The sequence below is a fragment of the Salvia splendens genome, chromosome 13 (genome assembly GCF_004379255.2).
Source record: "Salvia splendens isolate huo1 chromosome 13, SspV2, whole genome shotgun sequence".
NCBI classification, from domain to species: domain Eukaryota; kingdom Viridiplantae; phylum Streptophyta; class Magnoliopsida; order Lamiales; family Lamiaceae; genus Salvia; species Salvia splendens.
In genome coordinates this window covers 24,426,401-24,532,174 of record NC_056044.1, presented here as the reverse complement: position 1 = coordinate 24,532,174, position 105,774 = coordinate 24,426,401, and the positions used below count along the sequence as shown (strand labels likewise).

General features: G+C 39.9%; 7 protein-coding genes and 2 pseudogenes across 11 annotated transcripts; 6 read left to right on the top strand and 3 right to left on the bottom strand.

Annotated features, from left to right (window-relative positions):
- Positions 1-15,202: 15,202 nt before the first annotated feature.
- Positions 15,203-20,259, top strand: LOC121759930 (importin subunit alpha-9). Of its 2 annotated transcripts, XM_042155508.1 has the most exons (12): positions 15,203-15,355; positions 15,430-15,529; positions 15,863-16,085; positions 16,397-16,550; positions 16,629-16,731; positions 17,796-17,980; positions 18,227-18,303; positions 18,865-19,015; positions 19,108-19,189; positions 19,268-19,326; positions 19,439-19,741; positions 19,866-20,259. In XM_042155508.1, exons 2-12 carry the CDS (start codon positions 15,478-15,480, stop codon positions 20,028-20,030), a joined length of 1,554 nt encoding a protein of 517 aa, XP_042011442.1. In that variant the 5' UTR covers positions 15,203-15,355; positions 15,430-15,477; the 3' UTR covers positions 20,031-20,259. The 2 variants fall into 2 exon arrangements, with proteins under 2 accessions (XP_042011442.1, XP_042011441.1); XM_042155507.1 differs by having other exon boundaries at positions 15,216-15,529.
- An 8,448-nt stretch (positions 20,260-28,707) lies between these two features.
- LOC121760759 (transcriptional regulator ATRX homolog) lies at positions 28,708-31,398 on the top strand. The gene is made up of 3 exons (XM_042156384.1): positions 28,708-29,417; positions 29,634-30,027; positions 30,958-31,398. Exons 1-3 carry the CDS (start codon positions 28,708-28,710, stop codon positions 31,396-31,398), a joined length of 1,545 nt encoding a protein of 514 aa, XP_042012318.1.
- Positions 31,399-35,217: 3,819 nt separating this feature from the next.
- On the top strand, positions 35,218-36,517 carry LOC121761680 (annotated as a pseudogene).
- A 15,284-nt stretch (positions 36,518-51,801) lies between these two features.
- On the bottom strand, positions 51,802-57,616 carry LOC121760758 (annotated as a pseudogene).
- Positions 57,617-61,794: 4,178 nt separating this feature from the next.
- LOC121761214 (interactor of constitutive active ROPs 2, chloroplastic-like) lies at positions 61,795-67,072 on the top strand. Of its 3 annotated transcripts, XM_042156830.1 has the most exons (5): positions 64,044-64,080; positions 64,185-64,246; positions 64,333-64,419; positions 64,664-64,835; positions 65,134-67,072. In XM_042156830.1, exons 3-5 carry the CDS (start codon positions 64,400-64,402, stop codon positions 66,754-66,756), a joined length of 1,815 nt encoding a protein of 604 aa, XP_042012764.1. In that variant the 5' UTR covers positions 64,044-64,080; positions 64,185-64,246; positions 64,333-64,399; the 3' UTR covers positions 66,757-67,072. The 3 variants fall into 3 exon arrangements, with proteins under 3 accessions (XP_042012765.1, XP_042012763.1, XP_042012764.1); XM_042156831.1 differs by lacking the exons at positions 64,044-64,080; positions 64,185-64,246 and adding an exon at positions 61,795-62,012 and having other exon boundaries at positions 64,340-64,419; XM_042156829.1 differs by lacking the exons at positions 64,044-64,080; positions 64,185-64,246 and adding an exon at positions 61,795-62,012.
- Positions 67,073-67,726: 654 nt separating this feature from the next.
- On the top strand, positions 67,727-69,356 carry LOC121760023 (40S ribosomal protein S23). The gene is made up of 4 exons (XM_042155621.1): positions 67,727-67,864; positions 68,589-68,744; positions 68,844-68,970; positions 69,069-69,356. The coding sequence occupies exons 1-4, from the start codon at positions 67,860-67,862 to the stop codon at positions 69,207-69,209; spliced, it is 429 nt and encodes a 142-aa protein (XP_042011555.1). The 5' UTR covers positions 67,727-67,859; the 3' UTR covers positions 69,210-69,356.
- A 685-nt stretch (positions 69,357-70,041) lies between these two features.
- Positions 70,042-74,950, bottom strand: LOC121760757 (nuclear pore complex protein DDB_G0274915-like). Its single transcript, XM_042156382.1, has 8 exons — positions 74,800-74,950; positions 74,179-74,340; positions 73,824-74,093; positions 73,344-73,378; positions 73,130-73,255; positions 72,343-72,622; positions 71,588-72,264; positions 70,042-71,431 (listed from the first exon to the last, which is right to left on the bottom strand). Exons 1-8 carry the CDS (start codon positions 74,873-74,875, stop codon positions 70,520-70,522), a joined length of 2,538 nt encoding a protein of 845 aa, XP_042012316.1. The 5' UTR covers positions 74,876-74,950; the 3' UTR covers positions 70,042-70,519.
- A 312-nt stretch (positions 74,951-75,262) lies between these two features.
- Positions 75,263-78,503, bottom strand: LOC121762896 (serine/threonine-protein kinase ATM-like). 2 transcript variants are annotated; one of them, XR_006042302.1, is made up of 3 exons: positions 78,338-78,503; positions 75,826-78,147; positions 75,263-75,729 (listed from the first exon to the last, which is right to left on the bottom strand). XR_006042302.1 is itself a non-coding variant. In XM_042158910.1 (2 exons), exon 2 carries the CDS (start codon positions 78,057-78,059, stop codon positions 76,074-76,076), a length of 1,986 nt encoding a protein of 661 aa, XP_042014844.1. In that variant the 5' UTR covers positions 78,060-78,147; positions 78,338-78,503; the 3' UTR covers positions 75,263-76,073. The 2 variants fall into 2 exon arrangements, 1 of the variants encoding a protein (XP_042014844.1); XM_042158910.1 differs by having other exon boundaries at positions 75,263-78,147.
- Positions 78,504-86,031: 7,528 nt separating this feature from the next.
- Positions 86,032-92,717, top strand: LOC121760756. The gene is made up of 3 exons (XM_042156381.1): positions 86,032-86,758; positions 90,097-90,112; positions 91,088-92,717. The coding sequence occupies exons 1-3, from the start codon at positions 86,032-86,034 to the stop codon at positions 92,715-92,717; spliced, it is 2,373 nt and encodes a 790-aa protein (XP_042012315.1).
- Positions 92,718-105,774: the final 13,057 nt, after the last annotated feature.

Sequence of the window (105,774 nt, the reverse complement as noted above, 5' to 3'; positions counted from 1 at the left end):
CGTCTCCAAACCGACCAAGCGCTCCCTCCCGCCGTGACGCCGCAGCGGCCGATCCCGAACCCGCCGCGACCGTTTCCGCTCCAGCCAAAAAGAAGCGGAACCGGCAACGGGCGCAGAAGTTGCCGCCTCCCGGAAATTGCGATGAGTACGCCCCCGGCCGTACGAACTACACCGACGACGAAACCCTCATTTTGGCCCGGTGTTGGGTAGATATATCGGAAGACCCGATTTTCGAGAACAACCAGAGGCAGGTCGCGTACTGGGAGCGCATCGCCGGCCTCTACAATGAGGCCAAGCCGCCGACCGCGTACAAGCGCAAACGTGAGCAACTCCGCAAGCACTGGGATCAAGTGAAAAAGCAAGTGAACTTGTACGCGGCGGAGTTCGAGAAGTTCACGCGGGCACAGGGGAGCGGCGAGAGCTTGAGCGACGTGCAGCGCTGTTGTCGTACTGGTCGATGTACGACGACTTCAAGCACGAGGTCATCTGAGCGCTCTTGAGGGACAAGCAGAAGTTCCAAGGTGGAATTCTGCACACTGGTGCGCCGAAGAGGACGAAGACCACCGAAGCTGGTGATTACACGAGCAGCGGTAGCAGGAATCACCCGGTTGACCTCAACCGGACGTACGTGGATGAAAGGAGTTCCGGCACACCGGTGTCGTCCCGGCATCCTCCCGGCGTCAAGGCTGCGAAGGCCAAGGAGAAGGCGGCCGCGACCTCATCCTCGACCACTGCAAACCCATCTCTGTTCCCGAAAATGCTCCCGACCCAGACGGCCACCGCGTTTGAGTCGTTGGCAACAGCGTCGATGGCGAGGACGTTATTGCAGATGCGCCCTCAAGAAGTGTACCGACCCCGACGAAGCCGAATATCTCCGGGCGTTAATCGATGAGTTGCGTTGGAAGTTGGGAATTGCAACGACTTAGTTGTTTTTTTTTTGTAAGTTGAATGGTGTAACTTTTTTTATTAATGCGTCGCCATTTGTTATTTAGACATTTTTTATTTACTCGTTACTTGTTATTTGAAAACATTTAAATTAATTAAACAAAACAATAAAATGATTATGTGGCGCGCCATAGGGCGCGCCCCACTGCAGGTGGGGGGAAGGAGGATAAAACTGATGACGTGGCACGCCTTAGGGCGCCCCACTGCTGATGCCCTTATGAGTTGAGTTTATCAATTGAAAAAAAGGTAAGTGGAGACTGAGTAGTGTAGACGAATGATGAGAGGTTGATTTGTAGGTGCGGAGGGAGAAATTCATAGGAATAAGAGCACCAGCAACGCGTCGCTCGGGTGTTTCGTATCTTGTCCCTTCGAGACGAGACGACAGCGAGACGCGTTGCAGCGTCCCGTCTCGTTTCGGTCTCGCCGAGACGCCTGTCCCACTGAGACGGCTGGCGCGCGCTGGTGCTAGGCGTGACGCCCACTTGCCAGCCCGCGAGTGGGCTTCTTCACGCTGACTCAATAAATCATTTTTTTTTAAATTCAAATTTAATAAAAAAAATTAAAAATTCAAACGGTAATGTTACCATTTTCGACCGTTTTTTATTTTATTTTATTTATTTTTTTCTTTTTGTACTCTATAAATACTCCTATTTCATCCACATTATACACACAAACACATATCTATTCTTCCCAAATCATCTCCATTTCCTCTCCAATTTTCATCTAACCTCTCCAATTTTCATCACAAAATGTCCGGCGACGGAAACTCTAGCGGCTCCGGTGGGTTTGACATCAACGCGTTTGGCGACTGAGGGGCATGTACAATGTCTTGGGTGGTTCCGGTTCCAGTTCGTCGACGTCGGGCACTCAAGGCTCGTCGATGCCGGCGGGGTACCAACCACTCCATTTTGATGTGGATGCATACGCTCGTCCCTCTGTCCCGAGGTATTCGCAGGGATTATCCCAAATTAGGGAGGATTATCCGGATGAACCCAATCCGGAAGGAGGACGAGGTGGTGGAAGCTCCAGGGCAATCGACGCCGTGGAAGAAGAGGAGGAGGCGGCCGAGGAGGAGGAGGATGTAGGCCGTCATCCGTACAGCCGCAAGGACACGATAGCTGTGTACAACGCCTAGATCAGCGTCTCTTACGATCCCATCGTCGGGAATCAACAATCCCGGAAGTGCTTTTGGGAAAAGGTCACTGAGGCCTACAACGAGATTAAGCCGAAGGGGTCCCGCCGCCGCACATTGAAGATGCCCCGAAGTCATTTTGACAGAGTCGACCGAGAGGTCAAAAAATTCTACGGCATCTACGAGAATGAAGCAGATCATTACTAAAGCGGAGCCACTGTAGTCGACATTCTGAGATCGGCTTTGCGAGTCTATTTCGACGACAACAACAAAGAATTCAAACATGTCGATGTTTGGGAGGTCGTCAAAGACGTCGAAAGGTGGGTCGGCGGTGTCCAGTCCAGCACAGGCTCGACCTCGAAACGCACGAAGCACACGACGGGTGGCCAATACTCGTCTAGTGGGGGCAGTTCAGGCAGCGCCGCACAAGAGGTCGAGACGAATCAAGCCAGGCGGGTTCCCAAGGGCCGCCCTACTCCCTAATGTCCATGTACTTCACCGCCACGATGGCGGACACTTTCCGGATGACGCCCGCCCAATATCAAGCCCATCATGCCGGCATTGTGTATCTGGCGGGACAACTTGGTATTCCGCCTCCATTCGGTGCACCGCCACCGCCTTCGGGGGATGATTCGCCAGCGGAGTAGTTTTTATAATTTCTATAAATTTGTATTTTAAATTATGTCTTTTTTTATTTATTTTGCCACGAATTTAATTATGTATTTTTTTTGGATTTTAAGTTGTAATTTTATTTTATTTAATGAAGTGTGTTTTTATTAATTGAATTTGTTGGAAATAAAATAAAAAATGAAATTAATGAATAGTTAAGGGATGAGATGGTTAAGAGACGGATAAGAGATAGAGGGTTGCAGGTGTTGTCCCTTAGTTAAGAGTAGGGCTGGCAAATCGTGCGGATTGGGTCGTTATCGGGTCAACCTGATAATGGCCCAACCCAATAAGGCCTAACATGAACCCGACCTGTTAAGGAAACTGTAAATCCGAACACGAACCCGACCTGCTACCTTCAAATCCGAACACGACCCGCACCCGACACGAACCCGTTATCGACACGATATAATATGGGTTGACACGACACGATAACAACCCGAACCTGATATTACACGATTAAAACCTAATATTACACGATTAAACCTTAATTTTTAACCTAATTTACACAATTAAAATTCGTTTTATACTATTTAAACCTAATTTATAAGAAATTAAAAAATTAAAGTAATATATATTTTTTTAAATAATAATAAAAATAATAATATTATTTTTAATGGGTTACCCGTATCCGACCCGCATCCGACCCGAACCCAACCCGAAATTATCGGGTTCTTAATGGGTCAACCCGATAAGGACACGGATCCAATAAGACTTGACCCCAACCCAATAATTTCGTGCGAATTCGTGTCGGATTATCGTGTCGTGTCGAAAATTGACAGCCCTAGTTAAGAGATAGAGTGAAAAGTACAGTAGAGCCCATGAATAGTTAAGAAATTGGACGATTAAAAGACGGATAAGAGACAGCGTTACGGATGACCTAAGGATGTTCATATAGCGAAACAGTCACGTCACATCTAAACAAAAACTTCTCCGCTTAGTTAACAACAATATTATATTTAATTCGATTTTATTATTAATCCCTTTCCTGTCGTTTCCTTTCCTTTCTCAGTTTCCTGTGCATATTATACTCCTACAATGTACTCTTAACATATTTTTTAAGCCTTTTTCTACTGCTTAATACTATTGACTTTTGAATTTCCTCCACCATATTTACTTTCTTATATAGATACTAGTTTAGCAAATCTTATTATAATTAGTTGTAACTAATTGAGATTAATTGCTAAGTATTATTTATATTTTCTTTTTTTTTATGTAATCAAATCTTGTAATATAGTGATGGAACGAGCATATTTCATGGAAACGCGTTTAATGACTATTATCAAGATGGAGACCAAAATTAGAATGTAGGAGTACTATATTTTTTATAAAAAAAATCTGACACCTCACGTGCCTTCAATTGTTTTTTATTTAGCCATTCATTTAAGTGTTCCCTCCGTTATTAAAAATTTATCACCTATTTTTATTTTTGTCCGTTTTTAAAGATTTATCAACTTTCAATTTTATCATTTTAGAGAATGAACATCGCATTTCACAAATTCATTCTCACTCATATTTTATTATTATAAAAAATAGTACTCCCGCCGTATTAAAAAAATAGAAATATTTGAAACGGTACGGGTTTTAATGCACAATTGGTAAAGTTAGTGTGAAAAATTGATAAAGTAAGAGAGATGAAGATAAAAAATAGTGAAAGTAGAGTTAATGGATTGTGAGGTTCATGTCCTAAAATATAAAGTTTTTATTTTTAAGAAACGACCCAAAATGGAAATAGTTGTTATTTTAAAAAACGGAGGGAGTATAAAAGTAGGACTCACATGTTACTAACTTTTTTATACACTTTCTATTACATTTCTTAAAATTCATGTGCGGTCAAATGGTGACAAATTATTAGGGACGAAGAGAGTATTGTATTATTGTAGTATAATTTTAAATATGATGTCGACTATTAATTGGGTATAATTATTTTTGAACTTTGATATTTTAATTTATTTTCTGTTTATAAAATTAAATTTGTGGAATTAAGTTATAAGTTGGCAGTGACAACTGAGGCCATTAGTAATGGGGCGCCCTAAGGCGCGCCACATCATCAGTTTTATCCTCCTACCCCCCACCTACAATGTGGCGCCCTATGGCGCGCCCTATATGTTTACTATTGTTTTGTTAATTAATTTAAATGTTTTCAAATATGTAATGCAAACTAATTAAAAAACACAACGAGTAACTAAAAATCGGCGAAGATTGCATTGATTAAAAAAAATACATTTATAAAAATTAATACATTTATAAAAATTAATACATTTATAAAAAACCTTCATTTCAATCACACAACATAATCATCTTAATAACTCGAAGAAGCAAATTCTCGTTTCACCGAATTCTACTTTGTAATCATAAATTATCATTTTTATCACGTTATCATCTTAATAAATGTATAAAACAATTTAGTTTTCAAGATATCCCACTATTATTTGTAGTCCAACGGTTTGGATTATTGCCTTCCAAGCAATAGACCCGGGTTCGATCCCCGGCAAACGCATTTTTTTAAGTAAAATGCGTGCCATCTATAGCTCAGCCATAGCCTAGCCACAAACTCCACCTCCACATCATCAGCACTAAAAACTCCTCATGACACATCATCTGGACAAGCAATAGGCCAGCCATAGCCTAGCCACAATAAACAAAATTATAAAAAACAAATAATTAACAATCACATAAAATACGGAATTAAATTTACGACACAGATACGGAAAAATTCAATAATAATATTAAAATTTAAAAAAAACTCCTCCTCCATACACAAGCCCCCGCCCCACTCCCCACCGTCGTCGCCGTCGCCGCTATCCGGGACCCCCAAATCTGCGGCATCTGAGCCCACGTCTGAGCCCCCCAACTGTGCCACGGCGGCAATGACGACTGGACCTCCTGGGACCCCTGGCGAGCCCGTTGAGCCCGCCTTTGACCAACCGGGCGAGTGCGGCGAGTAAACGCGGGAGGGGACATGAACTCCTGAACATCCTCGGGGAGGTCGTGGGAACCTCCGCTGCTGCCGCCGCTGTAATCACCGGTATAGTTCAGTCGATGCTTCTTCGGTCAGCCAGCATCGACACCGGCCCGAAACTTCTCGGAATCCATTAGCACCTTATAGCAGTTCCAGTAGGTGAACTCCTTATAAAGCCCGGGCACGGGGAAGGCTTTCTCTGCTATCCTCTTGCAATCATCGTCAATTTGGCCAGCATGCGGAGGGCGTTGGTGTACAAGCCCGAAAATCAGGAGACCACAACCCTGATTCGGTCCCACCCCTTTCGGCACTCCTCCCAGCTGCGTGGCCTCCCCTCCGGGCAAAATGCCTTGTAGGCTGCTGCTATTTTAGCCCACAAGTTGACGATCCTCTGATTGTTCGAGGCGAGGGGATCATCGCAAACACACACCCACGCCTTGGACAGTGCGACGGTCTCCGCATCCGTCCACTTCCTCCGTGTCGGGCTCTCGTCATCAGCCGGCTGCGACGACTCGCCGACCACCCTCTTGCCCTTGCCCTTCTTCTTCTTTGGCGCGCCGCGACCCCGCCTTACTCCCCCCGTTTGAACGGGAGTGTCCGCATCCCCGGGATCACACCCAGTGAACTGCGTCTCCGATGGGGTCGATGTGTGCGAAGAAGCAGTCAAAAAATCAAAACTGGGGCGATAGACGTTGTCCCCCCCCCCCCCCCGTGTCCCCTGCATCCCCGGCTGCCACCCCGGCATCATCTGCATCCCCGGGTGCCCACCGCGGCATCATCTGCATCCCGGGTACCCCCTGCCCGCCTGGCATCGCCGGTCCGCCTTGCATCCCTTGCCATCCCGGCATACTACCCCCAGATGCCATCTCGGGCATCATCTGCTGCCAAGGGTACATGTTGTAGTACCCGGCCATTGGACCCCATCCACTTCCCACGGGTACCGTGGGAGTTTGAGACCCGCTCGTCACTGGAGTAGACTCGTTGTTGTGCTCCATTTCGCGTTATTGCTCTTGTAAAGAAATTAAGATAGAGAGAAAACTCGTTAAAACAAGTGGTGCGAATGAAAATGACGTGCAAATCGCGTATATATAGTGTTTCGAAAATTAAATAAAAATAAAAATAAAAAATCGGTTGGCCGATCGGGAGCCTGCAATGGCGGCCAGCCGATCGGCGAGCCCATTGGCCAGCGCCCGGGAATCGGCGTGCGCTCGCCGTTTTTCTCGCCGATTTGGCGCTCGCCTATTGCAATGTTTCGGCGAGCGGACCGGCCAGCGCCGGGAATCAGCTAGCCGGTCCGCTCGCCGCCATTGTAGATACTCTTAGCCACAACATTTTTTCTCACATGGATCCTCCCGGCGCTGGCCGATCCGCTCGCTGCCATTGTGGATACTCTTAGCCACAACATTTTTTCTCACTTGGATCCTCTCCCGAGAAGAGGCGCTCCTTTTGTAGTTCATATTTTGTCCCTTCATATCTAATCTCTCTATATATATCTATATCTTATATTTATAGTAAAAGAATCCTTTCCGCCAATGATTGCTTAGTTTCCTAGCGGTTAAGGGCGATGGATACCGTGTCCATCCTGGAACTCACGAGTTCGACTCCTGGGAGGCTCATCTTGGGGATTAATTTCCCCTGGGGGGTTCTTGAGTCACTGGCCTGGGCCTAGGAGCTGGGGGAGGTAGCATGTTCATGGCGTAGCCTGGACCCGTGCTTGGGGGAGGTAGGTAGACTCGTTCCTACCCAACCCGACAACGAAGCGCGTCTCGGTGGTAAGACGCTTCACCACCGGGTCCGAGTCATTTCGGGGGTAGATGGGGAACCATCGTTGATCCTCCTTAAAAAAAGAAAAAAAAGATTTTATAAGATCGTTAATTTATGTCACAGATATCGATTATTAATTGTAGAGCTAATCATTATTCGTATTTAATGAAAACCAATAAGGAATTGATATAGCATATAAATTAGCGCTAATTAAGTTCAATATTATTAAGAATTATTGCCGGTATTTGGTATCAATTTTACACTATATATAACCTCTCTTAAGAAATGAGTAACCATAACATAATGGTGCTCCCCTCTGTGCACCCAACCCTCCGAGTGATCATTCCACTCGTGAAGTGCCCAAAATTGATGTGAGTTCGTCATTTCATTCCGCTCCCAATGGATCCGATCGTATCCATAATGGTGTTCCCCCCGGTGCATCCAACCCTCCGAGTGATCATTCCACTCACGAAGTGCCCAAAATTGATGTAAGTTCGTCGTTTCATTCTGCACCCAATGGATCCGATCCTATCCATAATGGTGCTCCCCCCGGTGCATCCAACCCTCCGAGTGATCCCAGTGCACCTAAACCTCTCCCTTGAGGCCTTGATGACACATTATTGAGTAGACTAGAGTACAAATAAAGACCAATTGCTATGTATCAGATGATTAATACTTTATATATGAAGGTCTATGTACGCTAGATCTGAAATAAACATAATTATTGAATAAATATTGTGGCAATTTTTTGTAATTCATTTATAATTATCGTACAACATTATAATCTAGCTTTAATTGTTACTTCTACTTAACTGAGAGTCGAATAGTATACAATTTAAATTACAAACTACGCAAATAAAACGTGATCAATTCTCATTCACTTAGTTTTTATGAGTAATTGTTTAAAACAAATCACCATTTCAACTTAATGCTTATTATTATTATTATTATTATTATTATTATTATTATTATTATTATTATTATTATTATTATTATTATTATTATTATCATATTATGTATTTTAAATTTATTTAGGAAGCTGCAGAAAATTTCCCATTTATTTATATTGTTTAATTCATTAATAAAAAAATGAACAATCAAATACCAGAGGGGTTTGGTGAGCATCAAATTGTTCGCTACACTCTCAGTTATTGGTAAATTTAATTAGCGAGCACATTTCGCAAATACACCCCAGCCTTTTTTAACATAGAAAAGCTCGGCCCGGATGAGGAAAAGGGCAAATGCGTCTTTCCGAATAATGTTTAGCCAATATGAACGTGAATCATGTTTTATCTGTGGATTAAGAAATATTTCTTTCCCATTTATTAAATACATCAAATTAATTAAATATGAAATCGAATTGTGACAGTTAAAACAGAATTTTGTAATAATTGAGGGATAAATCCAGGCATATCCAATGGGCCTACAGTTGGGTTACCCGTGGATTAAAAGTCCTTGGACCCATAATTTATGGCCTCCCTCATTTGATTTTTGTTGTATGCTCATTGTCACTGTGTGGCTATTTATACTCCAGTAAAGTAGTAATTAGCATGTTGTACTAATTAGGGTCAATGATAATATAATGTATTTTGTTGGAGTTAATTTAAAAAATAGTTACCAAATCAGGTGTTTGTATCAGAATACTTACTACTGAAATTTGTTTTGTTTCAAAATGAATACTCCATTTTATATTATTATTATTAGTGATTAATTTGTCAAATTATTTTATTACATATACATTGATGTTAATTGATGATAAAAAATGCTTATATAGTTCGGCCCACCGTAATCATCATATACTTAGTTCCAACGTTTCCGAACAGACTAGACTAATAATAACATGGCTTTTCAAAAGCAACAACTGTAAGTTGCTCGTATTGGATATTAAAAGGTACATACATACTACTACATGCTCTTTCGTTTTCGGATATCTAATTTTTGTTTTATATTGTTTTTGGTACTTCGCAACAAAAATAATCTTGGGTACTAAACATGTCATAAAGTTTATATTTAGAAATTTCAGTTAAATAGTAAGAGTACCAAAAATGTGATTTTTTCCCCAATCTTCTTTCCTTTTTCTTCTTAGTTTCTATTTCCTCTTTTTTCTTCCTTTCTTTTTATAGTATTTTATACACACACCTAATTGAAATTCATAATATAAATTAAGGATAAAATAATTAATTAAATTATTTATTTAAACTAATTAAATCAATTGAATATTACTCTCTCCGTCCCTAATAATTTGTCACCATTTGACCGGGAACGGGTTTTAAGAAATGTAATAGAAAGTGAATTGAAAAAGTTGGTGTAATGCGGGTCCTACTTTTATATATTAGTTTATAATAAAATGGGACTGTAAATGAGTTAGTGGAATGTAAGGTCCACGACAAAAAATGGTAAAAGTGAGATGTGACAAATTTTCAGGGACGGACGGAAATAGAAATAGGTGACAAATTTTCAGGGACACAGAGAGTATTAATTTAATTGTTTTATATCAATTTAGGACTAAACACCTAATTAAAAATATTTAATCATTTTATATTGTTATAAATGTAATTCATAATTTTAAATTTTATTAAGATTATATTGATTAGTTATTAATAAGATAAAATAATAATTTTTATTATTGTTTTATCTTATTAATAACTAATTATAATTTAATATAGATGATTCATATTTTAAATATGTATATTATAATTATTTATTAATTACTAATAATTAAATGGAGTATAATTGAAACTATAACTATAATTAAGTACGAGTCATAATTTGAATTACATTAAAAGATAAATTAAATATTAATTTATAGCATCATAATAATAATAATATTCATAATAATTAATAATAATAGCATAGAAGAAAAAGATCGAGAAGATAGTATATACTACTATCATTTTAGGTCCTCTTTTAGTGTATGTCCAAAAATGCCCTCCATGGTTAAAATGTGAAAATCTAACTTATAGGGTGTATTTTGGGGTGAAAATAGACATCGAATACTAAAAATGTGATTTTCAAGTAAAAAAATAATACTCCATCCGTCTCCAAAGAGTATGAACTTTGGGTTCGACATGAGTTTTAATGCATTATTGGTAAAGTAAGAGGGAGGGAGATAGATAAAGTTTTTTAAGTATTGTTAGTGGAGGATGGGTCCCACCTCATTAGAGAGAAGAGAGATTCTAAAATTGGAATGTTTATATTCTTTGGGAACAGACTAAAAATGAAATAGTGCATATTCTTCAGAGACGGAAGTAGTATCAATTTTTATGCGAAAGTGAAAAATCAAGTATATATAAATCACTCAAAACAATAAAACCAAACTTATGAGTAGCATCTCTTTCCAAACTTAAAAAGGTTGCTCTTTTTTCAAAAAACAAACCCCATTTTAATATATTAATATTATATTTAATTATAAAAAAATAATTTTATTTTTCTATTGATCTGTTTATTAGAATTAGTTTTAATTTATTTATGATAGTTTTTTTTTCAATAATTTTTAGTAGTATTTCTTTTATTTAAATAATTTTATCTTAAAATTCATATCGTCCATTGCTAAAATTATTTTTAATGGATGATGTAAACATGCCCACGGTTCACGAACCGGCGGTTCCGGTTCGGTCGATGGCGGAACCGGAACCGAACCGTGAGGCTATTTCACGGTTCCGGTTCCGGTTCGAAAACCGGCGGTTCCGGTTCCGGTTCGGAACCGCCGGTTTTCCGGCGGTTTTGGCGGTTCCGGTTTTCGAACCGGCGGTTTCGCCGGTTCAATTATTTTATTATTATTTTTTTTAAAATTTGAAATTTGGCTTTATACAATAAATCGGAACAAGACAATGCATAATTCAAGCACAAATAAGACGAATAAGGAGAAAATGAAATAAATTTTATTGATTTTGAGTTGTAACGGACAACGATACATTACAATTTACAATATATAAGTATACAATACAACAACATACAACAATATAATATAATTTACAAGTGTCGTCGCCTCGTGGGACTCGGAAGGTAAATAAAAAAAACATGAAATGGGGGGGAAAAAGGAAAAATTGAAAAGGGCTTGGGATCAACTTAAACTTTCAAAGTTAAACTTTTCAAATTTAAGTTGAGTTGCCTACGTATCCACAATTTTATTGAGGAATCAAAGCCCACGTAGTTCTCTTACCTTAGGATCAACCATTTTTTCTTGCAAAATGTTGCCCATTTTCTAAGCAAACACATATCAGCACGCCATATACACATTGCTGCATTTCTAATAGGGGCAATTTGATCTTCCAAAGCAATCAATGCATCTCGAACACACATAGTCAGAATATTATTCAAGCATGGAAAAAATTAGCACTAATAGATAGTTTGTTCTGATTTTTTCCATGATAGATGCTTGAATAATGTTCTGACTATGTGTGTTCGAGATGCATTGATTGCTTTGAAAGATCAAATTGCCCCTATTAGAAATGCAGCAATGTGTATATGGCGTGCTGATATGTGTTTGCTTAGAAAATGGGCAACATTTTGCATGAAAAAATGGTTGATTCCGAGAAGAATTGTACTTGAAGATCATTAAAATATATTCTCCATTTGATAAATATCTTATTGGTAAAAAAGTGGGTATCTTTGAGGTAGATGGTACTGGAACACAAATTTATATATGGAATCTGGATGATACTTCAAGATCATATATAAATTTGTGTTCCAGTACCATTTGCCCCAAAGATATCCACTTTTTCACCAATAAGATACTAATCAAATGGGGAATATATTTTAATGATATTCAAGTACAACTTAGCCGCAACAACGATACATTACAATTACAAATAAAAAAACATGAAATGGGGGGAAAAAAATAATTGAAAAGGGCTTGAGCTCAACTTAAACTTTCGAAGTTAAACTTTTCAAATTTAAGTTGAGGTGCCTACGTATCCACAATTTTATTGAGGAATCAAAGCCCACGTAGTTCTCTTACCTTGCTTACCTTTTTGGTCGGCTGTGCTCGCCGTTCACCGCCCCCCGTCGACTCATTGCTAATGTTGAGTGCCCTCGCTTCTGACCTCGTCATCGCCATCGGAAGAAAATTCTTCACCATCACTCTCTACACGGAAGTCGAAATCCGGCTCTTGTGCTCTCATGTCCGCCTTTGCCCAATCGTCAAGTAACATAGTGGCTTCCATGTTCTTGGCGGAGAGATTGCTCCTTTTGTCGTCTAGGACACAACCGCCGACACTAAAAGCTTGTTCAACGGCGACGGTGGAAGCGGGAACGGCGAATATCTCCTTAGCCATGATGGAGAGTATCGGAAACTCTTTGTCATGTGTTCCCCACCAATTTAGGACGTCAATTTGTTGAGTAGGAGGACCTGCATCTTGAAAAATAGAGCGCGATTCCAAATATATATCTAATTCACTAGTCGCTCTAGTCCTATTGGTTGTAGTACCGTATAGATCTTGCAATTGTGATACTACGTCGGGATCAATCATGATATTGGTAAAATCCCCTCCACCAAAATCAAATGTAGACGGACTAGGAGGAGCACGTACCTGGTGAGCGGTGTTATACCGCATTTCATATTCCGCGTAGAGAGAACGAAGTGCACTATCTAACCTTAGTTTGATTTCATCAACATCCGGAATACTTAGTTCGAAGCATTCTCCTCTTGTCAAGCCCATTTCGCGGAGTTGAGAAAAATCCAAAGCGTGCAAACAACCATAGTACATGTCTAAAATTTTATAAACACCATGCAACTTCCACTTTGGATCCAAGCATTTTGCAATCAAAAACACATTTGGAATACGTGAAAAATATTTTAACCATTTTTCAACCATGTAAAACAAAATAGCCTTCAACTCAATGAATTGAGTATTTTTCACACAAGTTTTAAAACCAATTGCCACATACATGCAATGCTCCAAAACGCGCACAGAAGTAGGATAATAAACACCGGATAACTCAACAGTGGCATTTTTGAAAGCGCGGAATAATCGAAATAAATCCATGCTGTGGTCCCAACAAGCGGGTATCAAAATCAAATCAGAAGGAACATGAGGACAACTTCTAAAAAAATCACATAAATACTCAATGTGGTTCAAAGTCGACTCCAACATATCATATGTCGAGTTCCAACGAGTTGAAACATCCAAACGAAAGTTGGTGTACCTACATTGCTTACCATGACAATATCTCTTCCAAGCTCTACCAATAGGAGCTTTGTTATGAATCAACTTCACAGCAGTTCTAATAGGATCAACATACTTTTGCCACAAATCGATCGCATCTTGAACACACAAATTCAAAATATGGGCAATACATCGCACATGAAAATATTTACCATCAATAACAGGAGAACATGCACTGATTAGTTCATCTATGCTAGCAGTGTTAGCGCTAGCATTGTCAAAACCAATTGAAAAAATTTTATTGATCAATTGAAATTCATTCAAAACTTGAATGATCAATTGAGCAATTGCTTGTGCAGTGTGTGGTGCGGGAAATTCCCGAAATGCAATTAAACGTTTGTTTAAAGTCCAACTGTGATCAACGAAATGCACAGTGATGCCCATATACGAATTTTTACAAAAACAATCAGTCCACACATCAGAACAAATAGAAACTTTATGCCCTAAGTTAATAATAAACGTACCTAATTGCGCCTTCTTTTCCATGCATTGTCGAACAACGGCCCGAGTCATTGAAGTTCGACTCAATTTTCTTGCAGCGGCATTATAAACTTGCCGCATACTCGACTCAAAAGCATCGTTATCAAAAGCATTGAATGGAAAATGTTTCATAACGGCAAATCTAGACATCACATTAAGAGCATTTTTGTGATCATATTTCAAAAGAGTATTGCTACACATACCTAATGTTTGGGATGAACCCATCCCACTCCCGGTCCCGACTCCAGGTTGAAAGTTGAGTTGAGTTTGGGTTGGAGCGATACCAAACTCGACCGGATGCGCTTTCTCCATGTGACGGGTAAATGTACTGTATCCTCCACCCCTTCGGAATGTGTATACGTTTTCGCAATAGTTGAGGTTAAAGACCTTTCAGCTGGTCTAGGAGGTTGAGGAGGTTGTCCACGACCACGCCGACTCCGCCGGTCTGCCCCATCACATGCCTTGAAAAACGCGCCTGAACCGGCGGTTCAGCCGGTTAACCGCCGGTTCCGAACCGTCCGGAACCGCCGGTTCGGTGACGGTTCCGGTTCGAAATATCTTGAACCGGAACCGGACCGCGACCCGAATTCCGACGATTCCGGTTCGGGAAAAAGGCCACGGTTCCGGTTCGGAACCGGAACCGTCGGTTCCGGTTCGGCGGTTAACCGCCGGAACCGGAACCGGTTGGCATGTCTAGGATGATGACGGTTATAAATGAGAATATAATATTTTTTAATTTCACTTTTCAACTGGTTTTCGTACTTGATCATGTATCTAGCTAAACGACATTGTCGATTAATATGGAAAACTTATTTATACTCCTATTTGATTTTGTATCTAGCTAAACGACATTGTCGATTAATATGGAAAACTTATTTATACTCCTATTTGATTTTGTATCTAGCTAAAAACGACATTGTCGATTGATATAAAAAAACTTATTCATATTTGATTTTAATTAACTCTGCACATTTATAACTTTGAAACACGATTTTGTAATTTAGATTTAATTACAAAATCAATTGAACTATACATTCGACGTGAAACTTTTTCTTTGATAAACAAAGATAAGGTTTTTGTACATTAGAATTTGGTTAAACGAATAAAAATGTAAGTAAACCCTAGAGTGGATTAACCCTCAAAACAATCATAAGAGAATCCAAACACTTTCCCTAAATTCAAGAAACCCCCAAAAATTTGTACATCCAGTTCAACAAGTCGCGAATTTCAATATATAATGTTCGATTCCCTCTTCTTCTTCAAACTGCTTGATTTGATTTTCGCAACCCCGCCTTATTTGCTTCGCTCTGCAGCTTAATCATTCGACATGTTCCTGTAAACGAGCTGGAATTTGTGGGGAAATGGCGGATGAGAACTCTACACCGCATAAAAGAGGACCTTTAAAATCATCAGGCAAAGCCACTCTCTAACTCTATCTGTTTGTATATATGTAATATGCAACCCCCGCCATTACTGTGCGTTTTTATTATATCAAAAGTCCGAACATTTGACCGAAAGGGAAGTGTGTGTGTGTGTGAGTGACATTGGATGCTTCTGTTTCTCTTGGTGGGTTTTTTTACTGTTATTCAATTAATGGTGTTTGCAAGGGACGGCATTGCTTAATAAGACTCTGAAGCTGATTTCAGTGGGTCGAATTGTGAACTTTGTACTCAAATTTTTACCCCTCTCTTTGCTGGCTGTCATTATGGTTTGATGAATTGAGCTTGTTTTGGGTGTGTATTTCAGTTGGAAGTGCTGTGGTGCAGAGGAGACGAGATCATGCAGTCACGGTGCGGAAGGAGAGAAGAGAAGCCCTAATGCGGACCAAGCGTTTATGCAGAGTGGGAGTTAGCAGCGATGATGCTGATGTTACTATTGATGCCGACATGGCAACGGATGAAGAACAATCAGTGTTGGAGGACCAGACTCTGAAATCCATTGAAGAACTAAACCTTGCCATTGCCTATCAGTATGCCATATCACTCTTGTTTCATTTTTCATTGGATTGAAGTTCTGTTGCCTTAATATGTCTGCTGTCAAATGTCAATTATTGATATTAGGTGATTACTTCATCAAATAATACAATTTGGCGGCTGATGGAAAGTTAGACATTCAGAATTGAATTGATATCAGTTTTATTAGCCTCGGTTAAGTCTGCTGTATCGTATGTATATATCTTTCATGTGAAAAGGTGTTTGTTTTGGCTTCAACATTCTTATGCAAGGCCGAAATTAAAGTGTGTCAGTCAAAGTGAAACTGACATTATCCTTCGTGCTCCAGGGGAAAAGGAGCAATGCAAAAGAGGGTTAACGCTCTTCGTGAGCTACGAAGGCTATTGTCAAAATCAGAATATCCTCCAGTTGAAGCTGCCCTCAAGGCTGGAGCTATGCCAACTCTGGTTCACTGCCTTTCATTTGGTTCGCCTGATGAACAGGTTTGAAGACTCTGCAAATTTAAGTTAAAGAGGTTTCTGCAATTCTGCATGTTTTCTAATGGGGTTTCACTATTTTAGTTGCTTGAGACAGCTTGGTGCCTAACAAATATAGCAGCTGGAAAACCAGAAGAAACGAAAGCCTTGTTGCCTGCATTACCTTTACTTATTGCTCATATGGGAGGTTGTTTTCTATGTTTTTGTCATTTTAGTTCATTTTTGTGTTCTTTTCATTCCTCATTTTATTAGGTATTTGTGCTCTGACTTAACTGATACTGTTGAGGAACACACAGTTATATTTTTCAATATTCTCTGGGAACTATTGTATGTTCTCAAGTTTCGTAGATCGCTACTAGGACACCTTTATTATGGTCATGGTAGGAAAAAAAAGTAGAATGTGATACTATTGATGGTGAATGCTTTTCTTTTGTCACCACAAATGGTTTCCATGTGTTTCCTTTTCTCGCATCTCTCCTCTTTTATTGTGTGTACTGTACATGAGCATTGGAGCACGGGCATTATTAGGCAGGAGAAAGGGTTAATCTGTGGGTGGCTACATTTTTTCTCTACCTCCTTCACCACATGTTTTGTTTGATCTTGACCTCACCTCTGAATCATTATAGCTTTTCTGATTTGTTACTTGAGTATAATGTTTCAGTGTTCTCTTAACAGTACTCTTTTGTCTGTGATTTGATAATCATATTTACTGATTAACGTTATTTGCTGCTTCTTACCTTTTCATATGTCTGCCTTCTTAGTTTTATGAACAACTCTTTTTTAGGAGTACTTTTTACTGTGGCATGTTAAGGTTACACTCATGTTGTTTGTATAGGTTTTGTGTAACTGCGTGAACTATTTCCTAGAAGTCCACAGCTATTCACCATTTTGCTTTTGGAGTTTATTGTCAAGTCTAGTTCAGTACCACATTTGGATGATTAATGGTGAATGCTGACACTATTTTTCAAGTAAAGGAGAATTGTTAACCAGGGTTAAAGGTCTGCATCATATCTGCTTGTAACTCACTCCATGCCACATGCATGTGGTTTGTATTCTTGCATTTAATGAAAAGAAGTTGGCTTCATCAGCCTAATATCTTCTGCACATTTTAGGCTTAATCATAATTTTGTGTACCAGAACTGTTCCTTAATCAATGCTTTTAAGTTTACTCACACATGTAGCTTCTTTCAGTACACTTTACTTCAATCAGAATCTTCAACAACTAATTGAGTATTCTTTGTGCTTTTGCAGAAAAGAGCTCACTGCCTGTTGCAGAGCAATGTGCCTGGGCATTGGGAAATGTTGCTGGTGAAGGAGAGGAACTGAGAGATGTTCTCCTATCTCAAGGAGCTTTACAGCCTCTTGCAAGGATGATGCTACCAGACAAGGGATCAACTGTGAGAACAGCTGCTTGGGCATTATCAAACTTAATTAAGGTGCTGAAGCATGTGTTAATCTGCATGTTCCTTCTTTAAAAGTTCAAACTAGGTTGATTGGTTAATTGATTTATCTGTGAGGGGGGTAGGTAGGGAAATGTCATTTTGTTTGTATTTTCAAGGCTTGTAACAATTTTGTCTCATCATCATGTCTTGGACTTTTTCTAGAGGGCGCATGAAGAGTACTTAGCCACAAAACTTTTCTGGGTTCCATATTCTTTGGTAATATATTAATTTTTGATGCAGGGACATGCAAAAGCTGCTACAGAATTAATCAGACTTGATGGAGTTCTTGATGCAATTCTTCGACACCTAAAAAGAGGGTAAGTAGTTAATGTTTTATCCACTAACCTATTTCTTAGTCTGATTGCTGAACTACACGATAACATTGAAAATAGTTGTATAATGAACACTACTCCTGAGTTTCAACTTTCAAGGGAAAATATTAAATAATTAGCGATGGATACATTTGTCTGCTTGGTTTGTATATGTACATTTTATGGTATCATACTAATGTCGCTACGTGCATTTTCGAGAAATGCAGTGCAATGTTAGGCTTGGTTCGCTAATTATTGATCCAGAAGCATGGGTCTGAGATCAGTCCATACCCACTTCTACTCTACCTGAATGGCCAATTTTGCTTTTGTTATCAATTGAAGGAAGCATGAATAGAAGATACATCGATAGGTTGGAGTAAATATATAAACATATATGCATGCATGCACACACACGTGTATGCCCTGAATGAGATTTTCTTAATGCATCATCAGATTATGAAGTAAATATGAATAAAGAGGCTTGGTACATTACCATTACTGATGTGTTTATTTTGTTTTTCTCACTTGTTTTATTGCCTACTTTAATTTTTATACTGATTTTATCAGAGATGAAGAACTGGCAACTGAAGTGGCATGGGTGGTTGTGTACCTCACTGCCCTTTCAAATGTTGCTACCAGTATGCTAGCAAAAAGTGATCTGCTACAAATACTCGTAGATAGACTGGCATCATCAAATAGCTTGGAACTGCTTATCCCGGTAATCGGCATTACAAGTAGATTATATGCATTACAAATTAGGTGCTTTGTATTACAATTATTCCATGGTTTTAATGTGGTTCATGTATATAGGTGCTAAGGAGTCTGGGTAATCTTGTAGCTGGCGATTCTTATGTCACCGACAATGTCCTTGTCGCTGGCAATGAAATCACAGGTTAGTTCCTGTTCTTTTAGAGCTGATGTACTGCATGACTTTATCCTGCAGAAACATTTAACATTGTGTGTTCACCAGTGCGTGTAATTCAAGTGATGATCAAATGTTTGAGCAGTGAACACCGTGTCTTGAAAAAGGTGTGGTAATTTCCATTGTGGTGGTATACTATCCTAGTTTCATTCTTATTATACCTAAATATGATTATAACCTTTGGGTTGGGATCACTATTTTATATGCATGTTGTTTTAGGAATCTGCTTGGGCTCTATCCAACGTGGCTGCTGGTTCTGTCGAGCATAAAAAACTAATACATTCAAGTGGGGCTGTTTCCATACTCATACGCCTTCTCTCAACTTCTCCATTTGACATAAGGAAAGAAGTTGCATATGTCCTTGGTAACTTATCTGTTGCCCCCTCTGAATCTGGACGGCCTGTATTAATTGTTGATCACTTGGTTTCTCTTGTTGGTGGAGGATGCCTAAGTGGTTTCACAGACTTGGTGAGGTCTGCAGATATCGAGGCCGCCAGGCTTGGCCTGCAATTCTTGGAACTGGTTAGCAAACATTTCCTGTTAGGCTGTTACTGTTAATAGCAACAAACGTTCATTCAACTGATTTTCTTGATGTATTCGACCTACAAATTATGTGATTGCAATAAATAGAGTGCCTGCTGTACAGGTTCTGAGGGGAATGCCAAATGGCGAGGGCCCAAAGCTTGTGGAGGCAGAGGATGGAATTGAAGCCATGGAAAGGTTCCAGTTTCATGAAAATGAAGAGCTAAGGAGCATGGCAAATCAGCTAGTGGACAAGTACTTTGGCGAGGAGTATGGGCTTGATGCTTAGAGTGATGCAAGGGACATGTTCTCGTATTAGTGTTGCATCGGAAGTGTTTGTGAAGCTGAATGCATTGTAGAGCACTGATCGTTCATATGTATATCAACCTGTCTTTAGTTTGGATGTAGATGATGGTTTGGATTCGTAACTTATTGTTGTGTTGTGTTGTGTTGTGTGTTTAAATTTTCTAAAAGTTCAAAAAAATGAATGGAATCTGTGAGGTGTTCTATTTCCCGCACTTCCCAAAACCGTCTTTTTGTTGCTGCTTTTCTATTTTATTTGTTGTATTAATCCTATATTTTCTAACACGAAATTTCGGAAGAAGAAAGATATATTTAGACTGATAAGTCGTATTCTAGGCCTTGGTTACTGGTCAGTATGTTGTGCAAAATTGATTATATCTGCAAAACAGTTGCTCAAAGTGTGCAGGTTAAGCGTTCTAGCCAGTAGGGAAGTTTCGGAATGTTCAGGTGAAAAAGGGCGTCAGCATGATCTCATACTGATCAGTATTCGTGCTGAAACGGCTTGAGATGGAGAAGACGGATAGCTGGGACGGATTACCCATAATTGAGGGCAAAGAAGTCATCTCACCGCAAGGTTTTACCCTAAAATCAAGGGTAAGCCTCCCTATAAAAGGAAGCCACTTGGAGAGAGAAAAGGGAGACACATTCACTCATTCACCACCATCTTTAGGTAGAGAGTTCTCTCGGTAATGCTAGTCTTTCAGCCGTGTCCCACTTCTTGCCTCGCCGCAGCCATGATCACTTGACGTCCAGATGTTCCCAGATGTTCCCGGAGTACCAGTCATCCTTGTTCCAGCCAGCAAGATCATAGTTTAGAGATTCCATCGCCCGGAGTGGCAAAACACTTTTATCTCGCTTTCGTAGTTTAATTTACTTGCATTTTCCTTACGTTGGATCTTTGTTGCTTTTGGGATATTTTCTGCTTTTGAAGTGTTGATGAAGATCCGAACGTGTTTATGCTATGAAGTTGATTTCTGTTTCGTTTATGGTGTTGTTTTCTTTTTCTTCCTTGTCTAGTTAGCTTAGAACTAAAGTTTCTTGGTGTTTTAAGTGCTGAATCTATAATTTCTGTTTTACGTAGCAAGTTTCTCTAGGATAGTATAATCTGGCACTGTTTGATTGTGAAGTAAATCGTTGCATACAAAGCTTAGTTTTAATTTCCGAATCGTTTGTCCATGTTGCCCAGTATGCAGAAGTCCAGCTCCAGTGTTTGATTTCAGATTTGATTTCGTAGTTTTAGATTTGTGTTCGCGAGTTGATAATCTGTGTTTTCCGTGTTGAATCTGGATTTGTTTTCTGATTTTAGTTTGTGGTTGTTGAAGAAGATGATGTCCATATCCAAGTTTGGGACCACTTTTGCTTTTTAGAAGCTTTTTGCTTTTGTCCTTCATCTTTAGTACACCCTGCAGATCTGTCAGCCTAGTCACCACAACTACCACTTATTCTCTGCTTTTCTGTTTAGCCTTTTATAGTAACCTAGTACTTTCCGCATGTTTTCTGTTACACCGCATCCACCATAATTCCACGTACACTTCTACATGTCGACCACCATTCACCCTTCCTAGTCAGTAGGATACCATCTTAATTTCCAGTCTAGGTAGAGACTCAACCCAAGCGTGGTAGCTAACCAAACCTTCCAAATATCACCGCGGTAGTTTAAACGCACCATCTCTGTGGGATTCGACCCTTATCACCACTATACTGATCAGTAGGAGTGGGTTGAGGAATCTTTGAAACCAGGGTCTAGGCTTAGTTAGGATCTCTATCCTGACCATTAGGATATATCCTTGCTTGAACGACACCTACGCACCCCTGTTGTCCTTTCAAATGGCGCCGTTACCGGGGATGGATGGCGTTTTTGAGTTGCTATTGTGTGTGATACTTTGGTGTATATATTGTGTATAATTTCCCTTTTTCTTTTCATTTCAGTTTATGAGCAGTAGCTCGCCTCCTGATCAGTGGAGGCCGAAAATACTCAAGCGAGGAACTATACTCGTAACCACTCGTTCTGGCCTGTCGACCACCTTGTCTGATCTAGGCACGAGTAGTGACGAAGAGAAGGGCACCATAGAGGGACCAATACCAGAAGAGAAACCATTGTTGGAAGGCAACCCAAGGGAAATGGCCAACCAGGGAGATGAAGACCCGGAGATCGGGACGCTGAACGCACATACTGAAGGAGAGCCCCCGCAAGCCATAGTCGTTACTCCAGGGCAAACCGCCTGCGATGTGAAGCCTCATGTGATCGCAATCCTACCTACATACTGTGGGAAGAGCTATGAAGGGCCGTATGAGTTTCTTCATGAGTTTTGTAAAATTTGTAGGGCGCAGAGGAGACCAGCAGGAGCGACTGAGGATGATTATAGGCTGAAGGCTTTGCCATTTGTGCTCAAGGGAGAAGCTAACACCTGGTTCATGCGCCTGCCCCCCAACTCTATTGAGACTTGGGCCGATTTCAAGTCAGCATTCCTGGGCCAGTTTTTTCCATCATCCAAGACAAGCGCGCTGAAGAGGGAAATAACTAATGTGAAACAAGGGTATGATGAACCCTTGAGTGATTATTGGGCAAGATACATGAGTCTTTTGGAATCATGTCCCAACCATCGCATGGCGGACATTGAAGTACATCATACTTTCTACGAAGGTATGAACGCGGTAACCAATGACCTGGCAAATTCATCGTCAGGAGGAAGCTTCACGCAGCTACGGGTCAGCGAAGCGAAGAGAGTCCTAAGGAAGCTACTGAATGCAAAGAAAGAGTATGACCATTCAAGGGAATGATACAACCGAGAGCGGACTGCTTTTGCCTCGTCTACTGATCAGGAAAATAAGCTGGAGCAGAAAATGGATTTGAAAATGGAGGAGCTGAAGAAGTCACTTCTGAGTGCGATCGAGAAGAGCACTCCATCACCTCCCCCAGCTGGGAGTTACAAGGGTGCAGAGCAGGGAAATCAAGGACCGAACTACGATCAGCCTAATGACTTCGGGAATATGGAGCAAGTTAATGCTGCGGGGTACTTTAATTCTAGTGGGCATTGGATTCAAGGTAGACAACGGGATGCACCATGGAGGGATCATCCAAACTTCCGATGGGGTGACGGAAGCCAAATTCAGAACCAAGGTCAGAACCAGTACAACCCCCATCCGAACCAAAACCCTAACCGTGGAACAGCAAACCCAGACTACCAGCCCAACTGGTCAGGAAGAAACCAACAATCCCAAAACCAAAACCAGAACCCGAACCCTGTCTATGTGCCGCCCCACCAGAGAAACTTCCAAAATTTCCAAAATCAGCCGAACCCAGGACCCCAACACCATCAGAACCAAAATCAATTCCAAGGCCAGCACCAGAATCAATATCCTCAAGATCAGTACACCCCTCCTGCCCAGTATAACCAATACCCGCCTAATCAAGGCCAGCAAAACTCCCAGAACTATCAACACCAAGGGCCGAGTCATTTCCAAAATTCGAACAGGCCAAGGAGATCCGTTGAGGACATGATGGGTGAAATGCTAGCGTCACAACAGAGTATCAAAGGAGAATTGCAATCCCATAATGAGGTCGTGCAGGGGATGCAAAATGCCCAGAAGGAACATAAGGCGAACATGGATATGATGAATAGGCAGTTAGCTCAACTGGCCAGTTCGGTGGGTGATTTGAAGGGAAATGCGGGGAAACTCCCATCTACAGTCCAAGTGCCCGAAAAGGCAAATGTGAGTAAGGTTACGTTGAGGTCGGGAACTACTTATGACACGCCTCAACCGAAACGACCTAGTGGAGGATCCAATGGAACGAAGATAGGAGGCGATACCATTTCAGCGGAAGAATTAGGGAGTCCTATGCCTCGGATGCAGGATCCATTCTTCTTGGATGATACACCAAGTGTAAGAGGTGAACCCGACACCCTACTGACCAGGAAAGAACCTCCTCAAGATGAAGAGCCCAGAATGGAGGCCCAGACCCAGGAACTACCCAAGAAAGACTCCAAGAAGGTTGCTGAGGGACCAGGAGAGGAGAAAAAGGGGGAGAAACCATTCCCATTCCGATTTGTTACAAAGAGGAAGGAAGAGAACCCGGTTGACTACTTGTCGATTTTTGGGAAGTTGGATGTCACCATACCATTCCTCCAAGCCGTGAAGCTACCCCCTCTAGGGAAATTCATAAAGGACTTCATAGCCGAGAGAGCCCAGAAGGATGGCAAGATTATGGTGGAAGGGATAGCGTCAGCAATAGTGCAAGAGAAGTTACCACCCAAGAGAGCCGACCCAGGTATGTTCACCCTACCCATAACTGTAGGAGATGTGAAGGTCGAACATGCAATGTGTGATTTGGGGACATCTATAAATGTCATGCCATTGTCTATCTATAACCGGTTGAAAGGAGTGAGGCTGTCAAATACTAGGGTATTGATCCAACTAGCTGATAGGTCATGCATAAGTCCTGAGGGAGTTTTAGAAAATGTGTTAGTAAGAGTGCACGATTTTACATACCTTGCTGATTTTTATGTGATCAAAATGAGTGAGCATGAAGCGAGGGAGTCTAGTGGAGTCTTGTTAGGAAGACCTTTTCTGAAAACGACCAAGACAATAGTGGATATGGCTGAGGGGACTATTTGCATTGATTTTCATGGGGAGAAGTTTACCTTCGATATAAATGATGCCATGAAGAAACCCATCGATTCTGAAAATCTATGCTATGTTGATGTGATTGACCCCCTAGTCTAAGATTTTCTTGAGACCGAACTGTTGCAGGAGAAACTCCAGGCTTTAGATGTTTATGAACAGGCTGACATAGAAGCTGCTGCATGGTGTGATCTGATCAGTAGCCAAGGGTTGACTGATGAAGAAATAGAAGTAGCGATCAAGGAATTCTGTCAGAAATCGGAGTTCATTGGGGCCGCAGGGGCTCAGCTACCAGTCAGTATAGAAGAACCATCAGAGGGAGATTTAGAAAAAGAAGGAGAGACTGAGAAAAACCCTCTACTCGAAGACACACTTCCACCCCAAGTTGAGCTGAAGAAGTTGCCACCGAATTTGAAGTATGCCTTCCTTGGAGAGGAGAACTCATATCCAGTGATCATCAGTAGCAGCCTTACGAAGGAACAAGAGGCTAGGCTACTGACCGTGCTGAGCAAGAACAAGAAGGCGATTGGATGGAGTCTTACAGATTTAGTTGGAATTAGCCCCGACGTCTGCATGCACCACATTAGGTTGGAGGAAGGAGCGAAGGCACATCGAGATGCTCAAAGGAAGGTAAACCCTAGCATGCGAGAAGAGATATTGAAGGAAATCTTGAAGCTGTTGTCGCTAGGGATTATCTATTCAGTACCGGATAGTGAGTGGGTCAGCCTGATCCACATGGTCCCAAAGAAGTCGGGCATCCAAGTAGTTCAGAATGAGAGGAATGAGCTGATCCCAACGAGGCTAGTCACGGGCTGGCGAATGTGCATCGATTACCGTAAGCTGAACAATGCGACCAGAAAGGACCATTTTCCCCTGCCTTTCATCGACCAAATGTTGGAAAGATTAGCTGGGAGGAAGTTTTTCTGCTTTCTAGATGGGTACAACGGGTATTTCCAAATTTACGTAGATCCTGAGGACCAGGACAAGACCACTTTCACTTGCCCGTTTGGAACCTATGCATACCGTCGCATGCCTTTCGGCCTATGCAACGCTCCAGGGACGTTTCAACGATGTATGATGAGCATATTTTCCGATTTGATTGAGGATTGCATAGAGATATTCATGGATGACTTCACAGTTTACGGAGACTCGTTCGACTCTTGCCTTCGCCATTTGGATATAGTTTTGGAAAGGTGTCAAGAAAAGAGTTTGGTTTTGAACTTTGAGAAATGCCATTTTATGGTCACCGAAGGGATAGTTCTAGGACACGTGGTCTCAGAAAGAGGTATCCAAGTGGATCGAGCCAAGGTGGATGTTATATCAAAATTGCCATTCCCTACTGATCAGAAGGGAATAAGGGGTTTTCTGGGGCACGCCGGATTTTATCGAAGATTTATCAAGGATTTCTCCAAGATCGCCCAGCCCCTTACCAGATTACTTCAGAATGACGTGGAGTTCGTTTTTGATGAGCAATGCAAGGCTGCTTTCAATCTTCTCAAGGAAAAGCTGATATCCGCACCTATCATAAGGGCTCCTGACTGGAACCATCCTTTCGAAGTAATGTGCGATGCCAGCGATTTTGCGGTAGGAGCAGTGCTGGGTCAGAAGATCGATGGGAAGAGGTACGTAATTTTTTATGCGTCCAAGACTCTAAATCAAGCCCAGCGGAATTACGATACCACTGAAAAAGAGATGTTGGCAGTAGTGTATTCTTTCGAGAAGTTCCGACAATATTTGCTGGGATCCAAAGTCATAGTGTATACTGACCATGCAGCGATTAAGTATCTATTGCCAAGAAGGAATCCAAACCACGCTTGATCTGGTGGGTACTCTTGTTACAAGAATTTGATTGGGAGGTGGAAGATAAGAGAGGAGTCGAGAACAAGGTGGCAGACCATTTGAGCAGAATAATGCAAGATGGAAACGGTGAGGAAGTGCATGACAAGTTTCCGGAAGAACATTTGTGTGAGGTGATTTTTGCGCCCAGAAAAATTGATTGGGAAGAAGTTTTCAACCTTACTGGTCAGAATGATACAGCAAAAGGAAAAGAAAAAGTAGGGCAAGAGCCATGGTATGCGGACCTGGCCAACTTCCTAGTAACTGGAGAGCTTCCAGAAGTACCTAGTGTTACCAAAGCCCAAAGAATGAAGATCAAGAGTGAAGCAAAATACTACTTTTGGGACGACCCCTATCTGTGGAGAGTGGGGTCCGATCAAGTGATAAGGAGGTGCATTCCTGACAGGGAGCAGCGGGATGTTTTAACACACTGCCATTCGTTAGCATGTGGAGGGCACTTCGGGTCAAAGAAGACGGCCAGGAAGATTCTGGATAGCGGTTTTTACTGGCCAACTCTCAACAAGGATGCGTACGAGTTCTGCAGGAGCTGTGAGCGTTGCCAACTGACCGGTGGAATATCTGCCCGGGATGAAATGCCGCAGGTACCTATAATAGTTTGCGAGCTATTCGACATATGGGGAATGGACTTCATGGGTCCGTTTCCTTTATCCTATGGGAATCTGTATATCCTAGTTGCCGTAGACTACGTCTCCAAATGGGTAGAAGCCAAGGCCACAAGCACGTGTGAAGCCAAGGAGGTGGCCAAGTTCTTAAAGAGTCATATCTTCAGCCGATTCGGTGTGCCCAGGGCGATCATATCCGATCAAGGTACACACTTCTGTAATCGCACAATTGAAGCCTTAATGAAGAAGTACGGCGTGCACCATAGACTATCCAGCCCTTACCATCCGCAAGCAAATGGTCAAGCGGAGATTTCTAACCGCGAGATAAAGAAAATTCTGGAGAAGACTTTGAACACTTCTAGGAAGGATTGGAGTGTAAGGTTAGAGGATGCTCTCTGGGCATATCGAACAGCCTACAAAACCCCCATAGGCATGTCCCCTTACCGGATTGTTTTTGGGAAGATGTGCCACTTACCGGTTGGGATCGAGCATCGAGCATACTGGGCAGTACAGAAAGTGAATATGGATGCTACAGCCTGTGAAGAGGAAAGGAAGCTGCAACTGTAGGAGCTTGAGGAACTTAGATTGGAGTCATTCGACTCAGCCATGTGGTACAAAGAGCGAACTAAATTGTGGCATGATCGAAATCTGAGAACTAAGGAGCTCCATGTTGGCCAGAAAGACTACTCTTCCAGTCAAGATTGAAGCTTATGCCAGGGAAACTCAAGTCCAAATGGACAGGACCTTACATCATAACTGCACTCCGATCTAATGGGGCAGTGGAAATTTCAGGGAGTTTTCCTAACTCTGAACCTTTCATAGTAAACGGACATAGGCTAAAAATTTTTAGGAAGAATAGTGAGGTGGGTGTAGTGGATGAAATTCCACTGCAACCACTCACTACAGTTGTCTACTGATCAGTAAGATAGGAATTTGGAGTTCCACGTGGCTAGTTTCTTTTTGAAAATAGTTTCCATATACTGGCCAAGTAGAATTCCAAATTGCCTAAGGAAGATGTAAATATTGTAAATACGTAGTTAATCTTTGCATGCAAGATAATTTCTAAAAATCCAAAAATATTTTTCGGGCCTTAATTTTAATTTGGAGTACACGTTGACCAAGGGATTACTTATCTGGTGCTATTTCAAATTTTATTTAGGTGCCCGTTTGATTTAGTTTTTTTTAGGTAAGTATGGGGGAACTTATGGAGAGGACGATATTTTGAATTAAGGCTTGTACAGCTTTTGCAGGGTGACAGCTGCTAGAGTGGCGCGTGAGCAGAAAGAAAGGACACGCTGACCAATCAGAGGCCAGCATTCTCAACCGCCTCCCTTCTGAAGCGTCGCGACCGGCAACCCCTGATAGCCGGTTACAACCACCTGCAACTGCTCTCTCTCACCCAAATTAAACTCACCGTCCCAACACTTTTCCCTCACAAACCCTCATTTTCAAATTCGCTCTCAAGAAATTCTTAACCCTTCTCATTCACAAACCCTCATTTTCAATTTCCCTTTCAAGAAATTCTCAAACCCAACTCTCTCCCAGAAATCAAAACCCAAGACCCAAATCACCACTGAAACCATGGAAAAAAAGGCATTCGCCAGTGAAATTCCACCTGCACCGGTCAGTCACGCAGAGGAACAATCAGAGGAGGAATCTTCATCGGCGACCGCGCCGTCGGAGACCTCGGTGCCAGATTCGGCGGAGCTCGACGCTGTCGCCGCCTATTACGACTCCGACCCTGAGGAGCGTAAGAAAAGGATCAGCCATGAAGAGACAACCCATGAAAGGAGTGGCGAAATGGAGAGAACACCTACTGTGGGGACCGTTCGTCAAGAAAGGGTTAGGGAAGAAATAGATCTGAACGAATCGGCACAGAAGCGCAGCCTTATGACCGATACGGAGTTTGAGTCAATCGTGGAAGAGGTAAACCGCAGAGAAGATACTGCTTTGATGGCTGAGGGTCTAGACCTCGCATCAAGGTCAGTAGGAGGGGTTGAGAAAGCCGTTACAGGAACCACACAGGAAGGTCATACTTCCCAGTCAGTAGAAGGGAATGAGGAAGTACAAGAAGAAGAGAAAGAGCCAGAACCAGTAGATCCCCGAGTGGAAGTAGGGGGTGGTAGAATGCAGGTAGGAGAGGAGGAACCAGCTGCAGAAATCCCAGAGCCAGAACCAGAGGCGCCTCCAGTAGTGAAGCCCAAGCCCATAAAGCGGAGCTTAATATTGAAGGCTGATCCTAAGGCAGACCGGCCTAAACCGCAGAGGGTTTCGCAGAGATGCTTGGAAAAGTGGGCAGCTAGTAGGGCGAAGCCGAACACAGAGGCAGATCCCGTGGAAAGCTTGAGCGAAGAGGAGAGGACCACTCCCACAAAACCTGGGGAGGAGTCTTTACCTGTCACGGACCTAGATGATACTGCAATGGAAACCAAAGCGGCCTCTCCAACACTGAGTGGCCAAGGTGAAGAGGCTGACGGGATGGCTGAGGGTCTAGACCTCGCATCCAGGTCAATAGGCCACAGGGAGACCGGTCCTACTACCCAGGATCCATTTTTATCACAAGCTGAGAAAGAACCCGAAGAAGAAAAAGACGAAGTTGACAGAGAGGAAGTGAGATACAGTGAAGAGAGAAAACGAAAGGGGAAGGCCCCTATGAAGAAGAAGCCTAGCACCAAGAAACCGCGTCTCGGGAACACTGGCATAGTGATCACTGAGGCTGCTCAGAGGACCCCATCCAGCCGACGAGAGCAGAGTGATAGTGAGTATGAGATCAGTGAGGAATCTGAATCGACCAGTGATACGTCCATGGAGGATGAGGAGTACAAGGAACAGAAACTTCCGAACGATCATCAGGAGTTATTACATCCGCCCGCAGAGAGACTCCGATATAAGCACTGGACAGTGGACCTTACTGATGAACTGGTGGAGGAGGTGAAGCTTTTCGACTCGAAGGAGCTACAGAAAGCTTTCGATAGTAAGGATGAAGGGAGTAAGCAGGTGAAGAGCGGAAAGGTACTTCACATTTCTTCTTTGGATGAGTTAGGTGTCCGCGAGCAGTTTCTATCTTATTTGCACGCGTTAGGATTCGAATGGTTGTTGGAGAATGGGGATCCTAGTGTCCCAGTCAGATTGGCAAATGAGTTTTTCACTACCTTTAGATTTAAGGTCACCACTGATCTAGATGAGGAGTGTATCAGTTTTAGGCTGTTTGGAGGAGAGATACGGATGAGTTTGATTGAGTGGATCGTGCGTCTGGGAATGTGCAGTCTAGAGGAGGCCATAGGGCCTGAGTGGAGAAATAGGGAGCGGGGAATTCCCCGCAGACATGTGGAATTTGAGCCCCAGGATGCCTGGGAGGAACTTACTCACCCTGATGCAGGGCAATTCCAGTCCACTATTTCTCGCTCCGTTCATTTCAACAACCCAATTCTGCATCTTGTACAGCTTTACCTGGATTTCAATTTATTGGGGCAGTCGAACTCCGCTGTTAGGACATCGATGACGGAGTTATATCTTCTCTGGTGCACCAAGCAGGGGAGGAAGTTGCATCTGGGTTTTTGGACCGCCTACCAATGCCATCTAATTGCCACCCACCCAGCGAGGAACCTCACTCTCTGCCATATCTTGGGAGTGTTCGTCAGAAACAACATCATCATCACGGAGGCCGAAGATTTATCCGACCAGATCATGGTGGATCCTCCTGGTCTTTTTGATACACCTTTATTCGTCCGAACGAACACCATTTACATGAGGCAGGGCGCACCCCAATTCTACGCAATGGGAGAAGAAGCCGTACCGACTGGGAGATCTGCAGCACATCCGGGAACACAGGATCAGGAGCAGAGACAAGAAATGATGGAGAAAGCGATGGAAGAACTGAGAGAAGAAAATCAACAGTTGAAAGCGGAGGTGATGCGATTGGCATCAGTGGTGGAACAAATGTTGAAAGGGGCTGCAGAGCAGAAGTTATTGGCTCAGAGGCAGGCCTCGATGGAGGTGATAGTGACAGATTTGAAAAAGGAGAACTACAAGATGCAGCAATCAATGAACAGGATGTTATCCAATATCGATAGCATCCTAGAAGAGAATACTAACCAGAGGAAGGAACAAGTTGTTGAACCAAGTGGCCATGGAGGCCGAGCTGATGAACCGCAAGTACCTGAGACAGAAGAAAAGGAGACCGATGTGCCGGCGCATGCTGAGGAGCCGGCGGACTTTGACGAGAACCAAGCTGGAACTGAAAAGGAACCACCTGCACCGCCTACGCCGTGAAGGAGCAGGCGTCACCGATAGACCACCCCACCTGACCAGTTAGTTTTCTTTTTTTTTTTTCAGTTTTTAGTTTTCGTATTTTAATTATGTTTTGTTTGTTTAGGTAGTATAAATTATGTTTGTGCGCAAACCCCATTCATAACACTTAGCCTATTTTATAGTCTAAGTGTGAGAAGTAAAGGGTTTTTTTTTGGCGCATGTGTTTGTGTTTTCTGTTTTTCGTAAGCATGCCGACTCACACTTAGCCCATTGCATGGCCTAAGTGTGAGGAGTTTTGTATATATGTGTGTTTTGTTTGTTGGGTTCTGTTTAGGTTTTCAAACTCTCCCACTTAGCCTATTCCATAGTCTAAGTGTGAGAAGTTTTAGTTCTAATTTGTTGTTTTTGTCTGTTTGTCTATGTGTCCATCATACTGGCCTTTACCTTTTCCACTTCACAGCCCTATCTGAGGGCAGACACTTGTGAAGTGGGAGGGGGGACGCAATGACCAGTATGATGAGTATGTATATATGTGTAGTTGTTGTGTTTGTGCTTGTATTAGTGACTTGTTAGGTCTAGTTTTTTTTCTTTTGTGTGTTGATTGAGCTTAAAACTCAACCATCTTGAGCTTACGGTGAGGGGAATTGAGGGAGATAGGACATGCTGGAAAACCGAAACCACCCCCCTTAGTACCTCCTAGCCAGGATAGATGATGCGAGTATGAAAGAAAAGCCCAGGCTTAGAGCCAAACACAAAAGCCCTCTTAAAATGTGAGTTATAAGCTTTAAGTGGAACCACTTTCCACATGTTTAGAAAAGAAAAGAGCGGCTGCCACAAATTGCCTAGGGTGAAGTGACTGCGTGTAGCAACACTGAAGGCAGTAGGAAACCCCCCTGTTTCGTTAAAAAAAAAACCACCTTTAGAACCCATTTTCTTAACTCTTTATACCCAGATATACACCCCTAGCCACTGAGACTGTGTGTGCAAGGCATGAGACGACTGGAGCTTACTGGCCAGAAGGATGTATGAGAAGGCAGGAACCAGCTGGGCAAGGAAGTTCAGAAGAAAATCGACCAGGGAGTCATCCCAGGTCCAAAAAAGAAAAAGAAGGTATAAGGGTGGCGAAGCCGCAAAGAAAAGAAAAAAAGAGAGAGAGAGAGAAGAATATGGAGAAAAATGGTCAGAAAACTCGACCACAAAAATGAATGAAGGAATAAGGGTGGCGAAGCTACTGACCAGTTGGAGATCAAAACCAGAAGCGCTGGCTAAGAAAAGCAACTAACCAGAGGCCCAAATGCACACAGTTCCACCAAATGAAATAAAATAGCAGTTTTTTTTTAACCTTAGAGCCTTAGGAACACCCACCCAAAGCACTACAAACCAATAGCCCCGTTACAAGCCTTTAAGCCCTTCAGTAGCTGCACGTGAGATCTAAGTCCGAAGCAACTGTGGTTGAGCATAATGAGAGAATGCAGTCCTAACATTCCTGGTGAGGTATGAGTGACTGAGTGAACCTAGGGTTTGGCCGAAAGTTTGGGCGATCTTGACGAGCGGATATACTGACTGGGAGAGAAAGGGGGGGCTGCGGAAGTTCAAGGCTATCTGAGGCCGGATTGCACCTGATCCCGAGGGGAGGGATGGTTGAAAATATAGCCCAATCTTTGTGTTTAGTTTTTCTGTGTTTCGTTTAAGTGTTTTCTTTTTTGTGCTTGTGTTTCTTGTTTTCTCTTTCCGTTGTAGTATAGAGTCTAGTTTAGGTAGAGTCGGTCAGGGGAGTAACAAGGCTAGAATTCAATTTATTTCTTTTTGTTTGTTCTTCACGCTTGAGGACAAGCATGTGGTAAGTGTGAACAGTTTGATAAGTCGTATTCTAGGCCTTGGTTACTGGTCAGTATGTTGTGCAAAATTGATTATATCTGCAAAACAGTTGCTCAAAGTGTGTAGGTTAAGTGTTCTAGCCAGTAGGGAAGTTTCGGAATGTTCAGGTGAAAAAGGGCGCCAGCATGATCTCATACTGATCAGTATTCGTACTGAAACGGCTTGAGATGGAGAAGACGGATAGCTGGGACGGATTACCCATAATTGAGGGCAAAGAAGTCATCTCACCGCAAGGTTTTACCCTAAAATCAAGGGTAAGCCTCCCTATGAAAGGAAGCCACTTGGAGAGAGAAAAGGGAGACACATTCACTCATTCACCACCATCTTTAGGTAGAGAGTTCTCTCGGTAATGCTAGTCTTTCAGCCGTGTCCCACTTCTTGCCTCGCCGCAGCCATGATCACCTGACGTCCAGATGTTCCCAGATGTTCCCGGAGTACCAGTCATCCTTGTTCCAGCCAGCAAGATCATAGTTTAGAGATTCCATCGCCCGGAGTGGCAAAACACTTTTATCTCGCTTTCGTAGTTTAATTTACTTGCATTTTCCTTACGTTGGATCTTTGTTGCTTTTGGGATATTTTCTGCTTTTGAAGTGTTGATGAAGATCCGAACGTGTATATGCTATGAAGTTGATTTCTGTTTCGTTTATGGTGTTGTTTTCTTTTCCTTCCTTGCCTAGTTAGCTTAGATCTAAAGTTTCTTGGTGTTTTAAGTGCTGAATCTATAATTTTTGTTTTACGTAGCAAGTTTCTCTAGGATAGTATAATCTGGCACTGTTTGATTGTGAAGTAAATCGTTGCATACAAAGCTTAGTTTTAATTTCCGAATCGTTTGTCCATGTTGCCCAGTATGCAGAAGTCCAGCTCAAGTGTTTGATTTCAGATTTGATTTCGTAGTTTTAGATCTGTGTTCGCAAGTTGATAATCTGTGTTTTCCGTGTTGAATCTGGACTTGTTTTCTGATTTTAGTTTGTGGTTGTTGAAGAAGATGATGTCCATATCCAAGTTTGGGACCACTTTTGCTTTTTAGAAGCTTTTTGCTTTTGTCCTTCACCTTTAGTACACCCTGCAGATCTGTCAGCCTAGTCACCACAACTACCACTTATTCTCTGCTTTTCTGTTTAGCCTTTTATAGTAACCTAGTACTTTCCGCATATTTTCTGTTACACTGCATCCACCATAATTCCACGTACACTTCTACATGTCGACCACCATTCACCCTTCCTAGTCAGTAGGACACCATCTTAATTTCCAGTCTAGGTAGAGACTCAACCCAAACGTGGTAGCTAACCAAACCTTCCAAAATATCACCGCGGTAGTTTAAACGCACCATCTCTGTGGGATTCGACCCTTATCACCACTATACTGATCAGTAGGAGTGGGTTGAGGAATCTTTGAAACCAGTGTCTAGGCTTAGTTAGGATCTCTATCCTGACCATTAGGATATATCCTTGCTTGAACGACACCTACGCACCCTTGTTGTCCTTTCATAGACCCATAAAAGTGTTTCCGTTGCCGGGAATCGAACCCGGGTCTCCTGGGTGAAAAATTCGTGTGGCATTCATTGCAAAATGTTCAGATTATATTTTCTTAAATAACTCTATAATTTTCAAAAGTTCATTACATTACCAACTTTACAAGAGGGAAATACATCACAATCCAATGATGATCCCCCTCCTAACCCACCCTCATTTCAATAACATCTCAACAACTTTATCTCTAAGCAAAAACCATTAGAGTTTCCCATGATGAATCTTTCTTCCATTACAAGTCATAACCTGGTAAAGTAAACTCACTCACATCTCCAATCACAAGCTACAACATGATTGAAATTTACCAACAAAAGGAAATTGTTTGAGTCCCTCCATTTCAAGAACAATCCATCATATCACCAACACAAACACTCATAGATAGCTAGTGGCACAACAAAAACCAACTACATTTCTTGATGTTCATGACATGATGATGGGGTCTCAAGAGAGATAAAGAAAAAAAAATATTAGCATATGGAAGAAAGCCATACTCCATTTCCTCCTATGCTTTGTGATGGGATTCTTCACAAGCTTCACTCCCACCACCACCACACCACCACCACCAAGCCTCTGAGATCTCAAAGACCGCCCCTCTCCTTGCCCGAGACCCTATACAACAACCACACTTCCAAAAGGGCAAGAAATGATCAGAAACTAGTGATCATAGTCTCACCAACGAGCAAGAGGAACAAGCTCCTCCGCAACGCGATGCTTACAAGACTAGCATCCACGTTGAGGCTGGTGGCTCAGCCACTGGTGTGGGTGGTGGTGGAGCCAAAGCCCTCTGATCCCGAGGCTTCTCAGATACTGAGAAAAACCGGGATCATGTACAGGCACGTGGTGTCTGATGAAGATTTTATTGATGAGGATGCGGAGATTGATCACCAGAGGAACCTCACCCTCAACCACATCGAGCACCACCGCTTGAGTGGAGTGGTCCATTTCGCGGGGCTGTCCAATGTGTATGATCTCAGCTTCTTCCAAGAGATTCGAGCCATCGTGTAAGTATATATATATAGATAGATGAATGGATTCAGCATTGCATAAAATTGAAGGTGAGATTGGTGCAGGGCGTTTGGATCATAGCCCGTAGCTAAGAAGGTGGCGAATAGGAGGAAGGTGATGATGGAAGGGAGGGTGTGTGATTCATGGAGGTGCCATTTCAACAACATTCATATCTCAAGTTTTGCTTTCAACAGCTCCATTCTGTGGGATCCTGAGAGATGGGGAAGAAGAACTTTTCCCACTCAACAACTTTCAACAGGTCCTATTTCTCTACTTATATATTTATTGTCTATACACCCTCAAACTCTACATTAGTATGATAATGTCTGTTTTGAGCTAAGTCCTCACGGTTTTGCTGCCTACTGCTTCAATGTGAAAGTGTAACATGTTAAAGTATTGAGAGTTGTTTATGGTTGCAGAATTCACTCAATTATGTGAGAAAGGAAGTTGTTGAAGAGGAAAGCACGTTCAAGGATATTCCAAAGAAGCTATAAAATGGAATCGAGGATTTTTTACGTCTTCTTCTTCATTTTCGATTCGTGTATATATATATATAGAGGAGTGATCAATGTTTAACTAATTTTAAGTGTATAACTAGAGAACAAATCTCAGCCACACATCTTAATACTCCAAATTAATCTTATTGCTTAGCTATTTTTACATGTTTTAAATAAAAAGTAATTAACAAGTGCATTTTTGGAAACCATATTCAACTCCAACCGTCTCCTTCAAATTTCCAACTCCAATTTCAGAAAAAATGGGGCTTCTATTCACACTCATTTTCCTCTCCCCTCTCTTCCTCCTCTCCTCAGCCTCCGCCGCCGAGCTCAACACCACCCGCCGCCCCCTCGCCGGCGCCGCCAATTGCAACATTTTCCGCTGTAAATGGGTGTACGACGCCTCCTATCCGTTCTACGACTTCTCCTCATGCCCCTTCATCGACGGCCAGTTCAATTGCCTCAAATACCGTCGTCCAGATCGGAATTACCTCAAGTACCGGTGGCAGCCTTTCTCCTGCAACCTAGCTAGGTAATCAATTGATTCAATTTCTTTTGATCATCGCTTTCGGCGAAACAGCGGCAGACGGACGGAGGTGGCAGGGGAAGCCATGGATGAACCACGGAAGCTTCCGCGGTCCCCGCGATCGCCTTGTGAATCCAACGGCTGAGCATCCGCTTCCAGTTCCTAAATTGCCTATTTAGTTTCAAAATCTGGCGATTTTGCTCTGTTCGTGTAGGTGTGATCCTACTGCTAAGAGAAACTATCATTTGTATTGTGATATTGTTTCTTTTGATACGACATACTCAACAAATAGGTATGTGCACACTAATTACTATTTTTCACTTCAGTGAAGTATATTGAGCATATAGTGATGTATATTTCTGCATGCTTTTAGTGTATTGTTTTTCATTTTAGGGAAGTATATTGAGCAATTAGTGAACTACAATATGCTTACAGTGAAGTGTATTGAGCATGCCTTGACATTGAGTATATTGAGCATATAGTGATGTATATTTCTGCATGCTTATAGTGTATTGTTTTTCATTTTAGGGAAGTATATTGAGCAATTAGTGAACTACAATATGCTTACAGTGAAGTGTATTGAGCATGCCTTGACATTGAGTATATTGAGCATATAGTGATGTATATTGTGCATTGCAGTGATGTATATTTCTGCATGCTTATAGTGTATTGTTTTTCATTTTAGGGAAGTATATTGAGCAATTAGTGAACTACAATATGCTTACAGTGAAGTGTATTGTGCATGCCTTGACATGAAGTATATTGTGCATTACAGTAATGTATATTTCTGCATGCTTATAGTGTATTGTTTTTATTTTTATTGAACATTCAGTGAAGTATACTGAGCATGCCTTATAGTGTACTATTTTTATTCATTTAGTGAAGTATATTGAGCATTTAGTGAACTTAGTATATGCTTATAGTGATGTATTTTGAGCATGCATTATAGTGTACTGTTTTTTCATTTCAGTGAAGTATATTGTTCATATAGTTAAGTATATTCTGCATGCCTTACATTGATTTTAATATGTAGGTACTGTATGATATTGGTGATGAATTGCGAGACGTCGCAATCTGCTTCGGCTTCGGAAAAGGGCACGCCGGCATCGCTGAAGTCGACGTAGAGGTTGGCGACGATGCGGCCGACAAGGGGGAAGTATATGGAGAGGACCTCCGATAGGGATTTTTTCAGCTGTTTTGATTTGAAGGAGTCGGAGAATTTTGGATTTGGTGTGTAAAAGTAGACGAAGGGAATGAATGTTGTAAATGCACGTTGATCAAGAAATGAGAGTTGGTATTTTTGATTATCTGTAAATTTTGTTATTATTTTTTTATTTTCTGTAAATCTTTTGGTTAGATTCATTGTAAGATAAAGAAGAATAGATGTATATTAATACGAGCATAGTATGTGTTTGATGAAATGTCACAATGAGTTCATTATTTGTTGCTCAACATAATACTACTGCTATTTCTTAGTTTTTGCACAACTTATTACTTGTGTCATTTCTTGATTGTTGCTCAACTTATTACTACTACTACTACTACCATTTATTGATTGTTTCTCAACATATACAATAATTCGTTATATTAATGGAATGATGTGTTTGTGATTTATGCGTATAGTGATCTATTTTCTTCATATCAGTGAAGTAAAAATATGCTTAGAGTGATGTGTTCCACGGTTAAGTGATATTTCTGTGATATTTTCTTATAGTGATCTATTTTCTTCATATCAGTGAACTAAAAACATGTTTAGAGTGATCTGGTCATCGGTTAAGTGATGTTTCTGTGATATATGCGTATAGTGATCTATTTTGTTCACATCAGTGAATTAAAAACATGCTTAGAGTGATGTGTTTCACGGTTAAGTGATGTTTCTGTGATATATGCGTATAGCGATCTATTTTCTCATATCAGTGAAGTAAAAACATGCTTAGAGTGATGTGTTCCACGGTTAAGTGATGTTTCTGTGATATATGCGTATAGTGATCTATTTTGTTCACATCAGTGAAGTAAAAACATGCTTAGAGTGATGCTTTCCACGGTTAGAGTGATGTTTCTGTGATATTTTCTTATAGTGATCTATTTTGTTTACATCAGTGAAGTAAAAACATGCTTAGAGGGATGTGTTCCAAGATTAAGTGATGTTTCTGTGATATATGCGTATAGTGATATATTTTCTTCATATCAGTGAAATAAAAACATGCTTAGAGTGATGTTTTCCACGGTTAGAGTGATGTTTCTGTGATATTTTCTTATAGTGATCTATTTTGTTCACATCAGTGAAGTAAAAACATGTTTAAAGTGATGTGTTCCACGATTAAAAGATGTTTTTATGATATATGCGTATAGTGATCTATTTTCTCCATATCAGTGAAGTAAAAACATGCTTAGAGTAATGTGTTCCACGGTTAAGTGATGTTTCTGTGATATATGCGTATAGTGATCTATTTTGTTCACATCAGTGAAGTAAAAACATGCTTAGAGTGATGTTTTCCACGGTTAGAGTGAGGTTTGTGTGATATTTTCTTATAGTGATCTATTTTGTTCACATCAGTGAAGTAAAAACATGCTTAGAGTGATGTCTTCCACGATTATGTGATGTTTCTTTGGTATATGCGTATAATGATCTATTTTCTTCTTATCAGTGAAGTAAAAACATGCTTAGAGTGATGTTTTCCACGGTTAGAGTGATGTTTCTGTTATATTTTCTTATAGTGATCTATTTTGTTCACATCAGTGAAGTAAAAACATGCTTAGAGTGATGTATTCCAAGGTTAGAGTGATGTAAAAACATGCTAAGAGTGATGTATTCCATGGTTAGAGTGATGTGTCTGTAATATTTTTTTATAGTGATCTGTTTTGTTCACATCAGTGAAGTAAAAAACATGCTAAGAGTGATGTGTTCCATGGTTAGAGTGATGTTTCTGTTATATTTTCTTATAGTGATCTGTTTTGTTCACATCAGTGAAGTAAAAATATGCTAAGAGTGATGTGTTCCACAGTTAGAGTGATGTGTCTGTGATATTTGGTTATAATGATCTATTTTGTTCACATCAGTGAAGTAAAAACATGCTTAGAGTGATGTGTTACACGGTTAGAGTGATGTTTCTGTGATATTTTCTTATAGTGATCTATTATGTTCACATCAGTGAAGTAAAAACATGCTTAGAGTGATGTATTCCATGGTTAGAGTGATGTGTCTGTGATATTTTCTTATAGTGATCTGTTTTGTTCAAATCAGTGAAGTAAAAATATGGTAAGAGTGATGTATTCCATGGTTAGAGTGATGTTTTTGTTATATTTTCTTATAGTGATCTGTTTTGTTCAAATCAGTGAAGTAAAAACATGCTAAGAGTGATGTGTTCCACGGTTAGAGTGATGTGTCTGTGATATTTGGTTATAATGATCTATTTTGTTCACATCAGTGAAGTAAAAACATGCTTAGAGTGATGTATTTACAAGAAACATTCTGAAAAAACGAAACATCATATTTACAAGAAATTCTATAGAACATGTGTACGTGGCCAATCTCAAAACTCGAATCAGTAGAAGATATGCTCTCGGAGTTTAAGAAATTGAAATACGGATCTGGTAGCTCGGATTCGCTTCAATCCGGTCTCGTGGCGCTTGCGCAGCTCTACAATTCATTCGAGGAATTCAACCGGAATAAAACATCAGGAGTCGATGGTGTTGATCGGAAATCGATGGAGGAATCTCTGTCGCGATCGGTGGATCTGCTCGACGCGTGCGGCGCCGTCATAGAGGTGCTTCAGATGATGAGATAGAACGTCTGCGCGCTTCAATCGGCGATGTGGCGGAAGGGAACTGATTCCGATTCCGCGGTGCAAAACGATGACGGAGAGGTCACTAGTTTTGAGGCGACGACGACGAGAAGGTTGAATCGCGCGACGAGGTTTTTTCAAATGAGAGCATTTTACTTTCTACCCTAATTTTGTCTGTGAAGTGACTATTATACCCCCGCCTTATTATAGTGAAGTAAATTTGTGATAAGAGTGAACTGATTCTCCTTTAAATTTAAAAATCACATGTATTAATACTAGCCCTTGATTTTCTTGATCTTGTGGCTGTGATTTGTTCTCTAGTTATGTACTTAATGGGCACTTGCCCTGGATCACTACTCTCTCTATATATATAGGGATGTATTCATTTCATTTTTGCATCTTTTGTTCTATTGTTATTCTTAATCTCGGCCATTCAATTACAAGATCTGATGGCCCAAAATAGACGCTGCATAAATTTAATTTACTTGATTAAAAAATTTGAAAAGGCTAAAATTGGTATACACAAATGTGTTTGTTATGGTAACTTCCTTGATTTTCTCTTCCAAAATATCAGCGGTTATTCTTTCTCTATAATTGAAAGCAGACGAAGCTTAATTCCATTGACCCCCAATCTAAATCTTGAGAGAGAGAGAGAGATAATGACGATGCAAAACGGGAGCTTAGAGTGTGACGCCAATTCACCAAAAATCAAGTTTACACAGCTCTTCATCGACGGCCAATTCGTCTACGCCGTTTCAGGTTACAATATTCTTCATATATCTATACAATTACACAATTATAATCTCTCTCTTTCTCTTGATATATCTCTATATATGGAGTACTTTTTAAGCATAAGATTTGGGTTTTAATAATATTATAATAATTATCAACAATCACCAGATTCAGTTCTCTCTGGTTTTTGGTGCTTAAACTGATATGTGTATTTCCGTTTGATTGAGCGTTTTAACTTTTGGGTATACAATACATTTTTTTTTTCGACGCAACTTACTTGTTTATCCCAATGGTTTAGCAATCATTGGGGCTAGGGTTTACTATGTACAAATTAAAACCGTCGTCAAAGTCCACGAGTTTCAGTCATTCATCTAGGGTTTAGAAAGCATATCGGTTAGGTAGTAGTTTTTAACTGATACACATAATGTACATATTATATTATATAATGGTTGTTTTAGGTTCTGTAATGCATGATTTGTGATCTGTAATGTACATTTTTACTGACCAGTTTAATTTAAATTTGGTCGTGTTTGATTGATCGGTGTACGTTTCTTGTTTTCCCCTAGGGTTTAACAATCCTTGTGGCTAGGGTGTAGTATGTACTAAGTCTTCAAACCGTCGTCAAAGTAGACTGGTTTCAGTCATTCATCTAGGGTTTAAAAATCATATCCGCTAGGTAGTAGTTTTTAACCGATACACATAATGTACATATTATATTATATAATGGTTGTTTTAGGTTTTGTAATGCACAATTTGTGATCTATAATATACATTTTTACTGACCAGATTAATTTAAGTTTGGCCGTGTTTGATTGTTCGGCGCACGTTTCTTGTTTTCCCAAAGAGTTTAACAATCCTTGGGGCTAGGGTGTAGTATGTACTAAGTATCAAAATCATTACCAAAGTCCACGTATTTCAGTCATTCAACGAGGGTTTAGAAAGCATATCGGCTAGGTAGTAGTTTTTAACTAACACACATAATGTACATGTTATATTATATAATGGTTGTTTTAGGTTCTACAATGCATGATTTGTGAACTGTAATGTACATTTTTACTGACCAATTTAATTTAAATTTGACCTTGTTTAATAGATCGGCGCACGTTTCGTCTTTTCCCCAAGGGTTTAACAATCCTTGGGGGTAGGGTGTAGTATGTACTAAGTCTTAAAACCGTCGTCAAAGTACATGAGTATCAGTCATTCATCTAGGGTTTAGAAATCATATCGGCTAGGTAGTAGTTTTTTACTGATACACATAATGTATTATATTATATAATGGTTGTTTTATGTTCTGTAGTGCACGATTTGTGATCTTGTACATTTTTACTGACCAGTTTATTTTAAGTTTGGCCGTGTTTGCTTGTTCGGCGCACGTTTCTTGTTTTCCCCAAGGGTTTAACAATCCTTGGGGCTAGGGTGTAGTATGTAGTAAGTATTAATACCGTCGTCAAAGTACACGAGTTTCAGTCATTCATCTAGGGTTTACAAATCATATCGGTTAGGTAGTAGTTTTTAACTGATACACATAATGTGCATATAATATTCGGTAATGGTTATTTTAGCTTCTGTAATGCATGATTTATGATCAGTAATGTAAATGTTTACTGACCAGTTTAATTTAAGTTTGGTCGTGCTACTAGGCCTCTTAGACGGTGTAAGGCGTGCGATGAGATGGGCCATCACGAGTCTAGAAATGCTTAAAGAGATGGCGATGGAGAAAGAGACGCGGAGGGGCAAGAGGCCAGCTTGATGTATTTTGTTCCACACATCATTATTGGTTTTTTTTTCGGATTAGTCTTGTGCTTCACTTGGTTGTCTTTGTATTATTAGTATTCCCACTGTCAACATTTAATACATATTATTATTGCATTATTAATCTGTTTTCGTTCATTATCGTTAATAAAGTTGTACATTATTGGATACTAGCACTTCACTTACTCTATATAGTTGTTTCATTACAGTTCGTTATTGGACACAGTATGTACATTATATATTGCATTACGAAACTGATAATGTACATTGTTAGCCTTGAAGTTTACCATTATTATCCAAACGCACTTAATGGTGTGTACATAATATTTTTGCATTAGTAATCTGTTCTCGTTCATTATCGTTAATGAAGTTTTACATTATTGGATATTAGCACTTCACTCACTCTACATAGTTATTCTATTACAGTTCATTATTAGACAGATTGTGTACATTATACATTGTATTACGAAACTGATAATGTACATTGTTGGCCTTGAAGTGTTTCATTATTTTGCACACATACTTAATGGAATGTACATTAATAATATACTACAGTTTAGAAACTCAGACGGGGTTCATCGACAATAGAGATGGTCGACCTTTCTCCCCCTGGGTTTCTTTTGGTCACCCTATTCTGGAGCCGTGCTTGGCCCAGCATCGGCCAATTTTTCCCTGAATTTCTGCGCTAGTGCAACTGGAATTACATCATCCACAGCTTCGGGTATGATGTCGTCTACAGCTTCGTATATGTCCAATCGCAGCTGCTTATCTGCTGTGGAATTGTCAACATACAACATCGGAACTTTAGTATTACAAACAGAATAATGCATAATATGTGCTATATAATGCATACTACTAGTTAAAGAATGCATAGATTCATTACAATAATGCACAAATGAATAATACTAACACATATTTTTGAACTCTGCTTACTACCCTTTCAACCATGTACACGTGAAGTCTTATAATGCATGATACCAGGTAAATAATATATACTACTACAAACAAAGTGTACAGAGTCAATCGAATAATGCACATATTTATTTTGCTTTAAACATTGCACCCACAACAATAAGTAAGGACCCAAAAAATGCATAATAAATGACAACTAATGTACAGTACCAAATAAATAATGTACAGTTTTAAACAAATAATGTACAAGCAAACTTTTGAGCTGTGGTAAGCAGCAATTCACCCATATACACAATAATTCTCATAATACCTACCACATTGCAAATAATGACAACTACTTGATACACAATGCACAACCTCAATCAAATAATGCACATAATTATATTCCATTCACCAATTTCCCCACACCAGCCAGTAAGCAGACAAATAATACATCCCAGAACTTAAATAATGTAAATTTTTAATCAACAAATGCGCACTTTGAATGTTTACTGAGTTAATCTCCCATGTACACAATTCTTCTCATAATGCATACTATACTGCAAATAATGGCAACAACTTGATACATATGTGCAACCTAAGTCAAATAATGCACATGTTTATATACCATTCAATAATTTTCCCACACCACCCAGCGCGCAGGCAAGTAATGCACAATAATTGACAAACAATGCAGCCCAGGACATAAACAATGTACATTTTTTTATCAACTAATTGAACAATAATTCTCATAATGTATAATATATTGCAAATAATGACAATTACTTGCTACATAATGCACAGCCTCATTCAAATAATGCACATATGCATATTCCTTTCACCAATTTTCCCACACCAACAAGTAACCAGGCACATAATGCAAAATACTTTACTAATAATGCATCCCAACACATCAATAATGTAAATTTTAGATTAACATCCCAGAACATTTAAATTATATCTTGGGGACATTGTCTTGGAGTGTGTATTTTAATGGAGTAATATTTTTGTATACTTTGGCGTAAAATTTAGCTATAATGGTAATAATTTCTACAATACTTTTTTAGTCATAATTTTTTTAAAAGTAAAAAAAGAACCATGTGCAGAAAAACTTACTGGAAATCTCTTTTTTGTTGGGCTTGAATCTCAATGCATATAACAAAAAAAAGTTAAGGATAAGTTAATACTATATGAAATGTCTATATCTTTCTCTATCGTCAAAACAGATAAATGCAATGACAAAACACACAAAAATCTGACATTCTATTCGTGTATATTTGTCACCTCCATCCCTTTGTTTTGAGGTTCATAAATGAAATGATTTTTTGTTAGATAAGAGGCAATAAATGCTGACCCATTTTTTGTAGCAAAATAATAATGTCTCGTGCTTGGTTTGGGACAGTGACTACGCAAACATGGAATATGCAGATTTCATAAATGTAAGAAAAATTCTTGTACAATTTTGTTTATAAAATTATACTACAATACAAGAGAAATTCAAGGATTGCATGGGTATATGCATATGACCATATGTTATATTGTAGAATATTCATGTAGAAAGTATTTTTCGGTGTTCGATTTTATTTGCTGAATATGTTAGGAAATTCAACTTTTTGATTTTGTGAACAAAATCAATTAAGAAAAAAAAGGGAAAAAAATTCTAGTAAGAGTGTAGCCTACGAGGATATGCAATGACACCTCCAATGTGCCTGGCCACGGCACCATAGCAGCCAGCCCCATCGAACTGCCGCTGCGTTTCCACCGCACCCGCTGATCGCTCAGTGACCATCTGTTTGGCTGCGCCAATGCGGACTTCACAATGACCACACCATTTTTTAAAAAATTTGAGTTATATTTTATAAAAATAATGTTTTATTTATAAAAAAAGATTTGCATTTATGAAAAATATCACGGAAGACTAAAATTTCACTACGACTCGTACTTAAAATTGATTTGTGAATTGGTAAAAGAATTAATTTTGAAAAATGACTTGTTGGTGGTTCCCTTCAGTAAAATTATTGAGATTTTATTTTTCTTTTATTTTCTGATGTCAATGAAACTATTTATTTTATAGTTATAATTTATAGGAATATTTCGCTTTCACATTTTAGAAATGGGAGGGGCTATAAATAAATTACTACTATTATATATCAAATACCAAAAAATTCCCTTATAGTATACTAATTTATAGAACCTTTTATATGTGATTGGATTTCAGTCTATACCTTTACATAAAAATTTATACGAGATTGGATGTTATCATATAATAGATCAAAAACTCATATATTTGTGTGTAATTGTTAATAATCCACTTAACATAGGTTTGATTTGAATCCCAACAAACCACTACATCGTACAACAATTCACACTTTCAATTTTTATTTATTTCACATGTGTTATCATCAAACCCATATCCAGATTTATGTACAACTCTCAGTAATCCATTGAACATCAAGTCTGATTTGAATCCCAACAAACCACATAGTAAGACTATATCGCACAGTACTTCACAATATCAATTTTTTATTTCACATGATAAGGAAATCATAAAGCTGTATATTTACTTTGAATAAAGATAAATGTTCAATTATATTATTGATTACTAGAATTGTTTTATAGAAATGGAAATAAATCCACACATAAGCTTGATTTGGAAACATTTATGCTCTATCTCTAAAGATAGGGTGTCCTAACCATCCTACTGCAATACTCCTATGTCCTATCTAAAGTCAAATCTTTTCTTGAATTGGTAAATATTTAATTTGAAATGTAATCTTTTTCCTAAATTATTGCAGTAGGATTAATATAGTACTAATATATTAATTTATTTTATATTAATTAATGTTCATAAAACTTTTTAATATACAAATACCTAAAATGTTTAACTATATATATATATATATATATATGGATGTATTCATTTCCTTTTTGCATATTTCCTCCTTTTTCCTTCTTGATCTCAGCCCCACGATTTTGTCATCCGACGGTTAGATTGATGACACATGTCATTTAATAATGCAGATTTTCCGTTGAATAATGCACACCGACTAATAATGCACCATTATAGCGTAATAATGCAGATTTTCAGTTGAATAATGCACACGACTAATAATGCACCATTATAGTGTAATAATGCAGATCATCTGGACCGTTGATGAATGAGATCTAACGGCCCATATTAAGAAGAATAAAGGATCTAAGGGATGAATAGGAGAATAACGCTCCCATATATATATATATATATATATATATATATAGGGTAGTGATCAAAGTATAACTAATATTAAGTGTATAACTAGAGAACAAATCTCAGCCACACATTTTGTTAGTCTAATTTAATCTTATAAGTTAAACAAATTTTCAGATTTTTGTTAAAAATAATGGCTCAAGGGCATTTTCGGAATTGAGGGGTATGTTGAAGAACATCCCCCAGAAAACGAGCTCAGCTTCATCCTCTCTCTTTTCCTCCATTTTGGCGAAACCAGCCAACGCCATCTCCGCCTTGGTCTCCACCATTCGAGAGCCGGAATCAGTGCACACGATCTCCAAATCAGCGTCGCACCAGCGCAGCTTGCCGGCGAGCAAGGGCCGGGTAGTCCTGCAGGACTCTTCTGAGAGACTCTTTAATCTGCCCGGCAACCAGCCATCCGGAGTCCTCATAGGAGCCCTTGTTGTAGCAGAGGAGCAGGTGGAAGCGCCACTGCAACACCGCCGCCGATCCCGCATTCTGTGAAACCGTGATTCTGCGCGATTGTCGTGGATCTGTTGGCTTTGTTGGAACCACTGTTTGAATTGCTTCCACGCGCACTTTGCCCACCGGAGTTGCCATTATTATTATTTTTTTTTTCAAGATGTTGTGGATGAATTTCAGTGGCAATAGCTTCAGTGTTGAATAATTATAAATTTGACAATACACATTAGTGTAACCAAATAAGGAGTTACTGCTTAGATGGTGATCGGAGGACATTTTATTCTTGGTTAAAATAAACAAGAGTATTAAAGTGTTTGCTAGAGTGTGTTAGTAAGTCTCATTTCATTCTTTGTCAAAGCAACTCCCAATTCATTCGATGATTTTATTTATGTCTTAATTGAACAATGACCTATGTTTCTGCATTCATCTTTGTCGCTAATTTATCTTTGGTAGACTCGTAGTTTGTGTGGTTTTATACAATTCATTGGATGAGTTTATAAGATTTTGAACAAAAGAGGTCTAAATTAACAAAACACATCACTCTTATTATGATTTTACTTCACTGTTATTTACAAAACACATCACTCTTATTATGATTTTACTTCACTGTTGTTTACAAAACACATCACTTTTATTGTGATTTTACTTCACTCTTGTTTACAAAACACATCACTCTTATTCTCATTTTACTTCACTCTTGTTTACAAAACACATCACTCTTATTCTAATTTTACTTCACTCTTATTTACAAAACACATCACTCTTATTCTCATTTTACTTCACTCTTGTTTACAAAACACATCACTCTTAGCATGATTTTACTTCACTCTTGTTTACAAAACACATCACTCTTATTATGATTTTACTTCACTCTTGTTTACAAAACACAATGCTAAAATCACAATAAGAGTGATGTGTTTTGTAAACAAGAGTGAAGTAAAATCAGAATAAGAGTGATGTGTTTTGTGAAAAAGAGTGAAGTAAAATCATAATAAGAGTGATGTGTTTTGTGAACAAGAGTGAAGTAAAATCATAATAAGAGTGATGCATTTTGTAAACAAGAGTGAAGTAAAATCAGAATAAGAGTGATGTGTTTTGTAAACAAGAGTGAAGTAAAATCATGCTAAGAGTGATGTGTTTTGTAAACAACATTGAAGTAAAATCATAATAATAGTGATGTGTCTTTGATTTTTTGTTATATTGATTTTTTTTAAAATTCGCGTATAACTAGTTTGGATTTGATAAAATCAACCTGATTCATTTGACATTTATGACTTCTGTTATCATTTGCAATTTCAATTTCCATTTTCTTCTTAGATCTGCTTTCCACTTTGATTCGCTGGTAGGTTGAATTTGCAAATTTAATCGATGGAGGTTGCAGAGATTGAGAGAAAGCCATGTTTCTGCTGATAATTGAATTTATAACGACGTAACCTAATTTTAGTTGTCAATGACCATTATACCCCCACTTTGTTATTATGGAGTAAATTTGTGATTGAGGAAACTAATTTCTCCTTAAATTCGAAAATTAATACTAGCCCTTGATTTTTTGATCTTGTGGCTATGATTTGTTCTCTAGTTATTTGGTTAAGGGGTGTTTGCCATAGATCACTCCCCTATATATATATATGTAGGAGAGTGATCAAGATATAACTAATTTTAAGTATATAACTAGAGAACAAATCTCAGCCACTCATTATCTCAATCTAATGACTAAATTAAGTATTCATTTTCTATTAATAAAAATTGCATGGGGTATTTTTGGAAAATCACATTATGAAATTCATAAGATGCGTGATTTTCATTCCAAATCAGATTTCATTCCAAATGGTGCAGTCTTGATGAATATACGTGATTTTCATTCCAAATCACATTATGATAGTCTTGGCAATCTCTCTCTCGAGCATCTGAATACTGGCTCCGTCCCTCCGATTCCTGTACAAATGCGGCGACGACTGCGGCGGCGGCAGAGACGTCGTTCGAGATGTACGATTCAGCTGCGTGCGTAGCCGCAATGCTCGCCATGCTCCCGCAGAGCTCTCTGCTTCTCATGAAGAGGCTGCTCGAAGAAGCGATTCATGTAATGGTGCGCGTCGTCGATGAGATCCGCGTCGACGCCGTGGTTGACGACGAGGAAGAATCCGTGCTTGCGGCAGGCCTCACCCCTACCCTCCCATCCCATCGTTTATTGTTTTTTGTTTATATTTGCTTGTTGCTTTTGTTTCATCTTTGATTTTAGTAGTTATGTGTTTGTTGTGTATTTAGCTTTTTTGTTAGTTGGTTTTTGTAATATTGTTAATCAAATTGGAAGTAATTGAATGATTTTTCGGGGCAATGATACCATTTCCTTTTCACTTTTGAAATTGTACTGTACAGAGATTCATCACCGACGTTCCCTTCACAGAGAGAGAGAGAGTACAGTTCGAAAATCTGGGAATTTTTTCGGTGAAATGGAATTACTTTTAAAAACGCTGAAACTAAGAATGCAACTATTTACAAAAGTATAAAATACATCTAGCATGATTTTATTTCACTGTTGTTAACAAAACACATCACTCTTAGCATGATTTTACTTCACTCTTGTTTACAAAACACATCACTCTTAGCATGATTTTACTTCACTCTTGTTTACAAAACACATCACTCTTATTATGATTTTACTTCACTGTTGCTTACAAAGCACATCACTCTTATTATGATTTTACTTCACTCTTGTTTACAAAACACATCACTTTTATTATGATTTTACTTCACTCTTGTTTACAAAACACATTACTCTTATTATGATTTTACTTCACTCTTGTTTACAAAACGCATCACTCTTAGCATGATTTTACTTCACTCTTGTTTACAAAACGCATCACTCTTAGCAAGATTTTACTTTACTGTTGTTTACAAAACACATCACTCCTAGCATGATTTTACTTCACTCTTGTTTACAAAACACATCACTCCTAGCATGATTTTACTTCACTGTTGTTTACAAAACACATCACTCTTATTATGATTTTACTTCACTGTTGCTTACAAACCACATCACTCTTATTATGATTTTACTTCACTCTTGTTTACAAAACACATCACTCTTATTATGATTTTACATCACTCTTGTTTACAAAACACATCACTCTTATTATGATTTTACTTCACTCTTGTTTACAAAACACATCACTCTTAGCATGATTTTACTTCACTCTTGTTTAAAAAACGCATCACTCTTAGCATGATTTTACTTTCCTCTTGTTTACAAAACACATCACTCCTAGCATGATTTTACTTCACTGTTGTTTACAAAACACATCACTCCTAGCATGATTTTACTTCACTGTTGTTTACAAAACACATCACTCTTAGTATGCTTTTACTTCACTCTTGTTTACAAAACACATCACTCTTAGCATGATTTTACTTCACTCTTGTTTACAAAACACATCACTCTTATTATGATTTTACTTCACTCTTGTTTACAAAACACATCACTCTTAGCATGATTTTACTTCACTGTTGTTTACAAAACACATCACTCTTAGCATGATTTTACTTCACTCTTGTTTACAAAACACATCACTCTTAGCATGATTTTACTTCACTCTTGTTTACAAAACACATCACTCTTAGCATGATTTTACTTCACTCTTGTTTACAAAACACATCACTCTTAGCATGATTTTACTTCACTCTTGTTTACAAAACACATCACTCTTAGCATGATTTTACTTCACTCTTGTTTACAAAACACATCACTCTTAGGATGATTTTACTTCACTCTTGTTTACAAAACACATCACTCTTAGCATGATTTGCGGACATGCTCGTAAATTACAAGATTTGCATGATTTGTGGACATGCCCGTAAAATCAATCTTTAATATCCCCCCAGTTATTCAGATTTTCCAAACAAATCATCATCATCCACATTCCACATCGCTGGAGCTTTTCCATTTTCATTACTTTCTTTTACTTTTTTTTTTCTTTTGGTTTGTACGTGAAAAACTGGAATCAAGCCCCATTATCTACTTGTGGTAAATAAACAAAGGAAAGGTTATGTTCTGCAAATAGACACTCCTAAAGAGAGATCTACAAAAATTTCAGTTCTGCCAAATACACTAAAAAGCAGTGAAGCCTTCCATTGACAATTGTCAGACTACACAGAACAGATACAAATTCAACTATTTACCATAAAATCACCCCATCCCTATCTTCCTAAATTTCTAAGAACCTAATAATGTTAAAAAATAGAAAATCCGAAGCAGTACCAACCATCCGGCAGCCGGAACTTCCTAGTAAGCTTCTGCGGCGGCCTCCTCTCCAGCCGTATATACTTGCAACCTTCTTCCCTTCCTCTATCTTCCTCTTCCCGTTGCTCTTTATCACCAGCGTGTTTTCCTCCTCTACCGTCACCTGCAGCAATTCCGCACCAATTTCATAAATACCTTCAGCTCGAGCGAGCTATTTCGCATCAATTTCATGAAATCCTAAAGAAATTTCGTTTCAATCAAGCAACTGAGCTTAATTTCTGGTAAATTTCCAGAACAGAGAAGAGGAGAAGAAAGAAGACTAATCTATGTTCTTTTTCAAATGAATTCAATTTGCTGACGTAATCTAATTTTGGTTGTGCAATGACTATTATACCCCCGCCTTGTTATTGTGGAGTAAATTTGTGATTGAGAGAACTAATTTCTCCTTAAATTCAAAAATTACATGTATTAATAATAGCCCTTGATTTTCTTGATCTTGTGGCTATGATTTGTTCTCTAGTTATTTGGTTAAGGGGTATTTGTCATAGATCACTACTATATATATATATATGTATATATATATATATATATATATATATATGGAAGCCTTATTCTCCTATTCATCCCTTAGATCCTTTATTCTTCTAAATATGGGACGTTAGATCTGATTCATCAACGGTCCGGATGGATGCTTGTTAATTAAACCCGCGTTGCATTATAAGGCTGATTTTGTGCATTATAAGGGTAATTTAGTAAATAAACGAATTCAACCCTTCCATCGACTTATTCTCTCTCATTCAACACTCTCTAACTTCCTCTCCACTCTTCCGCCTTTCCCTCTCCCCATCTTCCATTAATCAGCAAACCCTAGCCGCCCCTTTTTTCACACAGTAGCCGTTTTATCAGTCGGAAGTCGACGAAAAATTTGACATCACTCTCCTAGATCTCGTCACCCACCCTCCACCAGTGCAAACATCGAACCCAAACCGCCAACACCGGTGCTGTCGTATTCACCAAGTCAACAAGGTATGTGTGAAAAAGGCCGACTAGAAGCCGAATTCATGAATTTTTAGACACGAAAAGCAAAGATTTGAACATCGACTAGTTTGCGACTTTCGACATTCATAAATTAGTAGTTGTTTTGGTCAGGGTTTTCTCTGTCTCCGAAGCGCAGACATTGTTTTGGGTTTAAAATGATGGATTCGGGTATCTTATTTCTTTTTGTTATGACAGATTCACAATGACTAAACGAGGTCGTCCGTCGCGCTCTCAACCTACACAAGCTGCAGGTATAACTGCGTGTATAATTGCGTCAGTTGATTGAGTGTATAAAATGAGTGTATAATTGCTTCAGGTGTTCGACATCAGTTAGGCTTGCAGTGTGCATTCATCTTCATTTCTGGTTAATGGCTGGAAGGGTAATTGCATGACTGTTTTGTGCGCATTAGATAATCTAAAATTTACATTATTGATGTATTGGGATGCATTATTTGTTTAATATTTTGCATTATGTACCCGGTACTTTTGCTATTGTGGGAATTTGTGGTTATTGGAAGATACGTACGTGCATTATTTGGTTTAGGCAGTGCATTATGTACCTGTTAATTGTCATTATCTTCAGTATATTATGCATTATTAGAGGTATTGTGTATATGGGTTAATCAACACAGTGAAGATTACATATGTGCAATATTTGGTTTATGCAGTGCATTATGTAGTATGTAATTGTCATTATTTGGAGTATATATTATGCATTATGAGAGGTATTTTGTATTTGGGTTAATCAACTCATTGAAGATTACATATGTGCAGTATTTGGTTTAGGCAGTGCATTATGTAGTATGTAATTGTCATTATTTGGAGTATATTAGGCATTATGAGAGGTATTTTGCATTATGTACCCGGTACTTTTGCTGTTGTGGGAATTTGTGGTTATTGGAAGATACGTATGTGCATTATTTAGTTTAGGCAGTGCATTATGTACCTGTTAATTGTCATTATCTTCAGTATATTATGCATTATTAGAGGTATTGTGTATATGGATTAATCAACACAGTGAAGATTACATATGTGCAGTATTTGGTTTAGGCAGTGCATTATGTAGTATGTAATTGTCATTATTTGGAGTATATTATGCATTATGAGAGGTATTTTGTATTTGGGTTAATCAACTCAGTGAAGATTACATATGTGCAGTATTTGGTTTATGCAGTGCATTATGTAGTATGTAATTGTCATTATTTGGAGTATATTATGCATTATGAGAGGTATTTTGTATTTGGGTTAATCAACTCAGTGAAGATTACATATGTGCATTATTTGGTTTAGGCAGTGCATTATGTAGTAGGTAATTGTCATTATTTGGAGTATATTATGCATTATGAGAGGTATTTTGTATATGGGTTAATCGACTCAGTGAAGATTACATATGTGCATTATTTAGTTTAGGCAGTGCATTATGTAGTATGTAATTGTCATTATTTACAGTATATTATGCATTATGAGAAGTATTTTGTATTTGGGTTAATCAACTCAGTGAAGATTACATATGTGCATTATTTCGTTTAGGCAGTGCATTATGTAGTATGTAATTGTCATTATTTAGAGTCTATTATGCATTATGAGAGGTATTTTGTATTTGGGTTAATCAACTCAGTGAAGATTCAAAGTGCGCATTATTTTAATGAATAAGTGCATGTTGTCATTAGTATTATGCATTATAAAGCTCATATCATGCTTTATTATGTTTTTAATAATAAATGTCTGATGTTTTATGTGGTGACAATGCCATGGAGGAACAACGTCGTAACAATGGAGACGGGGGTGTACGTCATGCGCCATATGGAGACGTACTTCGGGGAGAAGGAGAAGGATTGGGAGTGCAGGCTGAGCCAAACGGGACAAAAAGCTTAGAGATGCTTAGAATCAAGTTTGCAAAGACGCTCCTTACTTGTGCGCATAACACCAGAGGTGGCACAAACCAATCTAAAGCCACGAGGTATTGGAGAGGAGACTGGCCAAGTTCAACTTCGAGCAGTGGGTCATGATTTATGGGCTGGAGTGAGTGAGAGTTTCGGCTTGGGTGATGGAGGTTGATGGGTTAATTGATAGCTGGAGTGATTATTTAAACTGTACGTTTTTTAGTAGATACATGATGGAAAGTGAACGCAGCCACCTTGTGGCGTGGTATATTTTTAACAACTTGTTATGTGCGTTTTGCTATAAGAAACTGATTTTGGGACTATGCATTATGAATCAAGAATTTGCCATTATTCTGCAATATAGTATGTGCATTATTTGTTTGAGGCTGTGCATTAGGTATGAAGCAGTTGTCATTATTTGCAATATAGTATGCATTACGATAATTATTGTGTATATGAGTGAATTGCTGCTTTTGTTATTATCAGGAGTGTGCGCATTAGTTGATTGAGGTTGTGTATTAAGTATCAAGTAGTTGTCATTATTTGCAATGTATTAGGCATTATTAGAATTATTGTGTTTATGGGTGAGTTGTTGTTTTTGTCATTATCAGCCGTGTGGTTATAGTTTTTTAAGTTCTGTTTTACATTCGAAATTAACTCAGTTAATTATCAATGTGCGCATCAGTCAATTAAAAATTTACATTATTTATGTTCTGGGATGCATTGTTTGTCAAGTATTTTGCATTATTATGTACATACTACACCCTAGCCCCTAGGCTTGCTAAACCCTTAGGGAAAATAAGAAACGCGCACCAAACATCGAAACACGACACAACTTAAATTAAACGGGTCAGGATAAATGTTCATTACATATCACAAATAATGCATTACACAAACTAAACTACGCATTATACTATACAATATGTACATTATGTATATCAGTTAAAAAAAATACCAACGTGCTATACATGTGCAACCCCAGATGAATTACTGCACCTCGTGTATTTGGACAACGTTTTTTTAGACTTAGAACATACTACACTCTAGCCCCTAGGCTTGCTAAACCCTTAGGAAAAATAAGAAACGCGCGCCAAACATCGAAACACGACACAACTTAAATTAAACGGGTCAGGATAAATGTTCATTACATATCACAAATAATGCATTACAGAAACTAAACTACGCATTATACTATACAATATGTACATTATGTATATCAGTTAAAAAAATACCTACGCGCTATGCATGTGCAACCCCAGACCAATTACTGCAACTCGTGTATTTGGACAACGTTTTTTAGCCTTAGAACATACTACACCCTAGCCTCTAGGCTTGCTAAACCCTTAGGAAAAACAAGAAACGTGTGCCAAATATCGAAACACGGCACAACTTAAATTAAACGGGTAAGGATAAATGTTCATTACGTACAAAAAAAATGCATTATAGAAACTAAACTACGCATTATACTATACAATATGTACATTATGTATATCAGTTATGCATGTGCAACCCCATACCATTTACTGCAGCTCGTGTATTTGGACAACGTTTTTTAGCCTTAGAACATACTACACCCTAGCAACTAGGCTTGCTAAACCCTTAGGGAAAACAAGAAACGTGCGCCAAACATCGAAACACGACACAACTTAAATTAAACGGGTCAGGATAAATGTTCATTACATACCACAAATAATGCATTACAGAAACTAAACTACCCATTATACTGTACAATATGTACATTATGTATATCAGTTAAAAAAATATACCTACGCGCCATGCATGTGCAACCCCAGATTAATTACTGCAGCCCGTGTATTTGGACAACTTTTTTTAGACTTAAAACATTACAGAAACTAAAACAATCATTATTGAGTAATATATGTACATTATGTAAATAAGTTAAAACTACTCCCCTATCCGAGATGATATCTAAACCCTCGTTGAATGACTGAAACTCGTGGAGTAATATATGTAAAGTATGTAAATCGGTAAAAACTACTCCCTAGCCGAGATGATATCTAAACCCTAGTTGAATGACTGAAACTCGTGGACTCTGGTAATGGTTCTGAATACAAGCTTCATCAATGAATCCTTTTTTGCAAATATCAGTCATCAAAACGCCGTAGTTCACAAGCTCGGCTTTGCATCCATGGTACTCCATATCAAACATCAATTTCTTCGCGTCGTTGAACCTACCTAATGAGCACAAACCTTCCATCAGTACAACGTATGTGACTGCATTTCCTCGCCTTCCCTTCGCCCTCATATCCTCAAACAACGTTTTCGCCTCATCCACATCACCCCTTTTGCACAAGAACCTAATTTGAGAATTGTAAGTCACAACTGTAGGCTCCACTTCTCTCCCAAGCATTTCATCAAACACCTTCATCGCCTTCTCCCAATCATTATTCCCCAACCACATTTTGATCAATACATTATAAGAAACCGAATTCAACCTGAATCCCATCTTCGGCCCCTTCGCGAACAACTCGGTCGCATCAGAAATCCGCCCGCCGTTGACCAAAACATTCAAAATCGTGTTGAACGATTGCGTCGTGCGCGCAGTTATGCGACTTTTCCATCTCGCAGAAAACCTCGACTGCTTTGTCGATCAAATCGACCTTCCCGTAATACCTAATCAATCCGATAAACATAGGCTCGCCGCATCTAATGTCGTGGGTCCGTATAAAATTGAGGACGGCGTCGAAAAATTGGGATGAGACGAGAAAATATAAATTGCAGACGTATTCAATGTGAAAAACGTATCTTGGCTGATGATTAAGGGGGGAAATCATGGAAACTACCACAAGTGAATCTTAATCCTATACCAAAAATGACCTTTTCCTATTAATTTAATAATTTTAATAATCAAAATCAGCTTGATTTTGGGCTATCGGATTTTCAAATCGTGAGGCTAGGATTAAAAAGAACAATAGAACAAAAGATACAAAAAGAAAATGAATACATCTGTATATGTATATATATATATATATATATGCGTGTGTGTGTGTGTGTGTGTATATATATCCACGATAGGGGAGTGTTATATTGCTAACTCAATACTTAATTGCTATCTACAATTAAATAATATCCATTAGATATTCAAATCAAGGGTCAGGATAATCAGCCCCAGAATGTCAATACGATAAAAAAACGTCAATAAGGGTATTAAGGTCAATTTACAACAAATTATTTGTAACTAACTTTTGAAAAATATCCCAAAACTTTAAATGCATATAACTATCTCGATTTAAATTTTTTTCCGCATAACATATATCAAACTAAAGATAATTTTATAAGGATTCTAGCGAGATTCAACATGCATATGTTTCGATGTCAAAATTTGATAAAATTTTCATAAATATTCATAAATTTTGTTAACAGCTTTATATCAATACACGACACATAATATATCAATACAATACTTGTACAATGTCAATATGAAATTGTATTAACATTGTCATGTCTTTGTGTTGATGTATTTCATACACTGTATTGACATTGTGTTTCTAAACCCTAAATTTGATAGTTGCTATTATCTTTTTAATATTAATAAATGAAAAACGAAATTACACATGGCAAATTGTAGACCACAAGATTTCTAAAATCCTATGGTCTTAAATTAGTTGTAATTACCAATTAAATGATGAGTTAGCAATTTATCACTCCCCTATCCGCGATATATGTACATTATTTTTTTATAATCATGTTCAATGGGGTGTGATCAATTGCTAACTCACCTCTTAATTGCTAACTCACCTCTTAATTGCTAACTCACCTCTTAATTGCAAACTACAACTAATTTTAGATCAAAGGATTTTAGAAATCTAATAGTGTATAAATTGACATGTGTAATTTTGTTTTAACATTATTTAAATTTAAAAAAAAATAAAAGACTATTACATTTAGGGTTTTAGATCAAAATATCAATATAGTGTATTGAACATACCAATGTGATGCTTGAAATATGTCAACATAATTTTGAATTGACATTTAATATGTATTATTTTTACATATTTTATTAGCTATGTTTACATTAATCTGTCACTATAAAAATATGAAAACTCAATAATTTTTTTTAAATTTTGACATCGAAACATATGCAAGTGAGATCTCGTTAGAATCATTATAAAATTATCTTTAATTTGATATATATTATGTGAAAAAATAATTTAAATTGAGATAGTTATATGCATTTAAACTTTTGAGATATTTTTAAAAGGTTGATTATAACTACTTTATTGTTATTTGACATAACATATTCCACTGACTCAATCCAATCATATTTTTATTATAAAATTAATACTCCCTCCGTCCCAACTAAGAGCATCCGCAGCGGTGATCGCTGGGATGGACGTCATCCGTGCCGCTGGCACGACAACGCGTTGTCCATCGCTGCGCTCTTACTGCTGGCACGGCGCTGCTCGATGCATCGAGCACGTCCGTGCCACTGAGCAGGCTGACGTGGCGCGACGGGATTGGCCAACGGCATAGCCGTTGGCATTTTCAAATTTTTTTAATTCGAATTTAATTTAAAAAATCATTTTTAAATAAAAAAAATATTTTCCCACTTCCCAATAAATTATATCCGTTTTCTCCCCACTTTTAATATATTTTTTAAATTTTTTTCCCCAAAATTCACATTTTCATCTATAAATACCCTCACTTCCACACAAAAAATTTCCCACCACACTACACAATTCTCATCTAAATTCTCTCATCAATTCTCAATCTTTCACTCTTACAAAAAAAATGTCCGGCTCCGACGATCACCCCTTCGACTCCCGTGGTTGGAACCACGAATGGTTCGGCTCACAACCATTCCCTAGTCCGGAAACGCAATTCTCGGCCCCTCCTCAAACCCAAGGTTCTCAAGTTCCGGGTGGCTACCGGCCTTACCCGGTGGACGACCAAGATGCCCCCGATGGGCGATACGGGTAAGCACCCGAACCCGGATCGGGAGGGAGCGACGACTCTCAAACTCCTCCTACTCCTCGTAGTGTCCGCACCCCGTACACTCCGGCGGAGATGGATCAGTTATTCAAAGCCTATTTGATTATCTCCGAAGATCCGGAGGTTGTCACGAACCAAAGCGGGGATAGGTTTTGGTGGCGCGTCTCTCGCCGGTACAATGAAAACCGCCCGGATGGAACCATCGAGCGCAATGAGAGTATGGTGCGCAATGCCATCTTCAGAGCCAACAAAAGAAATCCAAAAGTTCCAGGAGTATTACCTACAGGAAGAGAGGTCGGGGGGAGCGGCAGGAGCGAGCTCGACATCATCAGTGCCGCGTTGGCGACCTACCAATCCCAACATTACAAACCGTTCAAGTACCTCAGTGTTTGGCAGGAAGCGCGCCATCATCCGAAGTATAAGAGAGACGTATCATCCTCCTCCAACTCCTACAGCAAACGGTCGAGGTCGGTATCCCTATCCGACGCCGGTGAGGATGAGGTGGCTAGCCAGCTTGCCGGAACTAACTTGGGTAGCCCCGAGGCCGGCCCGAGCAGTTCCCAACGCCGGCCGCAAGGAAGGAAGAAGGCGACGGCCAACCGCCATCGCGCCGCGACTCCATCCGCCCCCGCGATAGGGGAGTGTTATATTGCTAACTCAATACTTAATTGCTATCTACAATTAAATAATATCCATTAGATATTCAAATCAAGGGTCAGGATCATCAGCCCCAGAATGTCAATACGATCAACAAAAAACGTCAATAAGGGTATTAAGGTCAATTTACAACAAATTATTTGTAACTAAATTTTGAAAAATATCCCAAAACTTTAAGTGCATATAACTATCTCGATTTAAAATTTTTTCCGCATAACATATATCAAACTAAAGATAATTTTATAAGGATTATAGCGAGATTCAACATGTGACAATTTACTCCATCCGCCCCCGCTCCCTTTGTGCCACCTCAACCCCCCACCAACTCGTTGTGGACCCTTTTGGCTCAACTCAATTTGGCCGATAGGTCTCGGATGACTCCCGAGCAACTTGATTCACATTTGGCAATGATACGGGGTTTCCGAAAAATATTGGGGATAGGGCCAGAGGACTAGTCTTCCACGAGGGTATTTTTTAGCCTTTAATTATGTAATTTTTAATTTGTAGGATTTTAATTATGTATTTTTATTTTTCAGGATTTTAATTATGTAATTTTTATTTTTTAGGATTTTAAGTTTGTAATTCTTATTTTATATGATTTTATTATGTAATTTTTATATTTTAATGTATTTTTATATTGTATAAATGTTTTTTTAGTAATGGAAGTATTTAAATTGAATAATGGAATAGTGAGACCCTTGAGCATGTCTTTGCGGAAGAGTATAGATGTGAGTGTTGTGCTCTTGGGAAAGAGCATGAAGTAAAAAATTAATAAAAGTGGGCCTGAGCCACATCCATGGTCTAAGTTGAATCACTTTTTTTGTACTCGTTTTGGAAAAATCGTAATAAATAGTTAAAGTAGATGTATAGTAAATTAAAAGCGAGAATAATGTAGAGAAATGTCTTAACTACACTATTCTCAATTTTAATTTATTATATATCTAATTTAACTATTTATTATATTTGTTTAAAAATGAATGCAAAAAAAAAGTGACTCAACTTAATTGAGAGAAAGAGAGTATATAAAAATAGAACCTACTTTAAATCACCGGCCAAGTGTCAATTAACATGTGACACCGGGAGTAGTAGTATAACAATATTGTACTGTTATATTGTCAAATCCTCAATGAAGGTAATTTACTCCGAAACAATGATTTTTTTTTAAAATTTCGTACAACCCTTTACTAATTAGTTATCGTGATTTGTACCGTGGTAAGTAGCAACATTTATAACCAATCTCATTATATAATCTTTATAATAGGACCAAGTACCTAAATATGATTATAATAAAACAAGTACTGAAATATGCATTCACGTCGAAATATACTTGTCATTTTATTAAAGCATAAAATTCGGAAACCAAACCAGCAATTTCTCACTCAAACAGAACAAACCAGGAGAGAGAGAGAGACTTGGGAACAGCATCACGGCTGGCTGCACTGATTGAACACATTGTAAATGAACCCAACTTTCTCTCTCGAGCTCTTCACTGTAGGTTTTTTCTCTCTTTTTCCTTTCACCATTTTTCTCGGAACTTGTGCTCCACACCAACTCTACACAGAGACTTCAAACTTCCAACTCGTAAGTCCGCCGCCTTGCATTCTACAATGCCAAAACTTTTCCTTCTTTTTATTGTTTCCAACACTTGTTTTTCCACACAACTATTTCTATTCCAAGACACCATTTTTATTTGCCAGAAATGTACTATATATCTTTGTGTTCTTGTGCAATAATTTTCATTTTTTTTCGTAATGGGAGGAGAATTAGTTGCGTGAGTTGGTGCTGAAGCATTCAAACAAACGTTGCTGGATTCAACTTGAGTTTTTTTAGCATAAACGTTGTTGGATTGTGTGTGGGGTAGATCGTGATTTTTCATTTCGTTTAGTATTTTTTTTGGGCTGTAAAAATTTGCTTGGGCAGATCTAAACAGTTGGAATTAAATGCTTGATACTATGTGCCAACTTAGTACCTCATTGATGATAGCGCGCTATACCATTTTAGGAACTCTTTCTCCCCTCTAATGAGGTGTATGGTATTATGCTTTCGTGGTAATTTTCTTTTCCATTTAGCAATAAAAATAAAATTGTAATAATTGCTTGCTCTTTATCATAAAGCAATTTAATTTATATGCATCACATTTTATCTGCCTCACAATCTGTAGGTTTATAGTAACTTTACTGAATTTTGGGTTACTTTGTTATCAGTTTTTATCCTTAAACTGTTCAGAGCATCCGCAATGGGCGGATGATGGCACGTCCTACGGCGCGCATCGTCCGCGCCATCCATCGTCCGCACCCATTGCAGGTGCGTGCCATAGGGCGCGGACGATAGTCGCGCCCTATACTTCGGTCGCGGAGGATAGCGCGAACGATGACCATCGTCCGCGCCATCGTCCGCCCCATTACGGCTGTCGCGGACGATGGCTGCGGACGATGGTCATCGTCCGCCCCATTGTGGAGGTCGCGGACGATCGACGCGGACGATGGCACGCGGTTTTGACTACAGGCCGCGAGTGTCTGAAGAGCTTTTGTCGGGGGATAGTAGAGGCCTATGGCGACACATATTTGCGCAAGCCGACAGCCACTGATTGCCAGGGTCTGATGCAGATGCACGAGAGGGCGCACGGGTTTCCCGGGATGCTCGGGAGCATCGACTGTATGCACTGGGAGTGGAAGAATTGTCCGACGGCGTGGAGAGGTCAATTCACAAGTGGATACAAGGGCAGCCACCCGATGATGATCCTCGAAGCCGTCGCTGACCATCGGCTCTGGATCTGACATGCTTACTTCGGCGTAGCCGGGTCGAACAACGACATCAACGTCCTCAACTCGTCCATCCTCTTCACCGACCAATGTAACGGCAACGGCCCGGCCATCGAGTTCACTGCCAACAGACGCCAATACCATATAGGGTACTACTTGGCCGATGACATCTACCTACGGTGGCCAGTTTTCCTAAGGACGGTCAGCTGCCCAATTGGTGAGAAGAGGGTTTTATTTACGCAAAAGCAGGAGGCGGCGCGGAAGGATGTCGAGCGGGCATTTGGGGTGCTCCAATCACGGTGGACAATTGTGAAAGGGACGGTTCGTTTCTGGTACAAGGAAGTCATCGCCGATGTCATATATGCGTGCATAATCATGCACAACATGATAGTCGAGAGTGAAGGCGGAAGCATCACCGACTGGAATGAAGACGACCGTGCATCTAGCTCTTCCGGCACATCGACCGACACACCTGATAGAGGGTTACCGTTGGGCTTCGAAGAGGTTCTATCTAGACAGGCCTCAATGCGCAAACAACAAGAGCATGCGCAGCTCATGAGCGACATGATTGAAGAAGTGTGGGCTCGTAACCGCCGTCGCTGAGTTTGCGTTTTTTTTAATTCGCATAATGTATTAATTTTTATTAAATGAAATGAAGTTTTTGAAATTCGTATTTTAATGTATTATTTTTTTTAAAATTCGTATGGATTTTGTAAATATTAAAAAAATGATGACGTGGCACGCCTTAGGGCGCCCCACTGCAGGTGGGGAGGTAGGAGGATAAAACTGCTGACGTGGCGCGCCATAAGGCGCCCATTGCTAATGCCCTCAACATCTGGAGTGAAAATAAAGGAAGAAATTTGGAAAGTGATAGACTGGCCTTTGATGTTGGTATCTTATATTTGATCTGACTGTTACTTCAGTTGTCTCTTTGCTTTTTGACTAATTTCACACTTTTTTCCCCTTTTATTTTGGGTATGGTTGGTGGGAGTGGAGGTTGTTTCTATGGTTTTCCTTTGAAGGGATAGTATTGCTTCTCTCTTCCGTATTTTGGTTGGCCAATTCACTCAAAATAGACTACTAATGGCTGCATTTTCTGATTTTTATATATCCTTACATATTTGCATTTTCTGAAAAAGATTGCAGAGTCTTGAGTCAGGCAAGCCTTAGTTAGCTTTGTCTTCTTCGCTGCTGAGATAATACAATATGCAGACCACTAAATCAAGGTAATTGAATCCTATGTTATGAATGCTTTTTCGCTAGTTTCATCGTTCGATGCTTGCACTATTAGACACAAGTATCCATCAATGAAGTTGGATATGATGTGGTGAAAGCATTGCTGTAGATTTTAATATTCTTCTCATTTTGCATGTTTTGTAATGAACTGTGGTTCGTCTTGTGCTTGATGAGGTTGATTCTTATATTTGAGAGCATCATCTTTGATGGTATTGTTGTGCTGTTTGAGTGCAGACCTGGTTCTCTCGATGTCACTCCAAAACCTTCTCCTGCCATGCCTCGTACAGCCCGGAAGCTCAAAACTTCGGGATCAGATCCCGATTCGTTTTCCTCTCCAAAAAACAAAACACCTAAGGATAAAAGTCCTAAAGTTGTTGGCCGATCTCCACGAAGCCCAGCAATAGAGGTAACATGTCGAATGGAGAATCAAATTTCATTGAAGGACATGTTAAGATTGATGAAAAGATGCAAGTATTTAGATTTTAATCTGCAAGTAGTAATATGCCTTTATTTATCTAATTATCTTTGCTGGTGAGTGGTAATCAGCCACTGATGATTGTAATGATATCTTTAGGTGCAGTTAGTTGCAACCTTTGTCATTACATGCTAGCTGACCTTTACATCCTTTTGCATAAACTATTGACATAGATCTATTGTTGTCCTTTTCTTAATGTTACTTATGATCCATTTTTGTCGCGTCTTAGAAAAAGAGAGCACCGAGCAGAGTGTCTGAATTGGAGCCTCAGCTGGCACAGCTGCAGGATGAGCTGAAGAAGGCGAAGGAGCAGCTGAGCTCTTCCGAGTCATGGAAGAGGAAGGCTCAGCAGGAGGCGGAGGAAGCTAAGAAGCAGCTTGCAGCTATGTCAGCTAAACTCGAAGAAACTCAGAACCAACTGAAGGAACTCTCCGACTCTGAGGAAGCCCGACTGCAAGAGCTACGTAAAGTTTCTCAAGACCGAGACAGAGTTTGGCAGTCAGAACTGGAGGCTGTTCAGAAGCAGCACTCGATGGACTCTGCTGCTTTGGCTTCTGCACTGAACGAGATTCAGAAGCTTAAGCTACAATTAGATCGGGTTACTGAGTCTCAAACTTCTCATGCTAGGCATGCTGACTCCGCTCATGCTGAGATTCAGAGCCTGAGAATCGAGCTTACGGAAACTCTCGAGTTGGTCAAGAATCTCAAGAACCAGTTGAATGATAGCAGAGAATCGGAAGCTCAGGCCATGGAGGAAGTTGGCAAAGCTCAAATGCTGCTGGAAGTTGTCAAGACTACAGAGGAAGCTCTGCGGTTGGAGCATGGCAACGTCAGGGAATCCTACAGCTCGTTGCTGGCTGAGCTAGATCAGTCGAAGAACAAAGCAAATACACTTGAGGAACTTGCCAGCAAACTCCGCGCTGATCTTGCTAAAAGTGAAAGTGATGCTAAGTCCTTGTGTGGGGATAAACATGAGCAGGCAGAGATGTTGGAGCACGAGGTTGATAGTCTGAAACGCGAATCAGCTGAGTTGAGGGATGCCCTTGAAGCAGCTGAAAAAAGATATCAAGATCAGTACCTTCAGAGCACGTTGCAGATTAGAGATGCGTACGAGCTAGTGAAGCACTCGAAATCAGAATCGCTGAAGAAAGAATCCGAATTGGTGGAAAAGTTGAAAGAATCCCAAGTTGATATTGAAGAGCTAAAGGAAAAACTGATTGAAAAGGAACAGGCATTGCAAAGTGTTCCATTGGACAACAACTCGCTGAATCTTGATGTGAACGAAAAGAATGTAGGAATCGAGTTAAACAAGTCAGAATCCGGCCTAGAAGATCTGAAAGCAAGCTTGTCAGAGATGGAGACACAGCTCCAAAGCATCACTGAAGAAAACAAGATGCTCAAATCCGAGATCTTGAAAAGGGAGGTGGAGAAAAACAAGGCAAACGACGGGGCCCTTGCTTCAACAGAGGCAGCAAGAGCAGCTGAACAAGAGGCCATGATGAAGCTCGGGCACCTAACTGAAGAAGCCGATAAAAGCTGCAGAAGAACCACGAGGGTCACTGAAGAGCTCGATGCTGCTCAGGCTGCAAACTCTGAGATGGAGGCTGAGTTAAGGAGGTTGAAGGTGCAGTCAGACCAGTGGAGGAAGGCGGCTGAGGCAGCTGCTGCCATACTCTCCAATGGCAACAACAGTGGGAAGTACATCGAAAGGATAGGATCCTTGGACTACCACACAATTGGTGGCAAGTTAGGGCTGCCTTACTCAGAAGATACAGATGATGAGTCCCCTAAGAAGAAAAATGGGAACATGCTGAAGAAGATTGGTGTGTTGTTGAAGAAAGGGCAGAAGTAGACAACACAACTAAAGCTCTTTATGGTTTCATTTCATTGTCCTAAATAATTGAATGCAGTTCTTGATCAGATCCATTTGTGACTTTTTATAGGTTTATTCTTGTCTGAAATTTGCAGGAGAACTAATGCAGACAGTTACCAGCAGTAAACTTGTATAGGTATGCTCATCTGTTATGAACTCTCTCTCTCTCATCCCATTTTGAGTAACCTGCATTTTTTGTATGGTTTATTAGTTAGGTGTTGGAGCTGTTGTATTTTGTAATCAGTTGGTTTAAGACCCCTTCATCTTTGAAATACAAGTTACATTTCTAATGTTATGCTTTTTATATTGATTTTGCATTTTGTGATGAATGAGAAATATCTCAAGGCCAATGCACACAGGAAACTAGGAGAGGGTATTCAATTTCCGGTTTAGTATTTTGCCCAAACCAAATCAAAAGATCAAAATTTTATGGAAATTAAAATCGAACCGAGAAGTTACTCGAAAAGTCGAAATTCTAACTATAAAAACCTATCTGAATTGAAAAATCAAAACTACACAAATATATTTAAAAAATATGCAAAATTGGAATAAAAACTACAAAATCTGAACCCTAACTGAAATCGCACAAATATATCCTAAAAATAACCAAAAAAACCAAAATTAGAAAATTAATTTTCTAAAATTAACATAAAAATATACCGTATCAGTCCAATACATTACAATTTTCATAAAATAGAAATAACGTTTATCTGTATAAACCATACAAAAAGAGTTTGTTTTAGGTATAATCCTAATGGTGTATATTATATACTTTATTATACATCGGAACTAAATCCAAAAATCGAAAAATTCCCCAAAATTTAAACTGAATTGAACTGAAAACCAAAAAAATCGAGTCAAATATAAATTTCGAGTAAAATCTACAATAAAAGTAATAAAAAATCTAAACGTTTGCCAAAATCCCAATTGTAATAAGGCCCAACAAAAAAGTCTCCTTATATTGGGCTTATAAAAAGTGAGCCATATTTATAGACTCATCTAACTAGGGTTTTACGCCACTCGCTCACACTCCTCGTCTCCGGCGCTACTATCTCTTCCTACGTTTTCACGACTCACCAACAATGGGGTATGTGTTAATTCATCTTCTTCGTCAATTTGTAGCTGATTTACCTTTGTGGTTCTCCTTCTATTTAGCCGTGTTCTTCTGAAATATTTGTTGATTTAGCTTTTCGCTCTTTGGAGCAGCTTTTGCTCAGTTTGGCTATTTATGGTTTGTCTGCAATGATTTAAGTACTGTTTGTTGAATCGATTTAAGGATAGAGTGTGGTACTGTGGTTGATGCCGATGTTCATTCAAATCTGCAATAAAATTTTCTTGGCGTCTAATTTCGTTAGCTCCAACTTTTAGTGTTAGATGTAAAATCTGATTCATAGCTCGTAATGAAAAAGAGTATGTTATCAGAGGATTTCTTAGGTTCCTTTTGTGTTATACTAGTTGGTTAACTCTTTGAATTGGCAAGTTATCTATGTGGATTATTGTGAGATTGGAACTTTTGGTCCAGAACCAATCTTCGTCAGATGTAAGAGTATTTGGTATCAAGTCAAGCACACTTGAAATCGACTGGTTTATGTTTACAATGATCATAGTTTGATACAGAAAGGATCATTCTCTAAAGATTAGCCAAATTAGACATACTATTTCGTTGTGGATCATATCTCTTTTTCTCCAAAGCAATTCTCAACTAAATACTACTCCTTTATTAAGCACAAGTTAACTGATTTTGGGAACATTGGTTTCCATTGAATTTGTTTTTTGCGACGTGGTTCTCATGATTAGTAACCATTTTACAGGAAGACACGTGGAATGGGAGCTGGGCGCAAGCTCAAGTCTCATCGCAGAACCCAGCGGTGGGCTGACAAGTCATACAAGAAGTCTCACCTTGGAAATGAATGGAAAAAACCATTTGCCGGATCCTCTCATGCTAAGGGCATTGTGCTTGAGAAGATGTGAGATTTCATATATGAAATCAAATAAGTGTATCCTACATATAAACTATTGTAAAAGAATTGAAAATAACATGTCTTTATCTATATCCATGTTTACAGAGGCATTGAAGCTAAGCAGCCTAACTCTGCCATCCGTAAATGTGCTAGAGTTCAGCTCATTAAGAATGGAAAGAAGATTGCCGCTTTCGTCCCTAACGATGGTTGCCTGAACTACATCGAAGAAAATGTGGGTTCCAATTGGCAGTTACTATAGTTTTGTGGATTCTCATTGTTCTTCATATTCTTGAACTAAACTTGCAACATTTTTTTCCTTTCTGCTTACAGGATGAAGTATTGATTGCCGGATTCGGACGAAAGGGTCATGCCGTTGGAGATATTCCCGGTGTTAGATTTAAGGTTGTGAAAGTATCAGGTGTTTCCCTCCTTGCCCTTTTCAAGGAGAAGAAAGAGAAGCCTAGGTCTTAGAGCGATTTTGCTTCTTAAGTTTTGATCCATGGCTGAAACTTTGTTTTTGCTCATCCTTTTGTTCTTCTTTCTTTAATTAATGTCAAAACCTCTGTTTTTGTTATGTGTAATAGTTAATGAACAAGTGCTCAGTGAATTTATCGGGTATTATTAGTTTCAAATATTTTTTAACATACTAAAGAATTCTTCGAATTCCCGTGAATGGAATTAGACATTAGATTGTGAAATATTTTTCAAATAATTCAGACCAGTTTTCCATTTCAGTGTCAAGTTTAATTACTTTAAAATAAGCTTATGAGTTTTCTGTTACAGTTTCTACAAGTTTTATGATTTAAAATGACAATAAAAATGCGCTCTTCTCTCATCTTTTATCATCCTTAATGCTGCTACTATGACTAATTATCATTGACTATATATCAAGGATTAAGTTGTGGGAATTAATCTTATGAAACAAATGCACTATATATTTAAGGATTAAGTTGTGAGATTCAATCTTATGAAACAAATACACTACATATTTTAGTTAGAGGGGATGACTTTGACTAATTATCATTGATTATATATCTAGGATCAAACACACTACGTATTTAATTTCGAGTTATAATCTTGTAAACTGAATAGCCTAAATATAAAGATATATATAAGGTTGAATAATCAAGTGAAAGTAAAAAAAGTTTAAAAAACCTCACGTTAAACTAGTGTGGGAACTTTACAGCCGAGAATTTTGTGCATGCACAAACACACGACGGTGTTATGAACAATAGATCAGTGCATTCAAAACTTCAAAAGTAACATAGAATCCATGAAACATTCGCAACCAAATCTCCCCAACAGCTGTGTTGGAATTGCATCCAAATTGATTATGTGTTGTAAATCGTATATACAATGTTTAAACAACATCAAGTTTGTATCTAAGACTTACGAGTACACAGGAAAAAAGGAAAAATATGAGATGTTGAGCAAATGCTTCTCATAAATAGAACAATGTGTCAATATCCTTCCATTTGCGTCTGCTCTTCTTGAGGGAGATGTCGAACAATATGGCTTCATGAGCAACCTTCGCTGAATCTGATTGAGCTACATTAGTTGAGGACAGCTTATGTGAAGTGTAGGTTAGCTATTCTCTTTATCTTCAGAACAAGGCAATACATTCTCTGCTATTGCAATCTGGATAGCCGCCTCTGTAGGCTTACCAGCACATTTTATACAGTTGGAGAGATTCTTTAGAGCAAACGGGGTTCTGTGTACTGCAGCCTCATCTGCAGTAGGTGACAGTTCACATTCTGATGTATCACTAACAAGTTGACAATTCAGCTCCTGGTTTTTGTTATATATGCCTTGCTTGTCTTCTGTCGATCCTCCTCCCACTTCAAATTTCGTAGGAACATTTCCTTTTCTGTTGCTCCAGAGGTTGGAATCAAATTCTTCTTAAGCTCGCAATTGATCAGGCCATCCTTAGTTTGAATAATATTTTCTGAGCCTGAAGAAGGCAATGCAACGCCTACATTTTCTGCAACTGCAACCGGAATAACCAGCTCCTTTGGATTATCAACACATTCGCTATTCTTGGGAGTAGTAGGTGATCCACAAGCTGCAGCCTCAGAGGTAGCTGCAGTAGAAGAGAGTGCACATTCTGATATATCACTAAGAAGCTGAGAATTTGGCTCCAGATTTTTTTCACATGTGCCTGTCTTGTCTCCTGTTAACCCATCCCCTGGATAGGTAGCAGGATCTCCATCTTCCTTTACTGCTTCAGGAGTAGGAACCAAGTTCTTCTTAAGCTCGTCCTTCATAACCAGATTATCCCTAATTTGACTGATATATTCTGACGCATAAGCATTGTTACCTTCACTTGTAGCAGCAGTGATATCCCCAAATGTCATGTTTTTAGGCAAACTCAAATCCCCTAAGTTGTCAGTGTCATCAGCAGTGCGCATGACTTTCACCCCATCAGACAAGCTAGAAGTATCAGTTACACCCGTTGAAACACTATATGGTTTTACGAATGCACATGACTTTTCTTGTGAGGAGGCAACAGATACAGCCTTTGGAGACTTTATGCTTGTCAAAGAATTTGACATTCTAGCCATTGGTATGTTTGAACTCTTCAGTTTTCCATTTGAGCTTCGAGTTGGAGTGGATGCAGTTGGTGCATTCTTGGGAATCACAGGGTACAAGACAGAGGGAGAGCGGTTATGTCTACCAGGAGTACGAGACGATGACTGCAGATGAAAGACATAGCAAATAGATAAGAAACTGAACCGAAAAAAGAAAATTTTGAAGTGCTCTAATAGGAAACAATTGTAAGCAAATTACATGACATAAGCAGCAACTAGAGGTCATTAATGTTAAGAAATGTTTAAGAGGCAATTACTAACCCCATCAAAAAAGCCAATTTTGGGTGATGGCAATCGTAATCCTGATAATTTCGTAGGAGCCTGAAGGGTATCAGATGGTTTCATAGGAGCCTGAAGGATACCAGATGTTGATGTGGATTTTTTAGGAGTGTTGCTTGATGAAATTGCTCCATGGTTTCCTTTTCTTTCAGCCATTTGACCAGCTACCTTACACCTTGGATCCGAACGCATGTTTTCACCATCCACTGACCTACAAGAACTGGTATCTATGCTGCTCCTTGAGTAACTAGATCGTAGGGATGACATTGAAGACCATTCACTAATTGAACTGGCTGGTGAGACACTTGTGGAGAGCTTTGTAGACTTGAGATAAGCCGAAAGATTAGAGGCTGGCAGTTTGTTCTTTGGTAGAGCTCTTGATGGAGTTCTAGGGATGGAGCCAGAGTGGCCAGGACTATTGGTGCTGCTTTTGCCTAGATTTCTTCTTGCAGCCTTAAGTGTAGGCTTAGCAGCATTCCCAGAGGATGTGCTAATAGAGTTGTCGCTTGAAGTAGAGGACCTTGTCGAAGGCATATTACTTGTAGTTGAAGAGCGCACTGAAGAAAACTTTGGTGATACAGCAGGCTTTGACAGCACCTTTTTGGAACCACCTAATGCAGACACTTTGTGTAGCTGAGTCACTTTTCCAGAGACAGATTCTAGAAGTTAACAATAGCACAATCAGGAAATGCTTTGTAATCATAAGATAATGTTCTTAATAGTTGACCTTTTGTCACCTTGTTTAGAGCTACCACATTCAGGTTTGAGACGACCAATTCCAAGAAACTCCCGCTTTGCTGCGGTTGAGGAGGGAACATAGCTGCTAACAGTTTTGAGTCGTTTGGGAACAACTGAATTCGTCTCTCCACTTTTAGAGCTACCACATTCAGGTTTGAGACGACCGATTCCAAGAGACTCCCGCTTTGCTGCAGTTGAAGAGGGAACATAGCTGCTAATGGTTTTGAGTGGTTTGGAAACAACTGAATTCGTCTCTCCACTTTTACCAATAGATCCAGCCTAAGCAGATATGGTTTGTGTCAATCATTTCAGTTATACAATATGAATGATACGTGTAAAAGTAGCTGATTAGATTGGAAAAAAAAAGTAAAAATTATTACAACTTCGGAAAACAAAACATAGATACAAAAGGGGATATACCTTATATTGACTAAATAAGACCTATAGATAGCAGAATATTTACAAAATATTCGTTGTAAGTTGAAATATGTAAGGATGTCATGGAAGTATATAATTTTGTAAGAATATACACATTCATAACAGCAATGGAAATAGACTAAATGGATATCAACAAACAGTTACAGAAGGAGTTCTATTGATCTGAATAGAAACAACACAACATGGTAAAAATAACCACTGAGTTTATGTGAGCAATATACAGCATTTAAGTGTCATGATGTAATGGAAATAAAGGCCAATTAAAATTCCTTTTTTCAAATATAAACATAGAAGTGGCTTCAAAATAGTAGAATTTTCCGCAAATATGCAATAGCATGGCAATGTCACCTGTGATTGAACAGAATCCGGCTTGATTGATCTTCCTGATGCTAACTTCCCAATTGGTTTTAGCTGAGATTTTGACATCCGGACAGTCTGCAGGCCAGTAGTTTTCTTCACACCTGGTTTTTGGCACTGCACATTTGAAGTAGAGCCACCAGGTTAAAAGTTAAAACAATCAAGATACTTTTGCCACTGGTAACTTCACAGTAACCAAGTTTACCTTATTTTTAGAAACAACATCTTCCTTCTTTGGAGCTGCAATTGAACAAAATATTAGTTCTATTTACAGAATCTGGAGCCAAAATGCCCAATACATGAACAAGTTACTCAAACGACAAATTATCTAACTCATAATCAAGCTATATTTTATTGAGGATGCAATGGACCATGTGCTTCATCATTTATCTGAAATTACTATCCAATCCTCTTCTCTATTTTCTTGAGGGATGGACTGAATCTAAAACCACACAAGCATATGAAATTCATGATTCTCTAGCCTACAGGACAGAGTTAAGGTACTAACTTCACGTTTCCCTCAATGGATGTCTGTGATTCATTAGTGGCATCTTCAAACCAATTTAAATCAATTGTAAGTATTAGCAATTTACATGGAATGGAAATACTTCATCACTAATCAAGCTGCACATAACCACCCTCATTGAAAAAAACTGAATATCTCAAATAAAAATATCTTGCTCACATGAAATGGCCGGGCCATTTAGCACCATAGCTGCTATCTTACTGCTTGAATTGATCAAGTTGGGTGCTTTCTTACTGGATCTTTGGATGGAAGCTCTAATGTCCAAAAACAAGTCATCATCATTGCTTTCTAGAATCAAACTATCACTTCGAAGAGTAGAGATAGACTCAGTTGACCCTGTCAGTTCTTCTTGAATCCCTGGTAATATATGCTTTTCATTTTTATCTGATTTGGTAATCATGCTTGACATTTCTTCTGGGTCTAGTACTCCTGAAAGTTCAGAAAACTATTTTATCAACCGAGTTCTAATATATTGAATTCTATTGATTCGAATGCAGGAATATAGAAAGATTACCCTCATTGGTGGAGAAGGCAGGGTCCCAGGCTAGGCTTTTCCGCAAGTTATGCCTTCCATTTCTCTGGTTTCTTTCAGGTTCTGTCGATTCATGCAGTTCGGGCAAGCGACCATTCACATCAATGCCAACACTATTAACTTCTTTATTAGCATCCAACGTTTCTGCAGTATTTCAAATTAAACTTATAAGTTAGTATAACAAACATATCAAAGAAAGAAAAGTACACACAAATCATAGCTAACAAAAGATTACAAAAACACACGATCTAAGAGAATAAGAAACAGATTTAGACACTATAGCAGACAAATCATTGCCAGCAAAATGAGCACTGGCATATATAATGAGGTCTTTCATTTGAATTAAAGACCAATCAATCACGCAAATGAAGTATTGATCGGCAAATCATTAGTGAAATTCAAGTCTACTGAATCCCCAAATCAAAAAAATGAGTACGGAAACTAACACTATCACAGCTCCAGCAGCTCGAAATTATAACTTCTTACACACAATGGATTACAATCTGAATATAAGAATATTAAGCTAATCACCAATAAATCCCCCTACCACCGTGAATTGATATCATGTAAACAAAACAGAACCACAAAATTAAAGACAGAAACCTGGGAACTGAAAATTTCCAATGAGATCGTCGGCTTCAAGTTGAAGATCAATCTCCTGACACCCCCCGATCTCCATTTTTTCCGATTAATCGAAGAACCAGACTCCAATATGCTCCGCGAGTAGAGACCTTGGATTTGAAATTGAAATCAGAGGTAGAGACGATGGATGTCAAAAGGAAATGGAGTATTTTTACTTTTTGAAAGTGGTGGGATATATGGTAACGTTCTAAAAATTCAAATTTAGTGCGAATTTTATCACCTTCTATTTTGTTTTAAACGGAAATATAGTTAGTATTATTTTGAAAACATGTACATAGTCATTTATTTTACCATATTCAAAAAACTAAGTCTCCAGTAAACAAATTAAGAATTGCAATTAAAGTTTCAAAAGCCAATCTCCAAATAATTGCAATGCCTAGTCATATATCACAACACATCTATGTTACCAAAATAAATAAAAAGAGGCACCAAAGAGTTACTACGCTTATTAACAATCATTAAAAATGTTCACATTTACATAATTACATCCAAAAAAATGTACTCCTAGTTTATAAGTAAAAGACGCAGTGAAAGAGATTATTAGTCTTGTTCCTTATAAGACAAAATACCCAAAATGAAACAATAGGTCAGTAGCTACATGTTCTATCCTTTGCACAATGTATATCATAACAACTACAAATGTTCTACGTGCCCATTATAATGGTACTACTACAACATTTGAATTCATCCTCGCCAATTTCAACCAGCGTCGACTTTCTGATACATGTCTTCCCCACTGCTCGCCTTGTTTCTTCTTCTTCTTCTTCTTTGAGATTTGCTGACATTTACTATGTTCAATGATTTATAAGCGATGACCCAAAGATGCTGCACTTCCCAGCATCTGCTGGCCTATTCAAAACTACCTTTACACGCCTGCTTTTGCTTAGGTCCCTATTCATCCAAAGTTCGGTAATGGTTAAATATCTTGTTCAGATTCTTGATGGACAGATGGAATAGAATCCAAACTTTTGAAGTTGGGGATCAAACCTGTTGGATAACGTTCCTCTGAAACTATTTGTCGGAGCAGATTGGTTCCTGGTATCCAAATCCACAGCATTGTTGCTTTCATGGTTATCATCCGACTTCAGCAACATCAGCTTCTGGTTGATCATCCTCTGGCAAGACTTCTGAGATTCAGACATCGCCTGATCTTGAGAGTAGTCGCGAATGATTCTGTCTTGTCCAGTATTAGTTTTCAATACCCCGAATCATGATATATCTGCCATTGGATACGATTATTCCTCCTTTTGCTTTCCCCAATCTTCTCCTTGACTAGGTTTTTCTAAACAAACCAAGTTCCTGAAATCACGAAGCCAGCCAACTACTGGAATAATCACATCTATCCCTTGCAGGGGCCTTTTCGCAGTCAAAATGAGCTCCGAAAGAACCATCTCAGGAGTAGGGGTCTCAGCCGGAATGATTTCCACTATCTGAGACTCTCCAGCATCAACCTTTTCCGCTTTCGCAGCAATTCCAGAAGCAGGCGCAGCTGCGGCAGATGCTTGCAGAGTCTTCTGTTTTTTACCACTAGAATTACTGCATGTATAACCAACCATTTCAGGACTCTTGGAAGACGAGATGACCCTTTTGGAGGTCTTCCTCACATATACCTTATCATTTTTCTGTGAACACGAACCGCCCAAGGCCAACAAGACAGACATGAACTTTTCTTTTCTCTTCGGGCGCTCTTCGTCACCTGAAGAACCATTATCAGCTGTCGACTTTCTCCTTTTAGATGGAATATTATTTGCAGCATCACAAACTGGAACTTCAGTGGGATCACCTCCATCTCCCATTGCCATGGATCGAATATCACCCTCTGATAATCCAATGCACTCCTCAAAGACAGGGAGCTCATGGTAACCCTTCCATCTAGTATAGGCCTGCAATTCAGCTTTTGCTATTGTAAATTCCAACCTATCTTGATTGGACTGCGGGCATTTAGCCAATGATTCTAGGAATTGTATAACATCTCCAGGTGAAAATGTAGTTGCACAAAAGACATTGTCCCCACCAGCTATAATACTTGATTCTTCTCGAATTCCAGCATTTTCAACAACTTGAAATTTTTTCTCATCACGCACCTCCTGGGCCCAACATGGACACGAAAGGCCAAACTCAATTCGTCGAGCAGCCTCATCCAGGGCACAGCTCAAAGCACGAGAGAATCTATCTGTGTTACTCTGTTTCACCATTTCGGAGAAATACTTTCTGAAAGGCATGAGCTTTGATTCATCATTCCACGCAAACGACTGATCCCCAAAATATGCCACCAAATAATTTTCTTTCTTAAAATACTTTTTTGCATTATCAGATGCAGCTGAGGGAGCACATATTTGCCCCGGCCACCAAGGATGGCTCCTAACTTTGCCCCAAACTAGATCTGACACATGATATTCCTCTTCCTTCTCTGTATTTCTGCCATATTCTTTTGGAAACAACATGTCAGCCTTAATATCATTTACTTCCTCTGAATCAGCTTTAACATTTTCTCCCGATTCCAATGTGACTTCTGGAACAATTACATTAATATGCAAATCTAGTTGTCCATCTCCTTTTGGTATCATCACATCAGCCTTAACATCCTTTACTTCCTCGGTTTTCTCAAATCCTTCCGTTCTCAACACCTCATCTTCAACATTATTTATTTCCTCAGTTTCCAGATTCCCATCTGGCACTATGTCATGAGAGACCAAATCTTGGTTACCATTTATATTTTCCTCAACTGGACAATCCAAAACTAACTTTGCAGATTCACTGTTGATATCCATTCTCTTAATATCAATTCCATTTGCAGATGGCGACTCCCCAATCACATCCTCACGAGCATTCATATCCACCACCAAATTCACCTCACCCTGATTGTCAGATGTCTTCTCCCCAATCAGATCCTGCAACAATTTTACACCCCCAAACACATTCACCTGGCCCCTATTCTTGGAATCATTTACATCCTTCACCCCATCATCATCCACATAAAGCTTTCCACCCAGCACTCTGCTAACCATATTCATAACCCCCCATGATTCCCACCTATGGCTGCGAGGTACCTTATCATTGCTTCCTAAGTTGCTAGATTCAACAAACTTGCTCTCATTTGATCTAATTACAGTCCCCTCAGTCGAAACCTTAGGTTCCTCCGAAACCCTAACTCCACCACTCAAAACCCCCTTATCACCAGAAATCTCCATTAGGGTTTCCGATTTCAAACCGTCGACCATTTCACCTAATCGCCCCCTTGTCTAATTCGCCCCGAAGCAGCAGCAGGAATCCCGTTAATTTTCAAATTCATCAAATTACTAATAAATCCTACAACAAACCATGGATAAATCTTATCAGTCAAGAAAAGAGGGATTCAATTGTTTCCGCAAAAGTCACTTATGGCTGGTGACTACAAATCCTCATGCATTTAATGTAACACAGAATCTATAAACGCGCGCGCAAACACACAGAAATGTATACAAAGAATAATTTGAGCTCCACAGAGAGAGAAAATCACCTCAGGTGATTGAAGAAACTGAAACTCGCTAGCTTTTGAAGAAATATTTAGTTTTCCTATTTACTGGGGAAGCGCGAGATAGAGAGAATCGACGTATTTCCCCTTTCTTCTTTCGCTGTTGATTTTGGTGGAAATGGAGACCTTTTTTTATTTAGTGAAGACATTTGTAGTTACTACTCCCTCCCGTCATTAGTCGTTAGGAGAGTCTTATTTCTAAGAGAGACAAATTTAAGACATATTAACAAAAAATGGGTGAAAAAATAAAATATTAATGGGAATATAAGTACAATGAGTTAGCAGAAGGTCAGACTTTATTACCATTTTCGATAAAAGTAAACTGGACTTCTATTCGCAGACGGATTCAAATAGAAAAATGTGACTCCTATTTACGGGACGGAGGGAGTAGTTACCAGAGTACATATATGCACTATCGATTACCCGCGACAGACTGAAAATGGTCGATCACTATTTTATTTTCTGGGTTAGTACTACTACTATATCTATTACAGTGGCGGCGCTACCTTAAAACAAGGGGAACTACTGTATCTCCAAATTTCATGCTAATTAGGAGTATATATTTAGATGTACTAGTACTAACGAGTCTTGTGGTTCAGCGGTATTTCACTTAGATTTTGCTTCCGTCTGTAGTAGTTAATTGACAACATATAATATATTCTTCTATACAATAAATAAACATTACACTAGTCTACTAATATTTCGTATTACATATTTTAAATGAATGGTTTATAATTTTTCTCTAAAAAAATTGAAGTAAACTGACACATATTTTCTTCTGTACAAACATTTTATATTTTCTTCTATAATAAACATTACCTTAGTGTATATTTCAAATAAATGCCTTATTTTTTTAAAATTTATAAAAATTGAAGTAACTTGATATAGTACATTTTTCTTGTATACAATAAACATTACGTCGGTATTATATATTTTAAATTCAAGTATTAAGGTATATTATGTTAATCTTAATTTATGCTAAAGCCGGATTTTGAGGTTCCAAGTCATTGCACTTATTTATTACACCCCCAAATTAAAAATTCTGGATCCGCCACTGCTAATTATGACAATAATTTAATCGTAAAATTAATTTTAGAAGAGCATTCACAACAATATTCTCCGCGAAGAGCTGACCCTTAATTATTTATGGGTCTCACACCACTTTTAACTAGTGCGGAGCAATATTTTTTTATTACATCTCTTAACCAAGAGACAATACCTGCAACAATCCTTCTCATTCCTTAACTATGGATCTCACTATTATATTCTTTAATTTAAAATTTTAATTAATAAAAATACTTCAATAATAATAAAACTTCATTAAAAACCTCAAAAATGAAATTATAAATTCCTAAAATTTAAAACTTACATAATTTAAATCCTAAAAATAAAAATAAACACATAAGAAAAATTACTCTTCCGGCGACATCGGTATGTTCAAACGAAACATGAGGAGCGCAATTGTTTGGTGAGGTGTCGCTCATTCTGACCGCGTCATACGGAAAGTGTCGGCTGCTATGCCTCTTGACATACTTCAAAAGAAAAACAACATTTCCATTAAAAGAGTTGTGGAAGTTTGATGGGTCGCTTGGTTTCGTCTGTCTCGTGCCATGCCTCTTGACATACTTCAATTAAGAATGCAAATGATGATTTTTGTAGAGAAAAATGAGAGATGAATGAGTGAGAGATAGTTTTTTTATTTGACAAAAATGGTGATAAATAGAGTATTTATAGAAGATTTATGGATGAATTAAAGGTTAAAAAATAAAAAAAATGAAAAAACAATAATATTTTGCAAAGTGTGATTTTTTTTATATTTTTTCCAATTTTTTTCAAAAAATTAAAATTCTAACGGTCAAAACGACTCTCACTGGCTGGGAGAGGGGCGTCACCGCGCACTCCATATCACGCCACGTGTGTCGAGCGCGTCGTCTCCTCAGATAGAGACGTGGTCTCCGCATGGGGCGGCTCTTAACGCGGAGATGCATGCAATAGTGTCTCGTTAGTGTCTCGTTCCGCCGGGACATTCCATCTCGCAGTCGAGACCATCATTGTGAATGCTCTACAATATATCCATTTGGACATGTAAGAGTTCTTTTTTATAATGTTTAAAAACTAATTTTAAAATTATCCCAAATGTTAAAAGGACGGTAAATGTAATGTAGACTATAGTCTATAAGAATATGAAACCAACTTGTGACGCCCCGGATTTTTAATCTTGATTAAGTCGGATTATTAGCTCGACTAATACTCGTTTAGAGGGCGTAGAATTTCAAATTGTATTATCCGGCGTTGGAACAAATCAAGCTTATTGGAAGAATTTGAGTACAAAGAAGAGTTTCAAGCATAAAAGTAAAGGAAATGCTATATTAGAGAAAAGAGGAATACATGTGCAACAAAATACAAGTCAAACAATACAGATTGTGTAAGTTTGCATAAATGAAAGAGACATCACATGCCTACACTATATCTTTCCTCCTACTAACTATAGTGGGTAAATCCAAGAGCTGTCCAATTTGGTATAGAAACCAAAAGGCTTCAAGATTTGATTCTCTTTCTCTTATCCATTCCCTCCTTCTCGAAAATCTAGCCTGCAAGGACTCCAAGGGAGCACAACCTACAAGGAGAAGTCCACTTACCCTATTAGTGAAAGAACATATACCATGGAAGAGCAATAAGGAAAAGTAAGTCATGAAGATAATGGAAAATAGCCTAAGAGAGCATCTAGTCTCTGCCAAAACTAGATCGCCCTATCACCCTCTTCCCAAAGATCAAATAGGAACAAGAAGCATGGGAGAATGAGCTCCAATGGGGTAAAAATCGGACCCCTCCAGCTGGAGCAAACAAGAATATGAGGTCAGCCCATGAAACTCCCAAGAAGTTTCACCAAAATGGTATACAAGGCATAAACATCAAGCTCGAAAGAGAGCTAGGAGGCAGCCCAGAAATGGAGACACAACCTCTAATTCTCAAGCACTAACGGCCAAAGATGAATGCCTATAAAAGCCGCCCCTCTCCGCCTCCTCCACCCCATTTTTTTTCGAACTCCAGATTCATATAACTCGAGAGGACCGAAGGAGGAGGAGCAGGGAGCAAGGGCGAGCCAAAATCAGTCACACACGGAGGAGGTACACCGAGCGAGGTAAGCCCCAACTCCACCCTCTCTCGCATCATGCTAGAGCAATATATACCGGGTATAGGAACTCGATAAGAATCCACAATAGCATGAACAGAATCACATAGACTTATCCTCAACGGCCAAGTTTGCCACAGAACAATAGGAGCTTCAAAAATCAACTACACCAATGCCTTAAGCAAGAAGTGCAATATGACCACAGTAGGTATCACATTTTGAGATCAAACACCAAAAAAATTCCCGAGGTCACGTAGCTACTGCCCAAATCGAATAAATGCATTAAGGAGTGAATAAAGATGACTTAGCTTTAGGCCGAGAATGAGTCGGCGGGGCAAGCCGGAAATCCCGGAGGCTCCGCGGGCTGGTTATGGGCCGTGGCTGAGGGAGAGCGACGCCTCCCCCTCGCTGCTGACTTCGCCGGGAAAGGAAGCGCTCGCCGGAGGGCGTTCGACGGAGGGAGCGGGCGTGAGCCTTCGGTGAATGTCATAGCTGCCTCGCAAAGGAGGCAGCGGCGAACGGCGAGGGACGACAGCGGGAGGAGCCGCTGCTCGTGGCGCGAAGTAGAGGTCGGCGCAAGAGCCACCGCGACGGTGGAACCCCGGAATTTCCGTCGAGGCAGTGGCAAATTCACTGAGGAGGAAAGGCGTCGCAGCCGCTTGACTCCAATTAAGATTTGATGCGGAAGAGGGGACTCACGGAGGAGACGACGACGTAAGGGTGGCGGCGATTTCACCGAGAGAAAAGAAAGAGGGAGAAGGCGCTGCCTTCTTTCCTTCATGATTGGAATTGTGAAGTGCAGATTTGGAGGAAACTGGGGGGGTCACAATTCTGGAGGAAAGAAAAGGAAGAAAAGAATTATAAAAAAAAAAAAAGAAGAAAAGGGAAAGAGGTGTAGTGGGCCATTTCACTAAAATGAATTGGGCCCAGATTTAAATAAAGGAAAAGAAAAAGAAGAAGGGGATTTGGGCCTATTAGATAATTGGGTCAGAGGAAAAGGCTGGGCCGAAAATCACTTAAGGAGAATGGGTTGTTCCAAATGCTAATTGGACAATTTGAATAAGGACTCCAAATTAATTTGGCATTTGGGCCTCTTGATTTAATAAAGAGAATTGGACCATTTTTTTTAGAGTTGGGCCGAGAATAAATGATTGGGCCGGAAATTAAATTAGTGAACTTGGAGATTAATTTTGTGGAGTGGAATTAATTTAAGGAATTGAGCTTGGAGCTTAATATATTAATTCCCGGATAAGGAATTAAAAAAAAAGGAAAGGTGTTAAAGCGGAGACGCGAAAGCCGACCGGCGTCGCCCCGCGACGCCATGGGCGGCCTTAAGAGGTCTTAAGAAGCCTTAAGAAAATTCCCGAAAAAAAAGGAATTCAAGGAGGGATTTTAAGAATCCATATTTTATTGAGGAAATAGAATTTCTCCAAAGGAAGTAAAGATAGTAATAAAGATAGTAATCCTATAAGCCGAGACTAAGAGATAGATGCTATCCTGTAGGATGCATGCATTCTTTTCAGAGAAATAGTTCAAGTGCTAATTAGCGTGTTACGCTATTATTTTCAAGGGAGAAAAGTATTCGGGGGCAAGTGAGGCCCAGCAAGGAAGTTAAGTGAAGATAAGCACAAGAGGTGGACTTTCTTTTAATATCCAGCACTATAGTGTGGATATAAAGCAAATGTTTTGAAGTATGAAATATCTTTTCTGAAAAATGAGAATGTGATCATCTCTTTTAAAGTTGTTGTCATGCCAGAAAATGTTTGTTTTTGAGACCTGTCTGATAGGGCTATATGCCGAGACTTTTGGCGATGCCAAAAGGTTAGTAACGAATTCGGTTCCCAATAGGACCGCAAATCCTATTCGGAATTATGTGCACAAGAGCTGTGAGCCATCCTAGAGAGAGGTTGGCCGGCGAGGGTACTGTTGAAGGTGACCACCTTCACGGTACACTAGATTCTCAGACATGGCAGAATACAAAAGAACTTAGATTGCAATCGAACTTTTAAGATCACAAAAGAATTTAGTATGCTCGGGCATTTTAAGAAAAACCCCCGCGCGATACTGTGGATGGATTACAACTTATATTGTATGTTTTGTTTTCGGCATGTGTTCACTGAGTACTCCTGTACTCAGCCCTGCATGTATTTATAAACGTGCAGGTTGAACGTCAAGTGGGAGAAAAGATTGATCGGAGTCGATGCTATTAAATAAGCCTGTGGATATCTCGACGATTCGTGTCTTCATACACGAAGTCGTTCAGTTGGGACCTATTCCGCTGTGTTTTGTTGAATGAGAATAGTATTGTCTCATCATTGAACTCTGATTCAGTTGACATATCAAACATTCTATTTTGAGATTGTACCAAATACTCGACTGTTATTTTGGTAATATCACATTTGTCCTTCGACAAGTTCTTCATATTTTACCCATTTTCTATCCCCGCTTCTTTAATCCCCCATTAGTGACAGAGTGGTATCAGAGCAACAGTTTCCTTCTTACTCTGATATCTACACACTCCTTCAGTCAAGATCTAGACTTGTTCGCTAGATCCTTCCAAGCAATCGACTCGATCAATACTCCAGGACGTTCAACCAAGTTGAAAGCCGAAAGAGAAAGAAAACTTTTGAAATAACTACACAAAGTGCGACGAGGATGCCCACCTCGTAGAGAAAATAGAAAGGACAGAGAAAGGACAAGTACTTTCCTAAAGGATGTAGTTCAAACTGGAACTACAAAGGATGAACCATAAATCCTCTTATTGCTTTCCCGAGCAATTTGTTTTCAGAATGATAGCAAGACAAAGTTGAGTATGAAAGTGTGAGCCAAGGAAACACGAGTTTCACCAGAAAATTCAGTGCCCAGTGCATGAGAGCACAAGAGGGGCAACAGTTGAGATAGAAAGTCAAGGAACGGTGCTATAAGAAAATAGCACAATATGAAATGGTATGAGATAGATCCTCACGGTGACCAAGTCACTCGTTTAAATCCAAAGAACTTGGTGTTCTTCACCACAAAAGCCTTATGGAACAATAAGTTTGAGATTAGAACTTAGTCTGATGACTTTAGATCACACAGTATAGTGGCCCTAGAGGATGACCCCCTTAGGCTCGCATGCATCGCTTTACGTTGTACTTTTCGCGTTCTGTTTTCATACGTTGCCTCCTCTGACTCGAGACGTGTCCTGGTGTAGATGGCTCGTCGTCGTTTTACCGCCCGGAAACGGGTGAGGAGAGGTGCTAGCCCCGAGGAGTATGTGAGGGCCTACCAGACCTACCAGAGGTGCTATGGTGACTCACTGGGCGAGTTTTTGGCGCACTACCAGCGTCTATGGTGGGATGCGGCCTTCCATGGCAGCGTCACCGGATACGACGGCATAGTTCGTCTGCTGAGTTTGCTCCCCGATGGATGGAGAGAGTGGGCTACCATGGTGGCCGATAAGTACATAATCACTGCCTACCCTGCTTATGACTTGGTAGGGGATTTTCCTAGATTCCTGTTAGCAGTATTCACTCGCTTTGTGTGCTACGGGTCGGTTTCACCCTTGTTGATCGACTCGCCAACACCTGAGGTACAGGACCCTCCGGCGCCAAGGGAGCCAGGACGTCCCAGCCAGTGGGAGTCCGAAGCAGGGCCATCTTGGCGACCAGTTGGGAGCAGGACTCCGAGGGCACCGTCGGCACGCCCACCTTCTATGCGGGACCCCACTTTCCCCATAGAGGCAGAGCGTGAGGCGCAGGAGGCTGCCCGAAAGGGGAAGGCCCCTGCGGCTGACTCAGAGGAGGATGAGGAGGAAGGCCCGCCAGTGGTCGGACCAGTCGGGAGCTCCCGTCTGCAGGCTATCACAGTTCCGAGCAGTTACTCGCACATCCGCTCGGCAACTGAGGCAGACCACCCAGACATGGGGAGGCGTATGGTGCGTGTGGATGATATATGGCCGCACCTCAGAAAGGCCGGGAATGAGGCCGTGCCCCCAGCCCTCACTGAGGAGAGCAGGGAGGACCCGCACCTCGTCTGGGAATGGGCATGCGGAGAGGACGAGAACAACCCCATACTCGTCAACAGTGATGAGGAGCGCGGGCCAAAGAGAGAGCGCTCACTGGACAGCGATAGTGAAAGTGATGATATCCGGGACTGTGGCTACTACACCCCTTCTGGGAAGTGGGTTTGGTATTGAGGAGCGGTAGGTGGATTGTACCATCAGAAACGTCCTAGTATGATGGCGTTCTGATGTAGTGTTTTCTTTTGGGAGTGAGCAGACTGTTTTGATTAGCACGTAAGGCCCGAGCTGTTAGAAGGGCAGTGGCTAAGTATTTTTGGTGATGTTCCGTAGTACCGGGACTTCATGATGCGTACTTGGATGTGCGTTCTTTTGTAAAAAGACCTTTCGAGGCAAACTCTATGATGATGTACTCGATTTACGATATATATGAAATCTCGTTACCTTGAAAAGCAGTGTTCGTTTATATCTCGGAAAAATCCACGTCTTCTGTTTAGCCATCGCGAATGTTATGCATTTATTAAAGGAGTTTCATAAACCCCCAGGATGCCACCACGAAGAGTTGGCAGGCCACGAGGCCGAGGACGTGGAAGGGGCCGGGGACAAGCCCAAAATAACCTTCCGGTGTATGAAGGGGAAGTACGAGAGGAATGGGAGGAAGTAACACCACCTCCATCGCCAGTTCCACCACCGTCACCACCCCCACCACCACTCCAACCACAGGATCGTCGGGTTGAGGAAATGTTTCTGAGACAGAACCCACCAACGTTTAACGGGTTGGGAGACCCAATGGTGGCAGAAACATGGATCCGTGCACTGGAACGCATATTTAACTTTTTACGCTGCACTGACCAGGAGCGGTTGTCCTGTGTGACTTTCCAGCTAACTGGACCCGCAGATTTCTGGTGGGAAGCAAGGAAAAAGACTATGGGTCCAATGCATGTAGAGGAAATGACTTGGGAAGAATTTAAAACCGAGATCTATGAGAAGTATATTCCCAAGAGCTACAGGAAGAAAAAGGAGGTTGAATTCTATCATCTGAAGCAAGGACGAATGTCGGTGACAGACTATGACCGAATGTTATGTGAAATGGCACGGTACGCCCCAGATCAGGTAGATACCGATGCCAAGATGGCTGAGAAATTCTGTACTGGGTTGAGACATGAGATACGCATGACGCTGGCTAGCCACGGAGGACTGTCCTACACTGAGGCTCTGGGACGAGCACTGGACATCGAGGCAGCCATGCCAGGGGAAAAGACTGTTAGGATTGGTATACTGAAAAGCATATTTCGAGCATGTTGCACGGATAGAATTGCTTGTATACAATAAACTCTACAATCCACTTTTAACCCAAGGCGAGAAGAAATAATTTTATCGCATTGGTGTTTGCTTATGCATTTATAAGATGTTTCTCAAACATTTAAATGTATAAGAAGCAAATAAGTCTAATTCTTCTGCATAGTAGACTGGTCGTGAACGACGTTCACAGAAGGTGACGCAGTCGGTCCTTTGTAGAAGAGAAATAGAATTTCACAACCCAGATAGGCTTTGGCTACCTATCGTGAAAGGTTGCAGTGTCAGTCCGCATGTTTCCTTACCTTAGGAAATAAATGACACTGGTGTGGTATAGCACTGAAGGATCTAACAGTTGAGATAAGTCTTTCTTGCTATTTACTGAAAGACGAGGTCTCGGTGATTGTTATTTCTTAATCATTGTTGACATAACACTGAGCATACGATATTGATTATGCACTACTTTGATTTATCAAATGGTGCAGATTTTTCGCAATCCAAGAATCCTGGTATCTTGGGTAGTGGTGATCAATGTCTAGAGGTGCTAGTATTGTTATTGCAATGAATCGTGTGCTGAGTGAGTCCAGTTTGATAATATCCTCAAGAGGTGATCGAAAAAGGTTTTATTATTCAGAAACCCGGCCGGTTGGAATTTATTCCAGAGTAATAAATAAAGATTTTGAACTAGACAACTCTTGGAAAAAGATATTAATTAATTAAAGTCAAATAGCAGACTTAAATTAATTAATGGATATTTATATCTTAAACACGGGAAATAATAAGTTAAAGAGGTAAAGCCCGGATTACTCGTAATTTGGGATTGGACGGGCAGTCAATATTATTATACTATAGTGGATGATAATAATATTCTATTTGACTTGTATTAAATTGGGGCTCAATTTAATTAGTAAAAGTCCAACAGGTTTGGCCCAAGTCCAACCTCCATGGATCCCTAATCTGGCCCATCATAACTCTATATAAAAGGAGATTAGAAAGGAGATTCGAAGTGATTTTACTCTTAATTTTCGTGCTCCCCAGTGGGAGTGGACGAAAAAATCGGTTTTTGAGAAAACTGATATTCTGTCTTCTTTCTAGTCAAGCCTTTTTCGATTATGACAAGCTTTGTCCACCCAAAGGTCATTATCTGAGTTCGGGATACAGATTAGAAGATTCGTGGTTGAGTACGAAGAACATCACGTGGAGAAGGCGCAAGCAATAGTCGATTCTTTGGAGAATCAGATCGGTAATCCTAAACCGTAGAATATCATGAATTAGGATTTTAATTCCTTAAGCATGATTTTTGTGCGTTCTTGTATGCAATTCAATGTTTTACATGTGAATCAGTTAATCCCATAATCGGTCAAATAGATCCATATGTATGATTTATTTGTGAATGCATGTCTTCCGCTGTGCAAGGGGCTCCAAACCCCAGCAATTGGTATCAGAGCCAATTTTTGGCTCTGATTGTGTGGATTAATTTCATGTTATGTGAAATGCTTGATCGCATATTTGTGTTCGTTGTTTATGTGTTTTTTAACGTGTAAACAAAGTTCGAACTTTAAGATCACGAAATTCATGTTTTTGCGACAATGACGCTTGACCAATTCAGTCACGTGAATTAGTTTGTATAATTCATTATATTTTTGTAATGAGTATACTTAATATTCAATTTGTATTCATTATATACATGTAATGATTACATGGATTTGAATTATTTTATGTTGTTGCCGTAATTTTCGAATTGTGAATCGTTATGCTTGAATCGCCGACTTCTAACATATAATGATTACATATTGATTATTTGATGTATGAATTGAATTACAATATTATTATTGTTGATAACATCAAATATGTGAATCAATTTGTTTGGCGTCATGGCGGATTGCGTCGTCCATTCCGGATGTGACGAGAGAAAGACGCTAACTGCCCTTAGCTATCGGGCTGGGCTGTTTGACCAAGATGGCGGCGTCAATATGAAGTCACGGGGCAGCAGCGCGGTGGAGGCTGTTGCGATACTGGGCAGGCCGACCAGCTAGACAAGCTGCGACGTCGGGCTGTTTGCAGCAGCAGCGACATCTCCGAGCAGCGGCAGTTTGCGGTGATCATCACCGGCGGCAGCTGGGCGACCTTGTGCATCAGCTGCACAGCAGACTGGCCGAGCTGGGAATTTGGCCAAGCTGTGCGAATTGAGTTTTTCGAAGTGCTGTGACGGTAGAATTCCGATCAGCAGTTGCACGGAGTTCGAATTGAGTGGGACTCGACAAACCTTTCCAAAATTGAGTTAGGGTTTCCTAAACCCTAGGAATTAATTTTGGATATGTTTCGAGATATGAATTAGAATAAGATATGAATATATCTTTAATTGGATTATCTAAAAATTTAATTTTTAATTAAATTATGGATTAATTGGAAATTTATCTTTATTTTATGGATGTAGATAGATTAAATTCTATCTAGATGAATCCTAGATAAATTCGGATAATGCTAATTAATTTTATTTTGTCTTATGGATTTACGTAGGATTTAATTCTATGTGAATAAATCCTAGATAGACTAGATAAATTAATAAAGTTTGGATTTTATCCTCATTTTATGGATTTAGATATATTTAATTATATCTAGAGAAATCCTAGATAAATTTGGATAACAATTAATTTTATTGTCTTATGGATTTATATAGATTTAATTCTATGTGAATAAATCCTAGATAGACTAAGATAAACATTAATTAAGTTTATCCATATCTTGTAGATATTGATAGATTTATATCTATCTAAAATATATCTTAGTAGATTTGGATATTAAAATCCATGTTTATCTTTATCTTGTGGATATTTATAGATTTAATTCTATTAAGAAAATATCCATGTGATTTAGATAATTAAGTTTATCTATATCTTATAGATATTGATAGATTCATATCTATCTAGAATATATCTTAGTAGATTTATATAATTATTAATCCAGTATTGTATTATCTTTTGGATTTAAGATAGATTTAGTTCTATCTAGTTAAATCATGTTTGAATTAAATTAATATTAATTATAGATTATCTTAATTTTATGGATATAAATAGATTTATTTCTATTTAGAAAATATCCTAGATAAATTTGGATAAAGATAATACAAGATAATCCTTTTCTAATTGGATTTTGATAAAATTAATTTTATCTAGAATAAATCCTAATTATATTCTAGGTTCTTATTCTAAATAATCTAAGATTTCTTTAAATCTTGGAATGATTGGGTTTTATCTTTATCTTATGGATTTGGATAAATTTGTTTTCATCCTGAAATATCCTGGTATGATTTAGATAAGGATAATCCAAGGTCAGTTTTATCTTGAATTTTGGATTTGGTTTTATTCTTATAAAATCTAGAATAATCTTAAATGGATTTAGATAGATTCAACTCTATCTAGATAAATCCTAAATTAATTTGGATAATCATTATCCAAGAAAAATCTTATCAAATTCGATATTCCTGTTTTGGATAAGATAAGAATTAATTATTTAATTAAATCTCCCTAGATTTATTAAATAATTTCAATAATTATCCAGTGTGATTAATTACCATGAAGTAAATGGACTTATCTATTTATTTGGTGTTAATCTGTTTTAAGTGAATTATCTGCCTTATCTACTTATGTGATAATTATGCAAAAACCATGTTTAAAATGACTAAGCGATAATTACAACAGTGCGTTGTATATGGTCTCCATAAATTGGTCTATATATGAAGCAGTTTCTAATATTATCGCGACTCACCTTAGTGGGAGCAATAATCCTACGAAATAGCAAGTTCATAAGATTAGACTTCTTAATAGTAAATTGTTTAAACTAGAAGCGAGTTTCTAATATGATCGCGACCCACCCTAGTGGGAGCCATAATCCTGTGAAATTGCAAGTTCATATGTTTAAACATATTTATAAGATAGCTATGGAATTTTGTTAGTGGCGTACGACCTTCCCCAGAAGGAGTATCAAAACAGAAATGAAATTCCTAGATGCAAATATTTATGGTAAATGCTTAGGCAATATTTGGCGGCCATGCCACCTTAGTGGTCTCTGGACTATCCGTCGGTATTGTGACCAGGAAATTGTTGGAATCCGAATTTGTATGACCTCCCTAGAGGCGTACTTATTTTGGTTTTGGCAGCTGCGAGATACATAAATTGTTTTGTGGTTGTTTGCAATTATGTATTAAGCATAGTATGTGATAAATATTTTTATTTCTTCTTAGCCAAATTCTTAATAATGTCTGCGAACCTTAATGAAATCAAACTCGAAGGCCAAAATTATGTAGGAAGGGGCTCCAAACCCCGGCAAAGACTGCCCCAGCTGTGAACCCTACTCAATCCCAACCATCTAGGGACAAGAGAAAGTGGGAAGGACCACGAGCTCAACCTGATTTAAAAAGAGGAGGTTACAGACCAAGCATGCCACAATATGGCGGATACCAAGTTAACCCTGGATCATTCCAAGGGAATGTGGTAGGACCCAGTCCGTGTCCTAGATGCAACAGGCTGCATAGCGGCATCTGCAAGGCAGGAGCTGATACCTGTTTCAACTGCGGGAGAGCTGGACATTTTGCTAAGAACTGTCCAAGCAAGAACTCAGGGACAGGAGTAAGGCATAACCCGTCAGCTCAGCGCCCGCAACTGCGCGCAATGAATGTCCAAGCTGGATCAAATTCACAGCAGATACCAATGAATCAACAGGAGAGGCCGAAACTCCCAACACAGGCTCGAGCTTATGCAATAAGGCAGAAGCAGCCCGAGTTGAACCAGGGAAATTTGGCAGGCATGGGTAAGCTCTTCAACACACCCGTTATGCTTCTGTTTGATACTGGTGCTTCGCATTCTTTTATATCTGCTCATTGCGTGACTACTCTGAAACTCGATATAAAAGAATCTGAACATAGGATGGAAGTAGTTTCCCCAGTAGGAGGACGGATAGAAATATCTCGTACTTGCTCGAACTTAGAAATCACTCTGGGCGAACTTAAGGTTGTAGCTAACAACCTCAGTGTTATGATTATGTGGGACATAGACATAATCTTAGGGATGGACTGGCTGGCTGAAAACCATGCCACCATCTTATGCAAGGAAAGACAAATTTCCTTTAGAAACCCCGAAGGAGAAACTACTCGCTTTCACGGAATCTCCATGGGAACCCGAAAGTCTGTCTTATCAATGCTGCAAGCCAGCAAGTTGATAAAGAAGGGATGCCCGGCATACCTTGTATACTTGAACAGAGAAGTGAAAGATGAGAGAAAATTGGATGGAGTCGAGATCGCTCGTGAATTCCCAGATGTATTCCCTGATACTCTGCCTGGTCTACCGCCAGACAGACAAGTGGAATTCACGATAGATCTAGAACCAGGGTCCGCCCCGGTGTCGAAAGCACCATATCGAATGGCTCCAAAGGAACTGGATGAACTTAAGGTGCAGTTGCAAGAACTCCTGGACCTGGGATTCATCAGACCCAGCGTCTCGCCATGGGGAGCACCTGTACTGTTCGTCAAAAAGAAGGACGGAACCATGAGAATGTGTGTAGACTACCGAGAACTTAGCAAGTTGACTCTCAAGAACAAGTACCCATTACCCAGGATCGATGATCTGTTGGATCAGCTCAAAGGAGCCAGTGTGTTCTCCAAAATGGACCTGAAGTCAGGATATCACCAACTGAAAATTAAGCCAGAGGATGTGCCCAAGACGGCCTTCCGAACCAGATACGGTCACTATGAATTTACTGTGGTGCCATTTGGAGTAACGAATGCACCAGCAGTGTTCATGGACTTGATGAATCGCGTTTTCCATCCGTATCTCGATAAGTTTGTCTTAGTCTTCATTGACGACGTGTTGATATACTCTAAAAACAAAAAGGAACACGAGGAACACCTGCGGCTTGCCCTAGAAACACTACGGGCATAAAAGTTGTACGCCAAATTCAGTAAGTGCGAATTTTGGCTCAAGGAAGTGAATTTTCTCGGACATATTGACGGCAGAAGGAATCCGAGTGGATCCTGCCAAGGTAGAGGCAGTACGGAATTGGAAGGCGCCGACAACGCCTAACGAGATCCGAAGTTTCCTCGGATTAGCTGGCTACTATAGAAGGTTTATTGAGGGATTTTCAAAAATCGCCAGGCCAATGACTCAGCAACTCAAGAAGGGAACCAAAGTCTCATGGTCTCCCGAGTGCGAGGAAAGCTTCCAGCTACTAAAGGAGAAATTGACCAGTGCACCCGTACTAGCAGTCCCCGAATCAGGGACGGATTACGTTGTCTATACGGATGCTTCCAAAAGTGGACTTGGGTGTGTGTTGATGCAGAATGGAAAGGTGATTGCTTATGCATCACGGCAGCTCAGACCACACGAGCTCAACTATCCAACACACGACCTAGAGCTAGCAGCAGTGGTTCACGCGTTGAAAATTTGGAGACACCATCTGTATGGAGTTAGGTGTGAGATTTTCACGGACCACAAGAGACTCAAATATTTCTTCGAGCAAAAGGACTTGAACATGAGACAAAGAAGATGGCTCGAACTGGTAAAAGATTACGACTGTGGCATAAACTACCACCCGAGCAAGGCTAACGTCGTGGCAGACGCGTTGAGCCGTAAAAGTCAGCACCAATTAGCAGTCCTGTTCACCCAGGAAGAAGAACTCCTAAGAGAATTTGACAAAATGAGTTTGGAGATGGTACAAGCGCCCGAAACAATGTAAAGTATAATTTAGACTCTAGTAGTTGTTCCCGATTTAAGAGCCAGGATTGTGGAAGCCCAGAGATGGGACGAGACTCTAGAGAAGTGGCGTTTGAAATCGAGAACAGGCAAACAAGAGAATTTCCAGGAGGAGGCAGACAATGCGCTCCTGTTTGAAGGGAGCCTGTGTGTGCCCAACCAAGAGGAGCTCAGAAATGAGATAATGAGCGAGGCGCACGATACCCCGTACACCGCCCACCCAGGGAGTACCAAAATGTATCAGGACTTAAAGAAGAAATTCTGGTGGGACGGCATGAAGAGAGATATAGCTTCCTACGTCGAGAGGTGTCTTGCCTGTTAACAAGTTAAGGCACTACACCAACGACCATATGGAAAGCTACAACCGTTGGAAATTCCCGAATGGAAATGGGAACACATAGCCATAGATTTTGTCACGGGACTGCCAAAGTCTCAGAGAGGAAATACTGCAATTTGGGTGATAGTTGATCGTCTCACTAAGAGCGCTTACTTTATACCGATCCCTATCACATACGGATCAGAGAAGTTAGCCCAGATATACGTGAAGGAAATCATTCGCCTGCACGGTATACCGGCAACGATCACGTCGGATAGAGATGCCAAATTCACATCCCGGTTTTGGAAGAGCTTACAGAAAGAGCTAGGGACACAATTGAATTTTAGCACGGCATTCCACCCACAGACCGACGGACAGTCGGAGAGAACAATTCAGACACTCGAGGACATGCTGAGAGCAGTAGTGCTTGATAGAGGAAGCAATTGGGAACAAGTACTGCCACTAATAGAGTTTGCCTACAACAATAGTTACCAGGCAACAATTGATATGGCTCCGTACGAAGCACTATACGGGAGAAAGTGTAGATCGCCCCTCTACTGGGACGAGGTCGGTGAGAGGAAAATTTTGGGACCGGAAGTGATTGAAGAAATGATAGAAATTGTCAGAAAAATCCGAGAAAGAATCAAAGAGGCTCAGGACAGGCAGAAGTCCTATGCATATATCCGACGGACTGATTTGCAGTTTGATGTGGGAGATAAAGTCTTCTTAAAAGTATCACCCTCAAAGGGGATAGCCAGATTTGGAGTCAAGGGAAAACTCCGACCCCGATATATTGGACCATACGAGATCCTAGAAGCAGTCGGACCAGTGGCTTATCGATTGGCGTTACCGCCAAGCTTTGGAAACGTTCACAACGTATTCCATGTATCACAGCTTAGGAAATATGTGTTTGATCCGAAACACGTGATTCATCAGGAAGAGATGATATTAAACCCGGATTTGAGTTATGAGGAAAGGCCGAAAGCAATTCTGGACAGAAAAGTACAGCAGTTAAGAAACAAATCCATCCCTTCAGTAAAAGTACTTTGGGAGCATCACGGGCAGGAAGAGGCCACGTGGGAGTTAGAAAGTAAAATGAGGGAGCGATATCCCGAGCTGTTCGAGTAAAGCTGTACAAATTTTGGGACGAAATTTCGTTTAAGGAGGGTGGAATGTGACGCCCCGGATTTTTAATCTTGATTAAGTCAGATTATTAGCTCGACTAATACTCGTTTAGAGGGCGTAGAATTTCAAATTGTATTATCCGGCGTTGGAACAAATCAAGCTTATTGGAAGAATTTGAGTACAAAGAAGAGTTTCAAGCATAAAAGTAAAGGAAATGCTATATTAGAGAAAAGAGGAATACATGTGCAACAAAATACAAGTCAAACAATACAGATTGTGTAAGTTTGCATAAATGAAAGAGACATCACATGCCTACACTATATCTTTCCTCCTACTAACTATAGTGGGTAAATCCAAGAGCTGTCCAATTTGGTATAGAAACCAAAAGGCTTCAAGATTTGATTCTCTTTCTCTTATCCATTCCCTCCTTCTCGAAAATCTAGCCTGCAAGGACTCCAAGGGAGCACAACCTACAAGGAGAAGTCCACTTACCCTATTAGTGAAAGAACATATACCATGGAAGAGCAATAAGGAAAAGTAAGTCATGAAGATAATGGAAAATAGCCTAAGAGAGCATCTAGTCTCTGCCAAAACTAGATCGCCCTATCACCCTCTTCCCAAAGATCAAATAGGAACAAGAAGCATGGGAGAATGAGCTCCAATGGGGTAAAAATCGGACCCCTCCAGCTGGAGCAAACAAGAATATGAGGTCAGCCCATGAAACTCCCAAGAAGTTTCACCAAAATGGTATACAAGGCATAAACATCAAGCTCGAAAGAGAGCTAGGAGGCAGCCCAGAAATGGAGACACAACCTCTAATTCTCAAGCACTAACGGCCAAAGATGAATGCCTATAAAAGCCGCCCCTCTCCGCCTCCTCCACCCCATTTTTTTTCGAACTCCAGATTCATATAACTCGAGAGGACCGAAGGAGGAGGAGCAGGGAGCAAGGGCGAGCCAAAATCAGTCACACACGGAGGAGGTACACCGAGCGAGGTAAGCCCCAACTCCACCCTCTCTCGCATCATGCTAGAGCAATATATACCGGGTATAGGAACTCGATAAGAATCCACAATAGCATGAACAGAATCACATAGACTTATCCTCAACGGCCAAGTTTGCCACAGAACAATAGGAGCTTCAAAAATCAACTACACCAATGCCTTAAGCAAGAAGTGCAATATGACCACAGTAGGTATCACATTTTGAGATCAAACACCAAAAAAATTCCCGAGGTCACGTAGCTACTGCCCAAATCGAATAAATGCATTAAGGAGTGAATAAAGATGACTTAGCTTTAGGCCGAGAATGAGTCGGCGGGGCAAGCCGGAAATCCCGGAGGCTCCGCGGGCTGGTTATGGGCCGTGGCTGAGGGAGAGCGACGCCTCCCCCTCGCTGCTGACTTCGCCGGGAAAGGAAGCGCTCGCCGGAGGGCGTTCGACGGAGGGAGCGGGCGTGAGCCTTCGGTGAATGTCATAGCTGCCTCGCAAAGGAGGCAGCGGCGAACGGCGAGGGACGACAGCGGGAGGAGCCGCTGCTCGTGGCGCGAAGTAGAGGTCGGCGCAAGAGCCACCGCGACGGTGGAACCCCGGAATTTCCGTCGAGGCAGTGGCAAATTCACTGAGGAGGAAAGGCGTCGCAGCCGCTTGACTCCAATTAAGATTTGATGCGGAAGAGGGGACTCACGGAGGAGACGACGACGTAAGGGTGGCGGCGATTTCACCGAGAGAAAAGAAAGAGGGAGAAGGCGCTGCCTTCTTTCCTTCATGATTGGAATTGTGAAGTGCAGATTTGGAGGAAACTGGGGGGGTCACAATTCTGGAGGAAAGAAAAGGAAGAAAAGAATTATAAAAAAAAAAAAGAAGAAAAGGGAAAGAGGTGTAGTGGGCCATTTCACTAAAATGAATTGGGCCCAGATTTAAATAAAGGAAAAGAAAAAGAAGAAGGGGATTTGGGCCTATTAGATAATTGGGTCAGAGGAAAAGGCTGGGCCGAAAATCACTTAAGGAGAATGGGTTGTTCCAAATGCTAATTGGACAATTTGAATAAGGACTCCAAATTAATTTGGCATTTGGGCCTCTTGATTTAATAAAGAGAATTGGACCATTTTTTTTAGAGTTGGGCCGAGAATAAATGATTGGGCCGGAAATTAAATTAGTGCTTGGAGATTAATTTTGTGGAGTGGAATTAATTTAAGGAATTGAGCTTGGAGCTTAATATATTAATTCCCGGATAAGGAATTAAAAAAAAAGGAAAGGTGTTAAAGCGGAGACGCGAAAGCCGACCGGCGTCGCCCCGCGACGCCATGGGCGGCCTTAAGAGGTCTTAAGAAGCCTTAAGAAAATTCCCGAAAAAAAAGGAATTCAATGAGGGATTTTAAGAATCCATATTTTATTGAGGAAATAGAATTTCTCCAAAGGAAGTAAAGATAGTAATTAAGTGCTGCAGAGCAGTAAAACCAAGTTAGGATTAAAAGGGAAATCCTATAAGCCGAGACTAAGAGATAGATGCTATCCTGTAGGATGCATGCATTCTTTTCAGAGAAATAGTTCAAGTGCTAATTAGCGTGTTACGCTATTATTTTCAAGGGAGAAAAGTATTCCGGGGCAAGTGAGGCCCAGCAAGGAAGTTAAGTGAAGATAAGCACAAGAGGTGGACTTTCTTTTAATATCCAGCACTATAGTGTGGATATAAAGCAAATGTTTTGAAGTATGAAATATCTTTTCTGAAAAATGAGAATGTGATCATCTCTTTTAAAGTTGTTGTCATGCCAGAAAATGTTTGTTTTTGAGACCTGTCTGATAGGGCTATATGCCGAGACTTTTGGCGATGCCAAAAGGTTAGTAACGAATTCGGTTCCCAATAGGACCGCAAATCCTATTCGGAATTATGTGCACAAGAGCTGTGAGCCATCCTAGAGAGAGGTTGGCCGGCGATGGTACTGTTGAAGGTGGCCACCTTCACGGTACACTAGATTCTCAGACATGGCAGAATACAAAAGAACTTAGATTGCAATCGAACTTTTAAGATCACAAAAGAATTTAGTATGCTCGGGCCTTTTAAGAAAAACCCCCGCGCGATACTGTGGATAGATGACAACTTATATTGTATGTTTTGTTTTCGGCATGTGTTCACTGAGTACTCCTGTACTCAACCCTGCATGTATTTATAAACGTGCATGTTGAACGTCAAGTGGGAGAAAAGATTGATCGGAGTCGATGCTATTAAATAAGCCTGTGGATATCTCGACGATTCGTGTCTTCATACACGAAGTCGTTCAGTTGGGACCTATTCCGCTGTGTTTTGTTGAATGAGAATAGTATTGTCTCATCACTGAACTCTGATTCAGTTGACATATCAAACATTCTATTTTGAGATTGTACCAAATACTCGACTGTTATTTTGGTAATATCACATTTGTCCTTCGACAAGTTCTTCAGATTTTACCCCTTTTCTATCCCTGCTTCTTTAATCCCCCATTAGTCGCGAATCACCCATTCTTGTTATCCTTAATGAGAATTGGGCCGTGACACAACTTTCATTACAATAATTTACTGAAAGGTAGTAAGTTATTTACTATGCTTTTTAGGAATAACGAATTTAAAAGTGTGATTACACATATAATAGGTGATTGTGCAATTTTAGAGTACTTTATTCATTTATTATTATAAGAAAACAATATTTTCTTTATTATCTTTCAAATTAGGGATGTTAGTCATGCCAGTTCAGTGGATTTCGGGTTAATCCACTTCCTAGGCTAATTGGGTTTGTGATTTTATCGGAATATAAATATTCAATCCTAACATTAAATGTTAATGTTTTATGCTAGCCTAGCGGGCTAATTGGGCTGCTACCGATATAACTAACATATAGTCAATCTAATATATCATGACGGGCCCGATATAATAAACTCTCATATTATAGACAAAACTATCTGGTCTCCATGGTCGGATTATTTATCTGTATCAATTTTAAAACCTGACAAATCAATTTTAAACTTTTTTTAACAAAATTTGTTTCTTTTTATTTCTCTACAACTGTTCCCTCATTCACCCAAAAAAAACTGATCTCAACTCTGCGACGAAGAATGTGCAGACTGGCAAAAAAAAGTTATATGAATCTTCAACAAAAACAATCGCAATTCTCAATTCCGTCATCCCACGCCAGTAACTTTGATTATTTTTTTCCTCAATCATGCTCCCTGATCAATTCGGTCATAAATCGCACCGCGCCTTGGTGAACTAGGTCTTGCGCTCAATTGGTCGTCGCAGTCAATTGCTCGTGATTGTGGAGCCCTAATTTCAATATTCTTCCCAATTTTCATTGTGATTCTCATATTCGAGCAGAATTCATAGCACATCCGACATGCTGAAATTGTGGTATATAGGCTTACTCAAATATAAATTTTTTTGTTTCCATATCATCGATTTCCAAAAATTAGAGTAGATGGCAATGAGTTTCTTGTTATTATGTGATTAATATCAATAGAAATTTTATAATTTTTGTTATTGGTTGAGTTCCCTTTTCCGCAATGTTGCAATGAGAATTATTGATCCCTGTGTCGCAATAGATCTGGTAATTTGGTAGTAGCTGAGAGTGAGATGAAGTAGGGGGGGTTGTTGTTGGTGCAGCCATGAGAGATGAGGGAGAAAATCTGTTTGTTTCTGGATTGAATTTGGGATCCAGAATTCAGAAGTTTGAACAAAAGTTTGTGTTTTTTTTGTTGGGGTTGATTGTTAGGGTGTCCACTATAAGGCAGACACCCAAATAGCCCTGCTCCCGTTTTTGTCCACAGCTCCAGTTTTTTTGTCCACAGCCCCAAATTTTTGTTTCCGCCACTATGGTGGACACCAATAGCCCCAAAATTTTTATTTTAATGTTTCAAGCAATTATGAATAAATTTATCGGACTATACGTAATTAGAAGAAAACGACTATACGTGAAGAAATTAAAATTAAAGTACAAATTTTCGTCGTATTAAAGTACAGGAAAAATTATACAACGAAAATTTAATCTAGTGCAAATCACAAAGGTGTTCACACTGCGCCGCCACCTCCCCTACGTGCCCACACTTCTTCAATCAAATCGGCCTGGAGTGTGGTATGTGATGTGGTCCTGCGCATATCAGCGAAACGTTGGATCAAATATTCATTGCGTGGTACGCCCATCTGGATCGGCACGGAGGCAACACCGTGACTTGTACTTGCGCCCTCTTCCGCTGCCCAGCGCTCTGCCGCAAATCCTTCATCTTCTATTATCATATTATGCAATATGATACATGCTAACGTAATATTCGAGACATCATCTTCGTGCCAAACTCGTGTCGGGCACCGCGGATATATCTCATCTGCCAAATAGTAGCCCCTATTGTACTCCGTGCCGTTGGCTACGAAGCTGATTTCTGGATCCTCCCCCCGGCACTCGTCGTTGAAGAGCGGCGATGACTAAAGAACATTGATGTCGTTGTTCGAACCTGCCACACCGAAATACGCATGCCAGATCCGCAAATGGTAGTCCGCAACGGCTTCCAGAATCGACGTTGGATGTTTGCTTTTGAATCCAGTTGTGAACTGGCCTCTCCATGCCACGGGGCAGTTCCTCCACTCCCAATGCATGCAATCGATGCTTCCTAACATTCCTGGGAATCCGTGGATCGAACCGTGCATATCCAGCAGGCTCTGACACTCATCAGGGGTGGGCTTACGTAGAAACTTCCCACCAAAAATTTCCCGGATCCCCTTACAAAACTGCCTAAGCACCGTGAGGCCTGTCGTCTCACCCATATGTAGGTATTTATCGAACATATCGGCTGGTCCGGCGTAGGCAAGCTGCCGAAGTGCAGCGGTGCACTTTTGTTGTGTAGACAGCCCGATCCGGCCCGCGGCATCACGCCGGAGGGTGAAGCACAGGTAACGCTCCGCCAAATTCGTCGCTATATGGTTGAACAGCAGTAGCGACATCCTGAATCTCCGGTGGAATATCTCGGGTGGATAACGGGGGTTATCCACAAAGTAATCAGCCATTGGACGATGGTGCGCACCGACGTGGTCTCGTGGGATGGTCTGCCGATGAGTAATCGCACGAGGGATCGCAGCCTCTGCCTCCTCGGCCAAGCGCGCCGCATCCTCCTGGGCGTCCTGGTGTTGCACCTGTTGAATCAGTGCATTCCATGTGTCTCTCCACAAATTGTCCATGTCTGACCACAAATTCTAGTGAGAGAAGTTTTGAGTGATGAAGAGTTGGAATGGTGTGAAAATAATGAATGGAATGGAGTGTATTTATAGGTGAAATTAAAAAAAAAAATCGCCGCCTACCGCCGCGCCGGGCACCGCTCCACTATAGGAGCCCCGCCTATCCGCCGCGTCCGCCCCGGAGTCGCCGCAAGCCGTCCGCTGCCTACCGCGCCCACACTCATCGTCTGCCCCGGGGGCGGACGTCACCTCCACTATAACCGCCCCGAGATCTCCCCGGCGGGGGCTATAGCCGCGGCTATACCATAGTGGACAATCTTAGCCAACTGGGTGTGGTAGCTGATCAAATGGCTCCATGGTCTGTATTTTTATTTGTCATCCACGTGATTGGTAAATTGTGATGAAGTGTAGATTTTTAGTCTCTTGGAATATTTGTAGGAATAGGATTTAATTTGTCTGCTGGATCTAGCATTTTAAGTCATAAAAGAACAAATATAGTAAATAAATCTGGTTAATTTCTCTGTTTTAACTACTTATGGACTACGACTGCTTCATATTTAAGCAAGTTCTTAATGCTGAATGTATTAATATGTGGAATATTTTACTTCCATTGTTCGACCTCTTCGTCTATTTTCACTATTTCACTAAATTATTAAGTTCAAATGCAATAAGGCCACCCGCAACGCATTACGCGGGTGGCTCAAATCCCGTCCATCCGTGACGAGACGGGCGCGGGACGCGTTGCAGCGTCCCGTCTCGTCCCCAGCCCTCCGAGACAGCCCGCGAGCTGTCTCGCCACGCGCGCGCGCGACGTGGCGCCCTCTGGCGCGATGCGTGACGCCCACTCGCCGGCCCGCGAGTGGGTTTCGTCACGCTGGCGCAATAAATCATTTTAAAAAAATAATTTATTTAATAAAAAAACTAAAATTAAAAACGGTAATATTACCGTTTTTTGACCGTTTTTCCAATTTTTTTACTCTATAAATACTCCTATTTCATCCTCATTTTACATACAAACACACATCTATTCTTCTCAAATCATCTCTCTTTCCACTCCAATTTTCATCTCAAATCAACTCTTTTATTTTTCCCCAAAGTTAATCGATCTAATGGATCCATATGAGCAAATGAGTCGAATAATGGAAGAATCACTTGAAGAAGATCGACGCCGGGATGCGGAGGAAGCCGCGCCGCCCCAAAGATGCTCCTAGACTTACATCCATCGTAACTGGGAGGAAGCTGCCGCAAGGTTAGTACGCGACTACTTCTGCGATAACCCGGTTTGGTGAGATACCTACTTCCGTCGCCGTTTTCGCATGCAGAAACCACTATTTCTCCTCATCGCAAATACATTGGCAGCCCGGGAAAAGTTCTTCCAAGAAAGGTTCAACGCCGTCGGCCGTTCCAGCCACACGACGCTGCATTAATGTACTGCAGCAATCCGTCAGCTTGTGACTGGACAAACGGCGGATGTGTTCGACGAATACCTCCACATTGGAGAAAGCACTGGGAGAAAGTGCTTGATCTAATTCTGCAAAGGCATCCGGGCAGCCTTCACCGACGAATTTCTCCGGAAGCCAAGCACGACAGATTGCCAGTTTCTGCTGCACCTTCACGAAGAAGTGCACGGATTCCCCAGGATGCTCGGCAACGTCGATTGCATGCACTGGCAATGGAAGAATTGCCCTGTGGCGTGGATGGGGTAGTACACGAGCGGCCACAAAGGCACCCACCCCACCATTATACTCGAGGCCATTGCCGACTACCGGCTATGGATCTGGCATGCGTACTTCGGGGTCCCCGGATCGAACAACGACGTAAACGTGCTCCACCAATCCGACCACTTCACCGAAGTTTTGGATGGTAAAGCGTCGGCCATCAACTTCATCGCTAACGACCGGCGGTATAAAATGTGGTACTATCTTGCCGACGACATCTACCCGAAGTGGCCAACCTTCGTGAAGACGTGCAGCAGGCCTGTAAACGTAAAGCAGGCTCTCTTTGCACAGAAGTAGGAGGCTACTCGCAAGGATGTGGAGAGGGCGTTCGGGGTTCTCCAAGAGCGCTTCAACATTATCAAAGCCCCGGCTCGTACGTGGTTTATGGAGAGTATGGTCGACATCATGTATACGTGCATAATCTTGCACAACATGATTGTCCAAGACGAAGGACCTGAGGCGGGAAACTGGTTCGACCCTGAAGCCCCCGGAAGCTCTACCGCAAGTAGTCCGCCTCGCAGTGGAGTGCATCCGTCTATACAAGAACGGTTGTCTATTCGAGCAAGAACACGTGACTCTACCGCCAACGCCCAACTCCAAGATGATCTAATTGAACACATTTGGGTAAAAGTTGGCAACTGGTAGACACACATCATCGCCATTCTTCTGCTTCATTGAGCTTTAAAGATTTTGAATTTAGTGAGAGTGAGCAGAAGAAATTAAATTATGTATTTTTCATTTTTTAGGATTTTTAATTATGTTTTTTTTTTTTTTTTTTTTAAAGAATTTAATGTTGTAAATTTATTTTATTTAATGAAATGTGTTTTTATTAATTGAATTTGTTGGAAATAAAAAAAACATGAAAATGAATGAATAGTAATTTAAGAGATGGTTAAGAGACAGATAAGAGATAGATGGTTGCAGGTTCTGTCCCTTAGTTAGTAGATGGAGTAAAAAGTACAATGTGGCTCAAGAATAGTAATTTAAGAGACGATTAAGGGACGGATAAGAGACAGCGTTTCAGATGGCCTAATATTATAAATAAATCTAAAAAACTCACACCAAAAATATATTACGATCAATTTAGTGGAACAAAGTAAAAATCGAAAATGAACAAAATAAACACCTTGGTTATTATCAATACCTTGATGATTTGCTCCCATTGTTCGTCCTTACACTCGATTCTATGATCGCCATTGAGATTGAATCCAATCCCTCTACGACTAAGAACATCTCGCAGCGAGGAGTAACACCTCTTCCACGTAGTAATTTTTGATGAAATGTGTGGGGTACCCCTTAAATCAGTGTTAGGGAACTCTCGTTTCATAGCCTCTTCAAGTTTGAAGAGGTATCTGTTTCTGAAATCATTTTCCATCTTCCATCCTTGCCCACGATAAGTCTTGCCACGTCTTGTCTTTCTCCCCATATCACTACCACCTGCGGAACCTACATCCACTAAGACCGGAAACATTTATTCTCAATGAAATGAAGATTACAATACAACAAACACTTAACTCTTTCGCTGATCTATCTACTTCAATCAAATTGAATAACACAACACAACATTCCATCTTGGAATGAACTTGTGTATTTTTCACTAACTCTTACGTTTACTTGGCACAATACCCAATTTCAAATATTATACCCAATCTCGTGAAACAATGCAGTATGTGAGTAAATCAAGAACGACCACTTTACGATTAAATAATAAATTTTTTATGAAGTGTCACACATAATCTCATACCTTGTGTCCTTTGACTAGCGTCGACAGCCATTTTTGAACCTTGATGCTCAGCCATGCCTAACCAACAACAAGAAGAACCGATTAATACAAGTTTTGCATGGGAAAGAAGGAACGAAATTACAAACGCTACAAATTTTGTATACCTCCCGCTGCAATTTTTTGGATTGTTAATTAAGCAAATGAGGGAGTTCTATTTATACAAAACTTGGAGATGGAGTGGAGAGAGTGGGATTAAAATGGGTGAGAAGTGGAGTGATGGAATGAGTAATGGAGAGTTTAAGAGAGTGGAGTAATGGAGAAGAAGCTGCGTAACGCTATCTTCTGTTTCAGGGATGATTAGGGTTTCTGGTGGTGCCTCGAAAGAGGGCAACGATTCAAACTCCGGCGTTGCAACCCATTCATCGGTCATGAGAAGGCAACGGTGATGGAGTAACGGCGGGTTTAGAGAGGCGATTAATCGGATGCGACGATTAGGTTTCGTTCCAGATCGAAGAAACACAGTCGGGAAGGTGGAGAGAGAGAGATGAAAGTCAAATGAGGGTAGGTTTAGGTGGGTTGGGGTTAATTAAATGTTTGATTTTTATTTTGGTTTATTTTAATGTAGATAATGACATTTTTATGTAATTTTGATGAAGAATGGGGTACAATTGTATGACCAAATATGGAAAATTCTAAATGTGACTCTTAAACTGGGATGAACTTTTATGGCAAAAAGTGACTCTTAATCTGGGACGGAGGGAGTAATAAATAGTTAAAGTGGAGAAATGGTAAAGTAAGAGAGAGACTTCTCTACCTTAATCTCTCTCTTACTTTACCATTTCTCCACTTTAACTATTTATTATGATTTTTACCAAACGGATGTGCAGAAGTGACCGGGACTCCTAAAGTGGGACGGAGGGAGTAATTTTTAAAATTATTTAATTTTATTATTTAGATATAATATTCCTATACTTCAATTTTATTATTCTGATTAAGAAAATAATTATTTTAATTTGGTAATTTTTTATTTTATTGTGTAATATCATGTTTAAATCGTATAATAACATGATGTTTTAGTCTTTATCGTGTCGTGTTAAGTTAACTTACTATCATTAACAGAATGTTGACTTTTTTATTGGGTACACGATAACACGAACGAATCCGACATGAGCTCG

Excerpts from the sequence above, each read along its gene's own strand:
- LOC121762896 (XM_042158910.1), bottom strand. The coding sequence starts at position 78,059 with ATGGTCGACGGTTTGAAATCGGAAACCCTAATGGAGATTTCTGGTGAT.
- LOC121760757 (XM_042156382.1), bottom strand. The coding sequence starts at position 74,875 with ATGGAGATCGGGGGGTGTCAGGAGATTGATCTTCAACTTGAAGCCGAC. Across the intron at positions 73,256-73,343 it reads ATGTTGTTTCTAAAAATAAG|TGCCAAAAACCAGGTGTGAA; the intron begins GTAAACTTGGTT and ends TCAAATGTGCAG. Across the intron at positions 71,432-71,587 it reads AAATTGGCTTTTTTGATGGG|TCATCGTCTCGTACTCCTGG; the intron begins GTTAGTAATTGC and ends TTTCATCTGCAG.
- LOC121760756 (XM_042156381.1), top strand. The coding sequence starts at position 86,032 with ATGCCACCACGAAGAGTTGGCAGGCCACGAGGCCGAGGACGTGGAAGG.
- LOC121761214 (XM_042156831.1), top strand. The coding sequence starts at position 64,400 with ATGCAGACCACTAAATCAAG. Across the intron at positions 64,420-64,663 it reads ATGCAGACCACTAAATCAAG|ACCTGGTTCTCTCGATGTCA; the intron begins GTAATTGAATCC and ends GTTTGAGTGCAG. Across the intron at positions 64,836-65,133 it reads CACGAAGCCCAGCAATAGAG|AAAAAGAGAGCACCGAGCAG; the intron begins GTAACATGTCGA and ends GTCGCGTCTTAG.
- LOC121760023 (XM_042155621.1), top strand. Across the intron at positions 68,745-68,843 it reads GGCATTGTGCTTGAGAAGAT|AGGCATTGAAGCTAAGCAGC; the intron begins GTGAGATTTCAT and ends CCATGTTTACAG. Across the intron at positions 68,971-69,068 it reads TGAACTACATCGAAGAAAAT|GATGAAGTATTGATTGCCGG; the intron begins GTGGGTTCCAAT and ends TTCTGCTTACAG.
- LOC121759930 (XM_042155508.1), top strand. The coding sequence starts at position 15,478 with ATGGCGGATGAGAACTCTACACCGCATAAAAGAGGACCTTTAAAATCA. Across the intron at positions 16,551-16,628 it reads TTGGTTCGCCTGATGAACAG|TTGCTTGAGACAGCTTGGTG; the intron begins GTTTGAAGACTC and ends TCACTATTTTAG. Across the intron at positions 17,981-18,226 it reads CATTATCAAACTTAATTAAG|GGACATGCAAAAGCTGCTAC; the intron begins GTGCTGAAGCAT and ends TTTTTGATGCAG.
- LOC121760759 (XM_042156384.1), top strand. The coding sequence starts at position 28,708 with ATGGAAAAAAAGGCATTCGCCAGTGAAATTCCACCTGCACCGGTCAGT. Across the intron at positions 29,418-29,633 it reads TCGCAGAGATGCTTGGAAAA|GTCAATAGGCCACAGGGAGA; the intron begins GTGGGCAGCTAG and ends CCTCGCATCCAG. Across the intron at positions 30,028-30,957 it reads TCCGATATAAGCACTGGACA|GATCAGGAGCAGAGACAAGA; the intron begins GTGGACCTTACT and ends CCGGGAACACAG.